Here is a 144,179-nt window from a genome sequence, read left to right on the forward strand (position 1 = left end):
ATGTGAAGTAGAATAACCTCTGAACAGTAACTTGAAAACCAAAATGTTAAAGGATCAGCCTGATTCTGAAATGATAACAATTTCACCTAGTTTCTACTGGAGGAGGCCAGGATTATTGTTGTGGTTTTTTTGCAAGGAGTCTAACAAGATTGCGTGAAAAAATTCAAAACAATATTAAAGAATTTGGAAATGTATTAATGTTGCAGCTAAATAGGGAGAAAAGTAGAGAAGAGCGATAGCTTTATTGTCCTTAGATTTAGGTGAAAAAATAGTTGCTTTAAGTAAAAAAAGATATGCAGTAACACTGATTATGTTTTATTGACAACAGAAAGCTATCTTTTTTTCCTTCTTCATTTCCCAAAGTCTTTCAGTATGGAGAGAGACCATCCAATCCACCTTCTTCACAGCACCCTAAACAGTTATTTTTCTTCTTCCAACTACTTCAGACGGTTTAGAGAATACAAGAAATTCTCTTATATATTTTTCCCAAACAAAAACAACTTCCACTGTTCTGTATATTTATGTATTATAGGGTAACAGAGAACAGAAAAAAATGTAGACCAGTAGAAAAAGCAGCTAACTTTTACTCATCCAATATATCAAATCTGCACCAGCCCCAAACTCAGGAGATTCTGTGCTTGGTACATTTGAACCAAGCATAGAATGAACATGACAAAATCATGACAAAGGTGGAACAATTTAATTCAAAAATAAGAGTTGGGATAGATGGATACATGATTGTACCCCACCTGATTGTAGCCATGGTCAGTTAGCACACCCCAGACAAGGTTACCAATGATATGGTCTTATCCTGGCACTAGGGTGCCCTATTTCTCAAAAGGGAACCCTCTGTTTGAAGGACTGTCCGATTCAAGTCTGGTTTATAGATTTAGGAACCACAAGAAGGGAGAGCAGAGAAGACCTTGAAGTTGCTCATCAACGATTAATACCTGCACAGCAGGATAGCTCACCTGGTCAGAGTCTTCTCTACTATAAGATGTATTGACTTTCTAATTAAATTATAGTACTTATTTCTAAATTTGCATAACCAAATCTGTATCATCTTTAAACTTGTTCCTTTAGTGATGCAATGTGTAAGTGGTGGTTCTGCCCGGAGCAAGCTACCAGTAATTCTGGCCCTGGATAGTTGCTTCAACTTGTCCTGCCCCAGCAAACATTTTGCAGAGAAAGTTCTTTTGGATCCAACCTCATATACTTGTACGTATGTTATTTCCCAGGCTTTGGAACACCCTTCCTGGATAGACTAGATTGGCTCCCTCCTTGATGTCCTTTCACTGGCAGGTGAAGACTCTTTTATTCCTTGTTCTTTTGGGAATTGACTGCATATAAGGAAAGGGCTCTTAATAGTGTGATGTACTGTGTCCCCTCCTCCCACTGTCTGCATTTTAATGGATACAGTTTCAACACAGTTTAATTGCTTTTTAACCATAACCTTTAATATGCTGAAACAAAACAAAACAAAAAATCATTCCAGTAGCCCCTTAGAGACCTACTAAGTTTGTTATTGGTATGAGCTTTCGTGTGCATGCACACTTTTTCTGTGCATGCACACGAAAGCTCATACCAATAACAAATTTAGTTGGTCTCTAAGGGGCTACTGGAAGGAATGTTTTGTTTTGTTTTGACTACGGCAGACCAACACGGCTACCTACCTGTAACTTTAATATGTTTTTAGCTATATGTGTGCTTCATTTGTATTTGTTTTAATTTTTGTGATTCCCAGTTATGGGAGAAAGGTAGGACATAAATATAGTGCTGGTAATAATAATAATAATAATAGTAGTAGTAGTAGTAGTAGCAGCAGCAGCAGTAGTAGTAGTAGTATCTGGATGTATATTTAATTGATAAGATACTAAGGGTGCTTCCAGATGGTAGTTTGTGGTATCAAAAACAGAAAAGAACTTAATAAAAAAAAAATATCACCCTAACAGAATAGCCTGAAGCTTCCACCACTGATTTGGTGCTTCATTGCTTCTTAAATTGCAGTGCCCAGAATCGGACACAGTATTCCAGGTGTGGTCTGAGCACAGCAGAAGAGAGTGCTGCTAATACTTTCCTTGATCTGCTGTTCCTCCTGTGCCAATGCTGCAAATCAGTGTAGAGCAGCTGAAACCAGAAAGGGAACAGACAGTCCTGCCAGTGCCAGAGTGCAGTTGTCAGGTACCTGACAGAAACCTTCAACTTGTAAGTGCCCTCAAATAGTATCAGATATGTATAGAATGAGTTGGTATGGATATGCAGCCAGGTCCCAGCAGCTGCTGAAGCAATTTCCTTTCCTCTTTCGTGGCACGTAAATCATGCAGGTTTACACCTAATTACACCTTTAGAGTGAATTACAGTAATCTAATTGTTTAGGTGGTAATTGCAGGTAATAATATGAACATGCAAAATTTCAGTGGAGTGGGACCAGTCAAATTACATAACTGGATCCAAAAGGCTAAGACAGCACCAAGCGATGTGTGCATGCCCTTGCACCATACTTGAGCATCCTCCCCCAAATATTGGGAAACCAGGCTGCCTAATATCCAGGATTACTATGGTGATGGTGATGGTTGGCATATTTACCTGCCATGTTTTGCTCTTGTGAGGTGGGCTGATAGTTCCTCTTACCATATGCACATAACTCAGGGGAATAAGAGGTGATCAGGCTGGAAATATTTAAAAGATCACAAAAATACGTGATGAAACCCTTACTTTCAATTGCTGCATTCATGGGCTCGGCCCTCCCTTGAAAAAGAAAAGCTATGGGTTTTGCAGAAGACTGGATGATATGTGTGTAAAAGGTGAAATTACGGCCCTGTGTCAATGTGATAAAGGTCAGATGAAATGATGCTAAGCTATCTGTCATAAGTGATGCAATGTGTGTGATGAACTGGCCATATGACTGTTTCATAATGCATCCAGTTCCCCATTCTATGTATGTGAAATCCTGAAAAGAGCGAAATGAACATGGTCATCCACAGGGTGTGCAAATCTTTCTTTTTAAAAACCAAAACAAAGTCTAGGAAACAAAAATTGAAGCAATGCACAGAGCAATGTTCCTTTTCGAATTGGAGCCTAGAGTTCTATCCCAGCATTAACTGACTAATGCATGCATTACGGTAAGCTCTTGGCTCATGAACAATGATTGTATCTGTTTCTTTAAAAGCTGCATTAAATGTTTTGGTTTTTTTAAAACTGCACTTCAACTGTACAAAGCAATAAAAGACAAAAGGAAACAAGCGTTTCCAAGGACAGCAGCAGCAGCAGCTAAGCATCTAAAGCAGTAACAGTTCTGAAAGTGCAAGGCAAAATTAAATACCCAAATCTTAACTGACTGTAAGCACGGAATATGATTTATGCCAGAGATGATATACAAATAAATGGATTGTAAATGAAAGAGTGAACCTGTCCAAAAATGGAATAAATTTTGTCTGGAAAATAATTACATTTTTAAAGAAGGAATTGTTCCAAAGAAAATTACAAGTTACAAGAAATCTCAATTAGTGCACAAAATATATAATGTGTGATATTGTCAAATAGTGAAACACTGCAAGTAAACTGCTATGTGGATGGAAGGGTGTGGGGAAGAAAAGTTAGAATAATTGTCATTGCTTTATATGAATGAAAAACTAGGTATGTTATCTCCATATTGATCTAGGGTCCCAAATTCACATCGGGACTCTAGTATGGGGGGGGCATTACCGGTTACGAGATGTCCCCGTTTCCCAGGGAAAGTCCCCGGATTTATAAATCAGTCCCCTGACAAAATCAATCTATTTAGTAGGGAGTTGAAAAGTGTCCCCGGATTCATTGAAAAAAATCTGGTAACCTTATTTACCTCGCTCTCCATAATCCTAATCTGAACTGCCCAGACCAGCAATTTGCCTATAAAAAAGAGCTTCCATTGAGATGAATGAGAACATTTTTTTCTTATGCACATCACTGGTGTGGACCACCTAACCAGGACTGTAGCAGGGGGCAACGGCTGAAAGCCTTGAATCATAGAATCATAGAATAGAATCATAGAGTTGGAAGAGACCACAAGGGCCATCGAGTCCAACCGCCTGCCAAGCAGGAAACACCATCAGAGCACTCCTGACATATGGTTGTCAAGCCTCTGCTTAAAGACCTCCAAAGAAGGAGACTCCACCACACTCCTTGGCAGCAAATTCCACTGTCGAACAGCTCTTACTGTCAGGAAGTCCTTCCTAATGTTTAGGTGGAATCTTCTTTCTTGTAGTTTGGATCCATTGCTCCGTGTCCGCTTCTCTGGAGCAGCAGAAAACAACCTTTCTCCCTCCTCTATGTGACATCCTTTTATATATTTGAACATGGCTATCATATCACCCCTTAACCTCCTCTTCTCCAGGCTAAACATGCCCAGCTCCCTTAGCCGTTCCTCATAAGGCATCGTTTCCAGGCCTTTGACCATTTTGGTTGCCCTCCTCCTTGAACCCTCCATGCTAAGGTCCTAGTTCAGAGCCTGCACCCCACACTACCAATTTGTATAAAAAACACCACCATTGCACTTAAGGGCATAAATATGGGGCGAACATAGTGCCTAATTAGACCCTGAGTGTTTAATGAGGCAGCAAGCAATTGTGCTGAGTGATAGACATGATATTACTGTAATGGATGATCTTATAAACAAACAAACAAACAAACAAACAAACAAACAAACAGAGAAGTTATTAACTGATGTCTGAGGGGTCGTCCCCCCCCTCCTTCAGATGGAAAGTTTATGAAGTTTTGCTAAAGTTTTGTTTCCCTTGAAACTGCTTAGGCATATATAAATGGGAGAGTTCAGAAGGTCATTAACGTTTTCTATTTTGCCACTCCATCAATGTGCATCTGCAGAACAAACTGGTTAACTATGTTAGCTTTAGTTTTGTATGGTGGTGTGCTTGTGCCGCTGCGAACGCTCGTCCTCATGCATCTTGTGTCTAGCTAAATTAGTTGTGATCTAGTTGTGCGCTATACAGTATGCAGGAAAAAACCTGCCTGAACCTGTTCACTTATTAGAAGGAACAGCTCTAAACCAGGTGGGACAAAATGCTTGTATGGAGCTGCTCCCTTTGCCATAAGTGATTTGGGGCAGCTCACGCAGGGAAAAACTCCGTACGCATATTCAAATGAATGTATTTTACTTCTGTTCACAGCACTTGGATGCAAGACATGTACTACATACTAAGATGAAGAAAGTACCATTCAACACTGTAATCCAGGACCACTCTCCCATCAGTTTGTAGGCAATGGACCTGAAAGCTTATAGAAGTATGTGTTTCAGACTCTAATTTTCTGCACACACATTTCCTGTTTAGCATGATATTATATTAAAACTGTGATTTAACAAAAGAAAAACAAACAAGACTGCCACCTACATTCCAAAGTGCTGTTTTGTCTACTTTGGATTCCTTCTTCAACATGCTAAAGATGCTCATGAAGATATTAGAATACATAGAGAGGATATAGGAAAAACATAACCATTTTAGTGCAAGACAAATATTTACCTTAAAACACTAAACAGGTAAAGGAAGATCATATATTCCATACATTGTATCTAAGGCAGATGGTTTTTTTTAATAATACAAGATAATAAATGTGCTGCTCAGAAGAGGTAGAAAATACCGAAATCTTATTTCAGAAAACACCTGTCTCTTAACCACAATTAGCTACTTTGCAAATAGTTAAAAAGGAGGGCTTTTAAAAAAATTGTCTAGCAGGATCTTTTTATTAAAAACAAACCAGAATAGTGAAATAAAGAGTCCATGCTCTGTAAAGATATCGCCAGCCCCAAAGAAAACCGTGTTTCTTTTCCATTTGGTCATTTTTTTTACCCACAAGCTCTGTTTAGGAGTACCACTAAATTGCATTTAACCAAATGGTACTTTCCAGGAAAAGGTAGCTGCTCGCAACTAACAGCTTTTCTATTGGATTTTAACATGAATTAAGCCATCGCTAACTTTGGTTGGACCGTGTCTCAAAAGTTCAGTCTACACAGCACGATTCATATACGCCAACTGTACAAATCTGGGACACGTTCCACTTGCAACTTCCAGTGTGCGAGCCCTGCTGAAGTCTGCGGTGGTCCAGCTTCCGTAAAGGTCAACAAGGGATAAGAGAAGTTCCTAAGTGTCTGTGTCCTTTTGCTTGCTTGTAAGGCAGTAGAACTATCAATGCTACTACCGCTTAGTACTACTTTCTTGGAATAGGTTAGCTAATGGAGTAAAAAGAACAGGAGCGATCCAGACCGCCAGCAGGCTGCAACGGAAGGGATACTAAACAGAGCAGTGAAGACTGACCGCTGCATCCCAGAGCCCAATGGCAGCTAGGGTAGGGACAACAACCATTTTGCTTCCTTATTATACCAGCTCCAGGCTGGTACAGCAGAGAGGCCCAGATTGGGCCCGTTTCCACAAGTAACTGGTGGCTGGACTGGCTGAGGATCCAAGCGATCCTTAGCTTATGCAGCTCTTCTACTGATTTGGGGATATATAGCAGCTACTGCCAGCAGGGATTCCACAGGAGTGCCTTCCGCTTATCCACAGTTGAGGTGGGTGCAGCTAGCCGCTCCATGGTAGCAGTGCCCAGCACAGCCAGGCAGAACTGGGTGAAGGAACACCTCCATCTCATCCAACCCGACTGGTGGTATTATGCATTGCTCTGCCCATGTGCTCAAAAACAAAGCAAATCCAAACCACAAAAAAAGATTCCAAAAAGATCAGTAACCGAGATGGAATCTCAGGTAAGAGACAGAAACACACTCACTCTGGCTTTGGTTAGCTTACTGACATCTTGTGGGGTGGGATCAGATGCCTCCATTCAGTTACTGTAGTGCGGCTGAAGGTTCCTGGCCAATACTGTTTATCACAGAACTCAGTAAGGCATTAAATCTGAACTTGCATTATCCTTTGGAAAAAAATAGTGTTAAAGCTTCTCTCCTCCCCACCCCACCCCCCTTTCAGAGATAACATTCAACCATCATTTATTAAATATATATGTCAAGAAAATTAGAGTTTTTGGTACATTCAAATAAATCATGGTTACTATCAAAATAGCAAAAGACAAACAGAATAACGCAAATGTGCTTGTCAAAAATCTAAATCAAGCAGGAGTCTAGAAGGTTATGGTGATACGCAGCATTTCCATTCTTATAATCAGAGATACAGCAGCTATAATGTCCTTTTCGGTTTTTTTTTCACCATAAGACAGCATTATCCACCTTGGAAAAGCCAGGGTTTTTTCTAAGTTCTAGATAAGTTCCATTGCTGACCCAGGAGTCATCTTCAGATTTCCTGTCAAACAATTAACAGAGCTTTTTTTTATTCTCCTGTGAAACATGTATGTTTTATGCCACTCAGTGTGGCATTCATATTCCTCCCACACCCCATTTAATCCTCAGAATCACCCTGCAAAGTAAGACTAGACATCTAACCAGCTTCAAGTTGAGTGAGGATTTTAACTGGTATTTCCCTGGTCTGAGTCTGACATTTCACACATTCAGCAGTGGCTAATGATGAATAATTATGCTATTCCAGAAGTCTGTTCCGGAAGTCCGTTCAACTTCCCAAACGTTCGGAAACCAAGGAATCTCCTGCAGCCAATCGGAAGCTGCGGAAGTTGCGTTGGACATTCAGGTTCCAAAGAAAGTTTGCAAACCAGAACACTCACTTCCATGTTTGCGATGTTTGGGAGCCAAAGCATTCGACTTGCAAGGCGTTTGGGACCCAAGGTACGACTGTATGCCCAACTCCCAAACTAGCTAGGCAACTCAAAAATGCCATCCTGTGTGGCAGTGATGAGGAACCAATGTTTCTGCAGGAAAAATCCATGAGTAGGATATTGGGAGCTGTGTCCTGGACCTTGAGCTGTTATTCAACTCCATCTCCAATCGGCCTCAGCCAACATGGCCAATGGTCATGAATGACTGGAGTTGTAGTCCAACAACATCTAGAGAGCCCCAGGATGCCCCATTTATTCCTTGGTTCCTCACTTCTCCCAACATGTTTCCGAGTTAGCTTTCAGCCACCCCACCGCAAGAAAACAATTTCTTTGGTTTTCCTAGCCCATTGTTTTAGCCACAAGACATAAATAAAATTATGGCTTTAGCAATTAGGTAAATATTCTGAGAAATGAACCATGAAGAGGGATCTTGTGGATCACTTTCTGTGCCACTCTTCTAGCATATTAGCAGACATTTCAGCAAAGAAATGTTAAAAAAAAATACCTGAAAAATCTAGGCTGATGCTCCATATTGTTTTCTTCTAGCACTTTCCGCCGCTCTCTCTGTAGCTGCTCAATCCTTTGTTTTTGCATTTCTGCTCCTTCAATATTCCCTTCCTCTAGGAGCCTGCCATAAGCAACGATAAAAGAACAAAGCATTGTTGCCATTTTATTTTGTGGCTCCCTTAGCTTAGTATCTGCAAACCATGAAGTAGCTAGAGCTTTTAACCAATAACCAGATCATTGCCCCAGGCTACAGATTGGGAAAAACAACCAGTGAACTGATTCCAGAACTCAACAAAAAATGGGAGGGAAGGGACCCTGACATTTCAGAGGCAGGTAATGATCTCTACTCCCTTTTTGTCCTTCCTAAAAAACTGACCAGTAAGAACTGATTTTCCTTGATGATGGGCACAACACATGCACATCCTGCCTCTGAAGGGTACAAGATAATAAGTGCTGCCTCAGTATGTATTCAGCTATAGGAAACTTCATTTATTTATACAAAAAAAAAACAGTAATACCTTTGGTCTGGTCTAAATCGGGTATCAGTAGATGGTAACAGAGGCCTAGTGAGTGGGTCCAATTCATTTAATTCTAATGCAAACTGTGTGAAACCATACCACTGTTCATAATCTTTTGGCATTGGATCTGCAAATAAAAATGGATTTGATTATTTTCTCCAGCCCAAATCTATTCATAATTTCATGACTTAAGAGCAATTATTACATACATCATTTCTGTGGCAACACCCCTGTCTCTGAACTCCCTCCATAGGGATGTTTGCCAGGCAAAACTGGTTATGCTAATTTAGATATCAAGAGGACTTCCTACAAGTTTTTAAAATTAACAACAATGGATGTGTCTCTGTGGTTTTATTCTATACCACTTTTTTTACCCATTTTTATTTCTTGTTTTCCACTCCCGTTTTGTTTTCGACTGCTCTGCTTTGGTTTGAAGATAACCCTTAACCATGGATGCAGTTGAACTATTTGCCATGGTTGAGCATTATCTGCATATGGCCATTGTCTTAAATGTGGCCTATCTAGACAGTCATTTATAGTGAATTATTATGGATTTCTCCATTACAAGACTCCATCCATAGTATATAGCATGGTAAAGAACTATAGTAAAATGTACTGAAACTTAAGATTGTGGCAGGTGGCAGTCAATAGACGAGCATAGGTAGGGAGTGCAAATGCTTTATATGTGTATAAAAATAAAATGGTTGATTGGTCACTAACTTGCTCTCCAGATGCACTTTGGCGAAGATGGTGTTCCGCAGTATATATTCTCATGCCATTTCCCAAAAATACGATGTACTACTTTCCCATTTTTGTCCAAAACATTTCCTTCAATCTCATGTACATTGTGATTCCAGTATTTTGTCTGGAGATAAAATGAGCAAAACCAAAATCACTTCAAAAGATCAGGAAAAAAATGTGAATTAGCTTGCTCCTATAGATATGCCCAGAAATGACTATGTAAGCTTACAACCTCAGGATATTATTCAACATCCTCATTGCCCAGGAAATTCTGTTAGTAAACTTACTGACTTTTTAAATTAAATGGCACAGGCTCTTGAGAACATCCAATGTAATTTTAATATTACCTTTACAAAAGTAAGTTTGCAGAGACAGCTGTGGTCATTCAGATTCTTGATTATGATCTCCCCATAGTGTTCTATCCACCGCTGTCCACTTAATATATTATGAATGCAAGATGTCACCTTATTCCATTCATAATGGTCGTTATAGCTAGAAGAAAACAGAGGACTGTGATTTCATGTTGTAATAAAGTATTAGTTAACAAAATCAATGGTTTTACTTAAAAAGTTCATCTCAAACACCCTGAATATCCAATTTTGATTCCTTTCAAGAAAAGCAGAGACAAAGCAAAGGGAGAAAATATCTCACCGAGATAGAAAACTTGCACTTGGGGATAGCAAATTTACCGGTATTTATCTTATTTAGCAAAATTTATATACCACTTGATTCTAAGAAAACCTGGTTTGCAAAAATATAAAACATTAAATTTCTCAATAAAAACAGAACAGGTATTTTTAAAAATCCAAAAGATTAATAAAATCAACAGATGCTAAAAGAGGTAAAATACGTGGCTCTGAATTGCCTTTTGAAGCATCTGAATTTTATTGTATTCCTGGAGGAATCCCCTCAGAATGGACTCCTGCCTGTGTCAGTGCAGGAGCACAGGGAATGGCAGTGCAAGTGGGCAGTGGGGTTATGATGAAGGTCACAACGTGTTCGCGTGTTGGGGGTTGTGGTATGTGCTGCCCACAACAGTTTCTTAGATTTCCAATTGTGCACATGGTTAGCGACTGCACCTCCTAATCATTACAGCACACTGCCATACACATAAAGGAATAGGCATTGAACATGGCATCCACACGGTGGCGCTCTCAGCAAATATTGGGAGTGCTAGCAGAATTTCCCCTTCGGAACTGAACTGCATACGCAACCCCTTATTTTGTATGTAGTTGCTGCCATAAGCTTTAACAACTTTTCAATGGCTGCACAGATCTTCACCATACCAATGAGAAATCGCCTTCCTCAATAAACCTGAATAAAGTGCATTTACAGTTTTCATCAAAATTGGAAAGAAATATATGATAAGCCTGTTTAAAAAAGGATCAATTTGTAGCCATTTTAAAACCAATAAACCTGTTGCAATCAGATCAGTCTGAATTTGCCACATTCACAAACTTTGATCATGGGATGATAAATTTTAAGCTGTTGGCCTAACAGGTGAAATTTTTATAAGCGACAGAATGTTGAGCCCATAATGGCATGTCCCAGGTTCAGTCCAAAGGTATGCCTAGTTAAAAGAATTTCTGATAGCAGGTGTCTTGTATACATGTTATGCACATAATTCTCTCTCTATGGCACCATATGATTTGCTAGGTTATGGAAAGTGAAAAAATATGGAGATTTTTGTGCCAAAGGAGTTTTGACAACCCCAGATCTGCAAAATGTGAACTACAGCCTGCATACGATTACAGAACTTACGCTGGCAAAATTACATGTGTTGTACCAACTGGCACTATTTCCATGGATTTCCCCCAGAATTTGTTTTTCCATCTGATATCTGAAATTTAAAAAAATAAATCAATTAAAAAGTCAGTAATAAACTAAGTACATCCTTAACAACAATATTGCTATTGTTGAGCTGAATTGTTTACTAAAGGTTTTACTTTAAGCCTGAGACCATCAATAAATTGACAAAGGTATCAAACAGTGGCTGCGTTTGAATGTCATGCTAAACCATGGTTTAGCGGTATGTGAGCAATCACACTAAACATGGAGTTCATGGATTCTCTCTTATGCTCCCAGTTACCCATGATGATGACTTTGGAAGCTTTTGTGTTCACTTTTAGTTAACTACAGCTTGGTGCAGCCCTGAAACTGTGGCCGACAATAACAATGGTTACTTTAAACAAGAAGCTTCAGAAACCATGGTTGGAAGTGACCTGTTTGAAATGAATCATAACTAAAGTGAACCACACAGACAACACAACAGACCATGCTTCACCCAAATCTGAACAAGCCACACTGAAGGAGGATAGAGGAGTGTGTGAGCCTGAAATTAGCTGCGGCTCATTCACTTTGCACAAAACTGGCCAGTATACATTCCATTGCTCATTTACAGATTTGCAGTCAGATGTAACTCTATAGTGAAATCTCGTATTTCACTACCATAACATCACAGCTCCTAAGCTTCAAATGGTGCTGAATATAACCAGGACAAAACTCAGCCTGGTGACAAATAGCTATACTGACTTAAGATGCTTAAAGCAAACATATTGTGATTCCTAAATCATGGCAGTTCGTATAACCACAGCATATTTGGCTAGATGCTTTAATTTTTCCTCTTTGGAGATTGGAACCGGACTCTTGTTTTAGACAACGAAGTCATCTGAAACATTTATGACAAGCAGAGAATACAATCCTTCAGTCTCTTAAGTAGTGGAGGTTTCCAGAAGACTTAAGCATAAGCCAACTGTCCTTGCATTCGTTTCCCTGAGTGCAACCCACTCAGTGCTGTTCAAATGTAAACTCAATAGGGCTTAGTGCGTTGCTGTTTAACTGTGTCCTTGCTTTCAAATGTTTGGGGAAACGGGCAAGAATTCGTTTTTCTATTGGTTTGTTAAAAAAATGTTGTAAAAGCCCATTATTACATTGTTTCTCTGTGTGTTTAAAAAGACACACACACACACACACACACACACACACACACACACACCCCACTTATACAGTGGTACCTCGGGTTAAGTACTTAATTCGTTCCAGAGGTACGTTCTTAACCTGAAACTGTTCTCAACCTGAAGCACCACTTTAGCTAATGGGGCCTCCTGCTGCCACCGCGCCGCCGGAGCACGATTTCTGCTCTTATCCTGAAACAAAGTTCTTAACCTGAAGCACTATTTTTGGGTTAGCGGAGTCTGTAACCTTAAGCGTATGTAACCTGAGGTACTACTGTATATGCTATTATTGTAGAGTAGTATTGATACCACAGACCAGTTTCAAGTCTATGGTAGCAAGATGATATCAATTGCCTTGCGTGCCCAGCTACAGAGTCCCCTTGCCCAGATGCACCTGACTAGAGAGGGCTAAATGAATTAACACTACAAATGTGATGCTCTCAGCCGACTGTGCTGCTGCATGCAAGGCCAGCCAAGATAAATAGGTGGGAAGTGGACCTGAGTGAAGCCTGCTTCAGCCAGGTCCGCTCCCCAAGACCTGCCCCCCTGAGATGCCACAGATTGGCCTATTTGAATTGAGGGTCCTCGCGGGAACCCATGGACCCCCGCACCATACAAGGGGACGCAGCAACGGCCGCAAAGATGGCGTCGTGCAGCGAGGGGACCTGGGTGGTGCCACAACCACCGCTTACTGGGAAGGCGGTAAGCAGCCATTTCTAAAACAACACTCCCCTCCAAACTGGCTACATCAAGCTGTTTCAATTACAGATGGTTCACTAAATCCTAAGGTCCAAGGCTGCCAAGGATCTTCACCAACCTTATGTCCTCCAGATGTTCTGGGCTACAACTTCCATCAGCCCCAGCCAGCATCGCTGATGGGAGCTACAGCCCAGAACATCTGGAAGACACCAGGTTGGTGAAGGCTGGTTGAGGTTAGCCAAGGTTGAGGAGACATATGTTTGTTATGCCAATGTCTGTGTTTCCCCATAATGCCATACAAACAGATGCTTTGGCACGGCCAGCACAACATCTGAAGCTGCCCTAACATCTGCCACTAATGTGTGAGCTTATAGATTTCCTTCATATTCAAGTAAAAACCAGAAAGAATAAGCTAAAAAATTACCTTGCCAAAACACAAAGTTATCAGATTCAGCATGACATGCAGATATAGGTGGGTGGTGACTGACCTAAGAGGAAGGGAAAAGTTACCGTTACAGCTACAGGTTTTAGTTTTTTTTAATGACTTCCATTCCTCTCTCATGAATTATTTTAATAGTTTCATTTTATTTTAAGCACAGCACTGACCACAAGAGGGAGCTTGTGATAGCAAAACCAGCGTTGGATATGGAGAACGAAACATTTTAAAAAAAATGTTTTAGAAAAACAACCCAGAAGAACAGGTGTAAAGCAATTAACACTAATTTGTTAATGAGGACTGTTATTTTTTAAAATAAATAATAAAAACAAATAAATGTCGGTATATAAACTGTCTTAAATCAAGTCACTTGCAAAGAAATAAAATCCAAAAAAATAAAATGAATCCAAAAATAAAATAAAATAAAATAAAATAAAGATGCAGGGAAACACAAATAACAAAAGAAGGCAGTTGAACATCAAGTTTGGTTTCCAGTCAGAGCTATTGTTAGAGAGTGTTATTTTGTACACGATAAGGATCAGGCCTGAGAAAAAGTGAAGTATTTCCTGTTGAGTAATAATGTGCCCTTTTGAAGTTCATTTCTGTCTCACCTTAGAGAAATATAGTCTCTAGACTGAGAAGTGTTTAATCGGGTTGGAGTGGTTTACGGAAATTTGCTACAGATTTAAATAACAGAAAAGAAACCGTAAGATTTCTGAGCTACAAGAAATAGCAACCAAGCTCAGCATAAAGTAACCATACAAGCTAACATAACCATCTATTTATACTGTAGTCATTTAAAGTATAATTAATTTTGCTTTTCACTTTAAAGTGGAGCCTGTGCTGTTTTATATCAAGTTTATGTATAGTTACTGCCAGGAAACTAAGGGATATAATTCACTTGGCATCTGGATACACAGGGCAGTGGTAAAAGTAAAGTATTTTAGCGAGTGTAAAGAAAACACTGAGGTGCCAGGCACCCACTCTAAAATATATGGATTTGGAGGTGGTTTCTCAAAGTAACCACGCTATTCCACAGCTTTCAACAATCTCAGTTCAAGCTATGTATGCATGCAAAAGTCAACTGAAGCAATTCAGTATAAAATTAACCTCCTGCCACATAATCAGAACTAGCAAATTTTTCAGCCTGGACCACAACAGAAAAGTAGTACCTGTTCAGCAAAAAACTGAAAGCCTTTATCTTCTCGGATACATTCGTAGGTTTCTCCAAGCACAGGATTAAAAGGCTTACTTCCAGCTCTGTAGTAACTGGATGCATAAGCAGATACGGCAAAAGCAGCCACATATACCTAAAAACAGAAGACATAATATTATGTTGGTCATTAATAAAGGGGTATGTGTCATTTCTTGCTGCATTTTGAGTTTTTAAAAAACTTATTTTTGGGGGGAGGATGTTCTGATCTCACACTGACTGCAGGCACCATTTTTCTCTACTTTGCAATTTTAATATTTGCAGATATGTTTCCTGCAATCTGGAACAATATCTTTAGCATGGGAACATGACTCAGTATTTACAGAATGACACTAAAGTTCCTGAATTGCAATAGACTTTAAGAAGAAAACCAAAATTAAATGGCTGTTTTGAACTAAATTCCATTGCAATGAATAAAACGACTACTGGATTTTTATTATGGTTTCATTCTCATTAAAAGCACAATAAGCATCTCCAGACCAATTCATAGAAACAGCAGAGGTAGACTCCCCACGACAAACCATGTCAAAGCTCCATCGAGGGCAGATGGAGCTGTCAGCGTGAATTTTTCTGAATGGCAGCCAGAATGTTTGCTTCATGCACAGAATGAAAGGGGTGCAAAAACAGTTTACTGTGCTTTTCATGGGGGGTCCAGGCACCCTGCAATCATAACACCACCAAATAGCTTCCAGAAGGCAAATACAAAGAAACAGAGGGAGGGGAAGGAGCAGAGGCAGGCACACAGACGCAGTCTCAGATTGTTTGGGCAAAGCCCTGGAGAGGAGGTAAAGGACCCCTGACCATTAAGTCCAGTGGCGGATGACTCTGGGGTTGTGGCGTGCATCTTGTTTTACTGGCCGAGGGAGCCGGCGTTTGTCTGCAGACAGCTTCCGGGTCATGTAGCCAGCATGACTAAACCACTTCTGGCAAACCAGAGCAGCGCACAGAAATGCCGTTTACCTTCCTACCGGAGCAGTACCTATTTATCTACTTGCACTTGACGTGCTTTCGAACTGCTAGGTGGGCAGGAGCTGGGACTGAGCTCACCCTGTCACGGGGATTCTGCCAGCCTTCCGATCAGTAAGCCCTAGGCTCAGTGGCTTAGACCACAGTGCCACCCGCGGACAAAGACAACTGTGGGAAGGCAGGAATCTCCAGTCTCTGCAACTGCTTCATAGGGGCAAGACCTACCGAAGAAGAGTTCCTGTGCTCATCTCCTGTTTCTTCTGGTCAAGAGTTAACTCCACTTACTTGGTGTGATTTACTATTGGCCGGCTTGCTCCTGACAGCTGATGCACGAACCATTATATACCTGCGGACATGCAAAAGAGAACTTACTTTCCTTCTAGAAATTCCTTAATTTCCTCTTACCATCCTCTCGAACAGGTTGGGCGTACGTGCCGCTTTATCCAACAACTCGCTGTACTCCAATTCCTCGCAGAGGCGCTGCAAAGTGTTCAGCGGTTCGTTCAGCTCCACTGGCATGGCCACCTTGGAGAGGTCTTTCCCGATGTTGTTCCGCAAAATGTTCCAGAGGCTGATGTTACTAGTGTTGGGACACGGAGCCGGCAGACACGTCCTCCGCTTGGAATGGCATTCCAAGCTGTCGTCGGGAACACTGTCTAGAAGACAGAGGCCAGGATTAAATTTGGCAACATCCCATGGTTAATATCCACACTTTTGCAGTTGTGAGTAAAGGTAAAGGGACCCCTGACCATTAGGTCCAGTTGTGGCCAACTCTGGGGTTGCAGCGCTCATCTTGCTTTATTGGCCGAGGGAGCCAGCGTACAGCTTCCAGGTCATGTGGCCAGCATGACTAAGCCACTTCTGACGAACCAGAGCAGTGCACAGAAACGGTGTTTACCTTCCCGCCAAAGCAGTACCTATTTATCTACTTGCACTTTGACGTGCTTTTGAACTGCTAGGTTGGCAGGTTGTAGCAAACCAGAAAGAGGCTTCTTTCAACACAGTCCTGAAGAGGATGTAAGTTATGCCGAGACACTGTGGCTTGCCCAAGAACAACCAGCAAAGTTTCATAGCTGTGCAGGAATTTGAGACTCCTTGCACCAAATTAGGTCTCTATTCCCCCCCCCATCTGTTTTCCTGAAACTGAATTGCTCCCCATTTTAAGCAAGTGTTTAATTTTGCTTGAATTCGGAAGATCATCTCTGTGTATTCAAGTAGGAAATTAGTTTTCAAATTCCAGCTCCAACGATGCGCAACATGGGACCAGTGCAGCTAATTGCCAGCCCAGAACCATGGAGAAGAATCCCAAAGGTGTCATACTTTTTATCAGCTACACTTTTTAAAAAAACAACAACACCCTGCCACATTTTAAGCAGGACTTTTTATTCCAGGGAAAGCATATATGTTTGATAGCTATAGACTGTTCTGTTTGTTCTGCCTCCTTTGTGAAGAAAGAGAAAACAACAACCAGTAAATCTAGTGCATAAGTGCCAACTCCTTTTGGCCTCCCACCCATAAAATATTTGAGGGGGCCGGGCCTCCCCAAAGTTGATGGGTATTGCCATTAAAATGTTCTGCGTGTGCCAAGCCTTGTGATCCATCATTGGGGGGGGGGCTTACTTGCCCCACCATATTTTATTGTAGTTGGCACCTCTCTATCAAGCGGAAGGGGAAAGAAATATCACTTCAGCAAGAGCACAGCCTGGAATGGGAACAGCTGGGCCTTGTGTGACAAAAGTGGGTAACTGCTGCATGCTTATTGGACTAAGGCCTTGGGGCACAATCCATCCCCACTTAGGTGCTGTGCATTTGGAAGCAATGCCAGGGGAGTCAATGGAGCTATGTTCCTCCCCCCTTCCTCTTTGACGTTGTGTGCTGCAGCGCATCAGGCCATTACTAGGGATAAAGGATTTGTGTATGACTGTACAGGCTCCAAAGCCTATATAGAGGGGATGGGAAAGGGAGGTCAAGAACCTCTGAGCTCTGTGGTTCTTGTTTTTATTCCTATTATGTATTTTGCGCATTTGTATTGTGATTTTATGTTGTGAACCGCCCTGAGACCTGCGGGTATAGGGTGGTATATTATTCTTATTCTTATTCTTATTATTACCCTCCATGTCCAGGTGGTTTTTCCTATATGGGGAGAGATCACTGTGTGCCATTTCACTGTTGCAAAAATAATCCTTTAAAAGGAAACACAATCCTGAACGTGTCTGCATCTTCATTTCTGCACTACAAGTTTCTGGTAAAGAGAAAGCAGAAACCCTCAGGACAGACCGCAAAGAAATTCGCAACTCCTACCGAGGGTTTGCCTTTCATTCTCTATGTCGTTACTTAGGTTGTCTTCAGAGATGTTATCACTCACATCACTGGCGTATGAATCATCATCAGATACCTGAGGCGGAAGGAAATATGCTTTCATTCTGATTAAAAGGAACATGCAGAACACCACCACAGTATTGGGAAACTGAAAAAGTGGATAAAAAGAGGCCATGAAGTTTGAAATGGATATTGCAACGACAAAACCCTGCTGTTAGGGACTCTACTTGTTTGTGCCAAGAGCAAAACAAAAGCATAAATACACATCCCTATGTTTAACACCCACAAATCTTTGTAACATTTGTCAGATGGACACAGGGCGAATAATATTTGAACATATGCTTTCTTTAAAAAACAAAACAACCTCCATGGTAACATCTATAAGCAGCATTTCCTGCAAACCCCTCCTCCCCCCTTTTCAAACTGCTTTTTAAACCTAGCAGTGATAAATAATTGTTTATTCTGAATGGTACATAACATGTCGCTTGCTGCCCTGGGTTTGCAATTAGTGTGCCGAGACGGTAAAGGTCAAACAGCTTTGAAACAAGCGACATGAGACCATTGCTTCTGACGCCGGTGCCCAGACCTCGTTTTCTGAAGAGCTGGCAGACAGCAAGACTTCCTGAGCATCAAAAAACTCGGTGAGCGAATCCGTTATAGACAGCCGACTTTCGTTGGAAAGCTGGTGAACTAGACCCCTGTTCTCGTCGTCCGAGTTTTCCTGCAAATGAGAGACGGAAAAGAGCCTTGAGTGAAAGTGTCATTGTTAAGTGCAGAACACAGAGGGAGTTGCCCTATGTCGACATTGACTGTCAGAGACTCTCAAGGGTCGCATCTCGGACCTTCTGCATTCAAAGTGGATGCTCTACCCTTGAATTTCAGCCCCAAAGATACCAAAAGCACATAAGTGGTACCTTGGGTTCTCAAACTTAATCCGTTCTGGAAATCCGTTCCAAAACCAAAGCGTTCCAAAACCAAGGCACACTTTCCCATAGAAAATAATGCAAAATGGATTAATCCGTTCCAGACTTTTAAAAGCAACCCCTAAATCAGCAATTTAACATGAATTTTACTATCTAACGAGACCACTGATCCATAAAATGAAAGCAATAAACAATGTACTGCAGTCACACAATCAATCAGTAGCTGAACTGAGTCCCACACAGTCACAAAAACAAAAAATCAAAATAAATAGCAAAAACAGACAGGCCTCAGTGTAACACTCAAAATGGATGTGTGGCACTCAAATCGGAAGCGTAACACTCAAAACAGAGCACATTCGGCTTCCGGAAAAAGTTCGTAAACTGGAACACTTACTTCCAGGATTGCAGTGTTTGGGTTCCAAGTTGTTTGAGTACCGAGGCATTTGAGAACCAAGGTACCACTGTACTATTTGCTCAAACAAGCTTATAGGGTGAGCAGAGGAAGCAAGGCAGCCCCAGCATTCTGCCACACTTCATAGGGCTCCATTTACTTTGTTTAAAAGTGCTGCTTGTGGGGTCCACTAGTGATCTGGCAGAAGCCACATTTCCCTATTGTAAAATCAAGCATAATAAAAAGAATGGTGGATGTGAACAGAGTATCCACTGTCACCGCAACCATAGAGAAACGTGGATTGGGGATAATTCAGACAGAAATTCCCAGGTGTCAAAAAAAGGTTATTTACATATGCTACTACTGTGGCCTGTGCCTCATCAGCCCCAAAACGGAAAACGAGTGAGGTCCCAACTAAAGAAGAACGCCAACTTAAGTTGATGGAATATGCGCAGATGCGAACTTAACAAATGTATAGAATAAGAGAACAAGAAGAACATAAGGGAATACTGGAAAATGTTTATTGAATATATGGGGGAAATTGTGTACACCTGAAAACGTTGGCAGCATTAAGATAAATTCAACAGTGTAAATAAGTTTTGATGGATGTAATAATGGAATATGTAAAATATGCAGGGATTTATGATATGCAAAATGAACCATGGAAAGAGAAGGGAAGCCATTGATATTTTAAGGATGTTAAATGAGTACAGTTGTACCTCAGGTTACAGACTCCGTTAACCCAGAAATAGTGCTTCAGGTTAAGAACTTTGCTTCAGGATGAGAACAGAAATTGGGCTCTGGCGGCGCGGCAGCAGCAGGAGGCCCCATTAGCTAAAGTGGTGCTTCAGGTTAAGAACAGTTTCAGGTTAAGAATGGACCTCCGGAACAAATTAAGTACTTAACCCGAGGTACCACTGTATTCTAAATTGTAAAACAGAAAATTAAATAAATCTATCATCTATCTATCTATGAGAGAAACATGGAGACGTTGGGAAGGGAAGAGAAACCCCATGTTACCAAACCTCATATGGAAAAAAGAACAGTGACCCAGAGCCTTAGATTGTTACTGAAAAACTGAAGCACAGGCTGCAAAACAGGGGTAGCTAATCTGTTGCTCTCCAGATGATGTGGGGCTCCAACTCACATCAGTCCCAGATAGCATTGCCAAAGGCCAGCATCTGGAAAGCAGCATCTTGGATACTCCCTGCAGTAAAAAGAATTGAGGGCAGCATGCACTTTAGAAAGGACACAAGGAGCAAAAGCACAGAAGGATTCAGCAAAATGTCAAATAAAGACAAGCATTATGTACTTCGTCTAATTCTTTTCCGCCCTCACATCTTGTTTTGCGCTGCCTGAAAGACAGTTGCTAGAACGCTCCTTAGCCGCTTGTTCTTCCCCACAATAAATCAACAGGCTTAAGCTCTGGCTAAGATCACTTTCAAGCTATTACTACTGTTTTTTTTTTAATGGATGAGACACAGTCATACGTACGACAAGTTTGGATCGAAGAGTTAAAGCCGATCGTGAAACAAACCTGCTTTGAGAAATGGGCCTTTTTGTGTTAAGTTAGTGGGAACGTGCACTGGTAAGTATGATAAAACAATTGCTTGATGTAAATGTCCTACAAACTTCCCACAAGCAAATCAGAATAAATGCTTGATGAACAACAGGCTCTGAACAACTTTCTGCACCACCCTTGTGAAAATAAAGCAGGACAGGAAAGTGGTAGTGCCCCCGACACTTCATCAAATCAGGCTAATTGCTTGGTTTTACAAAACAAAAAGAAAAAAGAGGGAGGGAGGGTGGCAGCTGCAATTTTAATCCTTTTTTAAAAACCTTTTCCTGTTGTCCACCACAGAGAATTGGGCAGGTGTATCAATACCCCTCAATACACTTGTGTTGACTTGTCGAAATGCAACATCAGCAAGCATGGCTGATGGTTGGGGATGATGGGAGCTGTAATCCAACAACATTTGTATGGGGAAGGCTACTTCATAATTTCATTTTACACAGACTTTACCCATGCCAATGAAAGGCTCTTTAACCCCCCCAAGGGATCTGTCAGAGGTCCCTTCCAACTCTACAATTCTATGGTGCATTTTATAGATTTTGATTGGGAAGTAAGCAGCACACTTGGCTAATTGAAACTGACGTCCTTAGCTTATCCACGAGCTTATCTGTAATGTGTTTTTTTCTATTAAAAAAGAGTGTTTTCCACTCAACAGCTTTGCTGTTTTAGTTCTGATAATTTGGGCACTTAACTATCAAGAGCTATTTGATGTGTCAGGCCTTGGCACTACACATATTATTAAAATAACTCATTAAAGTCAACTGTATGTGGAACACTCGTCTCCATGAGCCTTAGCTACATCACTGATAGTTTTTTGTGGGCTTTCAAGTCAGTTACTAGGATTCTTAGATTTGGCCTTATGCAAGAGAAGCTCAGCATCAATAAGTAAGAAAGTAAATAGGTAAAGGACCCCTGGACAGTTAAGTCCCGTCAAAGGCGACAACCGGATTGCAGCGCTCCTCTCTCTTTCAGGCCGAGGGAGCTGGCGTTTGTCCACAGACAGCTTTCCAGGTCATGTGGCCAGCATGACTAAACCGCTTATGGCGCAATGGAACACTGTGACGGAAACCAGAGCTCACGGAAACTCTGCTTACCTTCCCGCTGCAGCGGTACCTATTTATCTACTTGCACTAGTGTGCTTTTGAACTGCTAGGTTTACCTTTATCAATAAATACACCATGATGGATCAAAGCGTTCATGAAAGGAGAAGAGGTGCTGTTACCAAAATAGGATGGGTAAAAACACATGTTTCTTGTTTGTTTGACAATGTCTAAAGCTTAATATGGTTCTATTTAATGGGAAAATCAATCAACCAATAGATTTGGTGTAATGCAATACATAGCAGTTACAGCCACGATTATGCCATAGAAAACATCACTACAACTCCTCATTTTCCCATTTCTTCATTGTTTGTGACCCAAAGGTTCTGTGGAATCTATCCATGTTAGTATAGCCCAGCTGTTAACAAAAAAACAAACACACAACTCCCAATATTAAACCTCAGCCCCATCGTGTAAAAAGGTTTCATGTCCCATTCACTGCTGCCATCTATATCCAGACTCAATGCAAAGAGGCTTTCCATGGGGGGGACACACACCACAAAGAGTTGTTGTCAGCTGCTCTACGCTTTATTGCAAGGGTAGGAAGCCTGTGGATCTCATGTTGCAAGAGTACAACTCCCTTCATCTTTGACCATAGGCGATGCTGGGGCGGGTTGGAGTTGGAGTCCAACCCATAAGTTCCCTACTCCTGCTTTACAACCACAACAAGAGGGGTCTGGGGCGTAGGCAAGTTAAATTCTCACCAATGGCCTTCCTCAATCTGCTGCTCTCCAGATGTTTTGTACTATTATCAGTCCTAGCCAGAAAGGCCATTGACCAGGGATGGTGGGGGTTATAGTCCAAAACATCTGGAGGGTTCTAGGTTAGGCAAGACTGGTACAGCGGAACCTCAGTTTTCGAGCATCTCGGAAGCCAAATGATTTGGAACCTGAACGCCAAAAACCTGGAAGTAATCGCTTCCGTTTTCGAACGCGCCTCAGAAGTCGAACGGCTTCCGAGGCGCATTTTTCATTTTCCCCCATTGACTTTGCAGCTAGCCCATTGCTCCTTGGGTTTTTGAACGTTTCAGAAGTCGAACGGTCTTCCAGAACGGAAAACCGAGGTTCCGCTGTATAGGATGAGAAACAAACGATGTAAAGAAGTTGCATTTAATGATCCAGCACTGGGATTCTTCAACATTTTCTGTGCACCAGACTCAGCTTCTGCACAGACAATGGTGAGGGGAGACAAAAACAGAGAGGGAAGAATGGAAGTCTGCAAACAGTAAGAGCTTGTCACTTTATCACTTAGATGGTTAACAGTCCTGAACCAGAAGATTTTACAGAGCTAATGGAGCATTGGCAGACCAGCTCTGCCCTACCAGTGCAAGGGAAACTTCCTTGGCAGATGAGGCCTATTTCCTGAAGCTCTCTGCTTTCAACAGAGCTCAGTGGCGGTGCACTTTAAGCCACTGCCCAATATCCCTCAGGCTTTCAGTTCAAAACTGATGGGAGGCTAAAGTCCTGACACTGCGCCTAAGAACGTAGCTTGGCCGTTCCTGCAGCTCAAGGAAGACAACTAATCTTTAGCAATCAGAAATATACGGTTGTGAAGGATAATTCACCAACAACATTCCATCCAAAGCAGATCAATTGCATCTCTTGAAACTGAAAAATCAATGCATCCTCAAAACCCATTTTGCAAAACCTGGGCTTGGAACATCGTATTACAAACTCTAATATAAATATAATGTTATATGGTTCAGCTGCAAAATGAAATACATCCAGACCAAGGGTGGGCTAAAGTTTACCGGCTTCTCTAAAAGTAATTGAGCATTGTCTCTTCAAATGTCTTTTGCAGGCATGCATTATGAAAATAACGGATTAAAAAAAACACCAGCCACTGTTGGTAACATCTTTTAATTCTAAACTGTGAACTCCCACTTCTTCCCCTCCAGCCTCACTGCAACCCCAACACCTAAAGGATTGTCTCTTTTCCCGCTTAGACTATGTGCTTGTCATCTGAGACACACCCTTTGCTGTGTCCAAAATAAGTATGGAGAATGGGTGACTAGAGAATATGCCTTCTCTGTCTTTTCAATGAGCTTCCCAGAGAGGAATGCTTAGAGTCTACTTTACTATGATTTCAGGGCTGCGTAAAAATGTTTTGAGCATCCTGGGCAGCTCCAGTGATATTGTTATTACAGTCACTCAATCTACCTTCCCAGGTAGGGCTGGGAAAGACTCCTGCTGGAGAGCTTCTGCCAGTCAGTGTAGACAACAATGAACTACATGGACCATTGGTCTGACTCTGTATGTGGCAGTTTCCTATGCTAATATGTTTTATCATGCTTTGGTGTATTAAAAATATTGAACATCATTTTGATACGTCTTTATTTAAAAAAAAGTATAAATTGATATACAAGTCTAATAAATCAAATCACTTGCTCAGAACTGGTGAAATCTATGCCCATCATCCTGATCAACAATCAGAGCAGGTTCTGGAATTGCCACTTTGATGACAACATCACACAGACAGCCCCTAAAAAGTAAGCAAACAGTTGTTCTCCTGCCTGTTTCTTTTGAACATTCACAAACGCCACTTTAAAAATAAAATAAAAAATGGAACAGTAGCAGAGTTTCTGCAAATGAAGAAACTAGTGCAAATCCTTCCATCTTTTTTAAACTTTTCATCAGGTTGAGCCCTATTTTCCACCTCTCTTCTCTTCACGCACCTCCATTATAATTCTTTATGGATAGTGCTGTTTTAACAAGATGTGTTTTGTTAAAAGATTTTAAAATTCGCACAAAATCAAAGAAGCATTTTGGCACGAATCTAAAAAATATATATTTAAAGAATTAACTCATAGCTAAAATTGTGCCCTTGCGTGTATTTTTAGCCCCCCCCCCCCAAATACGGTTATGTTATGCCTACTACTGTGGACAGAACGTAGTGGGGGTGTAAGAACACACAAAGCATGATATTCAGAGTGTGGAAAAGATGCTCATGGGAAGCCCACAAGCTGAACCTGAGCACAATGGTAATCCCACCCTTGTCATTTCCAGCAACTAGCATTCAAAGACATCCTGCCTCTGAGGTACACCGTAGCCACTATTGACAGCAGCCATTAGGGCTAGCACCATTGATCGTTTTGTCCTCCATGAAATTGTATAATCCTCTTTTAAAACCATCTATCTAAGTTAGCGGCTGTCACAGCCCTTGCATGCATTCTCTGCTGCCTCTTGTGATTGTGGTGTTATTGTGAGTCTCTGTGTTATCAGCGAACAAAGTACATAGGAAGCACTACTGGCCCAGCACTATGTTCAAACAAGGTCATTAATTTTCGATCTTGCCTCCCTTCCAAATCATAACACAGTACGTTCCAGAGTTTAATCGCGAGGTGCTCACCGGCACCACCTGTTTACTCAAAATGTCAGTCAATGTTAAATCAGCCTACCAATTTCTATCTGGCTTCTCAAAAAGTATTACATAAGATCAGACTAAGTTATTGTGCTAGTCAAAATTTAGAGAGCATGTTGTTAGCAACACAGCCCTGTTTCCTTCATAGCCGCCATCTACCTGCTACGATTTATAAATATATTTCTGTTCAGCTTTATGGAAATCGCAGTTGCTAGTGCCAGAAAGACGTTCAAGCAAAGAGGTAAACTTGGCTACTGGCAGGGAGACTCTGCAGCTCCAGTGATGCTTTGCGATTTCACCTTATTCTTCCAAATATCAAGAACCTGGCATGGTGATAGCGAATTGGCATATTATAGCACTTTTCCCCCCAGTAGCTTTTGAGAGATGTGCTTTTCAGGCTGATGAGCAGTGTTGAAATATTCTACTTCAGCTATTTACAAAACAGAATGCAAGTTGTGTCTCATGACACATGGTGTGTGTGTGTGTGCGCGTGCGCAAAAGCTGTAATGGAAGGAACTATAGAAAACTAGTTAGAGACACAAAACTGTTCAGCGACACCAAAGAAAAGGACAGGACAACTTTTGCTAACAAAACTCTAGCAGCGGAAGGGCAGCAACTTGGCTGTCAGCAAAAAGCACCGAAAACATGCTTGGAAATAAAACTGTTCTATGGGAAGTATGCACAATAATTCATGTCACAACAGATGAGTCATAAGCACAGGAAAAGGAGCAGCTGAATGGGGTGGAAAAAAGAAGCAGGGCATTGGTTGGGCTGAGGTGGGGGAGAGAAGCAGCAGGCAGCTTTGCAGAAGGACAGGGAATCTATACCCACCTTTGCCAAACCAGGGCAGAAAAAATCTATACCCACCTTTGCCAAATCAGGGCTGGATTTTGCATTAGCTGCTGAATCAAGAAGCACAGATTCGGCATGTATTCTGCGTAACCGGTCTTTAAGATCTGTGTTTTGTGCTATGGCCTGAAATGTTTAAGACAAAAAAAAAAAAAAGTACATTTGGGCTATTAAGGTGTCTCAGCTGATCTTATATGGTTGCCTTTATGGTTCAAAACACAGTCTCGATATTTGAAAGGGAAAAACAACCACCCCACATGGGTCTTTTTACACCATCAGTTAATTCAAATAGTTTCTCCTTTCCTCTAAAGTAAAGAGTAGATTTAGGTGATGGGGAGTTGTACTTTAGCTGCTTAGAAACTTACTGTGCTACATATTTTATACTAATTTCTAGAAACAAAAAGTGTGGTTAACATTGGGCTTAAATGAAACTATTGTATTCCTACTGCACACTGTAACATTTAAAGTGGTTCTTGTGTGGCCGGTTTCACCTGAAGACATTGAAGTTCACCTTTGGAATGTACGAAGGTAGGAGACGTAGCAAGTGACTTCAGATAAGGCCCTTCATTAGATACTTGGTAAATATATATATACTATTTTCTGGGTTATATCTTCGTCTCAAACCATTGCAACACCCATTTCCTCACATTCCTTGGCTTCCTTAGAACAGAATATGACTAACTACTTTGGAATTTACATTGGTTATTTATTTTCTACACAGGGTTCTCTGTTGCAGATCACCACACACCAAATAACCAAACATCTACCAGTGAGCACTTACTGTGCTTTGCATTAGAAAACTGTAATGGGCATTATAGCGTCTGGGTGAAAATGTCACTTACAAGGTGACTTTTCTCCTGTCAGTCTTCAAATTTAGACCAGTTAAAGGAGACCGGAGAAGACAATGGGTTAAAAGCGTAAGGCCTACTAAGATCTAAACCACCCCTGCTTCCATAGAAAAGTTCTAGTGGCCCGGGCATGTAGCCAAACCCATTACAAAGCCCATGAAAGACAGGAAAAGCACTCTCAGATGGTAATAACGAACTGACATTAAAAGTGAGTTATGAATAACCAGGGCAAGATCAAACATGCCTCTTCAGCAAGTGGCAGTAAACACTTGCTTTCCTCAAACAGAATATGTTTTTTAGGGCAAGCATGACGAATCACTTGAGAATTTATATTTTTAAATTATTCTACTTAGCTTAAAAAAAAGAAGACATATTTTGAATTAAACTAAGGGCTCGCCCACACTTCTGCTTCTGGATAAGTAGTGTTAATTCAGTTGGCTAGAGATTAATGCTGATCATGCCAAGGTTGTGGGTTTGATCCCCGTACGGAGCAGCTGCAGGGGGTTGGACTAGATGATCCCCAGAGTCCCTTTCTACTCTAGGATTCTATGAGTGGCAGCCAATGTAGTTCTATGAGTAGGTACAAGCGGTTTTGACTTTCCCCCAGAAAGCCTGCTCTTTAGTGCTAAATCGAAACCAACAGCAACCCACAGAAAACCTGGTTGCCATTTGCTCCGATTCAACGAAAAACCAGGGGTTTCCCCAGGGAGAAGCAGCGGGGCAACCAGAAGTGTGGATTCTGAAATGCACTTGCAAATGCCATGAATTCTATGGGTGGGACTTTGTCCCCAGAATGGCAAATGTCCTGAGATCTTCAGAGCTAGTGAAGGAATGGGTTTCCCAAACCCAAAACTGACTGTGAAGGCAGTTTGAAACTGCACCAAAATCCCTATTTTTCCTTAGCTAAAATCCATTAACTTGAGCTCTGAGACAATGTATAAACAAAAACCCGGCTGTGCTCAGAGCCCTCTCCTTTATCAGTTTGTGACAGCAGGGATGACCCTGACTGCACCAGCAAAACAGAGAAGACACATCCGTGCCTTATCTTATGTGCTGACCACAAAAGACGCACAGACCGAAGTCCGGGAACAACGCCAGAAGCGTGTTCCCGGAGATGATGACCTCTTCCTCCAAGATAGGTGTACGAAGAGGAAGATCCTTTTATGGTCAGAAGTACAGGAAGGAATTCCCTTTTATGGTTAAGAATACCAGAGCAAGAACATATGTGATGTCAACCTGCGTACATAGGCTGACGTGGTTGGATTTATATGGGAAGGAGGGAGAGGGTGCCTGGAGCATATATATATACTGCTTGAAACTTGCCATTTCTTTGGACTTGCTGTGGACATGATCACGCAAGTGCCTTCTGCTATCCGGAGAGCAGAATAAACTCTTTCTTGGAATCAACCTCGGTGTCATTTGACTTCCTTCCTCCTGTCCCGAGCAACGCAGAGCCAATCGGTGAACTCAAATAAGGCTACACTAGGATGATCTCAACTTGATGGAAAAGTTGAAAACATCTGAATTTTCAAAGTCTGTATACGTCTGCCCCTCCTTTATTGATAAAATCAGGTGAGGCAAAAATTGGTTAATTAAGACTTTTGCTCTGATCTTTAAGGGGTCATTTCTAGCATGATCCCAAATGCATCTAGATAAAAAGGTACCAGTTCCCTTAAGGCTTGGGGCCTAACTGTAATATCGAGTTGTTATTGTTTTAAAAAATAAGCCAAGGGCCTCCCGATCCCTGGATTTTCATTGCATGGGGAGGTAAAGTTTAATCCTACTTGATGAAAAGTGACCCACATGCTGCAAGAGGAAATGGAAAAAAACTCCCACTGGCACCAGGAAGACCTTCAGACTCACTGCCACAACAGGATCATATCAGCAGGGTCCTGGCTGGGGAGAGGAGGGTTAAACCTTTTCTCCCTGGGCACTAGTCCTGATGCAAATCCCCCACAAATTAAAAAAAAGAAGTGTTGTGGCTGCAAGCCATGCTGTTAACCAATATGTAGTCCTAAAATCCCCTTGGCTCTCAAGTTGGTCAGTTTAGGACCTGGCAACCTTAAATGGCCCATTAATGTGGTCTGATCTATATTCAGCTACAGACTAATCTTAGCTCAGGGGAAATGTGTCAGGGGCTGGATCCCAGGGGTGGAGTCAAATGTGGGCATCTCTCACACTCACAAGCACCATCCCTATCAATCTGTCTCAACAAGAACACCCCCTTGATCCACCATCTACTTCCATGGTTCCCAACATGGGGCACACGCTGCACAGGGGGGCAATTTGATTTTTAGGGGGGGCAATTCAAGTTATTAACAGTTAATGGCCTTTTAGGCTTCCTCTATGTAAATAGGAGTTCACTTTTTGAATAATAAGAATTATATGTCACCGGAGGGGGGGGGGATCAGGATTTTAGAGATGCTTAGGTGGGGCATGGCCAAAAAAAGGTTGGGAATCCCTGATCTACTCAGTCTCCTTTACGTACACATACACAATTCCCTGTCTGTCTGTCCATCTGTCTCTGTGCATCTATCCATCCATCCATGCAACTAGCCATCCATCTACCTTCATACCTACTTACCTAAACACACAAAATACACACACACTCCAATTGGAGTTTTTTCACCAATGCACATAACAGACGCCTGATCCAGAATGATCCCCAGGCCTTCTATTCACATTGCCAAAAAAGGAACTGAGCTGTGAGATCCCTTTGCATTGATGGGGTTGTTTTTTTGACAATGCAAACCAGCAGGCGTGGGGCCCCCCTAATCTGGAACGAGATCCTAGCAGAGAGGAAAGGTTTAGAGCCCTTCTATCACCCACCTCAGCTTCCCAATCCACATCTGGTATATTATTATTATTATTATTATTATTATTATTATTATTATTATTGTCAGGCCCCTGCTTTTCCTTTCTCTCAGTAGCCTGAAGGGAGTTGAGTCCTGGTGGCTGGATGGAAAGCATTCCACTCGTGGGTCAGAGGATCCCCATCTTGTCTCCATATTTTATTTTATTTTTGAGATAGTTGGAGATGCTCCATACTCTTCTCAAGATAATAAATTTCACTCTTTCGCCCACTCTATCTCATGTCCCATCTTTAGGCACTTTTACATATACAGAATGAAATTTCAAAGGAACTTGATATTGCTATTAAAGAAGTGGCAAAGGAAAATGCCATGGCATTTGTTGTTTCAGGCTTTTAATAACCTTAGATGTCAACAAGAAGCTATGAATGTGGAGGCAATGCTGAAGCCCTCCTTTAACACTTGTAAATCAAGATACCGCATTCTTCTATCAATACCCGCCCCTGCCCCCCAAACACACACAATTTAAAATATGTTTTAAAATCTGTCAAAACTGTCCAGCAGTGAACAGGGACTTTGGCTCCCTGGCTGGTGCCAGTTCTATTTACTGAACTGTGATAGTTCTTTGGGGAGAAAGAGCTCAAAGTACACATAACATTTATCAGAGTATTAGAATTATTGAGCGCCCAACATGAAACCCAACACACTCCATTTCCCTGAGTAAAATCACAGCCCTTCCTTCTGCTGCCTTCGAAACCAGTCAGTAGTTAAGGGGGATGGGTTTCCTTCCCTACGCCGGTAATCCAAGCATCCATTTCTCATCAGGCATCAAATATTTCCTATGTGGCTGGGAATAATGCCAGAGGACCACTTTCATTAACTGCTTTTGAATTGTATCCTCTCGTTCCTGGGGGCATTTGGCAGGGTCAACCGTGTTTACACCTTTTTTGCCAAGCACTTCCGCCCTAGCATTTCCTGGAGACGTTTAGCTATAGTCAATATTTCTTCTAGGAATACATCCAGGTGTTTCAAGGCCATTTCTTGTCTGTGACTTGTCAGACCAAACACTGTCTGCATGTGTTTACATGGCCAAAAACCAAGCTGCAATAAGGCGCGTTCAGCAGCTTGAAACAGTATTCCAAGGCCTGTTTTGGACTCCCAAACCATTTCGGAGGTAAACCATTGTTGACGGTAACTGATCTGGTCGCACTGACAAGCTATAGCTACTATGAACCAAGGAGAAAGGACAGAATAGGAGTGCATATGTTTGTGTGCAGGGTAGAGTGTTCAGGATCAGCACCAACAGGTATCTGGCATGGTTTCCAGTTACTACTGTCTCAATAATGGCAGACTTTGTTTGTGAAAGAGTAAGAGAAGGAAGAATACAATACTCTTTTCTGAGATAAGGAAGAAAAGGAAGGTGCTCATCTTTCCTCCCAATATGTTTGGACAGAGAAAAACAAACCAACGAAATCTGCTTGACCGAGTGTCTTAAATAGACAGCACCAAACACCAAGTGTTAAAACATTCAGGGAAAACATGTGGTATGAAACAACATTTACTGGTCGGACTTCATCACTGTGCCTCGTGGCTGTGAATTCCGTTAAGTTACATGACGTGTTGCAGGAAAAAAATGTCTGCGGTATTGCTTCATAACACTGCTTGAACTCATTTTTCTTGTACAGAAAGGCGCAGGAGAGGAAATAACTCCAGAGCGTGTCTGACTGCAACAAATGGCAGGGAAGAGAGTGATAACAGCTCGGGGTTTGAAACCCACCCATGCCTTGTGCCTGCTTTGTTGTCCGGAGAATATTCTCACCTCACATCACTAGTTGTCCTAGGGCCTAGGCAAATCATATCTAGTTCCACGCTCACTGTTGCTCCTCTCTACAGACATAATGCTCCTGATCTTAGAAGCTCGATTTAGCTATTATGGCTGATAGAATCTACCTATGGGTGGAGCTTTAGTAGAGAAGCTTTTGATAAGACGGAGCGAAAGAAGTTTCTTAATAAGTCTGTGTGGGACTTGCAGCATTGCTGCTTTGGGGGAGAAACCATCTGCCACTGACAACCCCTGTGCATTTTGCTGGTTCAGGCACAAATACCAGCTTGCCAAGGCTGGGCAGAGCTGAAAGGAGAAACAGGGAGCTGAAAGGTTGTACTTCCAACAGAGTTCCGTAAAATATGGCTGAATAGTTTGGCACAGCCTGAGTTTTTATTCTACGAAAATTTTTAAAGCTCTTCACAAAAGCCAAGGTACTGTATCCAGAACAAGAGTGTACAGCAATCAAGAGCTGCAGGATGCAGAATATTTAAGCCAGACAAATGGGACGCAGCATTAGCACACGGTTACTTTGCTGTGGGATTTAATAGTACTGTGTTTTAAAATGATTTTATAATTCGATTTCGTGGGACCTTTGAAGAACAGTAATCTTCTTGTACATACAGTAACACTTTTATGCACTCTATGGCTGTTTTTTTTCTAGAAAGCGAGTAAAATTTTAACGTTGCTTGTTGCCGTTTTCTCATCCATCTTTACAAAAGTCAGTGGCTAAAATGGCTAAGAAACTGAACTTGAACTAGTGCTAGGAAGTGATGCCCTCCAATTCATGCCTGGCCTATATATGCAGCAGCATAAAGAGGGAATAAGAGTCATGAAGTGGTAAATGCACAGCATCCCTTCAGCTAGGGAGTGCTATCTTTTAAAAAATGTTCTTCTTCTCTGCACAACCATTTTCAAGCCAGCAGAAAACTAGAGGACTGGTCTAGAACCCCTTTTCCTGATATACTTGGTTTTTTTATTTGCTTCAATGACATACCTAAGGGGAGCATGAAAAAGGGCCCACCCCCTTCAAACTGGATCTACAGGATCCTACCAGTTCATCCTGCTCCATGCAGAGGCCTAAAGTGAGGATAAATCCAAATGCTTGCAACCTTAAAAGTGTTCAGAAAGCAGCTACCAAATGAGCAGTAGCTGCCACTCTGCATCTACTCCAGCTGAATATGCATTTCTGTCAAGTTAACCGGTCCTTGATTCATTCCTGCCTTCCAACTACAAGTGCACGCCATATGTTCTAACCTAGGAGAGCAGCAGATGCCGTTCTCTCCCCTGTCAAAGCTAACAACCCTTAACCTGATGACTCACATCACAGACAGCCCAAGCAGAAGGTATTCTGAAGCCAAACTTCACTGCTAATCACTTTGAGATGCCTCCTGGGAAGAAAGCCACGCACGTCATAAAAATACATAAAACGGTAAGTCATCTTCTCATATTCCCCAGGTCTCAGGCTGGTTTCCAACGCAGGACCTAAGCTGTAAGCCAACATCGTAGGTTTGCCAAGAGGACCGAGCAAGGAGAGCAGGTGAATGCTGGAATGTCATTGAGCATCCAAGGAAGAAGAGTGCAGTGGTGCCTCGCAAGACGAAATTAATTCGTTCCGCGAGTTTTTTCTTCTTGCGAGTTTTTTGTCTTGCGAAGCACGGTTTCCCATAGGAATGCATTGAAAATCAATCAATGCGTTCCTATGGAAACCGCCTTCAGACCAGGTCCGGGGACAGTCTGTCCCCCGACCTCTTCTGAAGGCTGGGGGGGGGGGCAAGGGCTTTTCTTCCCACCGCCAGCCTTCAGAAGGCTGTTCTGAAGGCTGGCGGTGGGAAGAAAAGCCCTTCTCCCCACCTCCCGCCCCGCAAGCTCCGGGGACAGGAGGGCTTTGCTGCCGACCCCCAGCATTTTAAGATCGCCCCGGGACAGCGGGAAAAGTCTCCGCTGTCCCGGGAAGGCAGGCGGGGGGAGCAAAGACTTTTGCCCCCCGCCGGCCTTCAGAAGAGGTCCAGGACCTCTTCTGAAGGCGGGCGGTGGGCGAAAGTCTTTGCTCCCGACCGCCAGCATTTTAAAAGAGGTCCCCGGAGATTTCCCTATGGGCTTTCTTCTTGCGAAGCAAGCCCATAGGGAAATTCGTCTGGCGAAGCACCTCGAAAAACGGAAAACTCTTTCTTCTTGCGAGTTTTCCGTCTTGCAAGGCATTCGTCTTGCGAGGTACCACTGTAATCCGGTTTTTAAGCTCCAGCTTGTTTAGCGGCAGTAGCATCAAGTTAGCAAAAACCTTGCCTGATTTTGTTATCACAAAAAGAAAGATAGTGTGAAATGCATTCTACCCACGCATAGCATTGCAGACACGGCACATACTAAAAAAATTCACAATAAAAATAAAACAGCCTTTTAAAGCCCTAAATGGCCTCGGTCCTGTATACCTGAAGGAGCGTCTCCACCCCCATCATCCAGTGAGGTCCAGTGCTGAGGGCCTTCTGGCGGTTCCCTCCCTGTGAGAAGTGAGGTTACAGGGAACCAGGCAGAGGGCCTTCTCAGTAGTGGCACCTGCCCTGTGGAACGCCCTCCCAGCAGATGTCAAGGCAATAAACAACTATTTTACTTTTAAAAGACAACTGTTTAGGGAAGTTTTTAATGTCTGATGCTGTATTGTTTTTAATATTCGGTTGGAAGACACCCAGAGTGGCTGGGGAAACCCAGCCAGATGGGCAGGGTATAAATAATAAATTATTATTATAGTATTATTTTAAAAATGAACTACACCTACATGGACTTTGAGAAATACTCAGTTTAATCTGTTGTTGACTAATTCCCCACAATTTCTAAAAACTACTTTATAGGTACTAAGTTTATTGATATTTATACAATGCCCACATATTGCTTGCCTAGAGTCTTTGAGTTATAGGGGGCCTCTAGTGCTCCATGCAGAAAATCCAGAGTTTGAGTATCCTCCATAATCCAGCCTCTGCATGAAGACTGTGGAAGAGTGAGCAAGAGCCCACTACCCATCTTGGTCATGGGCCCTATTGCCGAACTGCATCTGTCAAGCAAGAAACTAACACTGAAAAATCCATCACTGATACACCTGGTGTCAGGGAGGAGAAGGAGAACTCTGAACCTAAATCTCCACTTGCTTTGCAGCTATACTCATTGGTGAGAAAGGCTTTGGGAATAAACCCCAAGGAAAAATCCCTACCCATTGCCTTGTGGGATATTTTGGGGAGAAGAAAGGGTTAAGGAGTAAACCCTACACAAAATCTGGAGTGGAGTCCCTAAGACGGTTGGATGGTGCCTTGTACCTCTCCTTCTTCCAACTCCTGTAGCCAAGTTGGTGCCAAATGTATTGCTCTGCTTTCCTTTGGCCCACAAGCGAGGCCGGGGGGATGGGGTCTTGCCATCTGGACAGCCCAGGACCTCCATACACTCTGCCCAGGCTTGGGCTCACTTCAGTGCTGCTAACACAGCAAAAACAACGCTGGGTGCAGCAGCTATGAGTAACTGGTCTCTGCAGCCACAACAGGCGCTGTGATTCTCCAGCAGTTTAACTTCACCCCTGGAGGTGCACTCCATTGTCTCTCGAGACAGATGGATTCCAACAATGGACATACTTGGTTTAGTCTACTTTACCCCCCCAAAAAATCTCCCTGTGCATTATAAAGCTGCCTTGAGTTCTGTCACCTGATCCCATGGCCCAGAAAAATAGCAGACTCAGCCAAGAAGCAGAACACAAACCAGAGCTATGCAGATAGTTCTCAGTATCTCTCAATGAACTATATAAAGCAAAGAAAAAAGGGCTAAAATCCGAGCTGCGGTTAAGTGTGTTGGGAACACACTCTGGACATAATCAGATTCATGTCTCAAGTAGCCCATATTGTTGCTTTCAACTACTCTACTTCTCATTCCGCCATGTAGCAGAAAGGCTATTGTTCATTCCCATGAGGAAAAAGGAAAGCACTTGGGACGCAACATTGCTGAAGATGCAAGACCTGCTCACACGATGCGTAGAACAGTCTTTCCCAACCAGGTGCCCTCAAGTTGTTTTGGACCACAACTCCCATGATCCTCAACTATTAGCTGTGCCGGCATGATTTATAGTCCAAAATATCTCAAGGACCCCAAGTTGGGGAAGGTTGGTTTAGGGGTCTGCAACATAAATCTGTATGTGAAGCACACAGACAGACATCGTGTCTCCTTTGAACACCCCTTAGACGTACAAGGTTGTTCATATGCAACCTGGCATTCCAATGATGGACAACTCATGACCGAAAGAAATGAATATGCCCACATCAAAAGGTTCAGGACACAAAAGGCTCCTCATGCATTCGATGGCATTCCATCGGTCTTATTTCAGTGAGTTGTAAACACAGGCAAAGATCAAACCAAGACGAGATAAGCAAGTGATTTATGAGGCATGCCTCTGAACATCAGAGCGATCAATGTGGGTCACTTACAGATGATAAGGCATTCTTCAGTCCAGCTATTTGCGCAGATGGAGATGAGGCTGAATCATGTTCAAACATCTGCTGCAGCTTCTCTCTCTCCGTTGAGATCGTACTGAAAGCCGACTTTAAGGTGAAGTACACTATAGAAAATAGTCAAAGTTACAGAAACGACACAAGGGCAAAATGTGTGCAGAAGAGCAGCTGGAGAGACAAACACAGCACGCCAAACAGCGAGAATGAAAACATTTCTGTTGCTGATTAGATAAATACAAAGCAAAGTGCTTTGCAAGATTTTAACGTAAAAGCGGTGTGGGGAGATACAGATTCATAAAATAAACACACACACACCAAATCCACAATGTAATGCAGCCATGGGCAATGATTATGATTATTTGCTCATGACCAGATAAGCCTTGTATTTAATTACTCACTTGGCAGCTTTAATGAATTTCGTGCAGGTGAGTGAGCAGGCTGGCAGAGAAGCAACAAATCGCTCTAGCCCACCAGCCTGTTCCCTCGGTGGTCAATAGGGAAATGCAAGAGCTGACACAAGAGACAGAGCAATCCATCCCTCCTTTGCCTGCGCAATTGGTAGCTCAAGTTTCCATGCTGGCTAGAGAAGAGATGGTTTTCTGTCTTCTACGGACAGTATGGAAATGCAATCTACTATTCATTTATCTTACGGCTTCGCACAATTTTCAAAACAGCGGGAAATCCACAATTTAAAAACCTCAGAGCATGAGAAGAGCTCTCTCTGCTGGATCAGATCAAAGGCCCATCTAGTCCAGCACAAGATGCCAGCCTATGGAAAGCCTGGAAGCAGGACCTGGGTGCAACAGTGCTTTCACCCCTTGTGAATCCCAGCAACTGATTTACAGAGGCCTGCTGCCCCCGACACACCACTAGGCACTAGGCTTCTTGGCAGGCTAATAGAACTGCAGCTTAGTAACTTTTCTGGGCTTGTTTGCAAGGCTTCTCTACTGATCTAACAACTTTTGTATCTGTATTTGGCACTATATTTGGAGTTATCCCACTCTATCCTCCGTGGGATAAGAGTTAAGCTGAGATATCGCAGCCGAGCAGGGATTGGAGCCTAGGTCCAACACGAACTGCTGCACCAGGCTGCTTCTCAGCAATATAAAAAGCAGTAAGCACCTAAACTGAAATGAGTTTTAAGAGCACTGATCTTCGGTGTGTTCATTTTCTAAACAACAGAATACAAATGAACAGGAAGTAAGGAATGCAAAGCTCAGGGTTAGGTTAGTTATTTTCATGTTATGTACATCTGCAGCCTTGAGCAAAAAATAACTTGACATGTTATCACTGCAAGATACCAGGAAATATGTAACACCAGCTAATGGTGGACCTTGTCATTGGGCACTTTTCCCAGCTGAAGTCAATGTTCAAAGTCATCAGTAATGACAGCTACAGGGCTCTAGGTCACAGTTTCAGTCCTTATATTAATGTGTTAACCTGAATCCTTTGTAAGAGGGACAGACTACAAATGTATACTAACGACGATACAGTTAGGGATGGCAGCAGGAGGAACCAAGATACCTCTGAGGCATGGCTTCTCTGGGTGCATAATTAAGTATTTCATCATTATGCTGATGACAAGTAAAGGTAAAGGACCCCTGGACGGTTAAGTCCAGTCAAAGGCGACTATGAGGTGCAACACTCATCTCGCTTTCAGGCCGAGGGAGCCGGCGTTTGTCCACAGACACGTGGCTAACATGATTAAACCGCTTCTGGCGCAACGGAACACCGTGACAGAAACCAGAGCACACAGAAATGCCATTTACCTTCCTGCCACAGTGGTACCTATTTTTCTACTTGCACTGGTGTGCTTTCAAACTTCTAGGTTGGCAGGAGCTGGGACAGAGCAATGGGAGCTCACTCCATTGCGAGGATTTGAACCACCAACCTTCCAATCGGCAAGCCCAAGAGGCTCAGTGGTTTAGACCACAGCGCCACCCATGTTCCCCTATGCTGGGATAGCTCAATTGGTAGAGCAAGAGACTTTCAATCTCTAGGCGGTGGTTTTGAGTCCCATGTTGGGGGAAAATATTCCTGCACTGCAGGGGGTTGGACTTGATAATCCTTGGGGTTCCCTTCCAACTCTACAGTTCTGTGATTCTGCACAAACACAGCTTCACCACCTAACCCTGAGCAAAGCCTGAACTAAATAATGGATTTAATCATACAAAGCAACATGGGGATTTAAAGCAGCTTCAAAAAGCCAGAGTTTTACCTACAAAGAAGATGGTGTGAGGTGTGAGGTCACGGAATATTTTCTGTGATTAATGAAATGTGTTTTTTTTTAAAATCCTTTTTATAAAAGACTTGAATAATTATCTCTGTCATTTCTAAGGTTCCCTTTCCCTTTGCTACTAGAACACTGTTAAAATGAATACAGATGGTACGATTTAGCAGACATACTAATAAAGTGTGAGCTGCTGGTTTATTTATTAATCTTGCAAAAGGGCTGACTAGTGCCAGCTTGAGCTGGCCTCATAGCGCCTTAAAATTATTTCCCCCCCTCTCTTCGGCATCCACTAAAAATAGGTTACTACCATAGCAACCCCCTTACATCACAAATGCCAACTCTAAAATTCAGGAAGCTACATTCAACATCTGTACACATAAACCAGATGCAATATACAGCTGCATTTTCAGATAAAGGCTTTCACAACTGCTCTTCAGGTTAGAAGATTCCCTAGACTTACATAAACAGTTCAAAAATGGATTAGATTGCCACAAATATTCATGAGGGCTGTTGGATGAAGGCCAGAGTCAGAGAATTATGATGAATGGGGAGGATTTGCAAAATGGACCTGAGCGTTCTTTTCTAGATGCCTCCTTAATATGTGCACATACATAAAGTTAGGCATTAATTCAGATAAGGCTGAAAGAAACAATAATTAGTCTGGTTCAAGCTGCTCAAAAGAAGGTCCAAAGCTCAAATCACAATTCCATACTTCGATAACTCTTTCATTGTGCAAGAGGCATTTTAAAAGCAACTGAATTCTTACAACATTAACTGCACACCACTTTTTTACTGGATTTCTCACAAACCCCACCTCTAACTTCCATGTTGTTGGGTTGTTGTTTTTTTTAAATTGTCACTGAGTAAAATTTCATTTACCTTTGTGTGCTATGTGACACAAGTCCTCTTGCATTTTAGAGAATTCCGATGTTGTTTCGGAACCATTAGAGTAAATTTTCTCTTCGCCAAAATCTAATGTGGATAAATTGGGGTTGGAAGCGTGCAGTCTCAATGGAGCAGAAAGAACAGTTGGTACCTATAAGGAACACACACCGGCGGTGCGATATTAGTACAAAAGGTTCCAGCTTGCCAGCAACTTACATTCAAGATTCAGAAAGGAAGGGAAAGACATTGATCTGAAACAGACCATTGCCACTTGCAAACCAGAAGAACCCCCCGTACCCTACTGCACCCCCATTTTACGCCACAGATTTGTCCGTGGAGCTTACCCAAACCCTTAGTTAAGGGTTTTGAAGTTTTGCTTGAGCATTTCAAGTGGTGCTCTTCATCTCTGCACCTTCCGCATTGAAGCTTTCCTTCCTGCTGTTTCTCTTCTCACTTCAGATTGCTCAGAAAATCGATGCTGAGCTACTCTCTTTCCATTAAGTTATCCTCTCTATCCTGAATCCTCTGCTCCAGTTTCCTTCCCTAGACCTCACCCTGAAAACTCTCCTGCTCCTTATCCACAATTATAGGTCCTTCACTTGCTCACTCCATTCTACCCAGAGTCATTTGCCAACCATTTCCTTCTGCCTCCTTCGCCTGGGAACTTCCTTATTCCTTGAACACCTTCACTTTCTTCTCCCTCAATACCCACATTTTCAGGCAAAACCGTGGTTGAACAATCGCAGCATCACTGGGAACAACGGCTATACCATACCTTGCTTTCCCCCTTACTTAGCCTCACTACTTACTTACCACCCCTTGATCTCTTCCTTCCCTTCTTATTTCTTGATTTATTTAACAAAATTTATTCCCAACTTCACAAGCAGATGCCCACAGCAGCTTACAATTGAAACACGAAATGCCAAGCCATGTGTTTGGGCCTAATGCGATCCTTTCTATGTTCTTTACAGACTCTTTGCAAAAGAACCCAATGAAAGCCCAAATGTTATATTCTTAGCAAAAACAACAACCCAACATTAAATAAGTGTAAGTACTGTGGGATTTGCTAGTGTATGGGGGGGACGGACACCTGAGGTTAATTTGAGGCCATGCCAATACCCATCACAAATGTCAATTAACTCTTGTTTAAAAGGTGATTACAGAGTACACCATTCAACTCTCTTTTCTGGTCCAGGATTCGATCCTCCCTTCCTCTGTTGATCTATGCAATCCCCCCCCCCCTCAGTTCAACTGTCTCCTTTCCTAGCTATATACAAGCTTCCTGCTCTCTTTCAGAAAGTCCCCACCTAAGCTGCGGAGGAAGTTGTCAATCACTTACCTGAAAGGATGTGCTCATGCTCCTCATTAAATGCCTTGCTGAATTCAGAGGATTGGAGGTATGGGGAAGGAAAAGGTAAGGGGTGGTGGGATTGCTAGGCTGGAGTACGGACATGGCAGAAAGAGCATTGGCCAGTATATTAGGGGGGTGGTATTTGACCGGTCAAGCACATAAAAAAATGAAACAAAAACATAAAACTTGGTCAATTGACTGGCCAAATAATAGACAAGCATTTAAACACGTATGCTATAAAGAGAATTTGCTAGTTGCCCAAAGAACTAGGGGACCTCCCAGAAGCTTTATAGAGCACTATGAAAGAACACTCGAAGCCCTTCCTCCCCATAGGAAATGCAAACAATTCAAAGGAATAATGGCTTATGAAATTGATGGACTATGCTGAAACGGCGAAATTAACTGCCAAACTAAGAGGACATCATGACTAAGGAGGAATTGGGACCATTGATGGATTATCTATCAAAGTATCACCCAGACATGAAGTTGCGGGCAGGATTTGAAATATAAGCAGTAGATTCCCGAAAGACCTAATGATAGTGAAGTTTAGATAATAAAAACAGATCTATTGTTGTGCAATGGTGTGTGGGTTTGGTGCCACCTGCTACTGGAATGTCCCCTTCCCCCAACAGATTACCATGGGGTGATGAGGACCTTGGCCTGAAAAAGTTTCTTCATCCCTATGCTACAGGGTCAATTTCTGGCTAGCCAGTAAGCTGAGACCAGTGTCTCTTCCATGAGGACTGTTTGTGTATGATTCCTTGATGTTTCCCAGCCTGAAGCATGAGTTCCTGTTCAGATATGGCTGTGGTTACAATACGTGTCTAGTAGGAGAAGCTCGCCCATGCTGCTTAAAAGTGAGGGAGAAGGCAGGAAGTCAAGGAATAGTTGTTCCAAAAAGTGAGGAGTGGACTCGCATGGGCAGCCCTGATTCCTTCAGGACTGCACAGCAAGGGACTCTCACTGTTTGTATTGCTGTCAAATGACACTGGGATGCAACAGAAAGCTGTTAGTCACACAGGGTGCTCCTAACATGTTGGACTGCAGCCAATTAATCGTATTTGACCAATCAATTGACCAGCATGACAACCCTACCCTCATCTGCGTCAGACCAATACTACCCTAGTTCCCCTACCCCAAAATGACAACAGCTTTCTAAGGCTTAAGAAACCACTTCCAGATATTCTTTAATGGGAAATGTTTGGCATTGGCGTGAGATATTATGCATGCAAAGTGTGTATTCTTACGACTGTGCTACCCCTTTCACCCTTCTGCAGCCCCTTGTAAACTCAGCAACCCAAATAAATGTGCATTCTCCAGATGGATGGAGCCAATCTTGGATATAAATGTTATTTATTATGCTGTCAAAAGTTCAGCGAACGAAAGGCTCAATAGATTAGTGAATGCAGCACCCTCTGCTTATATCACACCAGCAGAACGGAATCACCATCTGTCACAGAGAGCAATTACTAAGACCATCAATTATATTGGAGAAAATGAGTTTTCACCAGTTCATCCTCACTACATTTTTAGGCTAAGCCTGGAAGAGGATGGGTGAAGAGAGGCTGGTTACCTGCAACATTCCTTTCGCATCTTTACTAAGACCTCGGGAACGCCACCTCCTGTGTGTTCTTTTTTCCTTTTTAGGACTTTCAAAGGGGATGCCCTTTAGAACAGCACACAGGAAAGAGAAGAACGGCATTTATCACAAATCTAGGAAGAAAGCTGACACGAGCTAGCAGCATGACCGAACAGAGGTAGCAATTTCCACAACTAACCTGCATGGCATTTATGGCGGGCGCTGAGTATGTCCTGTGGAGAACTTCCATGCTTTGCAGAAGCTGGCTCATTTCCAGCAGATAGTTATGACAGTGGGAGAGGTCTGTTGGGAAGAAAGAAACGATTTTCGGTGCTTTGTAAAAGAGAGGGGGAGGGGAGAGGGAGGAAGAGGTTATCTACCCCTCCATTTATCTAGTGTATGCGCAAAGTATCTTTCAGCAGAACTCTAATGGTAACTGATTACTAGGTAATTCAGAAGATTATGAAGGATGTGTCTGGCTGTCAGTTACATTCTGATTCTGTGGTTACTCTCCCAGGATTTGTTGAAACAGCTATTAAAAGCGAAGCTTACGAATAGGCGGGTAGGATTTTAGCACACACAAAGCAGTGGCGCAAAAACATACCACCTATGAAATATACGATCCATGTTTAAAAGGGCTGTGTCAGGGGTCTGCGTTCAGGGGGGGGGGGGCAGAGACAGGAACGTACAGACAGCCTCCTCCTCTGTTGAGCAGCTGCACTTCGTCAGAGTCTGGGGAGGGGGAGCCTTCAGGAGACACGGACGAAGAGAGAAAGGGGGGGGGGGATGAGGCAAAGGCTCAGTCAGGCAGTGGGGAGCCAAGACACTACTCCCAGGGAAGTGGATGTGCCTCTTTTGTCGCATAGTTTTCGCCAGGGAATTTCACGTAAGGAAAAGAGGAGGAGAGGGGGTTTTCCTGGGCTTTTATGCTGGAGGGCAAACAGGAAGAAGGCACTTCCGGAATCTGCTAGTGATTAAGGAAGACATGGTTTTTGGACTTCTGTACTGTACATAAGTTTTGCACTCAATAAAACCTGTAAAGACAAGCCGGAGTCCTGGCTGTTATCTTCGTGAGCAACCACACTCTCACCTCTCAGGTTGCATTAACGTTTCCAGGGAGAAAAGAGTTTAACCAGCATCTTTGAGCATAAGGTCATAGAGTTGGAAGGGATCCCCCCCCCCTAGACCAACCCCCTGAAAGGCAGGAATCTCAGCTAAGCATGCCTGACAGATGGCCATCCAACCTCTACTTTAAAACCTTCAAGGAAGGAGAGTCCACCGCCTTCGGAGGGAGTCCTGGCCCTCCTTTATTCCATTTCTTTAGCCTAATAGCACCATAAAGCATTATTCGCCTTGTAATTATTAGCTTCCTCGAGGGACTGGATGAGATTGACTAATTCTTAATACACAGCTAAGCTAGCACTCTCTTACAAGAATGTGACTTGAAACAGCCCTATCAAAAATCAAAGCAGTAAAACTGAGTGACGTGTAAACAAGACTGGAGGAGATGTTCCACATAAACTAGGCTCTGGGGGCTAGACTTTCTTGAATGGCTGGATTTCTCCCTCCCTCTCCATCCACACCAAAAAAACCCCAAACAAACCCATACACACTCCATTAGAAAAGAGAGGCTAGGAGAAAAAGGTATTTTAAAGGTGGCTCACATGCCTGACCCAGTTGCTTTCTCAAAGAGAGCTCCTGAGAGAGTTTTGGGTAGGAAAGCAGAGAGGAACACAATAACAGAAGATGCTGGTATGCTGGCAGTACTCAGAAGCGAGGAAGACCCCAGTCACAGGAAGAAAAATGGAGTATACCCTGAAGTACATAGGAAAAGGATTTATTGGGCTCAATGTGTTTTGGAACAAATCTTTTTTTCAGGGGCATTCTAATCGTCTTCCATCTGTTCTTCTCAAACCAAGGAAGGGCTGTAGCTCACTGGCTTGACTCACTAGAAGGCTGCTGCCTATGTTCCTAATCTGCTCTGAAACCAAGTTTCAGTTCCTATGCACCTGCGTGTCCTCTCTGCCTTTCTCCCCATGCTGAGAGTACTCAACCGCATGTTCCTCATTCCTTCCTAGCCTAAAAAGGACACTAGCAGCAAACAGGGCTTGTTTGTTTTTTAAAAAAGAAGTTTCACAGTGAGGAGTCCTGCAGCTGGGGTGAGCAGGAGCATAGTGCTAGGACAATGATTTACACCGGGGTCAAGGAACCTCTTGCCCTGCAGTTCTCACCAACCCTGATCATTAGCTATGCTGCCTAACTTATGTTTTGCAACACCTCTGACAATATCACCTTTAGCCCAAGGAACTCCAGCCCAAAGCCTGTAAAGGAACCAACCCCCCCACCCCCATTTTCATTCCCAGGGGGTGCACACACACACACACGATTTACACATCTTTCCACCACCCATCTATGTCCCACCTAGGAACAAGTTATTTCAAACTCTCCATTTGAACTTCAGTCACCTGTTATTTGGAGTCCAGTCCTTTTTAGAGGCTGAAGCAATTGACAAGGCAGGTGATAAGCTCTTGAAATGGAGAGGAGGAGAAGTAACCCTAACTTCAGAGTCACATGGTCTATTATCAAAGCTTGCTTTAAAAATTGCTTTCCAATTGCTTTCCAATTTCCGCCTTAAAAATTGCTTTTTAAGGCGGATGTTGCATCAGGACAGAGAACCATGAAGAACGTCCTGTGAACACTAAGTAACTTAGAAGTCTGACTTTCTACTAGAGAAAAGTTACCTTTTGAACATCTTTCCATATCCTCCGAAGACTGCAGCCAAGGTGGGATCCTTGAGTCATTGTTTGAGCAGGAGAATGACAAACTACTTCCAGTCTGCAATGAATTCTGCTGAGTCATGCTGCCTCGCTGTTGCGTGGAAACAGGATTACATCATCAATAAAAAATATTCCAGTAAGGGGAGAAATACTTTGCATGGTTTGTTATGGTGAATGACACTTAAAAGCAAGTACAGACGTTTAACTTCAGGTGGGAAAGGCTTTGCAAAAGCAATTTCCCCAAATATTAAAGCAGGGATGGGAAACCTGAGGCAGGCGCTGATGGGAGTTGGAGTCCAACATCTGGGCAGCCACAGGTTCTCCATCCCTGAAGTAAAACTCAACCTGCACCATTGGCTGAAAGATAAAGTACACTCAGAGGCCTTGCCCCACTAAAATTACTGAATTTCAAGCTAAATTCTTACATACTAGTAAGGACCCATTGATGCTGTCATTTCCACAACCCCAAAATGCAAATACTTCCCAACTGCTTCACCATTGACATTTTCTATCAATGGCCATCAGGCCGTTACAGACATTTGGGCAAAGAAAATCCATGGTCTGTCAGGAAGGCAACTGGACAGCCCTGGTGAAGACAGTTTCTCTACCTAAATGACCAGGTTGTTGCCAGAACAACAGGAAGTGAGGAAAGTGAACAACAAGAATGAGACGGGCTATACTGCACTTTGTATCCTCCCAAACACCACAGAACAAGGCTAGCTAAATTGGTGTGTTCCAGATGTTCTGCACTCCAACTCTCATCAGTTTCAATCAGCTAGGACAATGGGCAGGGATGATGGGAGTTGTAGTCTGAGAATATCTGAAGGGCACCATGTTGCTTATCCATATAAATACTCATCAGGTCACACAGCACATAAAGAAAGCATGAAAAGTGGCCCTTTCTTCAGTTAATGTAAACTTAAATATGCTGCTTAGTATCAATTGACTTGGATGAAGCTTTGTTTTGATTTCTTTATGTTTTATTTTGAAGCCACCAAATTCCCAAATCTCAACTTTTCTTGACATTCATTTTTTACCTCCACTGGTACTGGAAAAAGAATGAGGACTACAGTGGTTTTTTGAAAGGAACATATTGCGTTTATTCCTCAAATATCAGCTCTATTCCTTGTTTTATTCTGCACACAGAGGTCAGACCAAATTAAGCCCCAAGGGAAGCCCATCATCTGCCATTCCTGTGGCTTCTACCTTTCTGCTTGCCGTGGATTCCAGAAAGCCAGTTACGGAGTCTGTAACAGAAGCTGATGCTGGAAAGAAATGGTTGTTGATGTCATGCGGAAACATGGAAATTTCATTTTGACGATACATTCTATGATGGCGTAGCTTTGCTACCCATTCGTCAAAGACTTCCTGAGATTTTGCCTAGAGGGAAACAGAGGTTATAAAAACAAGAGTTATATTTTTCCACATTACTACTACCCAGCATAAGTGGGATGAAAGAGCTCATTTATCTCCCCTCAATTGGTTCTAAGTCCTTACTAAATGAGTAATTCTGCAGTCCTGGACTGCTTTGCCTCCTGGAAAACCTACATAGGAAGCAACCTGCTGGGCCAAATCTATCAAGGCCCAACTAGTCTAGCATTCTGTTCTCACAGTGGCCAGAAACAGGACATGGGTGAAACACCACTCTTCCACACCGCTCCTTTGAACTGAATGACAGAGGAGGTTTTGCTGCAGCAGATGGAAGGGAATTGTCCTAGTGAGGTCCTGGTAACTTGTTTCTACTTCTCGGCCTAGTGATGAAGGGGATGCTGAGCTGCAGGAAGGACGAAAGGCAGCGAACACAGTGCTCTATGGTAGCAAACAGGGCCTGGCACAGGCATCTACAGAACCAAGGGAAAGCTATAGGCTACGTGTAGAAAGCAAGGGACGACATAGAGACCATGGGCAGCCTGTTCTGTTCCAAATAACCAATCAGACCAGCGAACCAAAGTTAAAGTAGCAACGGATTCTACACCATAATACTCAGCTCCTATTGAATTTCTTTTTGAGTTTGTCGTATATGCAAGTTGCATTCTGTACTGATCAACACAAATTCTTTTTTTTTGTCAATAAATTTTTATTCATATTTGCGCATATATACAAAAAAGAAAAAACACATACATACAAATCCACTACATACCTTATACAAATTAATTCCACTCCACAAATCATAAATAAAATAAACAACTATTTTAGACTCAACTGAGCCTTGGACTTCCCTCCACGCCTTAGGTAAGTTTCAGATAGGTTATGCGGTCACGTACTTTATCTCTTTTACATAGTCTTCTCCTGCTGTTAGAGTTATTTCAACCCCGCCAGTGTCGTTTGAAATTTATTTCCCATATAACTTAAATACTTATTCCAATTATCATGAAATTTCTGTTCATCTTGGTCTCTTAATCTTCCTGTTATTCTATGGAGCTCAGCATAATTCATCACTTTAACCTGCCAATCACTTATTTTAGGCATTACCTCCAATTTCCAGTTTTGTGCTAACATAATTCTTGCGGCTGTCGTGGCGTATAGGAACAGGATCTTATCTTCTTTTTTGATTTCTTTACCCAACATTCCTAACAAAAAGGCTTCTGGCTTTTTGGGAAATGTATATTTCAGAATTTTTTTCAGTTCGTTATAGACCGATTCCCAAAAGCCTCTCACTTTACTACACGACCACCACATATGGTAGAAGTCACCTTCTACCTCTCTGCATTTCCAACAACTTTTGTTCTTCAGCTTATAGATCTTTGCTAATTTCACTGGCGTATGGTACCACCTGTAGATCATTTTCCACAGGTTTTCCTTTAGTGCCGAACACGCCGTGAATTTCATATTCTTATTCCATAGTTCCAACCACCTCTCAAAATCAATATTATAGCCAATGTCTATTGCCCACTTAATCATGGCCTCCTTCACCTCCTCATCTTATGTATACCACTCCAGCAGAATATCGTAAATCCTTGACAATGTTTTGTTCTTACCATCTATGACTTCTACGTTAAATTTAGATTTTTTATCTTCAAATCCTAATTTCTTTTTATCATCCTTTAACAAATCATTTACTTGGTGATATTGCAACCACCCTGTAAATAGATTTTTTATCTCTTCATATGGTCTAAGTTTAATCCCTTGGTCTGTCTTGTACGCTAGCTCTTCATAGGTAGCATTCTTCCCTTCCATATTTATTTTCTTTACAGTTAATACCTCAATTGGCGAAACCCACCAGGGTGTTTTCCTTTCCAATATATTTTTATTTCTTTCCCAGACTTGAAATAATGGTCCTCTAAAGATATGGTTCAAAAAGCCTCTATGCCTGATCAACACAAATTATTTGAACCGAAGTTCGAGTCTGAAGTTCCCGGGCAGCAATTTGGATCCCAAGTCCAACTTAATTATATAAGTTTATAACGATTTAAAACATATTAAATACATCACACTCTAGTCACGCATAAAACAAAAACAAATCAATGTCTGTCTTAAGGCAGAGTTTCTTATATGCACCCCCCATCAGCCAATTTTGTCTTCTATGGCTTGTGACTCAGATGCGGCTCCACTTCAAATCATTATTTCTTTTCTGTGGGTTAATCTGGAGCCAACGCTAAATATGAATTCCAGCTTCAGGTTCTATCCCCCAGGGTTGCTCTGATCAAAAGGCTTTTAAGAAATACCCTACAGCTAAAAATTGATAACATAAGGTTAAACTGTATATGTATCTTTGAAAGCAGAGTACTGAACACCATGGGAAAACAGCAGTGGCAACTGCAGAAGCGTGATTTCCCTTAGCTACACACATATTACTGACAGGCAAAAGAGGTTCTAGTTCACCCAGTCCAATCACCCCTCCAAAGATTAAAAGCAGGTCTTCTATAACTCTGATTTTCTGACGCACCGTGCTGCAGCATACTACACTATGCCCATATCCTTTGATATATAACATCCTTTGATATTAACATGCAAAATCACCATCGTTCACACTAAAAAGCATATAATAAGCTTTAGCCTATTAATAATATATCTTTGGCACTATTACGTACTTTAAATGTATATTAAGCATCAAAATAATATTAAGTAGTTAAAACTATGCTGTTCTTCAAACTTTATTCTCATGTGTGGGAATTCAAATTAAACTATTGCTTTCAAAGCCACATATGACACCTTTGGTTCAAGCTTAGAGTAAGATATGACCTTGCACCAAGTTGAGAGTAAGATTGCATTTTAAGCGAACTGGGCAAAATAGGGCAAAATATAGCAAATTCAACAGGATTCTGGGGAAACAGATGGAGATCTCTAGGTTGAATGCAATCTTTTCCAGCACCAGAACGACATTCTGATATTACTTAAACAGGATTACCTTTAAATGATAAATGTGTTCTTCTGTATCCAAATCTATACATTTTGTTGACTTCTTCACAGACATCACTGAAAGCCCAACGTCTATACACCCATGCAGCTTCCCTCGCGCTATCTGTCAAGAGTCATTGAAAAATAACTATTTCAATTCAGGGAGAGGACAGCAAAAAACCCCCACAAAAAACCCCGACTTTCAGGATCTCCTCTTTCTGCCTACTGATATCCTTTCAAACAATCACTGATTTCTTTCACAAAAACCTAAGCAGACATCAAATTAATTCACGCAACATTTGCACAATGTGTCTTTGAGGTACTTACGTCAGCTGGGCTCTTTGCATACTTCAAAATCCCTTTATCCAGAAAGAAGCATCTCTGTAATGCAGAGAAAACTCTTTTAGTCAGGCAGCGTAAGACAGTGCGACTGTTCCTTGAGGATCTGTAATACTCCTTCACCCAGCCTTTCAACAAGGGCACCAGACTAAGTGACTTAAATGTTAATGGGAACAAACAACAATGACAGATGTCCTCACCTTGTGCCAACCTTTCAGAGGCCATTTCCTCTTTTTCAGCAGGTAGCCTTCCTGTTTCGGTGGTTCCTGCGTGTAATTCATGGCTCCCCGCAGTCCTTCTACAATTTCCCAGCTGTCCTGTTCAGAAACAAGGCCCAGAATATATAACAGTGTCTTTTTTTCTCCTTCGTCAAATGAGAGGACAGTGACAAAAGCAGCAACTTTAACATGCTAACAGCAGGCCAAAATCCCAACCAAGTAAATTTTATGTGAAAACAGTTTTGGAAAACTGCTACAATGATTTATATGGAAACTCAGCCAGGGGGACTCAAGGAAGTCACCCAACAATGTTAACAAAAGTGGAAGTTACAGTTAGGATAAATGTTTGCTTGTTTTTTGATGTTTTCTTTCTATTTGTTTGTTATAAATTTGGAAAACGAATACAACAAATTTTGGGAAAAAAAATCCCAACCCAAGCAGACTGGGGTCACTTGGGTTTAAGATGACTGCCCCACTGGGTTTCCAGATTGAGTGCAGCTAATTCAGGCTAAGTGCGCTGTGAGTTGAACAGCCATTGTGGACAGAATACAAAAAGGCGCATATAAATCCATTTGTTTGGAGCAGTCTTTACCATCCTGGTGTTCTGAACTACGATTCCCATCTACCAGCATGCCAAGTAAATTAAACACTTTTTAATATGCAACAGCTGCAGTCAGATGAAACAATAAACTATATTGAATGGTTATGGGAGCAATTTTAAGCCTTGGAATAGGGCATCCTTTTACTCCTTTGGCACAACCATTAGGGCAAGTCTGGAAGTTTTTGCTTCTGTTTTCACTTCTGCACAGTTCAGTGAAATGTGAGACTTTATGGGCCTTTCTGCACTTATCCTTTGTGGTGGTCTAGTTCAGGAATAGGCAAACTCGGCCCTCCAGATGTTTTGGGACTACAATTCACATCACCCCTGCCCACTGATCCTGTTAGCTAGGGATCATGGGAGTTCTAATCCCAAAACATCCGAAGGGCCAAGTTTGCCTATGCCTTGTCTAGTCGCTGTTTGGTCCAATGTTTTTAAGAGTGAATTTGTAGCTGATAGTCTGCACCTTTGGCCACATGTTGCTGTTATTAGAAAGGGACGAGTAAAGAACATGTCCAAGAAATATCACTTTTGTGGCTCTTTTTTTGTATTTAATTCACGGTGTTCTGGAATTCTAATAGTGTAGCAGATAAGAGGAGGAACTATTGTGTCTGGTGAACCTAGCTATTGTGAGGAATATTGTCCGCAGCTAATTTTTGCTGTCATGGGCAAAACTCTGAATCATTATCACCATCTCAGTCTGCAATCTCTCTCCTCTGAACTGAGCTCGCAAACTGACAGCTTGCACCATCATAAGGAAGTGGAGTGAAACAGATGTTTCACAAACCATGCTCACCAACCTTACCTCCACACAAAAACTGGGGCAATACTTGTACACAAATGGAAACTATTAAGAATCGTAGGTCAGAAGAAAAAAGTGGTCTTTGTTCCAGAACACTAGATGAATAATAATGTCATGTTGCAGTGTGCTAAAAAATCTGGAGAGAACAGAAATGATACCTCTATGACTGCTGAAAAACCCCTGTGTCTAATCTAGTTGTGGTCTATTAAAACGAGCAGGCTTCATAAACCATGGTTTGACATTTCTTTATGTTTGGAAATTGTTTTAATGGACCATGATTAAGACTAACTATGGTTTGTCCAAATCCAGACATTCTCCAAGTTCATAATGGTAAACTGTGGTTTGTCAAAAAAGAAGAAGCAGAAGTTTCTGATCTGCCTCACGTAGTTGGTCCAATGTCCCTAAAGCTCCCAGGCTCATTTCCATAATGAATGTACAAACACAGACAAAATATCATGAAGTACATTAATACAGCAATACACAGGAATATTTTTAATGTTTTTATCAATACAACAACAATGATCATTGTATGTTCTCATGGTAGTGTGAATATTCCATACTAAACTACCGCTTGTAATCTCATCCGCTCCTACCATATGTGATATTTTGTGCCCAGAAGATCCTTGTAAATTTTTGAACATTTACTACCCATTTCCCTTCCCCCGTTTCTGAATAATGAAACAGAGATTTTAACAACAAAGCCTAAAATGCTCTGTTGCCTCAAATGAAATATGCATGCAGAAAAGTAACTGCTTTTTCCACATTTTAGAGCTGCAAAACAGCAGGAAAATGCGTATGACAACATTCAGAGCCCAAACCAAACCCAACAAATGAGAAAGCAATGAGCAATAGGAGTTACTGAACTGATCACATTTCAAATTGGCAACAAAGTTTGCGGAAATGTCAGTGGAATAACTCCTTCAAGTTAAAAATTAGTCATTTGAAACCATCTCAACCCGGGCAAACAGTCCATTTTTAAAATATTATTTATTTGCTGTAGTATTTTAACACTGCAAACCACTGTATATAAACGCATTAAGAAGTAGTAACAAAAGAATGCTAACATTAATTTCACAAGATAGGAGGGAACATATTCATCATGGAAAACAGGGACAAATCACTGAAAGTGGTTTGGAAACCGCAAGGCCAAAGGCAAATCCCCCTCAGCCACCTGTCCTTGCATTCTTCAAAATTGTAATTTAATCTTGCAAAGGATTTGATAAAGCGAAGTGAAATGGCACAAATGCTTTGTTTGGAGTTCATGAGCCTCAAAGAGTCTCAGGCCTGCAGGTCCAGTCCCCACGAGAGAGGCTGTTATGTACTGAGTTGAATAGGATCCAAAATGCAGCAGTCTGATTGGTCCTAGAACAATAGGATCCAAAATGCAGCAGTCTGATTGGTCCTAGAACAATAGGATTCAGAATGCAGCAGTCTGATTGGTCTTAGAACAATGCAGCAGTATGACTGGTCTGCAGGAGCCACCCAATCCAGCTCCAGATGGAAGTGAATCCACAACCTGATTGGCCTACAGGAGAATTCCGGAATTAGCCAATCACGTGCAGCCCATTGTGTAAATAATGTATATAAAGCAGATACTGTGGGGGAACTTCCATTCCTCCTCACCACTATGAGCTGAATAAAGAGCATGAAATCTACTTTCGACTCCAAGTATATTTCAGAGGCAGATGGGCCGCCCGGAAGGGAGCTTCCTAGGATGGGTTAAAGGGGAATAGGAAACATTTCCATTCCAGGATCTGCCATGCATGAGGGACACAAACCTTTTAAAAGCCAGGAAGACCTCAACATTTTGAGCAACATGTGTTCCACCGTCTGAAGTCTAACCTTTTATTTTTATTTTTTATTTTTTTTATGAAATATTTATTGAAGTTTTACAAAAACATAAATACAAGAACACATAATAAAAGAAAAAAGAAAAATAAAGATACAACATACAAAAGCAAAGAAAAAATAAGAAAAATTAAAAACAATTCCATTTTTCATAACTTAGAACTCATTTGCTTGTTTCTTTGACCTCCTCACACCTCCCCTTCTTGTATTCCCATTTAAATAATCAAATCAGCAAATTCTTACCCTCTTTCATTTATCTTAACTCTATATCTTAACATTTTATAACTCTATATTTTCATCCATTATCAATTCATTTTTGCATATTCTTATTAACTTTGTTGCTAATACCATTTATTTCCAATCCAACATCATTTTAACATTCATTAATTTTACAATGTTTCTGCAAATAATCTTTAAATTTCTTCCAATCTTCTTCCACCAACTCTTCTCCCAGGTCTCGGATTCTGCCAGTCATTTCCGCCAATTCCATAAAGTCCATCACTTTCATCTGCCGCTCTTCCAGGGTGGGTAGATCTTGTGTCTTCCAATACTTTGCAATAAGTATTCTTGCTGCTGTTGTTGCATACACAAAGAACGTTCTATCCTTCTTTGGCACCAATTGGCCGACTATGCCCAGGAGAAAGGCCTCTGGCTTCTTCAGTAAGGTATATTTAAATACCTTTTTCATTTCATTATAGATCATCTCCCAGAAAGCCTTAATCTTTGGGCACGTCCACCAAAGGTGAAAGAATGTACCTTCATTCTCTTTACATTTCCAACATTTGTTATCGGGCAGATGATATATTTTTGCAAGCTTGACTGGTGTCATGTACCACCTATATATCATTTTCATAATATTCTCTCTCAAGGCATTACATGCCGTAAATTTCATACCGGTGGTCCACAACTGTTCCCAGTCAGCAAACATAATGTTATGACCAATGTCTTGTGCCCATTTAATCATAGCAGATTTAACCGTTTCATCCTGCGTATTCCATTTTAACAGCAAGTTATACATTCTTGAAAGTATCTTAGTTTTGGGATCTAACAGTTCTGTTTCCAATTTTGATTTTTCCACCTGGAAGCCAATTTTTTTTATCCAAGTTATAGGCCTCTCTTATTTGATAATAATGCAGCCAATCTCGCACTTTATCTTTTAATTTCTCAAAACTCTGCAATTTCAATTTGTCTCCATCTTGTTCCAATATTTCCCAATATTTCGGCCATTTGGCCTCCATATTGAGCTTTTTCTGAGCCTTGGCTTCCATTGGTGACAACCACCTTGGGGTTTTATTTTCCAGTAAGTCTATCCTTTTAATAACGCCTTTGAGAAACCCCTGTAATCTCACTAGGTTGCCTGGACGAGAAGAACAGCCTGTGAGCAGCAAATTAAAAACAAAGAACAGCGAGAACGGCTTCGCATCCGAAACATGTTCTTGGGAGACTGTTTTCTCATTTTTGCGCTTTTATAGTCTGGCGCAGGTACCAGAGCACAAAACAGATCCTCACATCTTCTGTAGGGAATGGTGCATGTACACTTAAAATCAGGGCTTTCCTCGGCGAAATTGCAAAGAATGGCTTTGTGCGGGGGCGAAAGTAGCAATATAAATGCATGCATTTTCAACGGACAGGAGGGTATGGCTGTCAGATACCTGTGCCAGAAAACAAAATGAACGTGTGGGACGAGGCCCTCAGGAATAAATGGCTATAGTTCAAAGAGGGACGTTTTGGCTTCCCCATCCACTATTTTGCTGTGGAAGGAGGGAAAAAGGGAAAAAAGACTACAACTCTAGAGTCTTTGTGGATGCTTGAAGGTTCATATTTCATCAGATTTCCTGCCAATGAGCCTTTTCATTAAAACTGACAATACCTAATTAAAATGGGACTGAGGGGGCAGATTACCAATTCTCAGCCGACAAAAGGTATGGCGTCTGTCACTTGGAGCCTGAAATTTCAGTCATCACAGAGGCAAAAGATATCTAGGTGTCTGAAAACATGCGTTATATAGAGCAGCAGAGGACTATTATAAAAGTAGATCTGCCCTTTAACAAAAAAGAAAAAAGAAAGTAAGTCACAAAACTAGGCTCCATTTCGGTTAAAGATAGAGTTGCTCTGCATGAAAGTATTCTTTTGAAACCTACAATTCTGCAGTTTAAGATTGACTAAATGATGCATGACCTTAACAAGGTAGTTCTACCCTTGAGTGCAAGATTTTGCACACACATATACAGTGATTCCCTTTCTCACTAAGCATTTAAATCAGTGTCATATCGTGTTAAACAATGCTCCCCCACCACAAAACATCATGGGAACAGAAATTTGTTAAGGATGATGTAAGTTGCAGGGAGACCTCTATTCCTCTCAAAGAGCTACAATTCCCAGAGGAGTTTAAAAATCAATCCCTTTTCTGGGAGGACTCTGGCAACCAGCTCGCTGAAGGGAATAGAGGTCTCCTAACATTTCCCCCACATAAATATATAATATTTAGACTAGGACCAGTGTACGAAACCTGTGATCGCCTGAACAACAACTGAATACACTAAAAAGAGCACAATTGCACCAAATTGTTTGTTGTGGGAATAGAAGTGCTTCGCTGTTTAGATGGATTTCTCCATTAAAATTAGCCAATATGATGCATTATAAATTGCCTCTTCAGATTTTGAGTTCATCTACTAGCTGAGTGCCCCATACAATCGATTTAATCTCACGCTGAATGCAATGGATCTAATTGCTGCTACTAGGCAGCAAGACTGTAGGAATATCTGCAGGTATTCCTGGATGCAAGATAGTGGAAATGGTGCCACACATCCCAGATGAACTGATTAGAAAATCAAAACCCTGTCATTAAAAATATTCATTTAGCAGCATGTGGGATTCTAGGACAACAAGTAAGGTTCATGAAATAGATACTAGCACTTCACGATGAGGATTTCAGTTCATGTCATTTCTGCCGGGAAAATTCTCATCTTGCAATATGCAATTTGTGGCCAGTTCACATTCCAGAAACATATCTAATCACAGCCCAACGTTATACAGCCTCTGGAAACGTCAGGCTGAAGCCCGGAGGAAAGTAAACATTGCTCCAGCCTTTCTTCTTTCAAATACCATAGCCTCTTCTTTGAAACACCAGGGTCACCACCGGCCTTCTGCTCCCTTCACCATGCATATTTGATGTATTAGGAGACAGAGCAGATACCATATGAATCATTCTATAATTGAAGCACCCAGTCAGTCCAATGCTGGACCAGAATGACCAAATTGTATTGTTGTTATAAGGAAAGTGTTGAAATCATTTCCTGCCATGAGACGAGCTGATGGCCCAAAAAGATGATGGCCAGAAACTCATATGGCTTTTAAAAGGAATGTACAAATTAATGGTTAACACATCTATCAATGCTCATTAGTCATTATAATTAAGGTGGAACGTTCATGTACTGAAGGATCCTGGGAGCCAGCCCATTCCCCATATCTCCATCATGTCCTGTGTGTTAGCTTATGTCGGCATTTAGCCATAGAGACAGAATACTAGACAAGATGGATTGCTGGAGTGATCTAGTAAGACAATTATAACCCATTTCTAAAAGCCCTGGATGCTAAAATGATATTAAATGCAAAAAGCTAGAAGCCACCCATTTTCCAATGCACAGTATGCATATTGTGTAGAAGCCATATCGAAAGAAGGAAGCAATGAACCAGAATAACTATCAGACTGAAATTTGTTCTTATAGCTCCTCGAACGTACCAGATGACAGCGCCAGACTTCTGTCTAGAATAAAACACAGTCTGTTGTAGTGAATATTTGCAAGCGCCAAAAATAGAAAGCATCTTTGCGGGGGAAGACAGGGTTTTACATCAGCAGCACCAACATTTGTTACGGTTCATAAAATTGGCACAAATGGTTTTAAATTTAAATTTTCTTTTTTACTCCCACCAGAGCCATTTTTATGCTTTCTCTCTGGTACTACACATGGCCCAAATATTCTCAATATTGTTCTTTTTTGTCATCAGTATACACTCTTAAGCATCTATGCCTTTAAGAACACTTACTTGGAAGTAACCCCATTGAACTCACTGGGATTTAGTTTTGAAGAAAAGGGCACAGGACTGATTTGCTACTTTTCATTCTGCAGCTTAGCAAAGTCACTGACTCTTAAATTCAGAATACAGTGGCGATAGCAAATATTGCCTTGCATTAGTAGCTACTGTTACAGTGAACTACAATAAAGAAATGGAATCCACCATCAGTCTTCCAAGTGATACAAAGAATTTAGTCACCATGATGGGGGCAGCAGCCAGAGTTGGTTTTATGAGTAGCCAAGGTGGAAGGGGGGTGGGGGAGGTAATAAATGAAGACCCAAACAGTAATAATTTGAGCAGGGTCTTGCTCCCTTCCAGTATCCTGCCAACAGTAATTCCTCCAATTCACATCTAGCACATTTCTGGAATATAAAAACATCAGCAGACAGCCACAATCCTTGAATGTTGCAAGGTAAGAATTCTCCCCAGACAAAACATATAACACAATAAAGCTAAAGACGTCTGCAAGTTAAGCTGAAATAAATCCCAGCGTAACCAGATGCAAATCCCCTGGGTTTCATATTTACAGTCCAGACAGCGTTCAAGTTCTATAGAAAATCTAAAGCAGATCGAGAGATACTCCAGTTACAAAAGATGAGGCCAGAGACCGTCTTGGCTGTGAGTCCTGGAAGACCTGCTCCCTGCCTTGCAGGCCTTTTCCCACCTGACCAGGGAGGAACTGACTCCAACTACAAAAGCTGAGGCTCCTTAACAGGCCATTGGGCTATTGTTGCCATTATTTATATTAATTTTTTTGTCTCTTTATTTTAGATCTTATGACTTAAGTGGAAATGGTTCAATTTGGTTGTGCACTTTTTGATGTTTGCATTTATTGTTTACGTCTAATTACGTATTTTGTAATACGTTGTAAGCCGCCTTGAGCGTGGTTTTAACTTCGCAAAGGCGGCATACAAATAAAATGCTTGCTTGCTTGTTTTCAGTGACAAGAAACAAACTCGGTAATTCACCTTCTATAGTAGGGGGGTGCATCTGTTTTGGATAAAGCCAAATACTGTACTGAAGAGGGTCATGTTGCAGGCATTTGGACTTCTGCTGAAGTGAAGCAGGTTGTATCTGAAGCAATCAGAAGCAAAGTGGGCCATGCCCAAAGCTTTGAATCAATTTCAGAACTTAGGATATTGGGCAGCTATCAAAACCCCAATATAGGAAGACATACATGGAGGCATGCGATGAAGAGGGGGAAAACGGTTGCACCTAAACAAATGATTGTAGGGAAGCGCAACACACAACATGAACCCCACTGCCCAAGGATCCTTGCTGGGGAGTTAGCTTTCCCCAGCTACAGCAATTTACAGGGATGTAGCCTGTATCTGGGACGCGGGTGGCGCTGTGGGTTAAAGCACAGAGCCTAGGACTTGCTGATCAGAAGGTCGGCAGTTCGAATCCCCGCAACAGGGTGAGCTCCCGTTGCTTGGTCCCTGCTCCTGCCAACCTAGCAGTTCGAAAGCACGTCAAAGTGCAAGTAGATAAATAGGTACTGCTCCGACGGGAAGGTAAACGGTGTTTCCGTGCGCTGCTCTGGTTAGCTAGAAGTGGCTTAGTCATGCTGGCCACATGACCCGGAAGCTGTCTGTGGACAAACGCCAGCTCCCTCGGCCAATAAAGCAAGATGAGCGCCGCAACCCCAGAGTTGGTCACGACTGGACCTAATGGTCAGGGGTCCCTTTACCTTTACCTTTTAGCCTGTATTTCCCCCTTCATGGATAACTGCCTTGTTGTGGCGAAGGGGCTTGAATAACTCCCAAAAGCTATGAGCTATGCCGTGCAGGGCCACCCAAGACAGACAGGTCATAGCCGAGAGTTTAGACTAAATGTGATCCACCTGGAGAAGGAACTGGCAAACCATTCCAGTATTTTGCCAAGAAAACTCCATGGACATGAAAAAGGAGCAGCTTTGAGAAGAAAGTGAGTTTCTCCAAGGCATGCTCTGGTTCATGGGGTCACAGAGAGTCGAACACGACTAAGATGACAAACAACAAGAAGCCTGTATTTTCCTCTTTCGTGACTTCGGGGCAGCTCCTGCTTGATCTCACACTGGCTACTCTCATAGTAGTGGGGAGACACCTGAAGTTTGGGGAAACCAGAGCAAAGCTTTGCCTTGGGTTCAAAGCGAAGTGGGGCATCTTGAATGTGGGCCGAAACAAAGATGCCTCTGATCCAAAGAAGTGATTTTAAGAGATTTTTCTTCCATATGCCCAAACCTTATCTCACACCTACCAAACGGTATAAATAACCACCATCAAAGAAACTTATTATTTCATACCCATGAAAGATTCTTCTAGCAATTCACACGGTTGTGGCCACAATCCAAAGTCATCAGTTATGCGCTAGCAAAAGAACAGCGTCGTCAAATGATGGCTTGAAAACAATGGCTTCCCTCTAAAAATGGGAGCTAAAGCGGGGGTGGAGGTGGTGGTAAACTAAACTAAAAGAAGTCTTCAGCTGTACCTGTAATCCCTTGCTTGCTCATAAATATTGCAATAGAAACATGACCTCGAGCTAAAAGAGCAGGAACGTCATAAGAGGACCAAGAGCTAAGGTTTGGTTAGTTAGAGCAGAGGTTTTCAACCTTGACCAACTACATTCTTTCTGCGGCACCCCTGTGGGGCTCAAGAGCCCAGTTATGTTACCTCCTGCCTGCAGAGCTGGCAGCCTCTCACCCTTTTTTGAACACCCTCCCTTGTGGAGCATTCTCTCCTCTCCTCTCCCCTCTCCTTCAGAGTCCTCTGGGCAGTCGCAGCTGCCGCCCCGATCTCTGAACTGCTCCCCTCCCCCCCGCCCCAAAGAGAAGTGCCTTCTTACTCTGCCCCACAGGGGCCTAGGAAACCAGCCCCAGAAGTACCATTCGCCTGGGAAGCTTGTAGCCAGGGCCACCGCAACAAACAGCTGTGCAAGCCTTTGGGAGGCAGAGATGCAAGAGGGCATCAGAGAAAGGTAAAGAAAGAGGGACAGAGGCCAGTGTTACCCACGGCACAATGGTTGAAAACCAATGAACTAGAGGAAATGAAAAATTGCCATTCTGCCAGATTGCAATTCTTTTAAAAACAAGAAGACATACACACATTTTTTTTAAAAAAAGCAAGTAAAAATTGCCCCCGAATTCTTTGTAGAACTTGGTATCCACACATAAATGTTTTGTGCCCATTCCCTATTATTTTGCACTCTCAAGGGACGTAAAAGCTCCATGAACCTCATCGCATGGATAGTGCGCACCCCGGAAATGATCTCTTTCAGCTTCTGCCTTCTGGAAGAAGGTACAGGGTTATAAAGTCTAGGCCTAGCCGCCTGAGAAAGAGTTTCCATTCAAATGCGATTTTGGTTTTAAACGCAGTGTAAGGTAGTCTCTATGGGAGTATATTGTATGTAATTATGGGGTATCAGAGTTTTTAGGGGACTAATCAGGCTGGGATAGCAGGCTTGTTGGTTTTTGAATGTCTGATGTAGATTTTTTCAATTTCATTGTTCTGTATGGGACAATGACAATAAAGATTATCGTATCGTGTTATCATATCGTATCGCATTAGTAGTTTGTAGCTTCTCTTTTGTTGTCTTGTGAAAGCATGCATCATACACCCGTCTTCTTATTTTCCTCTTGTGACCAAGGAATATGCTTACTTTTGTTAATTAACATTAATTAATTAATTAATTTTTTGTGCCTCCCTATACCCGTAGATCTCAGGGCGGCTCACAGCATAAAATTACAATATTAAAAAAAAACAAGATACATGCTAAAAATAAGAACAAAGACAATACAACAAACCCCACCAAACAACACATTTTAAAGGACTGAACTGGAAAGAGATGTGAGAAACCTCTCTGCAACCAACAAATCTACCATAGCATTAGTAGGGATGTGGCATGGGGACATTTCAGAGGTTCTTTGTTCTGGGACAGATGGGCGTTGAGCACAGCCTTCCCATTCCCTGAAATAAATGAGCGTGCTTTTTTAAAAAAGAGTAGGCATGGCTGGTTTGTTCTGGTTACCTCCGCCATGTACTGCAAACAATGCTCAGCACCCAACTTATGTTGAGAGACCGCGCTGTGCCAAAACTAAAGTGACAATCAATAGTTTCATATAGCTTTATTTAACACCACACTTCTATGCTTGAAACTTAATTCATGAACACTCCAGGCTTGTTTGGGGGTATCCACCGCCGGCTGAAGATTTGCTACACATGTTCTGCACTTTGTCCAATAAAACTAAGCAAGTTGGAAAGCCAGTTTGGAAAAGTTACCAAAAAGGTATGCTTTGTCCTGGAGTTCAAAGATAGTGGCTCTCAGCTATTCTTTTCCTGATTGTGTTGGAAGCCTACTGAAATATACTCGGAGTCGAGAGTGGATTTCATGCTCTTTATCCAGCTCATAGTGGTGAGGAGGAATGGAAGTTCCCCCAAAATATCTGCTTTATATACATTATTTACACAATTGGCTGCATGTGATTGGCTAATTCCGGGATTCTCCTGTAGGCCAATCAGGTTGTGGATTCACTTCCATCTGGAGCTGGATTGGGTGGCTCCTGCGGACCAATCATACTGCTGCATTGTTCTAGGACCAATCAGACTGCTGCATTCTGAATCCTATTGTTCTAGGACCAATCAGACTGCTGCATTTGGATCCTATTCAACTCAGTACATGACACCTATGCAGAAACAGATGATCGCAGTGGTGGTTGGTCCTCAATTGGGACTGATAGGGCAGACGGCAGGAAGACCAACAGTAGGGGGAGCCAAAGCCAACAACAGGAAGAGACACCCTGTGACAGGATGCAAGTAAGAAGGCAGGCAGGTGTAGGCTGGTTGAGGTTGGCAAGGCAGTGCCCCATTTATCTCAATGGGCCAGCTTCAATGGCTACTTGTGCATGGGCTTCTTCATTACAGACAGCCACACTAAAATATGGATGTCTCCAGCACAGACAGGCAGCATGGGGACCAGGAGTGCACCCCAACTCCCCAATAATCACGTGGTGCCCCCCTTCATGCAGACAACATAGGAAGGTGGTTAATAAAGTGACCAAATCCAACCGCAGACAGATTGGGCTTCAGCCAAGGATAGATCCCACATCCTGGTTGCCCTGGCAACCCTAACCGCAGAGGTATACGCTTGCGCCCAACCCCTGGAAAGGGATGCCTCAAAACATAAACAAAATGTCTGCCCACTTCCTGTTATCCCTTGAAGCTGTTTATACAGTCTTCTTCCACATAATCTGATTTACTTAATCTGATCAACGGCACAGACAGTGTGAAAAAGTGGGAAATGTTCCCAGACAACTTGGCCGGTTAATAAGAAAGCAGAAAGTCCAGCTAAAAGCAGTATTTGTATGTGCTTGAAGGGGGGGCAACTACGCCAAATGGAACAGAAGAGGAAAAGTCCAACTCTTGCTAAATCTCTAAATATTCATAAATAAGGAATTGCATTGGGATGGGCGGGTTCTTGCACTGATTTTGATTCAAAATTATATGCATGTGTGTTTTTACTTTATAAACATTCAGAAATGTATTTGAGAATCTCAGCTTTCACTTTAATATGAGATCTTTGTGCCCAGAATCTCCCTCTCTCTCTCTTTTAAGTAACAGATGCAGGGGGCAAACAAGAGTGCACTTATAAGCTTCCCAGAAGCATTTGGATGGCTAGCATTTAGAAACAAAATGCTGGATGATACAGATCTTTGGTTAATCCATCATACCTCTCCTCTTCTGCCTCTTTTGATTGTTAAAAAAGGTTCCAGTCCTTAGAATTGCAAGTGTGTGACCAAGTTCTGAACGTCCACTCAAGTGTGGATGTGTGGTAAAAGTGCCATGGATTTTAGTGGATCTTTACAACAAAAGCCAGTATCAACATGATCTCGGTTTCCTAAAGGAATTTGCAAGGGGCCATGATAATATGAAACCATATTATCTGGAACCTGCAGGAGAGACGATTGTTTTTTGCACTAACTCTGGTCCTGCTTGCAGGTTTCCCACAGGCAACGGGTTGGTCACTGAGAAAACAGGATGCTGGACTAGATGTGCCACTGGCCTGATCCAGCACGCTCTTATGTCCTTGCATAATCGACTTTCCTTATCTGGTCTGCAATTATCTATACCATGCATACATGGCCAATTTTTTTATACGTCTCCGCTCAGCCACACACGGCCTAAGAATGTGGCATCATGTTCTCTTTTATACAAATGAACTTTCTGGCACAATTGAAAATGTAATGTTACTATTGAAATCTATGGAGGGGGACTAGCAGTGCCAACTAAAATGTTACTGAAAGCCAGGTTGTGAACTTGGCCTGTTGTGTGAAACCAAGGCAGAACCAACTCACTACAGATCTACTCAACCCACATACTCAGAACACCAGCTTGGTCATGTGAATTAATCCTAAGTACCAGAAACAGTGAAAAAGGGCAAGCAATCAGGAAGTGAATCATCTGCAACAGGAGTGGGGGAAACAGTGGTACCTCCAGAGGTTGTTGGACTACAACTCCCATCATCCCTGACCATTGGTCATACCAACAACAGCTGGAGGACCACAAGTTTCCAACCTTGATCTCTATTTCTATAGAGATCTTGATCTATATTTTTCAATCAATGTGGTGTTAAACAAAGAAGAAGAAAGAGTTGGGACTCGATATCCCGCCTTTCACTCCCCTTCAGGAGTCTCAAAGCGGCTAACAGTCTCCTTTCCCTTCCTCCCCCACAACAAACATTCTGTGAGGTGAGTAAGGCTGAGAGACTTCAAAGAAGTATGATTAGTCTAAGCTCACCCAGCAACTGCATGTGGAGGAGAGGAGACGTGAACCCGGTTCCCCAGATAACGAGTCTACCGCTCTTAACTACTACACCACACTGGGGATGATAAAAACACTTTATATTTACCTGTCTACTCCCCTGCTTAGAGGAGCAGCTACTGGTACTTCTTGAAGGCGACAAGACTTTCTGAGACACACCAAGATTCTTTTCTTCAGTCATGGTCTCCGAAAGAGTTTCTTCTGTACCAATTCAACGACAAAACGAGAAGACATGGGAGAGAAAGGCAGGAGTCATCGCATCTCCAAATGCATTCCAGCGGTGCTCGTGGTGCTCAAAGGAAATTCCTAAAAGACAGAGCAGGAGGGTGAGGGGAGGAAAAGGAGACAACAACACACCATCTATTTTAGTCAATAGCAATTCTAACAACAATAAAGAGTTCGAATTTTCCACAATGCAACGTGACACCATTGATATAAAATTAGCAAACCAATAAGCTATGAAGGGTAACATTCAAGACGTGATGAGTAGTGTTGAAATAGGCCTCAAAAGAATGGGAAGGCAGATGGACACGAAGTATTATTTAGTGTAATGTTCTACATTTTCGGAGGCATTCAAAAAGAAACTGAATAGGAACCAGGTAATATTAGGGATACATACAGCCTTTGATTACTGTGAAACAACTTGCTAACCCCACTTCTCGGACATTTATAGAAGTGGTCGGAAAATGAAGACTGGCAGGGTTTTCTTTCTTTTTAAATTTAAGGTTTATTACTTGCTGAAGTTTTAATTCTTGTACATTTATTTATCATGAAATATCATTTTATATTTTATTCACGAGAATCATTGAGAGCGCTTGCTCTGAAAGGGGGGGGGGGAAGAATTTAAATAATTAACATTAGAAGAATAATTTACATAGTGCCGGAGTGTATTTCATAACACTTCATATTGAGGCTTATCCAAACTTTCCCTACTTTAAAGAACAATTTTTGTGGGGAAATCTCTGGAGCAAAAGAAAGGGCACTCAGACATAAAGCTTTAAAGGACAGACCATGTCTCAATAGTGGCAAGGAAATGTTAAGCGTGGATAAGCCCTTGTTAATTGCAGCAAGCCCCACTGTGTTTATGTCCAAAGCTAAGATTTGAAACAGGGTCTTCAAATCCACATGCTTAAGCCAGTACACTATGTCAGCCCTCAACTATGTTTTAGTTATGGGGCAGAGGTATGGGTGGAATGATTTGTGGGAACGCTTCCCAGCTCTTGGATCTGCATGGATTCCATGTGCAGAGATGTTCAGGTGAGAGATTTTGATCTTCTGATGCAGGCATCCCCAAACTCAGCCCTCCAGATGTCTTTGGACTACAAGTCCCATCATCCCTGACCACTGGTCCTGTTAGCTAGGGATGATGGGAAGTGTAGTCCCAAAACATCTGGAGGGCCGAGTTTGGGGATGCCTCTTCTGATGTATCCCTACAGATACACAGAGCTCACAGACCATACAAACCATACCTCTCCCAGAAGACAATACTTCTAGGACCACCTTATATTTATAGGTGATCAGGTGAGTTATTTTCACCTTTTAAACAAATCCAAGTTGTTGTTTTAAAATGTTGTGTTTTTTGCCCAATTATTGAAGCAGCACTTAAAGGTGTGGGCATTTAAAAACCTGTCAGCTGTGCATAGATAAACAACAGAAAATATCCACAGGAAATGATTAGAGAGCAATAACTGACCTCCGCAGAGAAGGAGGCAAAGGTATTAACAACGTCAATAAGATTGGTGGAAAACCCATTTATGAAAATTGCCGAAGAACACAACACCTTTAACTGCCGCACAATAGCAATCCCAGTGCATGATGAGGTCAGGTATTTAAGTAGGCATCTGTTGTCGAGTCTGGCAGAAAACAATATTTAATAGCAGCACCAAGGTGGCAGTCTGATTCGAGAACCTTGCTGGTAGTCCCAGTGACAATGTAGAAAACGTGAGCTAGAGTAACCATGGCAACAGATTCTTCCCACTTCACAAAAGCTAGACTAAAGGGCAACACCCTTCACAAACTTGAGGGTAAGAAAGTCTCTTACTGTACTATTACACAAAATATTGTATTATTCAACAGTGGTCAAAATACGTAATATAATATGTAACATGTAATACGTGGGGGAGGGTTCAAAATACTGATCAATATTTAACTTCAATCTTGTCCTCTTGGACTCTAGTAGTGCTGACAATATATAAGCTGACGATATATAAACAATCTAAGCAAAGCATTTCTTACGTCTTGCCAACAACTCTTTTCAGGATATGAAATCCAATCATTTTAATGCCATGCACCAATGTCTAGTTTATAGATTATAGAGTTTGCTTTTTAAAAAATGCTCGGATATCGCCGCTGGAGTTTTTCCTGTCTGCACAATGGCCACAGAATATGCTCTTGCTAAAATCAGTTTTATGGTCTTATGCCTCATGCAGTGTGTTCTACTAACTTGCTCCCCAGACAACCCCAGTTCACCTTGTTTTATTTTGTCTGCAGCAAGCAAGCGTTGCATTACATGCCTGGCTACTTGGTGCTGAATTAAGAACCATGGCTACGTTTATTCACCCAAGCTGCCTGAGTGACAACATATGGCAAGGTCAGCTTCAGTGAATCCGGCGCCAGATCTGTCATCATTCCCTCCAACAGTGAACTCAGGTGGTTGACTGCCAACAGCACTGGCGTCGAAATGTGGATTACTGAGAAACAAGGAAGAAAAAGCAGCACGTTCCACTGAACCCCGAGGTATGAGGAAGTACAAAACATCTGAACACCTTCAGAAACAGTCCAGTGAAGATTGAGTATTGCTCATGCATTCCAGGGACCGTGGAATGTTGGCAATTGGAAAAGAAAACCAACTGGTAAATAGAGATGAATGAATCGGACTGCTTTAGCCTGACCACACCTTATAGGAGTCCAGCCACAGGGAAAGGGGGAAGAATGCAACTACAGTGGTACCTCACGTTACATACGCTTCAGGTTACAGACTCCGCTAACCCAGAAATAGTGCTTCAGGTTAAGAACTTTGCTTCAGGATGAGAACAGAAATTGTGCTCTGGTGGCGTAGCAGCAGCAGGAGGCCCCATTAGCTAAAGTGGTGCTTCAGGTTAAGAACAGTTTCAGGTTAAGTACGGAACTCCGGTACGAATTAAGTACTTAACCTGAGGTACCACTGTACAAGATATTGTTCAAGGCCCCATTTGTCTTCTTCCTATTCAGCAGGATATGGAAAGGAGAGGGCATCTCATCGTAAGTGCTAAACACACTCGTTCTTCTATTTAAAAAACCAACAACACCCCAAGTGCCTTTGTGAATGGCTGCCAATAGCTTGTATGCAGCAACCAACATTTAAGAAGCACCACTGGGATATTTAAAAACTCTGCTATAAAGTTGACTAATGTGGTTGCAAGACGGTGGTACCCTGGTTGTCAAACTTAATCCAGAACACTTACTTCCGGGTTTGCAGCGTTCGGGAGCCGATTTGTTCAGGAACCAAGCTGTTCGACAACCAAGGTACCACTGTACTCAAGAGCTCAAAAACTACAGACACCTGCAGTTATGCACTGACGCATCTGTATGGCCAGCTACGGTTCTCTTGAATTGATTATTTTTGCCCAAGATCCTGACACCACGAGTCCAAGTGTGCGAAGGAATCGTGTGCCATGCTGGCTAACTGTTGCTAGCGAGTGGGGGAAATACCAGACAGGACTCTCGGGCATGCGCATAGCCCTACATGCAGATCCTGAGCTTATTCTCGGTTAGCAGAAGAAGGTTCTTCCATTATGATTCAAGGTTTACTTTTAAAGCACCAATTCCTCTCTTTTCAGAGGTTCTAAATAGGAACTCTCCGTTTGTTCCCAAGAGCTCTTTTGGAAGAGCCAATCCCCTAATTACCTATTTCAACTGTCAAGGCCTGGTGAAACCCATTTCACTTTCTGTTACTATGAAACAGTACCTCCTGCATCAACAAAATTCAGCAGCATCTTCAGCTGCAAGAATTTAGTCTTGGGGCAGAGGTACAATCATGCTCTGCTGTCTGAATTTATTATTGCTTAGGCGTTTCATATGGGAAACTGCACGAATGCCTCTTAGAGGTTAATGAGCTCTGCCTTTCTATTTTCAACACTCTTTCTAATTGTTCTGGAAACAAGAAAGGGGGAGGGGGGAAACCACGCAGCAGAGAACTTTATAGCATAAAGCACCTCTCAGGATAAAGAAGGCAGATATATGCCTATGCAGGTGTTTCAGACAGTTCTTGAAATCATTAAGCAGCAGCAAGGCCACAGAATTCGCTCCAGAGAATTGTTTCAGCAATCTTCAAATTTCTGCTCCACACACTTTCAGTTTTCACCTGCATGTGACCACAAGTTCTTTACGGAAGCGGGTCATGTGATGTGGCATCATACTTCAAGTTTATTGAATGGTTGCGTTGGTGGGGGGTTTTTTGTGGAGGGGGTCCTAATAAAATGTTCCTAATTGAAGCAGCATGCAAGTTGAAAAAACAGCAAAAATATCTGAACAGCTACCACCCCCTCCCTGGTCGATACACTCAAGTTCCAAGTATATCTAAAAATTTCAATAATTTCAACAAGACACAAACTATTTTGGTATGCCTTTGCATTCATGGTCACAATGCTTCACTGTTACAATCTGTTGTACTATTATTACATAGCAATGCGTGACTTCGCTCTCAGATCCTCTGAAAAAAATATTAGAGGGGAAAGCTGGCGGTGGAGTTGCCATGGAGCAGTTATAATTTTTCGTTGTTGCTTAGCACTTTCCACAGCTCTTTAGAAATTATGGCTCATCTCTAACCCAGTAGTTATCCACTGTATTTTTAGAATATACAAAACTGTATCTATAAATACAACCTGCTTGATCATTCATGCAATTCTTCCTTAAATAACATAAAGAAAACACACTCATTTTCAAGTCTTGTCTACACAGAGTATTTTAAGTAGCTAAAAGGAGAGTAGTAATGGATTCCCAATGTGACCAGCTCCAGGACATCCACAAAAATCAACTCAGTTATGTTCCATCAGGTTGCTCATTTCAAGATTTTGACAGAAGACCTCACAAGGACAAAGGAAACAAAATGGATTTCTCTCTCTTTAAATAAAAAAAAAATCATTTAAATGGGTTGGTTAGCAACACCACATTTTGTATTAATTTACTTATAATCTATTAACAGCCCTAAGCACCAGTTGACCAGCATTTCCTTCCCCCTCCCCTTTTAATTTTGTTATTCCTTAAATACCCTGGACACCCCACCCCCACCCTTTTGCCAGCCATATGGAATCTATTATGAAGAACTGATGAGCTTTCCCAAAATGCACCACACATCCCTAAGCAGGTAGGAAACTAAAAATAGACATTCAAGTACAATTTGGCTACAACTGGTGTGTTCTGCTAGCATCTGCTCTTACCCTGGTCATTCCAAGCAACAGAGGAAAAACAGAACAGTCAAATTTTTATTTTTATTTTTTAACCCCCTGTGTACTAGGATGTGCATTTCTTCCCAGTAAACCAGGGCTGCAGAATCTCTCTTAGCCCAAGGTTTCCACATTCCCTTCCGAACAAAGTCTCGTGGTGGGTGGGGCCAAAGGGGAAAGTGGGTGGACCGGGGAAGGCTGCAGGCTACTGAGATGGCTTGCAGAATGAAAGGACACACAAAAGCCCTGAGGACCCAGATGTTGGGAAAGATGGAGGGCACAAGGAGAAGGGGACGACAGAGGACGAGATGGTTGGACAGTGTTCTCGAAGCTACCAGCATGAGTTTGACCAAACAGCGGGAGGCAGTGGAAGACAGAAGTGCCTGGCATGCTCTGGTCCATGGGGTGACGAAGAGTCGGACACCACTAAATGACTAAACAACAACAACATAGGTACAATGATCATCCTCGTATGCCTTTCTTGCCCCACAGGCTCAGAAATTCCCCGCTACTTGCTACATTCCTCTGTGCTACTTGCTGCCTTACTTCCTTAAGCAGAAAGTTCTCTTTGGCTGTGTTGGGTTCTCTCCCCAGGAACAAGAGCATTAGCTGCATCCGTCATCCCTTCCAGTTACAAATGCATGCCTCTTTTGTTGCTGCCATTCTGCTCCTTTGGTCCACAGTCTCCTCTCTTGTCGGGCCCAATCATTCCTTCTCGATGCCTCAGTCTACTACTCCGCACAGCGGCCTCATCTGTCATCTTGCTTTAACTCAGGGAGGCTCTGGCCCTCCTGATGTTGTTGGAATCCAAATTCCATTAGCCTGCAAGGCCAACAGTCAATGATGATGGGAGTTGTAATTCAGCAACACCTGGAGGACCAGAGATTCCCCATATCGGTTCCATGCCTCTGCTAGCCCACTGGGACCCAACCTGCCTTACCATCTCCTCCTGTGCCAATTTCATCTTCAGTTTCTCTGCCTGAGATACCTAACGGCGAAATGTGAGCAGTCCATGCTGCTTGCATCCTGCAGTGGGTTTCCTTACCAGCTTATCAGATTGTACTCATCCTTGCAGTGCGTCTATGTTAGCACAACTGCCAGAAGGTGCTTTTATACAGCTTACACTGAGGAAGAACGGCTTGTGCATTGCAAGCGCAACCATCTGCCCCCATTAACCTCCAATATATTCCACATTCATAAAAATAACTTGCTTGGATTTTCGAAACATAGCTTGTCCATTTCCGATTCACACCCTAAATGAAGTAAGCTTCCCCATTGGGCCGATAGTGTTCATACATCACTCCTCTTTGAGCAAGCATGCTTCTTCGAAACACACAAATGCTGCCTTTCAGACTTGAAGAGCGTCAATTTGAAAACACTTTGCAGCCTTTACCACACTTGAACAAAGTGATCAGCCCTTTCTTTTATTTAGTGCATGGCTGTTATGTCCTTTTGCTAGGGCTCTTAAATATTTTATAGCCTGCTGTCCTCCCTTGTTAGTCTGAAAGGCATAAAAGCTCAGGTATCATCACTTTCCAGTACTAATTGGATTTTGGAATCCAGACAGAGACAATATGGCAGACCAACTTACAAATGAATTAGCTGCCATTTATTGACGGGCAAACACATTGCACTCCAGCGCACGTTTCCTTGATTTTTAAATGAAAAGCAAGCTTTGGGAGGGACAATGCTGAGGAGTGGAGACATGGGCATAGCCAGGATATTTTTTTTGGGGGGGGGAGGCCTTTTGGGGGGGGCAGAACCTCAGTTTGCTATGATTTTTATTGAATTTTACTGACTGGGGGGCAGCTGCCCCTCCCTGCCTCCCCTGGCTATGCCCATGAGCGGAGAGGCAACTAGAGCATTGGGGAGTGGGGGATGACAACTTGGGAGTGATCTGGATGGGTAAAACAGCAGGCAGGCAAAAGGGGTAAGGCAAGCACTACCTCTCCTAGCCAATTCTTTGCTCAAAATGGCATATACGGAGTGACTCTCAGCTTCTAATCATGTCCTAGAGGACCCTCCTTCTCCTGACTCCCCCTTGATCACTCAAGTCTCCTGCTTCTATCAGCTCCCAGCTCATCCCTTCTGCTGACTGCTCCTCGATGTCCTACCACCAGGCCCCGGACTCTAGGGTGTCGTCTTTGGAGTCCTCCCTGGGGGGCTCTTGGGCTGGCAGCTCCATCACTCCTCCTCATCCAGCCTGTCCCTGACAAACAACATCTGGAGAGCAACAGGTTAGCTGTTGCTGCTCCAGGGGTTTCCCCCAAAGGCTTCATGGAGAAGGTAGAGTTTTGGAATGCATTTCTCTAGGATAAAATCATAGCACATGAATGATGCAGCCAAACATAAGAGCCCTTGCTGAGTTCTTCTAGTGCATTCTTTTTTGTTTCTCTTGAATGTCAGCCACATAGGTAAGCCGAAAGCTTTTTACCAGCTCCCAAAGTTTTTGTCTGGCTCAGTCCTCCCCACCATGGCACACGGAATAATGGAGCGGGCTACTCAGAGGAGCTTTGCTGTTCTCGGCTAGGGAACTAATTACAGGGCCGCATTATCTCATTTTTCTACTTGCCAATACACTCAACGTGTAATGCAGTCCCTTTTGAAAAAGGAACAGCGTGTGGTTAATGCTATAAATTCTGGCAGTCGTAAGCATGGAACACTCTTGGCATCAATTTGCAAATACATTTATCTGTCTTTTATGAGGATATTATCTCTTGATCAGTTTTAGTTCTCCTTCCCATGCCTAATAAGGAGAAAAGAAAGCTGTCAGTAACACAGCACAGAGATTCCACAGATTTATGCTTGTCTAACAAGCCACAACATTACTCATCCCTACAGCAGACTGAATAGGTATTCATTATAGTGCAATTTACTGACACAAAACTGTGCTAACAAGGAGTTAAGCTGAACTACGCCTCAAGAGAAACATTGCAAAGGGAATTTGGGGGAATGCAGCTTCTGATTTGAGAAAGAAAGAATATTGTAGATTACCACTGGCAATTTACTCTTGCAAATTTATTTATCTTTTGGTGGCTGTGGAGATAATCTCCTTAATATTCACCAGACAAGCATTATTCAGGGATCTTTGATCTGGTTTGATTGGCTCCTAACCACTGGGTTTGGAAACGGAGGTAATTACTTGTTCACAGTTCTGCTGCAGAGTCTCCATAATTTTTATTCTCTTCTGAACCATTAAAGTGTAAGAAAGCATGACTGGCACCTCAGTGACTCCATGGCCAGAAACCATCTGCAACACTCGAGTACTCAGCAATGAAGTACAGATTTGTAATGAAAAACCTATCTGGAATATCCCAGGCAAAAACAGAAGACCAGTGCAGTCAAAGTTACCCAGCTATGACCTTCTCTTTCAGTACAGCTCACTCGCTGTGTCCTTGGGAGGATAATGTAGCAGCTGACTACTGCCTGAAGGAAGCATGCATATAAACTGAATCAACACAACTTGACAGAAGGGAGGCAGAAGAGGTTCTACCACTGCAGTTTGGGCTCTGCTACTTTAGTTTCAGCTACTGGAGTTCATATTGCAGCTCCTATCAACTTCACATGGGGTTGGACTACAATTTCCATCATCCCCCTCGCCACTGGCCACACTGCCTGTGGCAGATGGGAAGCAGCATTAGAAATTCGCCAGGGGCTAGGTGCATTTTGCACCTAGCTATTGACCACTCGCGAACAAGTGAAGATGCCAAGCCTGAGGCCTCCACCATCTGGAGATGCATGCCTAGGGATCCTTGGATCTTGACTGTTTTCACACACTAGCAATGCATCCTGTGGAATTCTCTCTGTGGTATTTTATCCGCACAATCAGACTGAATTTCAGGAACCAAAAAGCCGTATTGAAATATACGACTTTCGAGCTGTCTGGCCCCAAAATGGCAAACTAGGCATTCCATTTTGGCGACTGTAACCCTGGTTTAAGGAGCCATTTGGTGTCTAGCTTATATATCTGAGTTTCTAGCACTGATGGGAGACAGAGACCACAGTTTCCATATCCCATAACCTAGCCCAGAGAGAATCATAGCTGTCAACCTTCCCTTTTTTTGAGGGAAATTCCCTTATTCCAGCGCCATTTCCCGCTGCTTCCCGCTGCTATCCCGGATTGTTAGATATCCCGTAGACTGTCCCTGGGACAGGTGAGGCTGCTGATCCCTTATTTTCAAATCTGAAAGTTGACAGCTATGGAGAGAATTTGTAATGAAGTTTCTTTAAAGGCCTTAATCTCAACCCTTTCTGTGAGCTGGAAGTGCAATGCCCTGTCCAGTCATTCTTAAGTGATTAACAAGTTGCGGGAGGGGGGAGCTGAGTGGTATTCACTGATCCTACACCCCATACATTTAATGAGGCAGCATGAGTGCAAAGCGCAGCCTGATTTACGTATACAGGCCCTTCCCAAGATGTGGAACCCAGATCGATTTGGGTTCCACATCATTTGGTGGGGGGCACATAGCAGATACAGCAGGCTCCTCTCTACACATGTTGCCCATGCCATCCACACGCTAGCAGTTACTAGGCATGGTCCCATTTCCCCCTCTTGCAGAATGAGCTCATTCCTCAACTTAAAGACTCAAATTAGCAGGAAAACTATAAACCGAAACCTAGTTTGCATGTAACACTAAGTCAAACAACAGCTGGCACACAAATGAACGAGTGGGTGGGTTCCTAGAAGCTGTAGCCAAGGTTTGATCTTGGCTCACAGCTCATGGTTTGTCTGGAGGAGACAAACCATGAGCCCAGGTTCAGACAACATGCTAAACCAAACCATGGATTAGCTTCACGTAGCGCGGCATCACAAACCCAGAAAAGCACAGGGGCTGCCATCGCCTTTCCAGGAGCCCACATGCTCATGCTAGGGCGTGGTTTGTCTTAGCAGTGCATCTGAACTGTGCCAGAGAATGGCTAAGAAAACTTGTAAGTTCTCCTGTATCCAACCTACTCAGAAGTATAGCTGCAGCTATGAAGTAGGAAATTGGATCGGAGGCCTCCAATTGAAACTAGCTGCCCACCAGGACTTAAATACAAAGCTACTCGCTGATTTGGCAGCATGCCTAATTTTTCAACCATCTGGTCAAGAAGCAGCATAATAATATAATAAAATTTCATTTGCTCTAAACAAACAGTACGCCAGTTTATTAGAATATTTATATGTTTGTTACCCAGGCAATCATTTTTTAAAAAAACTGAATCATACCTACTTGCCCCTGCTATCAACAGTTGCGATGAAAACAGTGCAGCTATTAAGACATCAATCCTGAAGATGACTTACAGAGACTAAAGAAAGTTCATGCGCCCTGTATTACGGTTAGGGTTGCTCAATCACATTGTGTTCCAGCAAGAATATTTCCATAGTGAAAACAGCTCCACTTAAATAGTGTTTTAAACTCTCTTTGCAACATGGACGTTTTCACCCAGATATGTTTATTTTAGCAAGTCAAAATGTCACATGGCATGTTCTAATCCAGGCATAGGCAAACTCCAGCCCTCCAGATGTTTGGGACTACAATTCCCATCATCCCTAGCTAACAGGACCAGTGGTCAGGGATGATGGGAATTGTATTCCCAAACATCTGGAGGGCCAGAGTTTGCCTATACCTGTTCTAATCCCGTTAAACCTGGATCATAGAATCATAGAATCATAGAGTTGGAAGAGACCACAAGGGCCATCGAGTCCAACCCCCTGCCAAGCAGGAAACACCATCAGAGCACTCCTGACATATGGTTGCCAAGCCTCTGCTTAAAGACCTCCAAAGAAGGAGACTCCACCACACTCCTTGGCAGCAAATTCCACTGTCGAACAGCTCTTACTGTCAGGAAGTTCTTCCTAATGTTTAGGTGGAATCTTCTTTCTTGTAGTTTAGATCCATTGCTCCGTGTCCGCTTCTCTGGAGCAGCAGAAAACAACCTTTCTCCCTCCTCTATGTGACATCCTTTTATATATTTGAACATGGCTATCATATCACCCCTTAACCTCCTCTTCTCCAGGCTAAACATGCCCAGCTCCCTTAGCCGTTCCTCATATTCCCAGCATTCTATCTTAAGACAAACAGAAGACTTTGGTGTCCCCCCCCCCATCTTTACCAGGTTTTTTTGTCCTCCTCACATTATTGATTGCTTAATATCCATATTGAAGATGTGCCTTCCACAGCTCAAAAGCCTTCTCGCTACTCTGAGACTCGTAGTAGGGCCTAATAAAGGCATTGCCCTACTGTTGATTTTGAACTATTCCCCAATGGACTGACATAGCTGCCTACTATTTGGGCGTATTTAAAGGTTGGAAGTCTATGGTAAGATGTTCCGAATCTACACATTGACTCAGAACACCACTGCTTCCATACTGGTACAATGCACACGTCAGCAATTCGATTGTCTCAGGGACGCACTCTGAGGAAGAAGTGGGGAGGAGGTTCCCCCATCCCTTGTAAAATGGCCACTTGCAAGTCATTCATTCTCAGAGAAGAAGAATTGCCTCCTCTGCCCCATATACTTTCCAATTAATTTTCAGACATAAGACATAATCTTCATGACCGTTTATTCACAATAGTATCATCTACTGAAATGTCACTTCCTCTTCCTTGCACAGAATTGAAGAGAAACACTGAGGAAGCACCTTCTTGCCCGGTCTACCTTCCTTTGCTGCTGTGTGACTCTCTCTTCCACCTCGTCTATCAGAATGAAGCACGCAGGCAAGATCAACTTTCATGATTTTTTATCTCCTTGCAAGCTCATTTCTTTCGGGCAACAGCAGGGAGGGAAAGGAGGAGACAGGTGAACACAAGCAAAGTTTTTTAAAAGGCAAAAATATTTAGCCAACCTTGCCTACTGCCAAGTAGATTACTTGCTGGAAAATACTCTAACCAAATTCTTGGCAGGCCACATTAGCAGTGCAGTCCTATACAAACCTACGAAGACTTCAGTCCCATGAGTTCAGTGGGGCTTAGTCCCACATAAGTGGCATAGGACTGCAGGCTAAATAGTCTTAATCACTTATACGGAGACATCCTTCCATGCTAATCTGAGCAGCAAGATAATGGGGACTACTTTCTCTGTGGCGTCTATCTAGAAATAATGAGCAACATCATTAAAGTAGTGCCAGTGTTTTAACAACAAAGCTAGGAAACCGGACTCCTCACCCAAAACATTACCAGGACCATGTGCAGATTTTACAGGCATTTTGATCGTGCATTGGGACATCCCAGCGCAGACATACTGATAATTGGCTGAGCAGGCTGCCAGCACCCATAATGGGGAGCCAAGGTTTCAGTCAGATCACTCCTGCTCTGCTCTTCCCCAGCAACAGGGAAACATACCAGAAAGGGGAGTAGCTTAGAATTACAGCCAAACCTGGAATCATGGTTTGTTTTGTCCCAACAAACCAGAATCACTAGGCTGCCTTAAATCATGATTTGTTATTGGTTTATTGATCTGCGCTTTGCTAGGATGAAATGAACCATGATCCCGGGGGGTTGCTAAGCTAGCCCTTTCCTGATTTGTTTATCCCAGGGGTAGGGAACCTGAGGACTTCCTGCTGCTGGGCAACAACTCTGCTCGCTGACCACTGACCATGCTGGCTGGGGTTGATGGGAACTGGAGTTCAAGAGCATCTGCAGTGCTACAAGTTCCATGCACCTGGTTTATCCAGGAGAGAATCAAATCAGTAGCATGAAGCTTGTGCACGTTATGATTCATTAAGCTTGCCTGCCATGGCGCTGCCAGGCAAGGAATGTCCAGAGTGAGGAAGTAACTGTTGACTGTTAAAAGTACACTTACAACTTAGAAAAAGCCATGTCCATCAACCCAACGTCTTTCAGCTACTCCTATCCAATGAGGCAGTTGCAGCAACAGAGACCTGAGCTGCACACAAGCAGGTGAAAACCATGCCTGTGTGTAACCTATTTCTGCTGCTCCCTCTTCAATCCTCAACTGGTCCTAGGAGACAGTGGAGCAGGAGAGTTGGGAGCAGAAGGTAGATGTGTGGAGGCCTTTGACTCTACACCAGCCTGACCTATCTCTCCCTCCTGCTGCACCTCTTCCTCATGCTTCAATCTTGCAGCTTCTCCTGCCTCGGACTCTCATCTCCGTGCTGTTCCAGGTTCCCCCCAGGTCACTGATCCCTTCCTTCCAAGTCAGACTCCAGTCCCCTTTCTCCCGGTATAAGTATCCAGCCATCACTCACTCCAGCCAGCCCCTAACATTGCCATTACATGCAAATGCGGCATTCTGAAGCTCGCAGGAAGCCAAGTGAAATCTGCCACGGCCACTGAACTCAGAGAGATTGTGTGCTAAGAACTATATAAGCGATCTTTTAGCACAGGCTGTATATCCTGGGTCACAGGATGCATGTTCTGCTCGGAATAAAATACCACCAAGTATGACATTTACTCCCTCATAAGCATGATGATGGGACACGGGTGGCGCTGTGGGTTAAAGCCTCAGCGCCTAGGACTTGCCAATCGAAAGGTTGGCAGTTCGAATCCCCGCGGCGGGGTGCGCTCCCGTCGCTCGGTCCCAGCGCCTGCCAACCTAGCAGTTCGAAAGCACCCCCGGGTGCAAGTAGATAAATAGGGACCGCTTACCAGCGGGAAGGTAAACGGCGTTTCCGTGTGCTGCGCTGGCTCGCCAGATGCAGCTTTGTCACGCTGGCCACGTGACCCGGAAGTGTCTGCGGACAGCGCTGGCTCCCGGCCTATAGAGTGAGATGAGCGCACAACCCTAGAGTCTGTCAAGACTGGCCCGTACGGGCAGGGGTACCTTTACCTTTACCTTTTTAAGCATGATTAGGATTGCAGCCTCAAAACATCAACTCAGGGTCAAAAACAGGCTTCCATTCATCACAAGGAGGCCAAAATAAGCATTCAGAATTTTCAGCCACATTATTACACCTGTCATCATAGGATGCCTTTGTTTGTCAGTTTGGAAATCCATAATGCTACCAACAAATAAATAAACTAAACCTCACCTTCCTGTGTGATAGAACCTTAAAAAGTTGCAAGTAGTCTCCTCTTCAATCAACCCCCGCCCCCCAAAAAGTGCCCTTCTCATCTGCTATTGACTGTGGCTCATCCAACACTGAGCACTGAAAGCCAGGTAACAAGTATGCAAATCTCTTCTCTTTCACCCCTCCACCGGTCCCTGGCAGTTGACAGGCTAGGAAAGAGAAGAACAATGGCAAGGAGGAGGGCAATGAATTAAAAGTATTGTTTTGCAAGCTTATGAACGCTGTTCAGGACAGGACATGTTTTTATCCCCAAAATCTGATACACACTTTTGGCAAGCACACACCCCGCCGCAGATTTAGTGCTGCAAAATCCCTATCCATCTTTGTGTGCTTTGGAAATTTTTTGGCAAATCCCCATGACTTGCCCAGCTCCACCAAATGCTTTCTTTCAGCCAGTTGACAGTTTTCATAGCACTGCTGCCAACATTCAGGGGTGAGTAAACAGGAGTGTTCCTTTTGTTTTTAATCTTGCAGTCAAAGCAGGAAGATGGGAAAAGGGGGGGAAACGTAATTTAGAGGAAGCATTGTACAAGAGACAGGGCTAAGGCATGAAGCAAGAAATTGTGGGTAGTGCGGGGGGGGGGAATTAATGCGATTTAAGAAAGCACACTCCTCCCCTGAAATCTGTATTAGCTGTAATTATACCCTCTTGAGATTTTTTTTTATCCTCTTTGAGTAAGAGTCATTGCTTGCAACACTCATTTTTTCTATGTACCAGCAGGATAACATGTTAAAGATCTGTGGTCCTGTATTCTGCTGTTAACAATTTTCACTTGATGGGTGGGCAACAGGTTTGTTATTACATAAGGCTATGTATGCACCATAACATATAAAGCATGTTCTCCCTTAAAAAAATAATAATCCTAGAAACTGTAGTGTGTTAAGAGTGCTAGGAATTATGCCTCTGCTAGGTGTACACTACAGTTCCCAAGATCATTGGGGGTCTGCATGCTTTAAATGTATGTAGGTAGCCTAAAACTCAATACAGTGGTACCTCGGGTTACATACGCTTCAGTTTACAGCCTCCGCTAACTCAGAAATATTACCTCAGGTTACGAAATTTGCTTCAGGATGAGAACAGAAATCGTGCAGCAGCGGCAGCAGGAAGCCCCATTAGCTAAAGTGGTGCTTCAGGTTAAGTACAGTTTCAGGTTAAGAATGGACCTCCAGAACGAATTAAGTACTTAACCGGAGGTACCACTGTAAATTAAAAGATACTGTGCACATTTACAGCTCTGCACTTATCTTCTTACAGGAAGCCTGTGCATTCAGTAGGTATCTTTCCAAATCTGTGACTGCAATAATTCAAAGTTCAGTTTCTAACAGTAAATTTGGATCTTTCTCCAAATCTCTATCTGAGAAGTGGGACACTGTTTCTATCATGAAGTTTTATACTGGAAATGTTTAGGTGAGGAGGAGTTGCAAGACAATGCCATCCTAAGCACCACTTTATTCTGGTCCCTTCTACATTCTAAAATGAAAGGAAGAGGAAAACGGTTATTGCTCGTTAACTGCTCTGCGGTCTATTTGAAGAGAGGTCCAGGAATATCCCCAAAAAGAAAATTTCAGTTGGGTACTTTTTATTTTGTCTTTCGTTTCCAACTTCTGGAAGCAATATAGCCAAAGCACAGCAAACCACAAACTCTTAACTGAAATGGGATTTTAAGCTACGCTGCAAGAGCACTGGCACAACCAGCCACAGGCATGTAAAATACTTGTGTTCTCCTCCACCGCCAACTACAATTCTAGCCTTCGTTTATAGCCAGGAGTCTCAGGACAGAATGTTAGAATAGGCTTTGCCAGATTCCACACAGCACACAGGCATCACACATACTTTCCTAACAGAAAATAGATGGGTCTTTGGCATAAAAACCAGCTCCTTATCTTCAGACTTTTGAAACTCGGGAAAAACTGTGGAGTACCTGTGAGTCACCCAGGGTGAAAAATGTTTTTTTTAATTAACCTTCTCAGCTTGTGCCTCACCTCAGTCTGTTTCCAGTAATGCTTGTGTTCCTGAACAGAGGTGATAGGTTCAGTACCAGCAACACAAAATGGACTGTTATTTGGGAAGGGCAATGGGAAAGATCTCCTTTCACGCAAGCAACATGGCTTTTGTATTATCACACACCTTTATTTTTATTTTTTTTAAGGCAAAGAAGCAAAGATCCGTATTAAAAAACTCAGAAATCAGAGTTGGGCTTCATATACCGTTGTATGAAAGATGCAGGATTTTGTAAACTGCCAGTAAACAGCTATAAGTGATGTTGCACAGGTGAAAGGATGCAACTCCATCTCTACCTAGTAAACAAATCTAATTGGTATTAAAAATGGAAGAAAACATGGGAAAAGTAGACTCACAACACAAAAACATGCCACAGAAAAGCCTAGTGAAGGGAGGAGAGATGTGTCAGACTTCCTTCCCTGTGTTCACAGAGAGAGAAACAGACTTGTCTTTGTTGACTCACCAAAGTGAAGTCTATGGCTTATAGAAATACAAACCAGAAGGCTTATAGAAATACAAACCAGAAGGTCACAGCTCTTCATGTCCAGTATGAATATCACACAGACAAACTGTACATATTATCTGCCCTAGGAAAGCAGTGAAGGATATCAAAGTAAACCATTCCATATTATGAGGAAACACCAAAGATGTAATCCAAAGGGCCCATAATTCCATATCTAGACACTATTTTGCCAGTGCAAACCAGTGAATTTTAGTAAGCTTTTTGTATCATCAATAATGTACAGATGCTATGAATACATTCACATGGTTTGTATGAATGTATGAACTGATTAGGCACAGAAACTCACTGAATCCAAGTCCTAAGTAATCTCAAGTGTAGATTCAGAGTAAAAAAAAGAAGGTGTGTATTCATTGTCACTTACATCCAACTATTTCATTTTTAATTTGCAGACCTCCTTCCTATCTTACCGTACCCAAGGCAGCTTACAGTATAGGGTTCCAGAAAATAAATGAAGCTAACATGTTACTTCACATCTATAGACCTGTTTTTACCTCCAGTGAAGAAGCTGCCTCACATCTTCACTGGTCTCACTAGAAACTCAGTTGAGGATTACTTCTGTTTAATTGTGGATTAAGGTGATGCTGCATACTGCGTTCACCAAATATCCACTGATGTTTCTTCTGGCCATGCACACACGTACACACACACACACACACACACACTAACAGAGACAAAGCTGGTCTCTTTTCTGGAAGCGAAGGTGACAACATTAATCCCCTTTACTTGCCACACCTACAAAAGTTGCCAGACAAGTTCTCCAGTGCTAGTTTCACAGAAACTATATGTTAGTCAAATATGGGAGCCAGTTGTTTTGATATTCCAGTTAGGAGAGGAGAAGGAAGAAAAGGTGGCTTCCTCTTCCTCTTCTTATGCTCCCTTAGAATGGCTAGTGGAGAGTCCATGTACAGTGGTACCTGAGGTCAAGAACTTAACTCGTTCTGAGGTCCGTTCTTAACCTGAAACTGTTCTTAACCCGAGACACCACTTTAGCTAATGGGGCCTCCCACTGCCGCTGTACCGCCGCCGCACGGTTTCTGTTCTCATCCTGAAGCAAAGTTCTTAACCAGAGGTACTATTTCTGGGTTAGCAGAGTCTGTAACCTGAAGCGTCTGTAACCCGAGGTACCACTGTATCACCAACCACAAGGAAAATAGTTCATCCTCAAATGGGGACCCAGCACACACATTTCCTCAAGATGATGATGCAATAAAACCACGAAGAACCCTATTTTCTTACAAATCTCATTGATCTTAATGAAAGATAAATATTTTCAGGTTAAAAAGCAAATTTTCCAGCCTGTGCTCTTAATCTGAATATATTCGTCTTCCATTATTCTAATAGCAAATGCAGCTGGCAAGCACCGCTGCCAGGCTTGGACAACTTGCGCACATTTAACTTTTGCGTCTTCAGCTTTATGCACTTGGCAAAAAGAAAAATTAAAAAGGAGGCAAAAAGACGGCGGGTGTCTGGGGGTGAAATACTTTGGCAATCCCACCCACCACTTTGTGCTTTGACTGTACGTGATTTATGCTCTATCCCTGGAGTATAACCCTAGCTAAGTTGAGAATTGCCTGTACAGAAAACAAGGGAAGACTGAGAAAGAAGAGGGAAGTATCGACATGCTTGGTGGAACCTCAAGGTTTGCAGAAGTACTTCTTTGGGGGGGGGAGGTAATTCCCCCTGCAAACAGCCCAAAGAGGATTGCGCATGCCCGGTCCAAGGCTTACACTCTAACCACTGCACCACATCAACCATGGGACAGCTCCAGTGGTTAAAGAACCTAGCCAACTTAAGATGCCAGGGAAAAAGAGGGAAGTGCTCTCAGAGTTGGAGAAACGAAGGAACAACCTCCTTCCCCATACTTGCATTTTAACTCTATAACATACTGTACTATAAACCTATAGTTAAATTGCTATAATGAACTTGTTTCTTTTTCAACGCAAGGGAATTTTAAAAGGAGGAACTATAACTGTGGTCCATTAGTGTGTAAAGAAAAGCTTTGTTCTTGCATCTCGGTGCTTTCAAAGAGCAGTAAAGTATCAGCATTAGCCATGCACTTATAAATTATACCTGCCGCTCACTACTATATTTCTAGAAGTCAATTAGGAAAACACTTAAGAATTGTGTCTGGGTTTCCCTCCCCATACACACACATTTATTTATTTTTTGAAAAAGCAAGGAACTGATGCAATCAAGGAGTGCGCATTTTGTTTTGGGGCAAGGCAGAAGATAAGCTATTTTAAACCAAGGAGAAATATTATGACATACAAATAAGCTTCCTGGAATTGGGAAAAGATTTCACAAACCAGACTGAGACTTAGGTGGACTTTGCTCTCCATTTCTACATGTAGTTATTATAAGCAGTTTGACCAATGAATTACTTAATAGGTTACCTGAAACCCATTAAAAAATTGCACAAACAAGACATTAACCTATTTGGCAAGGCTTTGGAGTCTCGTTCGATATTGTCACTCTGTATGTCCTACGTTGGACTGATAATCTGATAATCTCCAGCTCCTCATAATGCCAAATGTTATTCCTCTTGTAAAGTATTCCTCATCCATAACCCAAAGCACATTTTAAGATTAACAATTTCTTCAGTAGCCATCTGTATTGATCAGCTGCTGAAATCCTCCTTTCCCCTAAGCTAAATTCATACTAACATTGAACTTCATTTCAACAGATCCTTAATTAACTTTTAGTCCAGGGTGACAAGGTGTCCTGTTTTACAGAGGGCACACCTCTCTCTGAAGAAGTAAAGGGCTGCCTGGTTCAAGCCGGGTTAGAATGTTTTTAAAAACCCTAAGCAACTAAGCCTTGAGATTCTCATCAGCAGTTAGCACCTGGATAGCATAGAATTGTAGAGTTGGAAGGGACCACGAGGGTCATCTAGTCTCTACAATACAGGAATCTTTTGCCTAACGTGGGGCTCAAACCCACAACCCTGAGATTAAGAATCTCATGCTCTGCTGACTGAGCTATGCAGGCAGATCAACTTTCTGCGACCTTCCCCAGTATGGTAAAGTGTATGGCATTGCTATTTAAGTTATAGTAAAGGTAAAAGTAAAGGGACCCCTGAACATTAGGTCCAGTCGTGACCGACTCTGGGGTTGCGGCGCTCATCTCGCTTTATTGACCAAGGGAGCCGGCGTACAGCTTCCGGGTCATGTGGCCTGCATGACTAAGCCGCTTCTGGCGAACCAAAGCAGCACACGGAAACGCTGTTTACCTTCCCGCTGGAGTGGTACCTATTTATCTACTTGTACTTTGACATGCTTTCGAACTGCTAGGTTGGCAGGAGCAGGGACCGAACAACGGGAGCTCACCCCGTCGCGGGGATTCGAACCGCCTACCTTCTGATCGGCAAGTCCTAGGCTCTGTGGCTTAACCCACAGCGCCACCCGCGTCCCTTAAGTTATAGTAATCATCTTTAATTCTCATCAAAACATAGCCAAAGTTTTATGTAAATCTGTGCCATCTTTCTGTTTCTGTGTAAATCACCTGTTTAGCACCTGCTCCTTTCCCTCTAGGAAGGAGGGAAGCCAGTTATGAACATATCTGAAGAAAAATATATGCCCCTAATCCTAAACCTTTTGTTTATGGCAATATTACCTGATGAAGAGATTTTATGCTGACATCATTATTTTATAACAGAAATGAGGACCTGGAGAGTTCAGTTGGTTAGAGTGTGGTGCTGATAATGCCAAGGTTGCAGTTTCGATCCCCCTGTGGACCAGCTGCATATTCCTGCATTGCAGGGGATTACACTACAGATGACCCTCAAAGTCCCTTCAATTCCAAGATTCTACAAAAGCAGCACACAATATAACTGTGGGATGTTTCCAAGCGATCTAGATGAGAAATCTGCCGCAAGCAGAAATCCACTAGTGTGAACAATGACAACTTCTCCTAATTCCAAAACCTAATTTTCAGCTGCGCGCGACAAACGTTGGTCTCTGTGCATGTTACATCTTCAAAAGGCTTGAGCTTGCTTACTTAGTACGATGAAATATAGCCTGGAGAGGAGAAATTTAATGGGAGACATAATTGCGGCCTTCAAATACCTGAAGGGCTGTGATGCAGAAGATGGAGCAGGCTTCTTCTCTGCTGCTTCAGAGGGCAGGAGGAGAGCTAATGGGTGGAAATTGAAGGGAAGCAGATCCCATTAGGAGAGACTACAGACTGCCTCAAGAGGTAATGGGCTCTTTACCTGGAGAGATTCATACAAGAGAGGCTGGACAACTATATGCCAAGGACACAGTAGCTGCAACACACACTTAATAATAATAATAATAATAATAATAATAATAATAATAATTTATACCCCGCCCACCTGGCTGGGTTTCCCCAGCCACTCTGGGCAGCTCCCAATCAAATATTAAAAACACAATACAGAATTAAACATTAAAAACTTTCCTAAAAACTGCAGATCCAGCATTGAAAAGAGGATTGCGCTAAATGACTTTCAAGGTCCCTTCCAACTCTTATGATTCTAGGCTTGGTGATGGGTTTGAAAATGCCATGGTCTGAAACTGTTCTCAAAAGCGGGCCTTTTAAATGAGTCCTTAGTGTACTTCCTCTGCTTCTTAAGTAGGAGGCTGAGGCAGAAGGCCCTGGAAAAGGAACAGAAATGCACAGCTTTCGTATTTTTATATAGCCCAGTCTGCATGCAACCCATTTTGTAGCTGAAATGAGTTACTGAGCTGAGTAGCACAGCACTACCACATCCTGGCATCACAAAAAGGCATTTCCCATCATATCAGTTGCCAGTTGGGAGAATGGGTATTTTCGTGTGTGTGTGTGTGTGTGTGTGTGTGTGTGTGAGAGAGAGAGAGAGAGAGAGAGAGAGAGAGAGAGAGAGCGCGAGCGCACTACTGTGTAACAGAAACTGCCTATGGCTGTTTTCTGTCTGTGAAGTGCTTTGCAGTTCCCTTGTTCGCCTTTGCTACCTGTCCGGTAAGTCGGACAGAGACAACCCCTTACTTAAACCCAGCCAGCTTCATGAGTCTGCAGGAATTTGAGTATGGATCCTTCACAAACAATTGGAACATTTTTATCCAGCACCCCACACTGGCCAGCCTCTGTGACACATGCAAACACATGCGTGCACATACTAACAGTAGGAGGAAAGGTAAATAAATGTGCCCAAACAAGTTCATTACCTGATGGCGAGAAGACTGCAAAACAGTCCCTGTTGCCAAAATGCATCCAACACTTGCTTACAGTGCAAACCCGAGTGTCTACTCAGAATTCAGTGAGGTTTTCTCCCAGGTAACTGGGGCTAGGCTAAGCCGCTTGCTCATGCATGTGCAGGACTCTGCTAAAATCTAGCACACTGCTTCCAAGAGTGGCAACAGGTTGAACGACAAAAGGGAGAAGAAAGATGCTTATCTTAAAATTAATATCGTGTCCATTCAACAGCCAAGCGGATGGAGGACTGACCCAAAACCTCAAGAACATTATATAGAAGGGTGAGCCTCCAAGATTAAGCCCAGTTTCGCAGGATGCAACCGTCCTTCCAAACCACGCCACCCAGGTAATCCTGGTTTCAGTAAATAAGGCATGTTTGCGTAGCAATCAACATTGGGTAATGCAACACAACTATATTCCCAGAAGCAAGATTACATCAAGTCGCAAGAGGGAGATGCAAATTACCTTCTCCTTAAATAAATAAATAAAACATCGTACTAGACATCCATACTTTCAAGCAGGTTTCGAGTTTCCAATTAAGTACCGGAACATTTCCAACAGGGAGGAGGGAGAGCAGGTGGGTGGATAGATACAGCCATTGACCATGCAGCATTGTCAACAATACCTCGCATCTGGTGAAACTGCCGCAACGCATTATATGCACGGCTGCCTCTGAAGATGGTTCGGAAACTCCAGCTAGTGCAGAATTCGGCGGCAGTCTGATCCTGGCCCGACTGCACTGGCTGCCGATTAGTTTCTAGGCCCAGTTCAAACTTAATAAATAATAATAATAGCAAGGAGTAAGAAAACACTATGTATATAGATGTACTTGTGTACATACATATACTCAAGAAAAAACTAGATGGATAAAATTATGTCTAAATTGCACATAGGTGCCCTTAAAAGTAAAGGGACGCCTGACCATTAGGTCCAGTCGTGGGCAACTCTGGGGTTGCGGCGCTCATCTTGCTTTATTGCGGCCAGCGTGACTAAGCCACTTCTGGCGAACCAGAGCAGCGCACGGAAACACCGTTTACCTTCCCGCCGGAGCGGTACCTATTTATCTACTTGCACTTTGAGTGCTTTCAAACTGCTAGGTTGGCAGGAGCAGGGACCGAGCAACGGGAGCTCACCCCGTCGTGGGGATTCAAACTGCCGACCTTCTGATCGGCAAGTCCTAGGCTCTGTGGTTTAACCGACCCAATAGGTGCCCTTGCTTCCCTGCTAAAACCATATCATCAGGCCTTCTTTCAGCTGAAACTCCCTGGAATTCAATTCCGGCACCTCTCAGGTGGGCATCAATGCCATTCTAAGAGAATGGGGGAGGTTTTCCTGGTGAGTTCCAGCCCCTCTTTTTCTAGAAAAATAGCACTGCACATCATGATATACTGAGAAGGAGCTTACTTAAATCTCAGCTTAAAAAAATAAGCACTTTTAGATGTGCAAAATCCAAACTAAAAGTATACAGTAGCTGGGATTTTATCTTCCCAATTGATGCTCTCTTCTCAGAAGCATAATGCACATGAGAGAATGAAGGTATCACCGGCACTGATAATCTTGCCATCACCACCCTATTTGATGTGATTCTGGAGAAGATGTCTGCTGGAAAGCTAAGTTTTTGTTTTAAAACAAGCTCTAAACTGAAATGTTTAAAACAAGGTGCCTGGCAAGACTGTCACAATATTGAGCGAAGTCAGCCGTGATGTTCAGCACAAACTAAAGCTGTGAAGCACATTAATGCATCTTAAAATTAATCAGAGTGCACACACAATGACACTCCCACAAATTTTACAACCTATAAAATACAGGCAGACACTACCAACCAATCACTTTTATATTCTCTCTCCCTCTCCCTCCATCCCTGCCACGAGATGTCTATTTATACAGCAGAGAGGTGGTCTTTCATCAGACAAATGGGGGAACTCACCACCTCAATAAATAAAACTGAACTGCCAGACTAATTGTAAGTGGGAATGAGAAGTCCATCAATGTTGCCTCCCCTTTAAGATGTCAGCATTATTCTTCTTCAGCTGGCTATTCTGGCTCTGTGGAAAAACTAATGGGGGGTGGACTGGGGCAGAATTAAATAGTTTGCTAGAATTTGTCTGATACCCTTTGTAAAAGAAGATGGCTGCAAGGCAAACTTACCTGAGAGCAAGCACCAATTAACACGGCAGGATTCCTTCCAAGTAGGATGCTTGCTTTCACATAGTTTATTTTTATTACCTCAAATATTTTAATGGGTTTTTTCATACAGTGGCCTAGGAGAATTCTTCCCTTTTCCTCTCTCCTTCTCATGCCAGAGATGCAACAGCAACACATACATCTGCAGACATAGGTATTCTGAAGTCCAGCTCCAAGGGCCTATTGCTGGTTCCCTCACGGCAAAAAGTGAAGTTACAGAGAACCAGGCAGAGGGCCTTCTTGGCAGTAGCACCCTCCTTATGGAACGCCCTCCCATCAGATGTCAAGGAAATAAACAACTATCTGACTTTTAGAAGACATCTGAAGGCAGCCCTGTATAGGGAAGTTTTAAAAGTTTTTATTGTGTTTTTAATACTGTTGGGAGCTGCCCAGAATGGCTGAGTCAACCCAGTCAGATGGGTGGCATATACATAATAAAATTATTATTATTATTATTAAGCTTTAAAATGGTAATTGGTTAAATTTATCAACTAGCGTTCCTATCAGCTTTTAAGCAAGCATGAGCAGGCTCTTATGGTCAAAATAATTTGACTAGGACAGGACAATACTTGTTGCAAGAGAATCCTCTGGAGTGAAAACAATAAACCTGTTTTACTGAATCATAGCTGCCTCCTGAAAAGCAGGGATGCCGCAAGCTAGCTTCTTTATTGCATTTATGCATTCCTCCAGTACAGTAATCCCTCAGAAACTGGAATTCATCTTTCAAGCTTAAAAACATAAAAGCGGCCTTGCTGGAGCAGACACAAGGCCTATGAAGTCCAGCACCCTATATCTTACAGTGGTCAATGAGATGCTTCTGAGAAACCTACAAGCAGGATGTGAGGACAATAATAACTCACTCCTACTTCTGCTTCCCAGCATACCTGTATTAATAGGCACGGCATGTCTGATCTCGGAGGGGGCATACAGCCATCCAGCAGCCAAACTGTGGTTAGGCAACACAATTGCTTACGCCACAATTATATCTCAAGAACTTTTATAAACAGCCACATGCATTTCTCCAAATTATGCCCTTTCTTCAGTTAAAGGGGCAGCTGTTGGAGCTCACAAGAAAATACAAAACCTTTAGATACTGTTCCCACCTGAAGACAGTTGCTAAAGTTATTGTGCAAAAAGCTCAACCCTTGATCTCTGAAAAGTATACCAAAGGCATGCAAAGATCTCTAGTTGACCTCTCTCACACACAGGCAATAAAACCTTGCCAAGACTTCTTAATTCAAGGTAGATCAGGCTTCAGCCACAGTAAGAGTCTAACAATGCAATGTGCCTGCAGGCTGACAAATTGCCTTCTTCAACTGTTTAGAAGACAGGCAACCTTTTCCTATGTCAGCTTCTAAATCCACTATGCTGCTACAGCTTTGAGAATTCGAAAAGTCACTCGATCCAGGGACAGTCCACATATATATTGGCCTATTCCTACCTCTTTTTCTTAATGGTGACACGGACCATTCATACTGTAAGAATAGTCTTCACAACTTGTGAGCAGAGTGGTGGGGTGAAGGGGTGAAGACAAGCTACAACAATTAGCTGTAACATTGTTCACTGATCCTGCTCAGGCTGCACAGAAAAAGCATTTTGGTTCCCGAAATTCATTCTTGATGGTGCAGATAAAATATCGTAGATAGAATTCCACAGGATGTTTTGCTAGTGTGTGAAAACGGTTCAGATCCAATGATCCCCAGGCATGCACCTCCAGATGGTGGAGATTTTAGGTGCAATCCTGGCACCTAGCTAATTTCGAACACTGCCAGAGACATATGGCTTTGGATCATTGGCTTACCAGAGAATGTTGGCTTTACTGTGGCAGCACAAACTGCTGTTGTATTCCAGAAATCCAAGCAGTTCCAGAAAACTGGGCTGTAATTGACAACCCATTTACTCCAGAGCAGTTCAATTAAAGTTGCTGGGATTGCACTAAACTAAGCAGCTGCAGATTGTTGCCTTAAGCATGTGCAGTTCAGGGAATATATCTATTGTGATATATTCAACTGAGAGTTTTCATTCAGAAGTTTTAGCTGCATTTCGAAGTGTAGCCACAAATTGAGGAGATAACCTCAAATTAAGGAAATACACACTGGCTGTTACGTTGCCTACCTCAAATGACAGATTTTCACTGCAATTTATCTAATCGCCGCTATTCCCATGTTTAAACATATCCTATAACCAAACACCTGGCTGGCAAGATAAAGACCAAGCAGATTTTAAAAGTAACAACTGCATTAACAAGAAGCAAGCTTACAGTTTAAATATAAACTATGTGCATTATGGAGGTGCCCTTCAGCTGCCAACCTCAGCCACGCAGGAGCTGATTTTCACAGCACCATCGCACAAGGACAAAGCAAATCACATGGGGACACATCATGGAAAAAGTGGGTCCCATGTACCCAAGGACCATAACTGAAGGGCACCTGAGAAAATGTACTTATCAGCAAGCAAGTCCTGGAATCCTAAGACTGAAACACCAGGCTAGTTCTAGTCAAGTTTTCTGAGCTACGACAAATATTTGTGACGTGCTAGACTGGCTATGATTCAGACTTGGAAAGAGACTTGATACACATCACACATCTAAAACACATGACTTCCCCCAAAGAATCCTGGGAACTGTGTTTGTTAAGGGTGCTAGAGATCTGCAAGAGTTAAACTACGATTCCCAGGATTACTGGAGGGAAGCCATTTTCTTTCAATGTATGATAAGTATCAAAGCAAGGGCTGGAGAACCACCTATCAAGGATGCTGAAAGAATGGGTTTTCTGCATCAGAAGGCTGCTGAGGTCTGTTCCAGGTCTATGACTGGAAACTCCTGCCCAGCCCATGAAGCTCACAGGGCAAAGTCACTATCTCTCACCCTACCTTAATCCAATAGTCCTATGATTCAAGTTAATTTAAAAGGAAAGCCCTTGAGAGTCTCCCTCATACACACACGTTTTAAGATCAGGGTGAAACTGGGGATTTAGAACAGAAGTGGGGAGACTCCAAAGGCTTTTGCAAGCCTCCGCCAACTCTCCTTTTAAGTCTCTGAGTTTGGGAATTTGGAAGGGAAGAGGCTTGCATGGGAAGTCTTTGAGAGTTTCGCCTACTCCCTTCTAAATTCCCAATCTCGTGCTGATCTTTAATCTCCGCTCATCAGTTGATGCCCAGAGATTCGATCCTGCTGCCTAGGCTACATGATCCTGTTCCCTGCTGGGAAATGGGCAGAGCAGCAGATGCAGGATTAAACCATGTCCTCTCATCCATCCATAGATATGTCAGCTGATAGGTGGGGGAGTGTGGTTTGGTGAAAACTGCCTGGGAGGCCAAACTGAACCCCCTGGCAAGCCAAGATTGGCTCATGGGTCAGAGGTCCCTACCCCTGGCATAACTACTTGAATGCCTACAATCCTTGGAGGAATTATAGGATTCAAATGTTTGACTGAAGTAAAATCACCATGACCCTCAGTAGAATCAGAATCTGTCTGTAGACTGAATACATAATGAAGTGTCACTCGTGCTATCTTCCATTATAGCACCCTGAAAATGGACATTAAATATTGTGTATGTGGCGCTGTGGGTTAAAGCCTCAGTGCCTAGGACTTGCCGATCGAAAGGTCGGCGGTTCGAATCCCCGCGGCGGGGTGCGCTCCCGTCGCTCGGTCCCAGCGCCTGCCAACCTAGCAGTTCGAAAGCACCCTCAGGTGCAAGTAGATAAATAGGGACCGCTTACTAGCAGGAAGGTAAACGGCGTTCCGTGTGCTGCGCTGGCTCGCCAGATGCAGCTTGTCACGCTGGCCACGTGACCCGGAAGTTTCTGCGGACAGCGCTGGCTCCCGGCCTCTAGAGTGAGATGAGCACACAACCCTAGAGTCTGTCAAGACTGGCCCGTACGGGCAGGGGTACCTTTACCTTTACCTTTACTATGTGCGTGTACATGCATATTCTCCTTAAAAATCCATTTATAGTATATGAATGCCATTCTTTTTGGACAACTAGGGTTGTTACAGTTGCTGTAAAAATCTAAATTATTTTCCATGACTCTCAGAAAGTATGCATTCAAATTTTAAAAATACACACATTACAACTCTTCTCTTTTTACAAGTATTCTTGAAGCTTCAACTGAGGCAACAAAGCGTTATTTTTATAACTAAAAAGACACATACACACACACCAACAACCCTTAAGTACTTACAAATAGTATTCTAATTTCCAAGCTGTTTCACAAAAGTGTTAGTAGAATGTGCTAAGCTTTTTTTTAAAGAGACAAACCTCATCCATATTTCCTGTACTTTGAGAGTAGCCGGAAACCAAGGATTTACCACGGCTGCAAAGTCCGTCCCCCCCGCCCAATCTCCTCTTCCTCGCATCCATTCATACTGAGAGTAACAGAGGTTTTTTATTGAGCATTTTCTCAACCTACACACATTGAAGCCTGCCAAGATACCACACAGTGCCACAAAGCAGAAGCTGGAGCTACGAAAGACTGTATCCCAAAAAAGGGTAATTTTTAATGGATGAAAAATGGCAGATTCATACAGCACTGGGACAAATATGGCCTGAAATTACCGTATTTTTCCATGTATAAGAGTAGGTTCCCCCCCCCTAAAAAATAATGTCGAAAACTAGGGGGCGTCTTATACTCTGGGCCATCTCCTCACATTTTCTTAAATCTGAGTCCCCCAAAATACATGCCTTATACATGGGGACGTCTTATTTCCAGGTCTAAGACAAGGGGTGTCTTTCTCCTTACGTGTATCAGGTGCATCTTCACTTATCTAGGACACAATTTCACAGTTAAGCAGAGTAAGATATTCACCTCAGGCAGTTGTTTGGGGTGTCAGAAAGGGCAGCGCACTGTTAGTTATTCAATTTATTATTGTCTTGCCAAAGAAGTGGGGAAGGTGCTTGTGGGATTTTCAGCCTCAGGCACCAAAACAACTTCACTGGCCTTGGTGCGGCACAATTGCCAGCTCTACCTCAGGGAGCCTGTCTTTGTCCTGCAAAATGGGGTCCCTGAAATCTGTGTCTGGGGGCCATGATGAGGAACAGAAGCACCTAGCACAGCCCAGTGAAGGAGATGGAGAACAGGTTGGAGAAAATGACCCAGCAGCCAACTTTTTTTTAGAAAGCGTACAAGTGAAACAGGTAATGGAGGACAAAGTAAAAAAGACCTTGGCTATGCAAGGTCTTTCTACCTTGAGGTAGAAATGTGTCTGAGAACTTGAGTGGAGAGCCTTGGCCAAAATCAATAAAACAGAGCTCTTTGGCCAGTTACACTGCGCTGCTGAGCTTATATAGAAAACAAAAAATAACAGAGTAAACCTGGTAATGTGGAGAATACTATAATTGGGGCGCTACTGTATTGGTTTCAGTATTAAATAGTTCCAAGCGCAACTAGAAATAGATTCAAGATCGCCACAGGCTTTATGCTTTGTTAAGTCATTGCTCATGCATTAAATACAGAACTTAGTTTACAAGATCTGCTAAAATGCAGTGTAGTGTCAGCAGCAGGGCTTTTTTTCAGCCGCAACTCAGTTCCTCCACCTCTCAGGTGGGTGCCATTGCCATTATAAGAGAACAAGGTGAGTTCCAGCACCTCTTTTTCTGGAAAAATAGCACTGACTATCAGACTCTTCATTCTGAAAAGTTGTGGGCTAGCTATGAAAAGCACACAAGCATATCTGATATAATAATAATAATAATAATAATAATAATAATAATAATAATAATAATTGTACCCCTGCTCATCTGACTGGGTTGCCCCAGCCACTCTGCACGGCTCCCAGCATATACAAAAGCATAATGAAACATTAAACATTAAAAACTTCCCTATACAGGGCTGCCTCCAGGTGTTATGCTACTACAACATCAAGATTCATCCAACTTGCAAGGAAAAGGCCTTGAATTAAGAAATTCAGAACCCAGTAATTTGTGATGCATAAACTGAGCTCATAGTCCTTCCACACATACACCCAATCCTGATTATTCCAAGCTTTTTTCATTTTAGTAGTATAATTTAGGGCAGGGGAGATGCTACTGCTGCTGCTGTTAAAGCCATCAGGGACCTAAAATCCTTGCCAGTCTACTACAGATCACCCAGAGATCTGCCAGTAAATCCCAATCTACCTTCTACCCACCTTGGCTATGTTCACCTCTCTCTGTGTTTTAAGATGTCACATTCCCACATGCATAGGGCTCTTCAGGGAGCCATTCAGTGAGGGATGCTAATTTCCCACAACTTCATATACAGTAGTTCACAATCCAGAGCATGGGTAGGCAAACTAAGGCCCGGGGGCTGGATCCGGCTCAATCACCTTCTAAATCCGGCCTGCGGACGGTCAGGGAATCAGTATGTTTTTACATGAGTAGAATGCATCCTTTTATTTAAAATGCATCTCTGGGTTATTTGTGGGGCAAAGGAATTCGTTCATTCCCCCCCTCCAAAATATAGTCCGGCCCCCCACAAGATCTGAGGGACAGTGGACTGGCCCCCTGCTGAAAAAGTTTGCTGACCCCTGATTCATATCATGTTTGAGCCTACTACTTACAGGAAAACCACCAGCACCCATTCTTTGTGAGCTGCAGATTTGTTTCCAAGGGCGCCAACTGCCAGGAATCCTGGCACCACTTTCTCTTGGTGCGGGGAGCAAATATTTAAAAATGATATTTAAAAATGATAGCGAGAAACAGTCTGGAACCATTGTGGGAACGGCTAATTGTAGTACATGGTTGCTACTAGCACTAATAAGAATATCAGAAATGTTATTTCCGCTTCTCTCTCAATGAATGAGAAAATAAAGTGCAATTGAAAATGCTCAAAGTGTATGTGTGTATGAGAGAGAAAGAAATTCAGTGGGTGGAGTACAGGGCTTTTCTCATACCACCTGTACTTCTGAGGTGGTCCAAAGGAGTGTCCTTTCTTACATTCTACAAACCTCACTGGGGGTCTGCACTGTACGTCCTTCTTGGGTGCCCACACTCAGACCATTGGGTTCATCTATCTCAGTATTGTCTACTCTGACTGGTAATGCTTCTTCAGGGTTTCAGACAGGGGGCTCTGCTTGCAGATGCCTGGGATTGAGCCAGGGGCCTTCTGCATGCAAAGCCGATGTTCCACCACTGAGCCCTTCCTCAACTGAAGCCCAAGAGAAGACATCATGAGGCAAATCCTCCATTAGAGATTGTTGAGATCAGAAAGTGTGGGCAATCAGGGAAACTGCAGAGCACTAGAGAAAGATGAACACACACACACCACCCTTAGCCAGCTCAAAAGCTACACCCTAAACAAATTCAGAAGTGCCCATGAAATGAAACAGAAAAATGGAAGCCGCATTTGCAAAAGAAGAAAACTTTGAGATACCAGAGGACCAGTTTGGGCCTAGCATTAAAATTGCTAGTCGCTTGCTGACAGTTTGACACCAATGTGTTTGCATCACTGCATGCAGAGGTACAGCAGTGACCATATTGTCCTGGCCATGAGCTCAGGCTGCTTTCTCTGAACCCAATAAACAGGAAATCAGTAGCACTGTGTCTAGAAGAAACTAGATTTAATTACTCCCCTCTCTTAAGAAGTGATCAAGAAAGGAGAAATTGATGCAAACCGGGCGGAGGGGCGGTTAAAGAGGCCACAAGCTATTTCTGCAAAAGTGCAGATATTCTCAGGATCTCTGAGCTTACATTCAACAGCCAGCTGGTTGTCTATTGCCATTTCCAAGGCACACAGCAAGAAGGCAAGATTTGTGGTAGTTCCCTGTTGAAGAGCCGCCCAGAAATTCAGCCTTCAACCCCCAGATGTAGTAAGCAATACATGGTGAATGCATCAATTAATCCAGAATTAGATATGTTTCAGTTCACAAAGTAAACTCTTACAATTAAACAAAACAAAACAAAAAAATTGTATTAAAAATCCCCAACATAGCAGTTCCATTTCAAGCTGCTACAGACGTATTCTTGAAGGGATAAAAACAAATACAGGAACATCAAATACTGCTCTCTAACAGCACCACTGAGGATTGCAATAGATTTTATGAGAGATGACTAGACTGATGTTCAGAATCTGAATCGTTTCAGAGAATGCAAGCAAACTAGGACATCTGCTCATGCCTATTCAGGCTAATGAGTTTATTTCCAGTTAACGGCTAACAGGGGAACCATGCAGCTGCACTCTACATTTCAGAAGATCTGAGCTCATTTATGCTTGCTGCACAGCATCACAAAGAAAGATAAGAAAGCAATGATTAGGCTGCATCCAAATGGCAGTTTGAACCACAGTTGGATGTGGTTTATTGCTGCTACTCCTTATAAATACTACCAGTGGGCCTGGAGAGTTCATGTTACAATACCCAACATGGAAAGTGCCACCCTTATTGTGATCCTGATAGCCCCAGCGTATTATTTGGGGCAGCAGGAATAAGTATGAGGAACTCCTGTGTATCTTGCAGATGGCAGGGGCATTGAACTTCCAGCTTGATACTTTGAATGTCTTAATATGGAGCGACTCTTATTCGAATCATCCAGACCAGAGCCTCTCATGCAATCACCACAGACTCCCAAATTCTGTACAGGAAACCAGCTGCCCAACAGCAAGCCTGCTGTGGGAGAAAATAGGTATTTTCTCGACACAGAGTGATATTACTGTATTGGTCTGAGATGCTGAGAACCACAGGAACTATACCAGTACAAAAAAAACTCCTAAGAACTACGGAAATAATACAAGCTCTTTTGAAGGGCCAACTACCATCGGTGGAAAAAGTACTCAAGCTTTCAACAAATCAATCCACAGAACTCTGGCAAAATAAAAAGTACCAGCCAGATATTGAGCAAAGACCTCTCTCAGAGATTTCTCTAATTTAGCTCTGTACTGGAAGAAACAATGCAAGTATTTCTCATGCCACGTATAACTTCACAGACAAATTATCAAGCTCTTAAAAAAAAACCTTTTGCAAACCTTTCCAGCAACCAAGTGAAAAAATTGTGCACAGAATATAAGATGCACCTGAGTTTTGCAAGGTAGCATACAGCTCCCCAAACCTAGTAAGATACCACCATTGGGTGAAGATGGGGAAAGGAAAGGGAAGGAATGCCCTTGCTGGATTGACCCAAAGAGTCTCCTGAGCCCAGTACAGTATTCTGTCTCCCAGCAGTTAGCAGCCAGAAGATAGTAGAAGCTCACAAAATAGTGAAAGTCCTTTTATTTGCCTCACTAATCTTCCCAAACCAACTTGGCACACACCCTTCTCTTTCTCTCCTCCCCAGTGGCAAATTTATGGCTAAAAGTGTCAATGCATGTAGTTATAAAACGAAGCTACATAACAGCTGAGCGTTCACACAAGCCAAATTGCGGAGGAAAACCAGAGAGGGACAGAAAATAAGGAGCGGTAAATCGATATATGCAATTGGAAAGTTGCTTACTCTCCCGCCCCTCAAAGAAAACCCAGGGGGAAACGACATCAGAACAAGTAACAAGCTTTCTGGAAACTCAGCCCTCTTCCTACCTGGGAACTGACAGCGATCGCAAGCATCAGTCGGGCTATAAAGTAAGCTCTTCCGAGCCGCGGTTGTGCCCCCACCGCAGGCAGGGCTTGGAGGGAGCGAGATCCAAGCGGCTTTTCCTCACCTCTGAGCAACCTGCCAAAGCACAGCCAGGAGTCAGAGAAGCCACTGACAGGCAGACAGCCGCGACAACGAAGCGGGCGGGAGCGACAAACACAAAGATGCACCCTCTAAGCAGCTCTACCTGCCTGCTCCCTGCTACTCCCTTCGGCGGCGAGAAAGGGGCGGAGCCTCTCGGCCAGCCCCAGCTTGGTTCCTCCCAGGGAGGTTCCGGAGAGGGCAAAGAATCGTCTCGGTTGATTGACAGCGGCGCTGACCAAGGGGAATCTCCAGACGGATCAGCGCCAAGGCGGCGTTCGCTCGCGCTTTCGCGGGCAGCCGTCGGGTGTTTCCATGATGTCAGCGAGCCATGTTTCTCGGACAGGTAGGAAGAGGAGATGTGGCGCGGGCGGGCCGGCACCAAGGAGAGCGAGTCGAGGCACCCGTCACCCTGGGGCAAGACTTTCGCGTGCGATCGCAGTTCACCCGGATGAACAGAGGCAAAGGTGCTTAACCCGAAAGGTGGGCTTAAACTGGCCAAGGCAAAGAGGCATGATTTAGAGTCGGGAGAACGCTTCCTTGTTACACCACAGAGTCAGGATTTCAGTGCAACAAACTAATCCCGAACCAGCTTTACTGCACCTCTTCCTGAGCTTAGCGATTTACAGTTTCCATAATTACTTCGGATTTGCACCACAAAACGCATGCAATATTTCCCATTCTTTGCAGTGCGGCTCGGTCGGATGAACACACCATTCTAGAATAACCTCCGCTTCTGCAATCGCGCGTCCTGCCAAAGTGTCCCCCCACCCCCCAAAAATGCCCATTTCGCCAGCGAGGAACGCACACCTTTAAAAGCCGTCGTTCCGTGGCCGGGGACAGCGTCCGAAGAAAGTAAAGGCATTTTAAGTTAAGGAATATTTGCAACACACGAGCCCAGCTTTGAAAACGCAGCTGGAAAAGCTTGGAGGAAGCTGCTGCAAAGAAGCCCAACCACTTCCACAACTTAGCTAAAAGAACTCGCAGCCTGTACACATAATTAAAGCAGTGCCATGAAACCTTTAAGAAATAGCCCCTCGCTATCATGAAACCATCCGAGTGAGAAATCAAACTCCACAAAGATTGCAGGACAGAATGCAAAATGCAGAAAGGCTCTCAGGATTATTAATTTGCATATAGAAATTAAAAAGCTGGAAGCATCCCCAGGCATATTCAAACTGCCCCAGCCATAGATTTCAGAGTTGCGGACACTTGCCTCTCGAGAAGACTCCTTCCCTTCCCATTCTGTGAGTTCTCTCAATGCAGCGACAAAGGAAAGAGTCCGCCAGTCCCACCCAGATTCCGCCCAGGCGGCGGGTTTTACTGGCTGCTTTCAAGGAGGCGGGGTTTCGCCTTGCATTCTTCAAGTAATCTCATCAACGCCTTGGCACCATTCAGGATTTGGGCTGACGAGGAGCCAACTGTGGCGCTTCTCGCCCCGGAAGAACAGACAGCTCATGAGGGCGCTGCCCCGTCAACACCCAGTTCTGGGCTGAGATGGGCTCCCACATTCCACTGCCGCATGCCAGGCACGCCGTTGGTTCCGATTAGAGCACTTTCTGCCCCAACCGCGCAAAATAGAAACCCATTGCAGTGTTAAAATTGGCAGGAGGTTTGGGGTTTGGGTTGTTTTTCGAAAAAGGAATCGAGCAGAGGGCGGCGAGGTATTTTTGCTACTGAAGATGCAAATATCCAAATGAAAGCTTCTCACAGCCTTTAACGTGGGCATTCTAAAAATATTACGTTTGCAGTTTGCGTGGGTGAAAGCAAAGAACGGATTGCATGCTACTTCGGGCTCAAGCCACGCTGCTTACCGTTCTGAAAGCTACTGTTCAAAGTTCCTTCTGTCTGTTTTTGCCCTGGTACAGTTAAAATGACATGGACCGTGCTTCCGGGTTAGGGTGCAGAAAACCAGGATAACGGTTCAAGAAAATAAAAGTAAGAAAATGCAGCTGTAATTATCGCAGAATTGACCTGCGGAACTCCTTGTCTCCAGCATTGCTACTGGGCAATAACAGAATGGCCTCCAAAACAAAAATGACAATAAGCTCTGAAACCTAGTGAGGATTCTTAAAGAAGGTAATGGAGGATGAAACACATTTTCTCTCCCTACATTCTTGGGAGGGATATTGACTACTTATCTGTGCTATTCTAAGTTTCTATAAGCACCAAAATCTGAATCAGTGGCCCTTAGAATGAAAAATATTTCTCGCCCATGCCCAATTGTAACTAAACCTAAGTACAGTGGTACCTCAGGTTAAGTACTTAATTCGTTCCGGAGGTCTGTTCTTAACCTGAAACTGTTCTTAACCTGAAGCACCACTTTAGCTAATGGGGCCTCCTGCTGCTGCCACGCCGCCAGAGCACGATTTCTGTTCTCATCCTGAATCAAAGTTCTTAACCCGAGGTACTATTTCTGGGTTAGCGGAATGTGTAACCTGAAGCGTATGTAACCCGAGGTACCACTGTATGCACAACCGAAATAGCCAATATTTCCCCCCCTGCTTCCTCCTGCCTCCCCCCCCCGCTGTAAATTATCATCTGTCAAGTTATAGATCTAAGCAACACACACACACACACACACACACACACACAAGGCACTGGCATCTACCTGATCCCAAGCATTTTGTGTCATCCATTTCATTGGGGCCTAGTTTTCTGCAGCATTCTTAAGAGTGGGTTGCAATGCATAGAATTCAGGATGAATACTATTTGCACTCCCTAGGGAATAGCGGATGCCTGGAAGGCACCATTTGCATACAGAGAAAAGGGAGATTCAGTTGTGCAGAGCACTACAATGGTCTTTGCTCCAGAGCCCTGACATTGAGGGGGATGGCTGACTAAGAGCAGAGATGTAAGAGCAGCGAAGTGGGCTGGTTTAATTACTGCTAATTTTGAAGCATTTGCACAATGTCTTTTTATAGCCTTACTCAAGGGCAAGGAGCTGCAATGTCACTGTAGCAACTGGACTCTGACCCAAATGCTGAAACCAAGCAAAAAGGACACTTAAATAATAGTCACTCATTATTGTGGGACTTTAGCTATGCAGAACTATCAGAAACCAGTGGTAAGAAATATGTAATTTGGTTAGAACAGTTACACACTGGAGGAAACTCAGGCATTGACTGCTTGCACCAGTATTCTGGAATCCATGCAAGTGCAGCTCCTGACATAATGCAAACTTTGATCCTCTAGATCACGAATTCAGCAGGAAATGAATCTACTGGGAGCAAAAGGGATGCTAATAGGAATATCCTTTAAGCCAGTATTTTTCAAACATTCTTTCTAGGAAGTGGTAGTTCTCTTTGATATGGCGTATGGGGCTGGTTTCTCCTGTTCTTCTTTTGACATGTTTCACAATATACTCATTCACCTTGCATTCAACTTTATCGCAGAACTTCAATGTCCCAAGAGCAGCGTTTATTTCCATTATAGAACCCCTTCACTCAACATCAAAGCCATACAGAAAAGCAGAGCTTCCCCATCAGTTTCTCATGCCTGCTGTTCTTCAGAGCCTTGCTTATGCAGCTCTGACGCCCAGTATTTTTGGTGTTGATGGAAGGAAACAACAAGATGCTCTTCACATCAAAGGAAATTTAGCATTCTTCCTTGCCCTCAGAAAAAGGAGGAAATATTGCATGGTGTCCAGCAAAATCAAACCACCAGTGCAATAATTTTTGGCTGTGCAAACGAACATCCTCCCCCTCTCCTCTCCCCACATGCCCCTCCCAATCTGTTTTGGGGGGTTCTCCCAACTCTCCGCAGTCAATTTTAATCAAACATTTAAAAAACCTTCCCTATACAGTGGTACCTCGGGTTAAGAACTTAATTTGTTCTGGAGGTCCGTTCTTAACCTGAAACTGTTCTTAAACTGAAGCACCACTTTAGCTAATGGGGCCTCCCGCTGTCGATGCACTGCCGCTGCACAATTTCTGTTCTCATCCTGAAGCAAAGTTCTTAACCCGAGGTACTATTTCTGGGCTAGCGGAGTCTGTAGCCTGAAGCGTCTGTAACCTGAAGTGTATGTAACCCAAGGTACCACTGTATAGGGCTGCTTTCAGATGGTTCGGGGGTCGGATAACTCCATACCATCTAACATTTCTCTGATGAAAATAGGGACGTCCTGGGGAAACATAGGACATTCCAGCATCAAATCAGAAATGGATGGCTTCTGCAAATGTAGGATTATCCCTGGAAAACAGAGACACTGAGTTGGATAACCACTCTTTCTAGAATGAAACTGTATTTCATTTTTCTTTCTAAACACAAGTGAACTAACTGATGGAATTGGATTGAGAACAAATATCATGATTCTGCAACTTACTGACAAGGGTCAAGCATGTTAGAAACTCCTGAGCAAGTAGGGATGGAGCCATGGTCAAAGTGGTCCAACAGGATGACTTCAGAAAAGCTGCTAGGCCTTGGAAGAAGGAGCAGGGAGGAGGGGAGCCCTGTTCCAGTTTTTCATCTGACATCCCAGTAGTGGAAGCTGCCACCCAGAACCAATTATAAGAATCAAGTGCAGCTGAGCTTTTGATTGTTGCCTCTGGCCTCTAGTCTGAACGAGAAGTCGCCATTATTCTTTGATAGTCATTATTGAATTACATTAGCTACAACATTAAATTGCAAGATCACAAAGGCAAATCATTCTCTGAAATAAAAGCTAAGCTATCGCAACCATCTAAGCGCAGTTTGCCTTTCATAAATTAGCTTGTCATTTAACAGTCAGGTTTGTTTGATGGCACCAATTTACGGAGAGCCAGACATTGCTATGGAACTATCTAAACGGACCCAGTTCAAAGGGCTGGTTATGGCCAAACAGTTTGGACATCCTTATTAGCACAATGGATCCCATGGTGTGACTGGGGTTGCCAGCTGAAATCTAGGACAGTAGAAAATGTATTATTGATCATTACTGTAAAAGTAGACCAGTATACCTAGGTAAAAGCATATCTATGTATACAATATCTACTATTATATACAGACACGTATGAAGAGACAGAGCCTTCTCTCTCTCTCTCTCTCTCTCTCTCTCTCTCTCTCTCTCTCTCCCCTCTCTCTCTCTCTCTCTGTGTTGTGTGTGTATCTCCTATGATGTGTTCTGAAGGCACATCATTTTCTCCAGTGTAGGCTGCTGGGAAATCTATGCTGCCTGGATTTCCATACTATGAAAAGGGTTTTATATAAATGAAATAAATAATACGAACACATTTGAGGACAAAGCTGCATTTGTCCAAAACCCAAATGACCACTTCTTATAGGGGAAAACAACTTACGGAAAAGGCATTTTGGAGAAGAGGAAATAAACCTTTCTCCTTCCTAACCCCTTTTTTCTTTTTTAAAATGGCTTTCTGTCCCGCACCCCCAATTCCTGGTACTTCTGGAAGGCTTCTAAATGCACATTTACTTTCTCAGTCATGCACCCAGGAGAACATTGATGGCAGGAGAACGTTAAAGAAGTGAAGATGAATAAACATGCATATAGTGAGGCTGAGGGAACTTGGTATCCCTGGCTGGCCTGGTGAGCAAATAGTCTGAGCTGCTATAGGGCAGCTTCCTAGGTTCATTCATGAGTCTTTGCTGTCACGGTCCAGGATTCCAAGTCCTCACTCCTCACCTTCCTCCTCCCTGAACAACAATTGCCATCTACATGGAAAGGCAGAAGTGAAAATATCAAAACGGTAAAACCCTCTATCTGTGCATAAGAATATTTTTGAGTGGGAAGAAAGCAATAATATTGCAAGTGATCCCTTCCAGAATCTAAGAAGATCAACCAATATTGTGAACACAGATGCAAAAGCCTCCCACATGTTTCTGCCTCTAGCACAGTATGTGGGCAAGGAAAACAAAGAAGAGGCGAGAGGAAGATGGAAAGCTCTGACTTGCAGGCTCCATGCAAGCTTGAGTGCCATTCATTAACCTAGGACCAAGCTGTCCATCATTACCCAAAACCAAGTAGCTGGCTTGGGTACCACTGTCAATCTGATCAGCCCCCTTCATCTCCAACTCCAGAACACGAGGCAGGCTAATTGGGAGCAAATGCAGAACGGTTTGATGCAAATCAGTTGCCTCACACAATATTTCTCATGCTCATATGCTCTTCCTGAGCACGAGATGTGTGTATCAATGTCTGTCTTGTTAGGTGCCAAATGAGCTGATTGCCCAACCGGGAGACAGCGTCTTTTGTCATTTCCCCCGCCACTCAGAAAAAGCTGACTGCTTTTGCAATGCAACAGTCGGAAGAGACAAAGAAACAGCAGCTCAGCATGGTGAGGCATGTTCAGCTTCTTGAAAAGGCCAAATCAGACGTAGAACCATAGAGTTGGAAGTGCCTCAAGGGTCATCTAGTCCAACCCCCTGGAATGCAGGAATCTCAGCTAAAGCATCCATGAAAGATGGCCATCCAACCTCTGCTTAAAAACATCCAAGGAAGGAGAGTCCACAGTCTCCCGAGGGAGTCTGTTCAACTGTCAGATGGCTGTTACTGTCAGAAAGTTCTTCCTGATGTTTAGTCGGAATCTCCTTTCTTGTAACTTGAATCCATTGGTATGGGTCCTACCCTCTAGAGCAGGAGAAAACAAGCTTGCTCCATCTTCCATGTGACAGCCCTTTAGATATTTGAAGGTGGCTATCATATATCCTCTCAGTCTCCTCTTTTCCAGGCTAAACATACCCAGCTCATTCAACTGTTCTTCATAAGGCTTGGTTTCCACACCCTTGGTTGTCCTTATCTGCACACGTTCCAGCTTGTCAATATCCTTCTTAAATTGTGGCACCCAGAACTGGACACAGGATTCCACATGTAGTCTGACCAAGGCAGATTAGAGTGGAACTAAACTTCCCTTGATCTGGACACTATAATTCCGTTGATGCAGCCTAGAATAGCATTAGCCCTTTTTTGCTGCTGCATCACACTGTTTTTACCAATATTACCAAATCCCCTTTCTCTCTGTGCACAGAATTTAGAAAGCTCACAATTCCTGCATCTAATAAGACAGTCCTACAAATATCAAAAAGTACATGCAACAATGTGGGTTGTTTCACATTACAACTTAATTGTGGAAATGATGTCACTTCCTATATGGAAATGACATCTTTAGAAAAGTTTGCTCATGCAGTTTCCACATTTAGGGAATTAGAAAACTTTAGACTCACCTGTTTTAAGAAAACCTATCAGGGTCAAACTTAATAAGCTGCTTGCTGGAGGACAAAAATGCAAGCAACTGTGTTTTAAAAACACCCTTCCTCAGCTGGGGTTGGGGGCAGATATGGTTTTTTCCATAAAATGTGCCACATCTAAGCAAATCAAGGGACAACAAAGACCCCAAACAGTAGGCAAAGGAGAATGAAAGGATATAATTTCTATAGGTTTTCAAAAGGCTCTTGACTAAAGCCTGCTCAGAGGAAACTTGATGACTTGATCTAGGAAAGTCATGAATTAAAAACTAGTAAGAAGATAGGGGACAAAGAGTAGAAATAAATTACCTGTTTTCAGCATGGCAGGAAGTTAACAGAGGAGCGTCCAATGGCTCAGAGTTGGAACCAGTGTTCCATGCCAATATTCAATATATTATTAATAGCTGAGAATGGATTGGCAGAATACAAGGTGATAAAGTTTCTGGATAGACCAGAATGACCTGTCAGAAAGCCGCTGTAATCTTGTTGCTGGATAACACATAGTGTGGTCGGTTCCTGACATCAAGAATTCTGGTAGCAGACATAGGCTTGCAATTTGTTTGCAGGGGCCCAGCAGGAATGTCAGCTATTTTAAGGTTTACAGCATTTTTCTTAAAAAAACCCAAACACCTGATATAATATTTTTGTTTATTTAGTTGCTTTTCTAAAGGAAAGGAAGGAAATAAAAAACAGATGGAAAACACTTCCAGCCTGCTGAATTTTTTTGGAATATAGTGATCTCAAATAAACTTCACAACCTAGGAAACCTTTAAGGTCAAATTCTTCTCATGTAATGACAACATCCACCCACCTTCTGCTCTGCATAACAAGGTCAGAGGGTAGAGCCACAGAGACATGCAAGTCAAGGGCACAGCAGTGCTGAAGCCAAGTTTTGTCTGAGGGACAGCTTGGGAAATACATTTTGTGTGGCCCCTCTCACTGGGCCTTCTCAACATTTCTGCTGGTGGCTTCCAGCAGCTATGAGTAAGCAGGTGGGTGGCAGCAACTACTCCTGGTCCTTGCAGGGGTCACCACCAGTGATATAGCATGGTTTGCAAGTGCCCAGGGCCGCATAGAGGGGAGGGAGAGAAATGGATGGAGTACACATTCTCATTCAACTGCCTAACAGCGTCCGCATCACCCAGGAGATTGCAGCCACAGAAATAAGAAAAGAAGAGTTGTTCTGTTGTCTAGAGAGGTCACTTCCTGGTTTGCATGGAGAAGCTGTTTTCAACGGAGCCCAGTGACGGAAGTACAGTGGTATCTCAGGTTAAGAACTTACCTTATTTTTTGCTCTATAAGACTCACTTTTTCCCTCCTAAAAAGTAAGGGGAAATGTGTGTGCGTCTTATGGAGCGAATGCAGGCTGTGCAGCTATCACAGAAGCCAGAACAGCAAGAGGGATTGCTGCTTTCACTGCGCAGCGATCCCTCTTGCTGTTCTGGCTTCTGAGATTCAGAATATTTTTTTTCTTGTTTTCCTCCTCCAAAAACTAGGTGCGTCTTGTGGTCTGGAGCGTCTTATAGAGCGAAAAATACGGTAATTCGTTCCGGAGGTCTGTTCTTAACCTGAAACTGTTCTTAACCTGAGGTACCACTTTAGCTAATGGGGCCTCCCACTGCTGCTGCGCTGCACTACTGCCACGCAATTTCTGTTCTCATCCTGAAGCAAAGTTCTTAACCTGAGGTACTATTTCTGGGTTAGCGGAGTCTGTAACCTGAAGCATCTGTAACCCAAGGTAGCACTGTACAAAGCTGTACATTTTTGCACCCAGGACGACCGCCCCTGTGGCCCCCCTCCACACTACGCCACTGGTCACCACTTACATGCCCATTCTCTCTGGGCCAAAGGATGGAGTAAGCAATAAGTGGCAACAGTAAAGAGGAAGAGCCTCAGGGCTAGCAGACTCTTAGTAACGGGTCCCATCCAAGGGCACTGGTGTTAAATTCCCAGTGTGAGGGCAGTGTCAGCAGCCCCTCCTTGACAACCTCATGAGGGCCATATGCCACTAGTGAGGACCAAAGACTGAAGTGGGTGGAGAACAAATGTAAACAGTAGGCCGGTATCTACACATGCTCATGTGCCCCTCTGAATCCTCCATCTAAAGAAGCAAGAGGCATGATCAGAATTCAAGAAGCAAGAATCCTCTGGGTGCAAAGCAGAGCCAGTGAAGGGTTTGACCTGGAGCAGGGGTCAGCAAACTTTTTCAGCAGGCGGCCGGTCCACTGTCTCTCAGACCTTGTGGGGGGTCCAGACTATATTTTTTTTGGGGGGGGGGGGATGCCGCACAAATAACCCAGAGATGCATTTTAAATAAAAGGACACATTCTACTCATGTAAAAACACACTGATTCCCGGACCATCCATGGGCTGGATTTAGAAGGTGATTGGGCTGGATCCAGTCCCTGGGTCTTAATTTGCCTACCCATGTTCTGGAGGGTAGGGCAGGATGTGACCTAGATAGGCCTAAAGGTAAAGGGACCCCTGGCCGTTAAGTCCAGTCGCGGACGACTCTGCGGTTGCGGCGCTCATCTCGCTTTACTGGCCGAGGGAGCCGGCGTTTGTCCTCAGACAGCTTCCGGGTCATGTGGCCAGCATGACTAAGCTGCTTTTGGCGAACCAGAGCAGTGCACGGAAACGCCGTTTACCTTCCTGCCAGAGCGGTACCATTTATCTCCTTGCACTTTGACGTGCTTTCGAACTGCTAGGTGGGCAGGAGCAGGGACTGAGCAACGGGAGCTCACCCCGTCACAGGGATTCGAACTGCCGGCCTTCCGATCGGCAAGCCCTAGGCTCAGTGGTTTAGATTTGCCCCCAGAGCCTGAGGTTCTTCATCCCTGGTCAACAGCATTATCCGGGCTCCTTACTTCCCCACACATTCACTGTATCCTCAGAAGAAGACTGAAAGGGGTTTAAGTTTGGCTCATGTCACATCCTGTTCGCCGCCTATACACCCTGCCCACACCCCTTTCATCTGAACTCTCTCCCACTCGTCAGTGCCTTGCAAAATGAATCCGCCCGAGCCTCACGAGCGGTCTTTTCAATCGATACTGAGTACGCGTTTGTCTTTCCACATTGTGAAATATTTTTACAAGCTGCCTTAAATAGCTGCAGATTCCTAGAAGTTGTGTTCTCGCTGCCAAGTCAGGTTCGACCCAAGGAAAAAAACAACAAAGCAACAGCCATGGCAACAGGAGAGGACAGAGAGGGCCACATTCACACTTAAGATGCTAATTTAAACAGCTGTTGACCCCCCCAAAGCATTATGGGAGCTGTAGTTTATGAAGGATGCTGAGAGTTGTCGGGAGACCCCTGTTTCTCTCCCAGAGCTAAAGTTGGTTTAAAACTCTGGAATTTGTAACTCTGTGAAGGGGGGGGGGAGGAAGGGAGGGAGGGAGGGTGTTATGTACTGAGTTGAATAGGATCCAAACTGCAGCAGTCTGATTGGTCCTAGAACAATAGGATCCAAAAGGCAGCAGTCTGATTGGTCCTAGAACAATAGGATTCAGAATGCAGCAGTCTGATTGGTCCTAGAACAATGCAGCAGTATGATTGGTTGGCAGGAACTACCCAATCATGCTCCAGATAGAAGTGAATCCACAACCTGATTGGCTTACAGAAGAATTCCGGAATTAGCCAATCATGTGCAGCCCATTGTGTAAATAATGTATATAAAGCAGATACTTTGAGGGGACTTTCATTCATTCCTCCTCACCACTATGAGCTGAATAAAGAGCATGAAATCACTTCGCGACTCTGAGTATATTTCAGAGGGAGAGAGAGAGAGAGAGAGAGAGAGAGAGAGAGAGAGAGAGAATGCGCTTATGCAAATAGCACAGACAGAAAGTTGGGTGTAATATTGTGGCTGAATTCATGGAATTAGCTCAGTGCAAATTTCATTTGGTTAATTACATGTAGGGGCTTTAAAAATGGCTGCATGGGACTGTATCCTATGCACATTTGTTTATTATTATTTTATTTATTAGATTTATATACCGCCCTTCAGTGCTATTTTTCTAGAAAAAGAGGTGCTGAAACTCACCATAAACACATCCCTAATTCTCTTAGCCTTAGGCAATGGCTGAGAGGTGCTGGAACCCAGCTGCCACCCTTCATTAAAAGATCTCAGGACGGTTCACAAGATAAAAACATTTACGAGGGAGTAAGCCCATTTGAATTGATGGCTCTAGTATATCACGCCAATATAGTGTGGTTGCTCAGTACACTTAACCAGTCCATTAATCCCTTTGACTTTAATAGCACTTTGGCTTCAGTCCAGCTCAAAATCAACATATTTGAACAACTCTCTGAAATTCCTTAGGAAAAAAAAGTGGCGGAATAATTTCGTTATCAAACTAATTAAAGTGTCTTCAAAAGCTTGCAACATATTTGATTAAATATGCTCTTTTTTATATTCTGAGGTTTAATTAACTGGTGGGTTACGATATGCTCATGTAGTACCTCCCACCCTCTGCCACACTCTAAGGGACCACAAGCCGTCCTGTTGCTGGGTTCTTCCCCAAACATCCTTCCCTCCATTTGTTGAAATTTGTCCTTGTGTGTTTAGTTGCCAAATAAACAGGTGACCAATAAAGGGTGAGGCAGAAGGAAGAGAGAGAGAAAGTGAAATAATTACTTATTTATTTCTTGGATTTCTCTCCCACCCTACCTCCCCAAGGAGTCCAGGGTGGCAAACAGATATAAAATATAAAAACGAAAACATGCTAAAACAGATTAAAACTTTCCAACAACAATTACAGTTAAAAACATGCCTCCGCACAGTGATCTCAAAACTACCAGAAACAGTATTCTTCAGCCACCCAATAAACAGGAATGTTTTTCAAATTCCTCCCAAAAGAAATTCAAAATAATGATGGAGACAGGTACAGAAGGGTGGGAGGAGAGTTTTTTATATTTGCATACAATCTTGTAAATACAAAATTATTGACTAAAATATAAATTTTGAAATAGATGAAGGGAGAAGTTACACCTAAAATGGTTCACAGAATTCACTAATGTCCATTTATCTTTAGATTGTTCTTTAAAAAAGCACTATATTGCCATGCCTGTGTGTTAAGATGTGCACTCCTCATGGTTCCCTGGTAGCTGAAATTCAGGGAACAGTGGCTCGTGAAAGAGCTTACTCTGCAATTACAATTAGTCGGCTCTGCCTGTCGTTGGATCTAGCGCCACCTGCTGTTGGGCTCCCTGCCTTTTGTCCTACCTGCTTCCATGGGTATCAGCCACCACAGACTTTCTCTTATGGCTGCCCATTCTATCTCAGGAAGTGAGTGCAAAGTGAGCAGGCCTGGCAGGAGTGCTCTCCTGGTGGAACATAAGCCATTGTATTCTCTCTTTTTTTTAATTTACATTTTATTTATTTGTTAACATTTTTATATTACATTGGTAAACGTTGTCATATTACATTACAGGACATACTATAATATAATTTCCAACATGTATACAAAAATTATATAAAAAATTTATATACCTAGAAAGAAAATGAAACAAACATTTCCCCCCCCAAAAAAATCATATACATACCAACACACTAGACTTCCTGTCTTTCCCGTTGTATATTCCTTTTTTACAAATGAATGTACTCTTATTATTGTATATTTCTTTACATAATATCTAATACATCCCTATATCAATATGTGCTCTTAATCTTATTTCTCAACTCAGTCTCACTCCAACGTCAGTCAAATGCTAGCATAGATAGCGAACCTTTACTGTATTTTTGAACATATGTTTTATATCTATCCCACTGTATTCTCTTTCGTCAAATATAATGGTAATTTTAATGCAGGTTCCAGTCCCTGAAAGGGCTCTCAGGGCTGGCCCAAGATATCTTCCTGCAGGACAAGATGGGGCCTCCCTCTGTTCCATGTGCAGATGCTGACCAGAGAGTCAGTTTAATCTTGTTTCTGCGCCAGCAGCAGGACAGTTTCCTCCACTGCGTATGAGAAAAGCAAGCTAGATTAGGGAGCACAGAATGTGTTGGACAACACACACAATTGCCACCTGAAGCAGCCCCCTCACTCTTTCTAATGATCCTAATCCTAAAGAGCTTTACCCAACCCCACATATGATCTTGTGCATTCCCACAAAACTTGAAGTGGCGTTTGCCCGTTTGTTTAGAGCCTGTCTGTACAGGGGAAAAGAAAGGGTTAAAAATGTAAACCAATAGGAAAGCTGGAGGTGGAGCCTACATGTGTATAAAAGGGCTTAGCCCGAGGTTTGTTAGAGTTGTTGGTGGGTAGTTGGTTGGTTTTAGTGGATTGGCTGGTTGGGAAAGGCAGTTGGAAAAGCAGTTGGCGGGCAGTTGGAAATAGAGAGACAGGGCAGTGGGTTCTTGAGTGAGGGGAGGTAGAAGAGATAGAGAGAGGAAACTAAGACTAAGAAAGTAAAGAGTAACAACATTTGGAATGCCGTAAAAGTTTGTGTCTGAAATAAAATACACTCTTCTTTATTACCTTGAGAACCTGACTGAGACTGAAGTGATTTTACCGGGGAGGACCTGGTTGGTGGCAGCGGATTAGTGGTGTATGGATCAATAGTCCATAAGATGACTGGGGGCTCCGTATGAATGCCACACTTACTTCTCTGGGCTATGCTGTGGGGTGTTTTTATTCAGCTGCTACTGACTCCTTTGAAACCTGCTTCCTTGAATACATCAGGGAATATATATGCAGGTAGTCTCTTAAACTTCCCCTTCCTCTCAGATCTGTAATGTCACCAACTAATTAATAAGCATGTTTGTGTGGATTTAGAAATTTCAGAGGCAACCTGTCTAGAACGCAATGAGTTGATAAGGCGTAGAAAAATGAAAATAGGCAACAGCAGCCAAAAAGAGAGTAAAGTTACTTCCGTCCTTTCCACCAGCTGTAGTACTGTGCCGTTTCTAAAAGTGAGCAAGTTACTAGGGTAGAATTCCAGTACTCACAACTTGTTAACAGGATGGACAGCAGTTCCCACAAATGGACAGTGATCTGACATTTACCCATCAGTAGCTGCCAAACCTTTTTCAAAGTGGGTGCTAGAGAAGAAGGGATTTAACTTCGAGACAACTGGTTCCAATCAACTCTGAGGATCTGAGCCAATATAGGATGCTGATCAGTGTTCACAAGACCCTCACAGCCAGGTGCATTGACAATAATTTCTTTGAAGTTGGATTTAATATGCTAAAAAGATTCCTCAGCTGCTGTTCTTTTACAAGATTAAAGGCTTACAGAGTTTATTAGTTCAATTATCACCAGTTACTACTGTTGGATATGGTCACGGTGCTTAGAAAGCATACATTTAAGCTTTGCATAGATTGGTACTTATTAATAATGATGTATTATTTTTGCTGTATTTTGTCTCCACTGTTTACCATTTTATATAGGGGCAGACAGACAGACGTCAGACCTAACTGGAGATAGCTTTTCATGCTTCTGATCATTGAATCTGGTCTTTGTAAATTTATGCCACAATAAGAAATCTGTTAAGTTTCTAAATCTGGTGTTTCTAGATTCTTTGTTATTTTGTCCCTTCAAAGCCACGGATAAGACTTTATGGTAAGGAAAAAATGTAATGTTTCGGCAATGGACATTTTGCATTTGATGAGCACCTCAAGCAAGTGATTTCCAGAGCAAAGGAAAGAGCAGGATAACTGCCAGGTAATCCACATTTTTAAAGATTTATTTATTTATTTATTTTCTTATTATTAAATTTGTATCTCAAACAATAGTTAGAAAAAGGTGGATATGATTATATCCCCTTGCCTGTTTTCAGTCGAAACAGAATTGTAGCAACCACCTTCCAACAGGACCTAAATAAGACCTCTAATATTTCCCCTCCAATAGGTCTCAAACAACCTCTCTGTCTTCTTCTGCTAAAGTTGATTCCATATATCTAGATCTGGAGATAGCCTGGAGAAAATCTCCAGGCTATCTCATTCTGGGTCTTGAATGAGAGGGTTTGGGAATTATGTCTCAAACCATAAAAGCTGTTGAGCAAAATATTATTATTTCTGAATTTCCAAGAGGAAGTTTCTGTGTAGCAACCAGTATGTAGGACACGCTAGAAATTTAGTCACAATTTCAGTCACAGAAACTGCCTAAACGTTGGGAGTTTAACTGATCTGTTAACTCTTTCTTCCATGAATTTTGGGATCAGTTCAATCTAGCCTTCCATTTCTGGATGGAATATGTGAGAAACCTCTTGAATGAGGCAATATTTGTTGTATGTCAACTTCGACTACTTCTCTTCAGTGATGAATGTGGTGAACCACAAGTAGTTCTCAAGAAAACAGCCTTGCTATTCATACATTGCATCTGGGGCACTGCTTGCACACCCCACTTCTTAAGGGAGAGTTCATGTCTTGAAGATAAAGGATATAAAAGATCTTAGAAGCTGGCCCGATGCTCAGATTTTGCTACAGCGAGATTCTATCGCCAGACGAACCCACAACATGCATGGGGAATCAGCGTCCCTTCAGTCGGTCTCTTCAGATAATAGCTGCACTAGTATTTTCACACTGCTTAGCTTCTCTCATAGCAAGATACCACCCCATATGGCCTGGTATGGTTTAGCAGCATTAACAGCAAAGCTTTGACAGATGCCGCTCATCCATTATTACCATCTCCAGAGAGCATCTGTTTTCTGGGCAAGAAACTGATTCACTGTGGCAAATCCCTTTGGAGGGGATGTGGCATTAACAAGATTCAAGAGAAGCTTAGGTCATTTATATTAATTGGTGAAATACCTGTAAAAAAATAAAAATTGGTGACAGAACCAGCACTGCTGACATCTTTATCCTGACCTTTGACACATGAGGTGTGTGTTCTCAGGGTCTACTCTATTCCTGTGACTGTTATCTGTTTTAACTACTTTTCATTTTTAAATCTTAAATTGTTGCAGCCTACCCTCAGACCTGCTGGTGAAGGGCACATAATCAATTGAATGATGATGATGAAATTATAATAATAATTGTTATGTTCTGAAGTTCTCACCCTGTGTCAGCAGGGGGATACTGTAGATACCTGGTAGTTTTCACTCAGGTCCACATATGCAAATAAGGGATTGAAAGTGACGTTCAGTGATTGGATAGTTACAGAAAGTGGTTACCGTTGTGTTGTAGTGGAGCTCTATATAAGCAGGCTGGCTGAACCCTTCAGTTCAGTTCTGTTCTAGGCCACTCCAACAAGGGTTCTAAAACTTTCATTTTCAGGCCTTTCTTTTTTTTTTTTGCAATCACTGAAAATCTGACTCCATTATCTATAGCCATATCTGACATCTACCCACCAGCTTTCCATAAATAGGCTGATAATCAGTCATGCCCTTGAAATTTCTTTCCATCGATCACTTTCATCTCTCTAAACCTAGTGAGCAAATTAGGAGAGCTGACTCACTCCTGTTTGAAATATGTTAACAACAGAACCCCGCCTTTAGCCACCTTCCCCAATGTGGCGCCCTTCGGATACTTGGGACTGTGTCTCCCATCAGCCCCAGCGAGCGTGGCCCATGGTCTCAGATGAAGAAAGCTATAGTCCAGAACATCTGGAGGACATGAGACTAGGGAAGGCTGATCTATTGGGTGCAATTCAACTAGATTTGTGCACTAACACAAGGATTTGCACTAGGTTTCCCCAAATCTCTGCCAGGAAAGATTAGGGGGATTCCAAGAGCAGACCTGGGAGGTGCCATTTCATTGACTACAACCTGTTGTCAGAACTTGTGTTGTTGTGTAATGTATAAAACCGGGTCAAGCATATGTTGGAACTGTGAAGAAAAGGAAGGGACCTTTTACCATATGTGGTGGGAATGCAGAGAAATTAAAAAATTCTGGGGAATGAAATATAATGAGTTGAAGAAGATGTTCAAAATAACATTTATTAAAAACAACAACCCAGAGGCATTTTTGTTAGGGATTGTAGGACAAGACCTGCCAAGGAAAAGAAAGAACTTATTTATGTATGCTACAACAGTGGCAAGAGTCTTGATTGCACAAGAATGGAAGAATGAGGAAACCCCAACAAAAGAACAGTGGCAAGAGAAATTGATGAACTATGCAGAACTGGCGAAATTGACAGGCAAATTACAAGACAAGGACAACTGTGACTTTAAAGAAGAATGGGAACCATTTACAAATTATTTAAAAAGACAACAAAATGAATTGGACTCCTTGGCAGGTTTTGAATAAACATACACAAATTTATTGAGGGATAACATAGAAGATAGATAATATAAGGATGTATACAGTTGTATAATATGCAGAACATTGGATGAGAAATCAGAGAGAGGAGCTGAGGGAAGTCGTAGGGGGAGGGAGGGAGGGTTTGTTGGGGAGGGGGGAAATGGGGGGAAATAATGAAGATGATTAGTTTTGATAATTTGCTATGTCGAAATTGTTAATAAAAAAAAGAACTTGTGTTGTGTACTGCATAAAGTACAAGGGAGAAGACAGGAACTTCCTCCTCCTCCTCCTCCTCCTCCTCCTCCTCTTCTTCTTCCATACTATACCTGGAGGTCTCAAGGCGGTTCACAGAATAAAATCAAAATATAAAACCACAAAATACATAATCAAAATAAAAACAACAACCCAGATCTCTTTATAATTCTTTTTTTTCTGAAGCATTTGAAAATGACTTGATACTTAGTGGCAGCCAAGTCCCTCTGAACTCATTTGGGCTTACTTCCAAGTAAACATATTTAGGATCCAGCGATCGGAGTCCGTTTAATGTTATGTTGGTGTGTGGAACTGTTGAAGGTAGCTGGCAGGCTAATGCCTAGCATATTTCTTGGGAGTCAGTTGCACTGATTTTAATAGGTCTTAGATCCTAGTAAGTAAGATTAGGAGGAGACTGGGAGGCCAGTCTAAAGAGACAGAATCCTGGCTTAAAACAATGGAAATTCTGAGCTAAGACCTTGCAAGTGACATTTCAAAGTGCTTGACCATCTTATGACCTCAGAAATTCACATTAAAGATGTTGTTTGAGATTTCTGGAAGTGAGAATATGTAAATATTCTAAAAGAATGCAAAAGGACTTCTGTTAAGTAACTCCAAACGTTATTAAAACTTTTTGTTTTCTATTTCAGCAGGGACCTCCTCTGTTTTCATTACGGCTAATCCTGCTTGTTCTCTCTGGCGTTCCACTTATGAACCCTGGGTGTGCACTGCAACACATGAGGGACCTTCTATTTCTCATTTGTCTTTGGAGTAATCAAACCATTGCTTGGGACTCTGATATCTGTGGCACAGAGCAGTCGAGCACCAAGGCAACCGTCCTTTCTCAATATTTGTCCAAGAGCCTTATACCGAATGAAGTCCTGATTACAGAGCTCAAATATAATTTGTCCCATATATAATTCAGCTATTCTCTCCCAGCTACCACTCCTGCCCACAAAACCATGGGAATTGACCATGGGGATTTAGAACAGGAGTAGCTTGTATGGTGCCGCCAAGAAATTTGAATTCTGGAAACCAGAGGAAGGAAGAGTGAGTGATGCTGTGCTCAGGTCCTGTTTGCCGGTTTCCCACAGGCATCTGATTGGTCAATGTGTGAATAGGATGCCTGACTAGATGGGCCACTGGCCTGATCCTGCAGGATCCTCCCTGCCTCACACTCCCACACGCATCATCCCTGAACATTGGCCATGCTAGCTGGGACTAGGTATGGACAAATCTGGCAATATCAGTTTTTCATTTTTTTCCAGTTTTAAGTTTCGTTCTCTACATTCACACATCCTATTTTTCCTTTATATATATCAAAAATTATTTATTTGGTTTTTCAGATTAAAGTTTTACAGTCACATATCCAACATACAACATAGAAACAAGATTCCAAGGAATCTCCTGGACTTCCCTCCTCCCTTTTGTGGGTCCTATTGTCAATCATTTCCTCCTGCATCTTTTGTAATAATCCAAATATTTTACCTCTCCATTGTGTCCGAAATTCACCATTAAACTACAGTGGTACCTTGGTTTATGAACTTAATCCATCCCAGAAGTCCGTTCTTAAACTGAAACCGTTCTTAAACCAAGGCGTGCTTTCCCTAATGAGGCCTTCCGCCTCCGGTGCCCTTCCACCATTCGGATTCCGTTCTTAGACCAAGGTAAAGTTCGCAAACCAGGACACTATTTCCGGTTTTGTGGAGTTTGTAAACCGAATTGTTCTTAAACAGGACTGTTCTTAAACTGAGGTACCACTGTACAAGTGTTATTCCAATCCTACTAATGATTTTAACTGTTTACAATTTAAGATAAATTATAAATTTTCTCCATTCCTTATTAAAATTTTGGTCTTCCTGATTCCTGATTCTTCCGGTCATTTTAGCCATTTCAGCATAATCCATCAACTTGATCTGCCATTCTTCTCTGGTAGGGACTTTATCTTATTTCCATCCCTGGGCCAATAACATCCACTCAGCTGCGGTCACATACATAAATAGTCTGTTCTGCTCCCTTGGAATTTCCACATCCTATTTTTCATTCATTTGGTAGGTTCGTATTTAAATGATGACAGAACTGAATTTCTGCTCTGCCTCATCCCTAGCTGATAGTGGGGTTGTGTAATACTGTACTGTTTTTGAGTGCTTGCTTTCTTTGGTGCACAGTCAACAATTCTCAGTCCCAGCCACCTCTCCAGATCCCCTAATTTATCACCCTTTCAAAATGAAAAATGAGGACGGAATGAGGACAGAAGCCTGACATCTAGTCACTGATACCAATGTGCAGCTGAATGGAAAAGAAGAAATATGCTTGTCCTTAAAGGATTATTGCTGTCCAAGGGGCCCTCAGTCTAGGACTTTAGGGCAGAAGCCCAGGGCCTCACTCAGCAGATGGAGCAAGCAGAGTAGGGACCTCTTACCGCATGTTGAAGTAAGTTAAATACTACATAACGCCATCCTAAAAGGTGAGGGCGTGTCTGATTTCATTTTGACTAGTCGGAAGGGAAGTCTCGCAATCTGCGCTGGCTTTGTGCAGCATCACAAAGGCAACCTTGATAGGAACCCAAGGACTGCATTTCAGACTAGCAAAAAAATGCCCTTTCGCCCTTTGAGCCCAACACCCAGTAGTCATCACAGAAGGGTGCCACAATCACTAATCTTCAAAGTGGACAGAGCAGCCTTGGAGGGAGCTTGCACTTTGTTGGGGCTGGAGAGAGTTGAGCCGGGAGGCCAGACAGCACTGCAGAAAAGAAGAGGAAGGAATTATATAAGCAGTTTGCAAAGAGAAGCCAGTAAGGGTACTTTGATCAGGGTGGAGGGAAGTCTATCCATAGCAATGCCTGAGAAGTCAAGAAGTACAGCAATCTACCAGCAAATGAGACTTCTTCAGATTGGTGCTTTTTATGGGCGCATTCTGCAACATGTCATTGATGCATTAATAGCCCATTAGTGGCGCTGTGGGTTAAACCACAGAGCCTAGGACTTGCCGATCAGAAGGTTGGCGGTTCGAATCCCCGTGACGGGGTGAGCTCCCGTTGCTCGGTCCCTGCTCCTGCCAACCTAGCAGTTCGAAAGCACGTCAGAGTGCAAGTAGATAAATAGGTACCACTCCGGCGGGAAGGTAAACGGCGTTTCCGTGTGCTGCTCTGGTTTGCCAGAAAGCGGCTTAGTCATGCTGGCCACGTGACCCGGAAGCTGTACATCGGTTCCCTCGGCCAATAAAGCAAGATGAGCGCTGCAACCCCAGAGTCGGCCACGACTGGACCCAATGGTCAGGGGTGCCTTTACCTTTACCTTTTAGTGGTGGGTTTATCCTGGACTGACCACATGCAATCCATCTTTATTTGTTGTTCTGCAGTGCTTCTCAAGTGTGGCTACTTGAATGCCCTCTGGAGGGGCGCTCTGACCACAACAAAAGTGGGACATATACAACAATCCAGAGCATTTGTGGGATGGGAAGTTACAGGATTTCAGCAGGAAGCTATGGGGCATGCACCAGTTGGAGACAAAGCAGTATGTCCACCCTGAGAGCCTTGCAAATGCAAACAGTATTGAAAGCATGATTGTAAATAAACTTCCTGAAACATCATGAGTCCAAATCATCATGAATGTCCAACAGAAAGGACATCTGGAGAGGCCTTCAGGCAGGCTGAAGTTCATTGGCTGCAAATGACTTTAAGTGCATCTCTCTCTCTAAATTTGACTGGGAATTTTGTCTTTCTCTTAATCTTTATTGCTGCAATCCAACATTGAGATGTTTGGATGTAGAAAGCCCATCCAAATAAACTCTATATGTTCTCTATACTGGAGCTCTAACATGAAAGAGGTGAATGAAATGATGGTTTCAAGATGATGCCACCTCTTTTGTCATTATTTTTTTTTAAATAACCAGCAGCTCAGTCACATTTGCCAATCTCATTCTTGCCTTCCTGTAAATACTAACTTTTTAATGCCTTGAAATGAAGTAATGCCTTGCTAATGCACTTTCAATCTGATTCTCCAGCCAACTTTGTCTTCCAGTGGAATCTATATCTTTCTGTTCCAACACTGTGCTTAAATTTTAGATCCGTCATTAAACCCGAATGCCGCAGAGTGCCCTAGGAGAACAGCAATAGCGTGTTCCTTCTATTTAATTGCAAGTGCCATTATACCTGATATACTTGACAGAGGAGCAGAGGGCATTAAGCACCACTCAAGCCCAAGTTATTTTTCAAATGTGCTGGAAAGGAAGTTTGCTAAACTGGAGTACAGGATTCTAAATGGAGTGACAGCAGCAGGGTACCAAGTGATTCATGCATCAAGCACGTTGCTTCTCAAAGCCAACTTAACAGTAGCCACTTTAGAGTAAAAATGCAGACTTTTTATTGTTAAAAATTTAAATATCAACTTTTGTCATTAGCATATTAAATTCTGATCTTCAACACACCTAAAGGAGAAGATGGAATGCCAACCAGGGTCACAGAACAGATTTTTATTTTTGCAAAGTCAGGATTCATAGATGGCTATTTTAGGGTTGCTACCCTTTGATAGCAGAACTCACTTACACAAACAGAAATTTCCATGAGATTGTATCACTTTCATGAGTCCTTTGGAAGTGTCACAGAGGGGATGATCTGATCCCAAGGAAGTAGATAAATAGGTACCACTGTGGCGGGAAGGTAAATAGCATTTCTGTGTGCTCTGGTTTCCGTCATGGTGTTCTGTTGCTCCAGAAGCAGTTTAGTCAAGCTGGCCACATGACCCAGAAAGCTGTCTGTGGACAAACGCCGGCTCCCTCGGCCTGAAAGCGAGATGAGCGCTGCAACCCCATTTGACTGTACTTATCCGTCCAGGTGTCCTTCTTTTACCTTAACTCACCAGGGTGATCTATCAGGCGCTCATTCGTTTGTTTTTGCTCCTTGCTTGGCACTATAGAATAGGAGGTTCTTTGGACACCTGGCAAGCCAACGGTACATGAATCGTGGGCTCTGCATTCACCATTGCAGGTCACATCTTGCACAGGCATGGAGATTTCACAGGGTAGGTAACATTGTGTTTTTAAAAAGTCATTTTATTGGCTTTTTAAAATGCCAGTAAAATGTCATTCATTGTGAATAAAAAAACCCAAAGCAGACTTTCTATGCATCACTCCTTTTTATTCGTTCTTTTGTGATGCCTCCCCAACATTGCTGCACTGTTGACATTTGGAGGGGAATTCTTGCACAATAGTGTACCAAAGCAATACATCCCACCCCCCGCACCTGCCCCCGAACATTTGTCATTTTATCAGGAAATTATGGGGCATGTGCCTGAGGCAAATGAAGCAGTACGACTACTGCAAAACAGGCGAAAAGGGTATTCAAAATGGGGTTGTGTATAACTGCCCCAATAACATCATAATCACAAATCGTGATGAATGCTCTGATTACGCAGGTGTCTGGAGGGACCTATGGTTTTGATTGTTTTGTAAACTACCTTGGGCATCCTTTGGGGATGGATAGCACAGGATCTTAGCCATCGTAATAGTAATGACCGCTCCCCACCTCAAATGGGAGGTGCTTTTTGCTGGGTTGCGTGCAGCCCCTTGATCCTACACAATCCCCGGCAATGTAGCCTGTCTTTGCCTCCCCAAGCTGGATACCTGGAGGTTCCTGCCCAACCTCAGACCGTTAGCCATCCCCAGCTGGGGAGGTGTTGCCAGGGGAGTTGACCAGGTAGGGTTAGGACCTCCCTGCACACACAATAGAGGGTGGAACTTACCTGGGAGTCCTCAGTCTGCTCCAGAGCTTCTCCCACCCTGCCCTCCCTCAGTTTACACCTTCCTTTTGCAGGTTAACCTCTTCTTTACAGGTATGCAGGTGCTGCTACGGACACTGATGGTTGCTGTTGAAGGATCGGGAAGAAATTTCCCTGCATTGGCAGGTTTTGCCTTCCCCGTAGCAAAACGTCACAACTTTGGTGGTTTCAGGCTTTGGGCAGAATCCTTTAGTCTATCTTCCCTAAATGGGGCTTGTGTGTGTGTGAAGCAGTGACCCACGTCCCCCCTGTGACGGCGATCCCAGGGTTCCCCGTTAAAGGGGTTGTGTGGAAGGGAGTCACTGGCCATATGCCGTTAGGTTGTCAGTGCTCTCCCCTGCGTTGCGGTGAAATGGGGGGTGGGCTCTCTGCTTAAACATACGTTTTCTAGAGCCAGCCCAAACCCCACACAGTTTGGATAACCCTGATGTTCCCCAGATCCCCGGATGGGGACGGGAAGGGATAAACACCCAATGCCTAAGGCAAGGTCTTTCTACTTCTGAAAGTTTAATAAAGTTGTGGCCAATTTTAATCCCATAACACGTTGTCATGAGTCATTATTCCTCATGGGGGTCGCCTGGGGTCGGGGGGGGGGGTCTCCGCCTGGCCATGCAATGATTAAAAATTTTGTTTACAAGGATCCCTGGCTTGGGTCTGACTTCAATGAAAGCACATGGCTATGTGTCTCCCTACAGGGTAAGTTGCTACTACTGCTGTTCTTGTTTGCACTGAGTTTATGGGCCATGCCAAGCTCAGCAAAGCATCATGGAGCAGTTCTTAGAACTGTGCACTATTGGATGACTCAGTAAACAGGTTTCTAGGTCTTTTCCTCACGACTGCTCAGGAAGAACAACTCAGCTAATTCACTCAGTGTTCTGGGTCACGGAGAAGATTTGCTGCTGGGCAGAAGCAAGCAATAGAAAAAACACACCTGACTTACTCCACCAGAGTGCTTTATCTTTTTAATTACAAAGGTCATGTTTCTTGGCTCTGAATCTGACCTCCCAGCCTTACCTGCTTTCCAAGATTGGACTGGAACATCTAGTTCTAGGAAGTTAAATGGACCGGCCTGGGCAAATGAGCCTGACAATAGTTTTGCTGGAATACATAAGGGTTTCTATTGCAAACTTTGAGGCTGAGAGCAGTTATAATGCTACCTGGTCCTCTCATCATAGTTAAGAAAGTGAGGGCTTTGGTACTTACTACTCCTGCTTTATCTTCTCCCTTTCATTTTCAAAGCTAACCATGGATAGCATAACTGGTATCTAAATGTGGTTAGTTGCAAACTATGGTTGTTAGAAGTAGGTTCTTAAAATTAAAAGCATGATTCATAAGCCCCAGTGCAAAGATAATGGTCGTTAACTACAGTTTGCACCAAAAATGAAGGGGAGAGAGGGATTCATCCCCAAGCATGGAGGCATAAAAGTCCAGAAGGCATTTCTCACATTCTAACGGTTATTTTAATGGTTTAGGTAGGAGATTGGGCATTGTTGTAGCTGTACTGGAACTGTGGCATAGTGTGGGTTGCCAGCGCCTGGGGCCATGCAGATGGGTGTGTGGAGGGGGGAGGGAAATCGATGGAGTGCGCATGCGCATTCAACTGCCTAATGGCATCCATGTCACCCAGGAGATGGCAGCTGCAGAGATAAGAAGTGTCATTTCCTTGCTTTGTCATATGCTGGTTTGCATCTTGGCAACAGCTACTGGCTCCACTCTTGACAGATGCCTGTAGCTCATGTGCAGGTACCGTATTTTTTGTAAGGTACATTTGTATTGCTATGAACGTTGTGATGGCTTTAAACAGAGACTGGAATGTAAGCCGTTAGCTGTGGGAAGAGGAATCATCTTCTACAGATACAGGGTATATGAGGCCTGTCACTTGGCAGTTAAACTGTCACAGTTGTTCACTGTTGCTAAGGCAGTGGCTTGGTTTGGCCTTTCATACACAGCACCCAAAAACGGTCAGTCTGGTTGGTCATTTGGTGGACATTCCATCCCAAGCTATTGGTCCATAATTGTAGGCCAACAAAGGTTTGGAATTTGGAATTCCATCAGATACAAATTGATTGGCTGGAGGTCCCAGCTGAGGGGAATATAAAGCCGGGATCAACACTGTTTGAGGGGTCAGTTGAACAGTCGTCGGTGGACAGTGAAGACAATGGGCAAAGGAACCTCAAAAGCCAAAAGCAAGCCAAGAGATTGAGCCCAAAGCAAACTGAAGAAAATGGAGAACCTATGCTGGATGCTGAAATGATTTGAGGTGAGAACTAAGGAGGATTGTGAAAGAGGCTTGGAAGACTCTGGCAGCATTGGAGGAAACTGAGGTCAGATTAACAACAGGTAGAAGCTGACCAGAGTGAAGACTTTAGATGACAATCTTGGTAAAGCTGGAATGGAAAGGTACCCTAGAGCAATGAATCCTGAGCCACACTTCTAGGAACGCCCTCCTGATAAGCCTATGAGTTAACTGGCAGGGTGTGTGTGTGTGTGATTGGAGTTGGAGAGTAATTTGCTAAGGAGGTTATCATACACGGAGAGGTACTAGAGCAGGTCTCTAGCTATCTTCTTTAAGGAGTAGCAAAACCATTAAGTACTACTAACACATTGTACCTAATAATAAACCAAGTTTTCTTTTACAACTTACCTCCAAGTCAATAAGTTATACAATTATTAAGCTTTCATATACAGTGGTACCTTGGTTCTCAAACACCCTGGTTCCCAAACGCCAAAAACCCGGAAGTAAGTGTTCCGGTTTTCGAACATTTTTCAGGAGCTGAATGTCTGGTGCAGTTGTCAGCTATTGTTTCCTGGGCGCCTGCACCAATCAGAAGTTGCGCCTGGGTTTTCAGACATTTCGGAAATCAAACGGACTTCCAGAACAGATTAAGTTTGGCGCTTTTGTTTTTGCTATTTATTTCGCGTTTTTGTTTTTGAGACTTTTTTGGTTAATTTTTTTTGTGTCTATGTGGAACCAAGTTCAGCTACTGATTGATTGATTGATTGTGTGACTGCGGAAATGGATAAAAGCCTCCCCCCATCCAAACAATGACTATCATCAGTGCAGGTAAGAAAAAAGAATAATTTTAATTCTTACCATTTACACTATTGTCTTATTTATTTTATAATACAGTGCATTGATTATTGCTTTCATTTTATGGATCAGTGGTCTCGTTAGATAGTAAAATTCATGTTAAATTGCTGTTTTAGGGGTTGTTCGGCAGTGCGAAGCAGGTGCTTGGCACACGTCATGCTGCCGCTTTTATACTTTCCCCCACAATCACCCTTCAAAATGATTGGGCAATAGCCCTGGGTGATTGTGGTGCCACCCCGGCGTAAGGGTGATAGCTCATGCCAGGGTGAGGTGGGGGGAACCAGTTTGAGGTCCTGCCAGCAACCAGGACCATCTATTAAGATGATCCCATTTGTGAGAAAGAGGGAGGAGAGGCTCTGTGAGTAACAGAAGCCCTTGGGGTGCCTTTGCACCCATGGGTGCCACATTGAAGCAGCTATGACTAGGGTCACCAAAGTCCTGTCTGTGATACTAAAAGCATACAGTGTCCATGGGTATCCAAGAGATCTGTGGATCATGGCACATCTTCAGAACTGGTCATATTTTCCTATGGGAAAAAGCACTTTCAGTGCCAACTTAAGTTTTTTTGCTGCCTGAAGCAGAGCTGAAATGCTGTTCATCTAGGGCTAACACTTTGTATGATACAGAAAGGCATTGTTTATACACCAGTTCTTGCCTTTGCTTGTTCCCCTTGAAACTACCGCCAGAAGCAGGTCAGTCCACTCTTCTGCATAACAAGGCTGACAACATATTTAAAAAACAAAAACAGTAGTTGAAACTAATATTTTCTGCCAATCTTTGCACAGAATCCAGCACAGAATCAGAACCTAACACTTTGGTTGTGACCATCTACTTTGTCCTCGCAAACCAATGGAAGATAAGTCTAATGCCATCTGCAAAATTTAAAGTAGTCACCAGAACCCATCCCTAGGGATCCAGAGATAGTCACTTAATCTACCGAGTGTGTGTTTGTGTGTGTGTAATGTTCTTATGTACAGATGAAAATGAACACTGGTGCTCTTTGAGGGCATCAAATTTTGCAAATAATGCTTTCTCTTCCCCAAGATTTGAACTAACAATAGTGTTTTATAGAACATTGCATGTCTTCTGTGCTTCATGACAGTGTTCTGACACTTATCACCTTGGACACCATATGAAACGTCAGTTTTATTTTACTGTTGTGACAGACTGAATGAATATCAGTTATCAGTTGTGTCAAGACATCCGCTTTGAAAATCTGGTTGACCGATCTGTTTATATTGTGTCTGAATTTAATGAAAAAGAGAGAGGAAGATTTCCCTCTGGTGGCTAGACTAGGGCATTGGAGAAACTGAGAAAAGAGGTGAAAATGCAAATTTATTTGGTTTGACTATTGGCTTGAGGAGCAGATCACATTATTTTGCAATTTTTAAAACTCATTAGGCTACAGTAACATTCCATAACAGCAATTATTATTACTGTTATTTATTGAATTTATATATCACCCTATACCTGGGGGGCAAAATATGGTCTGAAGCTCAACATCAAAAAAACTAAGATCATGGCCACTGGTCCCATCACCTCCTGGCAAATGGAAAGGGAAGAAATGGAGGCAGTAAGAGATTTTACTTTCTTGGGTTCCATGATCACTGCAGATGGTGACAGCAGCCATAAAATTAAAAGATGCCTGCTTCTTGGGAGAAAAGCAGTGACAAACCTAGACAGCATCTTAAAAAGCACAGACATCACCTTGTCGACAAAGGTCCATATTGTTAAAGCTATGGTTTTCCTAGTAGTGATGTATGGAAGTGAGAGCTGGACCATAAAGAAGGCTGATCGCCAAATAATTGATGCTTTTGAATTATGGTGCTGGAGGAGACTCTTGAGAGTCCCATGGACTGCAAGAAGATCAAACGCATCCATTCTTAAGGAAATCAGCCCAGAGTGCTCACTGGAAGGACAGATCCTGAAGCTGAGGCTCCAGTACTTTGGCCACCTCATGAGAAGAGAAGACTCCCTGGAAAAGACCCTGATGTTGGGAAAGATGGAGGGCACAAGGAGAAGGGGACAACAGAGGACGAGATGGTTGGACAGTGTTCTCGAAGCTACCAGCATGAGTTTGACCAATCTGTGGGAGGCAGAGGAAGACAGGAGTGCCTGGTGTGCTCTGGCCCTTGGGATCACGAAGAGTCGGACACGACTAAACAACAACAACAACAAAATACCTGGGGGCAGAATGGTAAAGACAGGACCCGCTAGGATCCAAGGATTCCACGAGGAGTCAGTCCAACAGGGCCAAGGCAGGAAACCAGGCTAGGACAGGCACCGGGTAACAGGCAGGTTCTAGCAAGCAGCAATGTTGCTCCCGCAACCTGGGGCGGGGTCCGGCAGCCTTTTATCTCTGGCGGGGTAACGGCCGGTCCTGATCCCCCGGTGACTTACCTCCCTGTTTCGCCCGAAGGCGAGCACTCTTCCTGCGAGTACCCAGGTCTCTCCTTCTCTCAGACCTGAGTCTCTGCAGCTCGGGAGATGTCGGTGGGTTACTAGACCCAGAGGCCGCCTCAGCCTCTCCTGACCCAACTGGTAGTGGAGCAGCTGTACGTGATTGCACAGCAGAGGGCAACGATGTAATCCTCACATCTGGAGCCAGGGCAGGCTCAGGCTCCTGACTCGGCCCTGCTGGTGCTTGTTGCAGGGGAACCTGTGCACACTGGGGCTCTTCAGAATCAGGCCCCAGACTCGGTTCAGATGCCGCCTGAGGCAGAGGATCTGGTGCGGACTGAGACTCCTCCATTTCCGAGTCCGAGCCCGAGTCCCAGGCCATCACAGCACCAATGTAGCAACCTTTTGTGTTGAATCAAGAGCACAAGTCCATCTTGCCAGTGTGGTGTAGTGGCTAAGAGCGGTAGACTCGTAATCTGGTGAACTGGGTTCGCTTCCCCGCTCCTCCACATGCAGCTGCTGGGTGACCTTGGGCTAGTAACACTTCTCTGAAGTCTCTCAGCCCCACTCACTTCACAGAGTGTTTGTTGTGGGGGAGGAAGGGAAAGGAGAATGTTAGCCGCTTTGAGACTCCTTCAGGTAGTGATAAAGCGGGATATCAAATCCAAACTCTTCTCTTCTTCTTGCTGTGATGTGATGTTTGTCAAGTGATGGAATTCAAATAGAAAAGATTAGTACCAAATATTCAGAACATAATTGTGTCATAGGGATGGCTGAAATGCCACTGTGTATTTGCTTTTTTGGTTCGGTTCATTCTTAACTCCCTTACCCTGTCTTGTTTCTCTTCATCCCCTGACATTCCCACTGACTTCTGTCACCTTCCATTGCCTCATTCCTGCATCCTGGGGCCTCTGTGATGTGGGGCTATTCCCTCACCCCACTTGTATTACATCTCCTCATAATATGTTATATAACATCAAATATATGAGTTGAGTTTCCAGCTCCTTACAAAATAGCAGAGAGCAGCATTAAATCATAATTAAAAAAAACAGATTCAGAGAAAACCCTTACAACGGAAGTCTTTCATCTTCATTGCCACAGTTGAAAGCATATATTACAGGAATTCTTAGAATTATCTCTCCCAGAAGTAAGAGCTTAGGGAGTTTTATTAGAAAATGTATATTTTCTAATTCTTTTGGAAGCAATTATGCAGCCTCACTATGCGCATCCATCTCAGAGTAAGAGAATTTAAATTATTTTGACTTCATCAGCAGAGTTCCAAAACTCTTGCATAGCAGGAGTCTATTAAGGAAAAGCTTGCAAGACAGTTTATATGGAGTGAATTTGCTGAGAGAGCCACTCCTGGGTAGTGAGCTTGCTCCTCGATCCTGATTTATCTTTTTGTCTTGATTTGCTCTTCAATCTCAGCTTCTGGCTTGTCACAAACAACTGTTGCCCTCACATATTGGTAGAAGGGCCAGCCTAAGACCCAGCAGATTCTGTGCTGCTCCAGCTCCTGCCACCTTCACTCTCCACCTCCAAAACACCCAGTTGCATGGGTTACCACCAGCAGTAACTTCTATCTGGTTTGGCAGCTGTATTGGGGCTCTGCATGCTGGTGGGGATGGTTAAGTATAGTACAGTGAAACTTTGGTTCTCAAACTTAATCCATTCCATAAGTCCATTCGACTCCCGAAACCATTCGAAAACTAAGGTGCTGCTTCTGATTGGCTGTAAGAGCTTCCTGCACTCAAGTGGAAGTTGCGCCGGACATTCGGCTTCCAAAAAAGTTTGAAATCTGGAACACTTATTTCTGGGTTTTCGGCGTCCAGAAGCCGATTTGTTCGTCAACTAAGCCGTTCAAGAACCAAGGTACCACTGTAATTTAACATAGCTGTCAACTTACAGATTTGAAAATAAGGGACCAGCAGCCTCCAAAATAAGGGATCAGCAGCCAAAATAAGGGATCAACAATTACTTTGATAAAATACATATTTTGTTGCGTGCAAATGGCTTTAGATACCTATTAAAGGTAAAGGTAAAGGTACCCCTGCCCGTACGGGCCAGTCGTGTCCGACTCTGGGGTTGTGCGCCCATCTTACTTAAGAGGCCAGGGGCCAGCGCTGTCTGAAGACACTTCCGGGTCACGTGGCCAGCGTGACAAGCTGCATCTGGCGAGCCAGCGCAGCACACAGAAACGCCGTTTACCTTCCTGCTAGTAAGCAGTCCCTATTTATCTACTTGCACCCGGGGGTGCTTTCGAACTGCTAGGTTGGCAGGCACTGGGACCGAACGACGGGAGCGCACCCCGCCGCGGGGATTCGAACCGCCGACCTGACAATCAGCAAGTCCTAGGCGCTGAGGTTTTACCCACAGCGCCACCCGCGTCCCTAATAGATATCTATTAGGTCCTATAAATTACCATATAGCATATATTCAACACAAAAAACAGCAACAATTTGTTGTTGACAAAGCACAGCTGGACATAGAAAGGGTCCCATTACCTTCAGTAGCTTATTTAAGGGACATCATCAATAAGAGACAGCAGCAGGACATGGCCCTGGGATGATAAAGGACTGTCCCGCCAAATAAGGGACACTTGACAGCTATGGTAATTTAATTGACTGAGATTATAAATACTTTTACGCATGACTATGTGTTTAAATTTGATTGGTTGGTAACTGAATTCTAGACAGTTCTCTAGTAGTCACATGGGAGGTATCTAGTGAATGAGAGACTCCATTTAATGTCAGGCAAGATGACTGTGTTTTAGAATCCACTGTGAATACTGCTAAGTTGAATAGAATGTTTGAATGCTTCTTCTTAGCTTGAAAGACAGAAAAGCAGAAGGAAAAGGTAAAAGTGGAAATCTCTCATAGAAGTTGCAAGGCATGGCCTGAGATATGGAAGGCTGAGTACTGAGCTCTGGAAAGGGAGGAAAATACAGTTTGTTTGGAAGTTAGAAGAAGCCCAAGCTTGGAGAAGCACGTGACTGTAAATATTCTTTTTTAATTCATTTATAACTAAGCTTCTGCAAGTAAAGTTTTTGAATGTTAAAGTATTGGCATTGGTTTAATTTCAAAAGAAGGGTGTCAGTCACATATACGATTTGAGCTTCTTTGCTGAAATTTCACTAACTTCAACAGGGGTTCCCATCTCCCAGAGTTTGGCAGGTCTGGGTGTGAAACATCTCTACTGCATCCAAACCCCCTCCAGCATTGCAGACCAGAAGTTTGGCTTGCTCTGTTCAGAAGCATTCTGGATTATTTATCCCATGAATGTTAAAGTGAACCACAAATGCAATCCATAGCGGCAGTCTCTGTTTTCTCTCCTTTGTTTGCCTGCCTGCTGCTCAACTCAATAAGCTAATGCAGACACTGTGCCGCGCAGGTAAATACTTGATCCCAAGCAGAAATCAAAGGATAATACTGAGTGTTCTGAAATTCAATCATACCATCTAATGGAGGACCCAAGAGTCTAGCATTTCACAAGAGGGATCAGAGTCTGAACTCCACAAAGCCGCCATTTGATATATGCAGCAAGCGACAGTCACACTGTTGTTTCGCCAGCCACTTATGAATAGGCAAACAAAAATGAACACATGAGGATATCAAAAACCATGGAATAAAAGAAAGGCCAAGAGTGTAAGATGGATTCTCTGTAGCTGCGGCAGAATGCTTCCCTGCAGGGTGAATTTTATCTCATGTTTTGGCTGTGTAAGTGGAGTTCTTGGTAGTACATTTCTATTGAAGCTTCTGGAGCATGTGCTGAACCACTGAAATATACTCGGAGTCGAGAGTGTTTTTCATGCTCTTTATTCAGCTCATAGTGGTGAGGAGGAATGGAAGTTCCCCCAGAATGTCTGCTTTATATACATTATTTACACAATGGGCCCCACGTGATTGGCTAATTCCAGGATTCTCCTGTAGGCCAATCAGGTTGCAGATTCACTTCCACCTGGAGCTAGATTGGGTGGCTCCTGTGGACCAATCAAACTGCTGCATTCTGGGTTCTATTTTTCTAGGACCAATCAGACTGCTGCATTCTGAATTCTATTGTTCTAGGACTAATCAGACTGCTGCATTCTGAATCCTATTGCTCTAGGACCAATCAGACTGCTGCATTCTGGGGCCTATTGTTCTAGGACCAATCAGACTGCTGCATTTTGGATCCTATTCAACTCAGTACATAACAACCACCCTGCTGGATTAGTCCAAAGGCCCATCTAGTCCTTTGTCCTTTTCTACAGTGTCAACCAGACACTTGACGGAAGATCACAAGGAGGCATGAAGGCAACAGATGCCTGACACTATTGCCAGTTGTCTTAACTCTCCCTGTCAGATGAGGGACTGGAACTCGTGACTCCAGTTTTGCTCTGAATTTCAGATCAGAATGGTACGAAAAGTAAATCACAGGTTGCAAGGCTCAGCAGCTGTATGAGAGGCACGAGCTAAGATGTTGAAGCAACAAGTGACACCCCCTCTGCCCCCTCCCAGGCATGGTCTATAAAATTTCAGAGGTGCCCGGTGTAGAGATGTAAAATATCTGGAAATTATGAAGCCATGAGGGGGGGGGAAATGTTTTTCCCCAGAAAAAATGGGAAATTTTGGAAAAATTGAAAAAAGTTTAGTTTTACAAATTGCATGAAACAGTGTAGATAAAAGTATTATGCTTGCAATAAAACATGTAACCAGCCCCTTTCCCTCAAAAGCAACAAAAAAGCAAGAAACCATCAACATAAAAAAATAATCAGATTTGCCCCTTAGCACCAACAGCAAATAAAGTTAAGGTCCATGTCAATATTTAAGCTCCATAGAAGGTCTACCCTTTGAGTAGTGCTTTTTCAACCCCCCCCCCAAAACAGAAGACACAACATATTCATGCAGTTTATTCTATCTCATTTTCTGAACTACTGCTATCATTTTCGATTTCTTCTTGCTCTTGTTCTTTGTCATTTTTCTCATTGATTTCAAAAAAACGGCTTTTGGGGGGGAAAACCTGTTCCCCCCCATTTTTCTGTCCTCCCCGCCCCGGCCTTTCCAAATCTACGTGACGATAGCTGTGGCAAAGTATAAGGCAAAATTTTTTGTATGCCAGGCCCAGAAGTACGGTAACCATCATCCAGTTACTGAATAGTATGTAATAGTAAGGCTCAAACTCTGTTTGAAAGGAAAAGAATGTCTGTGTTTTTTAATTGAATTTGTTATTATATATTATAAACCACATGATGGTAAGAGAGCTTTCTAAACAGTTTACAAAAATATACAACAGAATATTAAAATGATTGATAAAACAAAGTCAAAAGCAGGTATTTAAGAATATTCAATAGATGATTAAAGTCAGCAGTGGTTGAAAGGAAGTCCCGGCTTCAGCGAAAGGAACCCGAAGTCTTTGGAGCACAGCGCGAGGTCCTGCTGTGCTTCAAAGGCTTCAGGTGGCTATCCCTGCGCACCGACCCCTCTCGCTCTCCAGGCTTCAGCGAAAGCAACGCGTAGCCTCCGGAGCGCGGAGGGAGCGCTCCCTCTGCGCTTTGGAGGCTTCGCGTTGCTTTCGCTGAAGCCAAGGAGCCTGCATTCGCTCCATAGGACGCACAAACGTTTCCCCTTCATTTTTGGAGAGGAAAAAGTGCGTCCTATAGAGCGAAAAATGCGGTGTAGATTTGGAAGGGACAACAGGAGCCAGTCAAACTCTCTGCAATGCAGGAATCTTTTGCCCAATGTTGGGCTCAAACACACGACCCTGAGATTTAGTCTTATGCTTGACTGACTGAGCTATCCCAGCTATTTGAAGATGGCTATATCATCTCCTCCCAGTCTTTTTAGCAGGCTAAACATACCCAGCTTCCTCATCCATTCCTCATATGTTTGGTTTCCAGACCCTTGATCATCTTGGTAGCTCTCCTGTGCACACATTCCAGCTTGTCAACATCCTTCTTAACTTAAAAATGGTTTTTAATTATTTTTTTTAAAAAAACCAGAAGCATTTTTACTTGGTATTATAGGTAAGGACATTAATAGGCAAGATGTTAAATTGTTTTTATATGCAACAACTGCGGCAAGAGTATTGTTAGCCCAAGAAATGGAAACAAGAAGAAATTCCAACGAAAGAAGAATGGCAGACGAAATTAATGGACTATGCAGAATTGGACAAAATGACAGGAAGGATTCAAAACCTGCTGGACCAGAGATTTACAGAAGATTGGAAGAAGTATATGAATTATTGGAAGAGCAACTCTAATCAACAAATTATGCTAGTAGGACTACAAGAAGTTTTGTAAGGAGAAATATACGAAGTGTTACAAAGTAGAAAAAGATAGATATTAATTATGAGTTTGAAATGTAATAGGGAAGATAAGAAATGCATACTGAGAGATTGGAAAATTTTCAGACAGGATTGATGGAAGTCAAAAATTTGAATAAGATGTGAAAGTATGTTTAATTACTGTTGAAAATGATATGTTAAAAAACTAATAAAAATAGGCAGAACAGAGCGGTACTGACATCCCTTGATCAGGCACGGTAGTTTAATCTGGTTTGAGTATGTCTTACCTCTAAGCTATATAAAGAAGTCAATGAACCTTTCAACTCAATTATGATGAGTTCGGTGATAAGGAAAAAGAATTTGGAAGTAAAATGCTTGTGTTAGTTCAGAGTTGAGGCACCTGTGGCCTCCAGCTGCTGGTCTGTAATTTCCTTCATCCCTAACCGCTGGCTATAATGGCTATGGTTAATGCTGGTATAATTACTACATTGCTACAAGCACTTATCTTGTAGTGCCTTTTCCTTCGAAGCCCTCAAAAATAGCGCTCATAAAAACGCAAGAACCTGCCGAAACAGGCCAATCACCCATCGTGAATTCTGACCAACACACTTCCCCATCCAGCTGCCCCTAACCTTTTAGAAACTAAGATTGTAATGTATCATGGCATGGAGTGCTGCCATTCGATATACTGTGTACGTTTCTTGCTCAAAATATACACATAACACTCCAGGGTAAAATCTAATTGGTGTCCTTGTATACCTCAGCTAAAAGAATGGGAGGGAATGCATTTTTCTCACTTCCCTTAGACTCGTAATCTGGTGAACCGGGTTCGCTTCCCCGCTCCTCCACATGCAGCTGCTGGGTGACCTTGGGCTAGTCACACTTCTCTGAAGTCTCTCAGCCTCACTCACCTCACAGAGTGTTTGTTGTGGGGGAGGAATGGGAAAAGAGATTGTTAGCCGCTTTGAGACTCCTTAGTGTAGTAATAAAGTGGGATATCAAATCCAAAATCTCAAATCCAAACTTCCTCCTGTTTTGGAGGGCATCTCAACCCTTAGGACTCAACAGCCTTTTGTGGCAGGGGAGAAGAAACTACAAGCTGTCAGAGAAGGGGAAGATGGCAATTATTCTTATTGCCTATCTTCTTCCATTAGTGAAGACCTTTGCCAGCTCTAAAGCCCTTCTGTGAGCACAAGCGCACCAACAGGACTCTACTCATGGCTTTTACCATCACTTCATACCAACTTGCTACTTTTTAATAACTGTAGCAGCCATTATGCTGCCTGCCTCTACCATAAGCCTCTGGAGAGCCAGGGATCAAGAGGTCATGTTCCAAGTTTTGTAGCTAAGTTTAAATTTAAAAAAAGTTTGTGTTTGATTCGTCGTATGGGGAAGGAAAACAGGAGAGGCATACAGGGCCATGGACTTGCTTGTGATGAGGTTATGGAAAGCACCATGCTAATTGCTTTCAAATACAGTGATACCTCGGGTTAAGTACTTAATTCGTTCTGGAGGTCCGTACTTAACCTGAAGCACCACTTTAGCTAATGGGGCCTCCTGCTGCCGCCACGCCGCTGGAGCACGATTTCTGTTCTCATCCTGAAGCAAAGTTCTTAACCCGACGTACTATTTCTGGGTTAGCGGAGTCTGTAACCTGAAGCGTATGTAACCTGAGGTACCGCTGTATGCTTGAACTCGGAAAGAAAAAGCAGAAAGACACTTTGACAGGGGTTGTTTGTTTTTTAATTACATGATCAAGAAACGCTACAGTCACCCTGACTGTACTCATTCAAGCCTGATTGCACAATTCTATAAATTATAATACAAGAACAAGTACATATGTTAGGAACCATCCATGATCAAAAGTTCTCTGGCTGACGAGAAGGCTTTTTGAAGTTGTTACAATATAATGCATGTAAAAATAGAAAGTTTAAAAACCAATCTCATCAGAGAGTCATTTCCATTTGTATGGTGAAATAAATAAGGCAGCAGAAGCCATTAGTTAGAAGTGGCCTCCTTCAGGTATGCTATTAAATCTGCCCTCTCCCCCTTCTTCTTAATGCCAGCAAATATCATCTTGGTTCCTGGAATATACTTCTTGGGGTTTTCCAAGTAAACCATCAGTGTATCTTCTCCCCAGGTTATACCTAGGAAACAACAACAGTATTTAACAAGATGTTGTCTATATAAAGAATCCAACAACGCCCCCCCCCCATTTCAATACTTTGGTCCAATGTTGAAAACCATGTCATATGGTTCATTTTATATTTAAAACCACCAGCAGATTTGGACAGACAAATTAGGCAATCAGGACATGAACTGGTAACTTTTAAGACCAGTCACTGAGGCATTACTCTTAAAGATGTTGTTACTGTCCCTGAACTGAAAGCACATGATGGGAGGCGACACTTCCTGCTCAACCCTGCTTGTTTGTACAGTCATGATGCTACCTGTAAAATTCCATGCTATATTAGATAAAAGCCAAGTCACGCATAGGCAGTAAATTGCCGTGCAATGCATGGCAAAATATTCCCCTAAGTGGGCATTTGTTAAGATGAGGTCCTGAGTATTTTTGTTTTGGGAACTCTGAAATTGCTCGTTCTCATGACAGTCAAAACCTAAAAGCCTGCCCACTGCATGCAACCACTAGGTGGTGTTTCTATGGCTCTTTACTTGGCAAACAATTTTTTGCCAGCTAACCTGCACCAATAGGTATGGAGCTGGGAGTTGCAAGAGAGACACTAATCTAGTGTGGGCTGTCTCATGATTAAATGGCAGCTCAAAGCTGCTGCAAAGAGGAAGTTAGGAGGCTGACTCGAGAGAGAACAGAAACTAAATGGCAAGTTAATTCTTGGAAGCAGGCAGGAGTGGCAGCAGCATGTACCTGGACTCCTGCCACACCACTGCTGGGACAAGGTCAGTGCTCTGTGGATGCACCAGTGGAGCCAATCCAGCACTCCCCCTGGTGCCATGCACACAGAGCCGACCTTCCTCCTCTGCATCCTGATAAGCTGCGGTTGACTCCCTAGCCACCTTTCCTTGATGACCTAAAAGCAGGGCACATAACAGGCAATGAAGTGGGACTGGTTGAGTTTTGGAAAGATGCAGAGCACATTCCAGAATGCCCTGGTCATGGGAGTGAGCATGCATTCTATGTTACAACTATGTCCTCCCTATTGACTGCTACTAGTTTTCCTGCAATCTGATTTGCAAAGCTAATGGGACACTTCCATTTTACCTTTGCTTTTGTTGGCGTCTGTGTAAGAGAAACCTTCGGCCTGACCAGTCTTTCGGCCAAAAAGACCATGAAGGTTAGGGCCAGTCTTGTGCTTGCCTCCCTTCTCAACTGTGTGGCACTGCGAACACTTCTGAACAAAGATCTTCTTGCCCTTCTCAACGTCTCCCATGGTCACTGCTGAAGAAAAACAAGAACATCATACAATCTTAAACATTTCAAGGTCAGTTGGGCTCATCTGAAGTGAATGAGAAACGCAGTAAGAATGCAAAGATCCGGGTACTTCTAAAAGCGGCCATAAAGAAAACAAAAAACCAAGCACAAAACAATGCATTTTAAAGCCAGTGACTATGACCAGTAGATCAACTTTCAAAAGCTATTAGGTTTTACTAATGTTACATGTTAAAATGAAACATTAAAGAAGAAAATGGTCTGTCCCTGGGGTTCAAAACTATCTCAGGAAATTTGTTTGGAGCATTTGTTCTAGAGTAAGATAGCATAAGTGAATATCAAAGAGCTTGTCTGCATAAAACAAGGTATCAGATATATTCAATTCTGTCTGATTCATAGTAATCTATATTCCTGTAGTGTCATCATACCCAGGATACAATCAGGGCAAGCTAAGTTGTTCGTGACACTGTTATTGTGCAACACTACAATCCTATGTACTTTACTTGGGCGGTTCTTGCTTCCAAATCAACATGCACATGGCTGAAATTATTAAGCAAGAGGTGTTCCAACATTAGTGCCTTATTTCCTCAACAGGACCCACTACTGCCAAACCTGTTGAGGAAATAAGGGTCATGCTAAGTGTTATTTCTCAACTTCCCTCTCAGTTTGGGGGCAGTCTCAAAAACTGTGGTTAGGACAGTGACACCAGGAAAATTGTCCGTGTTACAGAGGTAAGTGAGAGAGGCACTGTAATGTTGGAACAAAGCATGCCTTCCTTCTCAAGTCTCCTGTTTCACAGAGTTAAGGGAGCATCCACAAGATCACACTGAACAGCAGGGACGAGCAGTCTCTCTTTGCCAGCCACCCTCACAAATATGGAGTTGGTAAATAAAAGGATAGATTTAAAATACATATAGCACATGTATGTATATGTATATATGCATTTAAAATTTCTTCTTTTAAATACCAACCCCGTATTTGTGAGTGGCTGGCAAATAGAGACTGCTAATCCCTGCTGTTCGGTGTGATCATGTGGACGCCCTATATATATAGGGACCAAGTTCACTCTGTGCCTTTAGCCATGCTTGGTTTTCGGCGGGAAGCTCCAGGCCGCGCGAAAAGCTTTGCTTAAGGGCGGGATGAAGGGCACGAGTTCACGCGGGGGGTCAAACCGGCGCGCAGCAATGTTCTTTTCTCGGGCGGCCTCTTTCATTGGGGTCAACGACCTGTGCCTTCCTTTTCGGCTTTATGTGGAGCTTCACAAGGTCGAAAGATGCCCAGAAGCAGCAGCAGCCTCTTCCTTATCTTGCATAAGGGCGCATGCTCGAAACCTGATAAAATCGCCGCCGCCGAAGCCTATGAGTCAGCGCTGCGGGGCCTCTGGGGACGCCGCGTCCCTCCGGCAGGAGACACCGGCGTCTCCACCACCCGTGGAAGGGAAGGGCCGCTGCAGGGGCTGCATCTACAGCCCCTTCCAGGGCGATGACCGGGGGGGGGGGGGAGGCCATGAAGTGCCGCGATTCCGCCGCGCTCCTGCTCCAGGCCACGTGGAGGCGGCCCGGCCTCTCTCCCAGGCCTCTCCCCCCGGGCTCACCTGCCTGACCTTGGCCTTCCGCACAGCCCGCTCCCGCCTCGACCCGCTTCTCCTCCCTGCCCGGCCTACAGCGCAGGCCTCTGCTTCTCTCCTAACCCCACTCCTCCGGTTCGGGGTACGGGGTGCCCCCCTCCATTCCTCACACGAGAGGCTCCCGCTCCCTCATTCATTACCACGCAAAGTAGAGGAAGGGATACAAAGCCGCCGCCGCCGCGCGTTCTCCTGTCAAGAGTTCCGCAGACTGAGCCCAAGGGCACCCCGTACGCAACGCTATGTAACCGGTGTCCGCACAACCAAGCTTCCCTCCGGGGGCCTGCCGCCGTCTCTCTCAGTTGGCCAATCGGACGTCGGCTCGGAGAAGCTGTATTGGGCCAGCCGGACGCCTGTCAGCGTGACTAATCTCAGCAGGTTAGGTTGAGCCCGAGGGGATCTCGGGTGAGCCGGCTTTGGCGTTGCGCAAAGGCAGGGACGTAGGGAGATGACGACAGCGGCGCATGTGCAGAAGAGGGATAGCGGCAAGGTCAAGCACGCTTGAGGATGCTGGCTTAAAAAAAAAAAAAGGTCATGTGATTGGATGCTCCTCCCTGCAAAAAGTGACGTGCGTGGGAATTCCGCCCAGTGTGTGATTGGGCGAGGATGTTGCAGTTCCTCTTCGTACAATGAAGGGGGATGCCCCATTCAGGTAATGATGGTGTAGTCACAAAGTTACAGGTAAATGATGCAATTAGGGAGCAAGACAAGTTGGAACGACTCTATTAACCTTCGCACCCAGAGCAAAGTATTAAACTGTATAGTCTGAGGATTATTATGCCACTTTTTTTTTAAGGGCTAAAGGTTGATTTCTCACCTGAATCTCTCTGAATAAATATTCAAACACATAATAAGAAAGAGGTGGGATAAAAACAGTTTAGCATACAGCCATATAATTTTTCTGGGAGCAAGCTGCGTTGAAATCAATGTGATTTGCTTCTGAGAAGACATGTTATATAGGTTTGCACCTGTTGGAATGAAATGCATATTCTAGCTAGTGTAGATTTTACGTTAGGGATATCATATTATAAATCTGTTTTTGAAGAAGCCTTTGAGTGCCCTCTGTGACAGTGCTGGATTGTGTCGATATGACGTTGCAAAATTTAGTGCCACAATTGTATATGCCCCAGAACACCTCTCTTCCTGCCTTTGAATTCAAAGCTCACCTTTTATGGGATATCTTGTGCAACCTCCCAAGGCCCTATGCCTTACTACAAGGATCACCAACATGGTGCCCTTCGGATGCTGCTGGACTACAACTGCCCTCAGTTGCAGGCAGCATGGCCCGTGGTCAGAGATGATGGGAGCTGTAGTCCAACAAGCTGTAGTCCTCTAGTGCAAACTGCAATGAGCCTTACTCCAGGCTCAGTTACAGTGAGGCAGGGATAGCCTAACTAGATGTTATGTCAATCACATGGATAGTGTCCATATCAAGGGATTGACAAAAATTTAATTTTAGGCATGGTGAGTAAGAGGATTTTTAAAAAATAAGCCCACATTGCATGGGAAGAGCAGCTTTAACTCTTTCGTATGATGTGATAGGATCCCCTAGAAAATCACCCACCACCATCATAGTACAGGCATGGGTGCTTTTTGCTAATTCAAATTGCTGAGGTTTTGGTCAGGCAAGGGAAGGGTTAAGTCTCCCCTCCCTGTGCGTTGCAGCCCCAATAACAATTGCACACACCCCACCTATCATTATATTGATTTTAAATCCCATGATGTGGTTGCTAGCCATATAATTAGCTGGAAAATGCTGTTGGGTGGTTAAAGGTCACTGATGTGGATTTACTGAGTATTCTCAGTAAATGCAAATACACGTTGCATTCTGTGTATTTTATGTCCACCATAATAAATGAACTGAAAGTTCCGCTTCATTGCCTGAACAAGGAAGTTAGAGTACTTCTACAACTATGCAGGCAAAGGTTGTTGGCTCCTCCCTTTTATGGAGCTCTTAAAAGCACATGATCTCCATATAGATTGACAGGTGAGTAGCAAATTGACTTTTCCACTATATTTCAAATTAATCTCAAGAGCTGACAATATTTTTTCTCTTTGGGGGGATTTGTGCATATAGATGAGGAGTGGGGAATACTTTTCTGTCACCGGCTGCACTTACTCTGGGGTGATCTATAAGGGGCTGTGTGCCATAAGCAGGCAGGACAAGAGCCAAAAGTGGGTGGGGTCACCCCCTCTCTTTTGCCCTCCCTCTGCCTTCCTGCCCAGTGAGCTGTTAGAGACAGGTTTGGTCTTGCCACAAACATATCCTAATTGCTTCCAGAGTGCTTTCCCCCTCATTCCACTTTCCATCATTTGATTACCGTATTTTTTGCTCTATAAAACTCACTTTTTCCCTCCTAAAAAGTAAGGGGAAATGTGTGTGCGTCTTATGGAGCGAATGCAGGCTGCGCAGCTATCCCAGAAGCCAGAACAGGAAGAGGGATTGCTGCTTTCGCTTCACAGCGATGCCTCTTGCTGTTCTGGCTTCTGGGATTCAGATTTTTTTTTCTTGTTTTCCTCCTCCAAAAACTAGGTGCGTCTTGTGGTCTGGTGCATCTTATAGTGTTTTTCTTCCCCACATTTTAGTTTTTCTTCCCCACATTTTAAATCCTTCCCTCTCCCTTGGTGCTCTCAACACGTGCAAGAAATTAGGCCCTTCTGCTCTTTCACATGCAGTTGAATACATGAAAGAGATCCTTGCATATGCAATACTGCATAAAGGAAAGACCCCGCTTTCACATTCAGTAGAACACCCACATGTCAGGGGCATAGAAAGAGAGGTGTGCTGATGACAGCCAGTGTGGCGTAGTGGTCAGAGCCTCAGACTAGAACCTGGGAGACCAAGGTTCAAATCCCCACCCGATCATGAAGCTCACTGGGTGACCCTGGGTCAGTCACTGCCTCTCATCCTAACCTACCTCACAGGGCTTCTGTTGGGATTAAATGAGGAGGGGGAGAACCATGTGCACTGCCACCTTGAGTTCCTTGAAGAAAAATGCAAATTAACAACTACAGTGGTACCTTGGTTCTCAAATGCCTTGGTTCCCAAACGCTGAAAACCCAGAAGTAAGTGTTCCAGTTTTTGAACGTTTTTCATAAGCTGAACATCCGATGCGGCTGTCGGCTATTGTTTCTGGGGTGCCTGCACCAATCAGAAGCTGTGCCTTGGTTTTCAAACATTTTGTAAGTCAAACGGACTTCCAGAACAGATTAAGTTCGGCGCTTTTGTTTTTGTGATTAATTTTGCGTTTTTGTTTTTGAGGCTTTTTCAGTTAATTTGTTTTTGTGACTGTGTGGATTGATTGATTGCGTGACTGCAGAAATGGATAAAAGCCCACCATCCAAACAATGACTATAATCAGTGCAGGTAAGAAAAAATAATAATTTTAATTGTTATCATCTACAATACAGTGGTACCTTGGGTTACAGATGCTTCAGGTTACATACGCTTCAGGTTACAGACTCCGCTAACCCAGAAATAGTGCTTCAGGTTAAGAACTTTGCTTCAGGATGAGAACAGAAATCGTGTTCTGGCGGTGCGGTGGCAGCAGGAGGCCCCATTAGCTAAAGTGGTGCTTTAGGTTAAGAACAGTTTCAGGTTAAGTACAGACCTCCGGAACGAATTAAATACTTAACCCGAGGTACCACTGTACTGTCATATTTATTTTACAGTACAGTACATTGATTATTACTTTCATTTTGTTGATCAATGGTCTTGTTAGATAGTAAAATTCATGTTAAATTGCTGTTTTAGTGGTTGTTTTTAGAAGTCTGGACCGGATTAATCCATTTTGCATTACTTTCTATGGGAAAGCGTGCCTTGGTTTTGGAACACTTTGGTTTTGGAATGGACTTCCGGAACAGATTAAATTTGACAACCAAGGTACCACTGTACTTCATAATATTAGAGGCATGGCTAGCAGATGTGGCCCTAGGTGCGAAGAGGCTTTCTGTCTAGTTCTCATTTGATTCCTCCCACCCCCCTTCAGAGCTGCCTCAACCTGCCTTTGGACGACACTGAATCAGTACTTCACACAAAAAACTGAAAAACTAGGAGAGTGTTTTAAAGCACAGCAAACCAATTCAGAAGCAGCAACTGGAGAAATCGGCTGAGATTATTTTTGCCCTTCCCTTTCGCTTTTTTTGAAAGGATGAGGACGTGCCTCAGTTATAGTGATAGGCATTCACGCCGTAGAATTTGTGCCTTCTGCCTTTCGTGTCATGATCCCTCAGGTCCCTTATTCCTCCTCTAGTTAGATCACTCAGGCGCTTGATGGCTTCACCCTTCCTAAAACAATACTGCATATCGTTTAATTTTGTCTGAGGCCGAGCTATCCCGCAGTTAGGAATCCATTCTGGGAAAGTGGACCTGCTTTCGATCCCTGGGAACACATTAGGAACACATTGAACACCTGGGATGTCGTCACATGTTTCAAAGCTCACCTCCGTTGGGCCTGGTTTAGAGAGGCTGATGGGATGGTGCCACACGATGTAATTGCTTAAGCGGGAGGGGGGCAGATCTTCGTAGCGAATGGATTCAGCGGGCTTCACAACAATCTCTGGTTCGGGGGGGACAGCAAGCTGCCTTTGATATAACTTCTCTGTCTTCCAAGTATCTGTAATTTTCTGAAACCTGCTCCACGGAAGTTTTGTATGTTTCATGCTTTCTCTTGGGTTACCTACCGGACGATCGATCTGATTTTGTTGGAAGTCCTCCATTCTCTTTCTTGCTCCGCTGTCTGTTTCCGGAGGCATTTGCCTACTGCTGCTCTGCACCGCATCTAAACATTTGCGTATGAGTGACTCGCCTGTCCATTGAGGTGGGTGCTCACAAATATAGCCAGGATCCTGCTGCTGAGGGTCATAGGGGTGAATTGGTTTGCCTTGAAGTGCACGAGCAATACGTCCTTCTAAGGGTCTTACTTGAGTCTCAGCTGACGGAAATGATTCTCTCTGAAAAACAGATAGTTTGGGATTGATAGCTACCCTTTCTGTTTACAGTGATGTTCTCTAAACGGCCTCGGCCCAGTATACCTGAAGGAGCATCTCCACGCCTATCGTTCTGCCTGGATGCTGAGGTCCAGTGCCGAGGGCCTTCTGGCGGTTCCCTCATTGCGAGAAGCAAAGCTACAGGGAACCAGGCAGAGGGCCTTCTCGGTAGTGGCACCCGCCCTGTGGAACGTCCTCCCATCAGACGTCAAAGCGATAAACAACTACCTGACATTCAGAAGGCATCTTAAGGGAAGTTTTTAATGTGTGACATTTTAGTGTATTTTTGGTCTCTGTGGAAGCCGCCCAGAGTGGCTGGGGAAACAAATGGGCAGGGTACAAATAAATTATTATTATTATTATTACAACTCTCAGAGCAGTGATGGGGAACTTTTGGCTCTCCAGATGCAGTTAGATTCCCAACTCCCATCAGCCCCAGTCAGCATGGCCAATGGTCAGGGGCAATGGGAGTTGTAGTCCAGCAGTATCTGCCATGCCAGAAATTCCCCATTTCTGTTATAGGACCAAACTAGATACTGTATATCTTTGCTTGATGATTTAATATTTAAATAAATTGTCCTTCGTGCAAGCAAATTCCAGGGCAGTGTATGATAATATCAGCAACAAGAGAATACAAGAAACCAAAGGACAACATCTATGAAAATAACAAACAGACTGGAGGACAAATGTAACCCTTTAAAAATGTGTGGTCAAAGAATAGGGCTGGGCGATATTTGGTTTTCAACAGCATGATATATTACCAACTAAACATTGCAATATACTGATATATCGTGATGTCTGAAATAAGGATGGAGCTATGTATAAAGGCATCGTCTGGGTTCACGGTTTTTCCCACATTGCGATTTTTTGCATAGCACACACAAACACACATCATGGTTCATGATATATTGCCAGGTCAAAAATTATGACACCGATACCACAATATGGACTTCAAACTGGTTTTGGACGATATAGTGATATGTTGCCCAGCCC

At 43.2% G+C, this 144,179-nt stretch overlaps 3 protein-coding genes across 13 annotated transcripts in view; all 3 read right to left on the reverse strand.

Annotated features, from left to right (window-relative positions):
- Nucleotides 1-5,472: 5,472 nt before the first annotated feature.
- OSBPL3 (oxysterol binding protein like 3) lies at nucleotides 5,473-99,863 on the reverse strand. 10 transcript variants are annotated; one of them, XM_053410613.1, is made up of 24 exons: nucleotides 99,845-99,863; nucleotides 64,163-64,380; nucleotides 49,938-50,054; nucleotides 49,726-49,779; nucleotides 49,409-49,522; nucleotides 46,267-46,440; nucleotides 45,025-45,151; nucleotides 42,483-42,586; nucleotides 42,278-42,370; nucleotides 40,693-40,791; nucleotides 39,348-39,504; nucleotides 36,212-36,342; nucleotides 26,293-26,400; nucleotides 18,665-18,799; nucleotides 18,061-18,154; nucleotides 16,165-16,415; nucleotides 14,753-14,890; nucleotides 13,569-13,632; nucleotides 11,253-11,331; nucleotides 9,839-9,983; nucleotides 9,471-9,615; nucleotides 8,751-8,877; nucleotides 8,231-8,353; nucleotides 5,473-7,298 (listed from the first exon to the last, which is right to left on the reverse strand). In XM_053410613.1, the coding sequence occupies exons 2-24, from the start codon at nucleotides 64,253-64,255 to the stop codon at nucleotides 7,202-7,204; spliced, it is 2,769 nt and encodes a 922-aa protein (XP_053266588.1). In that variant the 5' UTR covers nucleotides 64,256-64,380; nucleotides 99,845-99,863; the 3' UTR covers nucleotides 5,473-7,201. The 10 variants fall into 10 exon arrangements, with proteins under 10 accessions (XP_053266588.1, XP_053266585.1, XP_053266586.1 ...); XM_053410610.1 differs by lacking the exon at nucleotides 99,845-99,863 and adding an exon at nucleotides 97,895-98,730; XM_053410611.1 differs by lacking the exon at nucleotides 99,845-99,863 and adding an exon at nucleotides 85,100-85,210.
- Nucleotides 99,864-134,887: 35,024 nt separating this feature from the next.
- LOC128424144 (cytochrome c) lies at nucleotides 134,888-138,502 on the reverse strand. Of its 2 annotated transcripts, none has more exons than XM_053410024.1 (3): nucleotides 138,341-138,502; nucleotides 136,406-136,579; nucleotides 134,888-135,314 (listed from the first exon to the last, which is right to left on the reverse strand). In XM_053410024.1, exons 2-3 carry the CDS (start codon nucleotides 136,572-136,574, stop codon nucleotides 135,166-135,168), a joined length of 318 nt encoding a protein of 105 aa, XP_053265999.1. In that variant the 5' UTR covers nucleotides 136,575-136,579; nucleotides 138,341-138,502; the 3' UTR covers nucleotides 134,888-135,165. The 2 variants fall into 2 exon arrangements, with proteins under 2 accessions (XP_053265999.1, XP_053265997.1); XM_053410022.1 differs by having other exon boundaries at nucleotides 136,406-136,582; nucleotides 138,341-138,495.
- A 3,743-nt stretch (nucleotides 138,503-142,245) lies between these two features.
- C12H7orf31 (chromosome 12 C7orf31 homolog) overlaps nucleotides 142,246-144,179 on the reverse strand; it is a 21,150-nt gene continuing 19,216 nt past the window's right edge. The window contains exon 9 of the mRNA XM_053410008.1: nucleotides 142,246-143,150. Coding sequence (XP_053265983.1) covers nucleotides 142,362-143,150 — 789 coding nt within the window. The 3' untranslated portion in view covers nucleotides 142,246-142,361. The remainder of the gene's footprint in view (nucleotides 143,151-144,179) is intronic.

Source organism: Podarcis raffonei, chromosome 12 (genome assembly GCF_027172205.1).
Source record: "Podarcis raffonei isolate rPodRaf1 chromosome 12, rPodRaf1.pri, whole genome shotgun sequence".
In the NCBI taxonomy this organism is placed as follows: domain Eukaryota; kingdom Metazoa; phylum Chordata; class Lepidosauria; order Squamata; family Lacertidae; genus Podarcis; species Podarcis raffonei.

Excerpts from the sequence above, each read along its gene's own strand:
- OSBPL3 (XM_053410613.1), bottom strand. The coding sequence starts at position 64,255 with ATGACTGAAGAAAAGAATCTTGGTGTGTCTCAGAAAGTCTTGTCGCCT. Across the intron at positions 42,587-45,024 it reads TATGGAAAGATGTTCAAAAG|ACCTCTCCCACTGTCATAAC; the intron begins GTAACTTTTCTC and ends TCTTCCCAACAG. Across the intron at positions 9,616-9,838 it reads GCAAACTTACTTTTGTAAAG|ACAAAATACTGGAATCACAA; the intron begins GTAATATTAAAA and ends TTTTATCTCCAG.
- LOC128424144 (XM_053410024.1), bottom strand. The coding sequence starts at position 136,574 with ATGGGAGACGTTGAGAAGGGCAAGAAGATCTTTGTTCAGAAGTGTTCG. Across the intron at positions 135,315-136,405 it reads AGACGCCAACAAAAGCAAAG|GTATAACCTGGGGAGAAGAT; the intron begins GTAAAATGGAAG and ends GTTGTTTCCTAG.